Consider the following 144,179-nt stretch of genomic DNA (forward strand, 5'->3'; position numbering starts at 1 on the left):
TTGCTGAAGCGGCTGATGGTGCACTGAATCGAGTTGGGGGAGGACGTGAAGAAAGTACTGACCCAGAAACCGGAGAAGGAGCGAGAGGTGCAGTGGGTAGTACAGAATCGAGTTCTGCCGAAGAAGAGGAAGTCAGTGCACAGGGTATCGGAGAGAAGACTGGGGGAGCCACCGAAGCGGAAAGGGTTTGGCCCGCAAAGCAGAACCGGGTAAACCTGAGGTTGGCCCCAGACACCGACCTTGCACCAGTTTTGGAAGAACCAGAAGAAGAATCGGGAGACGAGGAAAATCCTCAAGGGGGTGTGAGAAGGTCCAAAAGAACTCGAGTGCCAAATCGGAAGTACGCTTCCCCGGAGTGGGCATACCAAGTGACTGATGCCAGGGTTACCGAGCACGGGAAGATTGAGGTCGATGACATTGGTCAACAGTGTCCCGCTCCAGAGGGTGGAAGTGTTGCTGAAAGTTCCGGGATTGGAGATCGAAGGAATTCTGACGATTCATATTCCAAGTCCGCCATTCCTGAGTGTCATTCGAGGTATGATCTTGGACAATTTGGAGTTCCCGACGTTCACGACTGTGCCAGATCCACAAGAACTGATTATTCTTAAGCTCGAAATATTGCAGGGAGTCCTGGAGCTGTTGGGACCGGCGCTTATGTCAGATTGATTTGAGAAAGGTTGTAAGCTAAGAAGAAGATTACCTAGAGCCGAGCGGAAGAAGAACAAAATTAGGGATTTTTCCGTTGTAGAACGAAGAAAGTTAGGGAGGGTTGCCTAAGTTCACGAAAGAGACATTAATGAGAAGGAGACTTATCCTTTCAGAGACTGCATTGGACATTGAGCATATTCCGAAGATGGCAGATCCTGTAAACCCACATCGTAGGGCTAAACTGATAATAGGCACATTGATCGGAGTTGTAGTAGTCACCATATTTGCGGTAGTGATCAGTTCCTACATGGTGGCTCACAGGCAAGAGGGGAAGGTTCAGGGAGCACCCACACCTATTACCCCAGGGCAGAGTGGTGTCAGTATTAGCGAACAGGAATTATCGGAGTTGAGAGATGTTCGCAGACTTCACATGGATTTGTCAAAGGGTGATTTTAAGCTTAACGCGTATGCAAGGTTGCTGTATGAGTATGTTGATGCGATGGATGTGAAGGATTGTTATGTGTGCATGCAGTTGCCTGCTTCAGTGGATGAGGGTATCAAGTATCATCATCTCCCATTGACTTATGGGATTTCTTGTAGCATATGGCTCAGTTTATTTTATGACAGGAGACAGTTCGAGTATTTCTTCTCAAATTTTGACACGGTACTTCCCGAGGTGCCAGCAATCAAGCATTTGAATAGATATGATCTGGATAAGAAAGAGGACAGACTCCTGAAATATTTTAGACCGACTGTGAAACTGGATACGGCGCATGCTCACAGGAATAACCTGACATGTGCGTTATCGGAGATAGAGAAGAAATTCATAGACCAAGTAGAGGACAGGTATAGAAAGTTGACCGAGACACGACACACCGGAGATAGCCCAGTAGATTGGACGGACGAGGAGAGAGCTCACAGATCTAAGGGAAGTTATGGACCAATAGCATTGGATGAGGCACAGAGAGGGAATTTGTGTATTGCACGGCCTCAATCCAAGACGGAGAAGGTAGCAGTAGGACATAGCATTTGTTCTCAGACTTTTACAATGGAAGCTTATGCTAAGAATTTTATGCAAGGTCCAGTAGAAGTAATCCCGACAGTGTATTATGTTTGTGGGACGAATGCTTATGTCAGACTACCCGACAATTGGTATGGAGTATGCTATTTGGCTATCATATTCCCGAAGATTTATCACACAAGGGACTTGGAGTTGTTAGAGACTAAGCGACCGCCCAGGAAACGTAGGGCTACAAATGCCGGTGCAGTGATTGGGGACATATACGGAGCAATGATACCTAGTATGGGTGTGGTGTTGAATGATGTGAAGATCCGAAGGTTGGCGACAGTAGTTGATGAGTTGTCTATGAACACGGCGAGATCTTTGATATTGGTGGCTGGAGAGATGTTGTCGATCCGGAATATGGTTTTGCAGAATCGCCTTGCTTTAGATGTGTTGTTAGCAAAAGAAGGCGGAGTCTGCAAATTATTGAAAGTTCAGGAATGCTGCACGTATATTCCGGACAACTCGAAGGAGATAGGGAAGTACATAGACAACATAACGACTATTCACAAGGAGATTACGGATCTGACGGAGGTGAATGTGTGGGAGAAGATTGGATTAGGATTTGGAAGAGTGGGAACTTGGTTTGCGAATCTGGGAAGGGGATTTCTGGGTTCAGTGTTGAAACCAATTATTATTGCCGTGGTTTGTGTGATCTGTTTGTGGGGATGTGTGAAGGCATGGAAGTGGTATCAAGGAGGCAAGGTTGAAAGAGCTCTAAAGGCAAACGAGAGGAGGTTGGCAAAGCTCCAGGAGCAGCAATATGAGAGTCTTAAGAAACTGGAGGGAGTCCGACATGGAAATGTTATGACTAGCACGGTTTAAATCAGTTCTGAGGAAGGAAATGTAATGGTGTGATGACGGATGTCATCAAAGGGGGGAACTGATGTAGCGTTTAAGAGTTTGAGAATTGTAGGGGTGCGTCATATTCATTGTTAGTCGGCACCCGCATATAACCAAAATGTGTACTCAGGGATTTCGTGTGCAATGTATTACAACTGTATAACCTATATCGATTTTAAGTAGAAGTGTTAGATATGTACAAGCACATGGTAAACGTAGTAGAGAAATGTATAGTGTTTAGCTACGGGAAATGAAATGTGGTATTAGAAATGTGTACCCCAGACTTCGTGTCTGTAGGTTGTTTAGGTTGACCACACATGAAAGAAAGACGTAAATGTCAATACTGTGATTGAAACCTGCTTGTGTAACCGAAGTAGTGGCCAGAATTCGCATATATCGTTGAGGCGAAAGGCCTGGTATTTTCTTATGTTAGCCAAGGGCAATAGGCCAAAAAGGGATTTATTCCAGTAGAGGTTTTAGGCTGTAGTAAATTGCAACTTAAAAGATGTGAAGAATGTCTGCTTTGCATGATCTCACCCCAGGTGCAAGGACAGTTGCTCGTTAGTAGAGAAGCTCTTTGTTCGTAATTTGAATTATGTAGAGAAAGCCAGACATGGGAGTGTATTGGAATGTGCCAATCGTAACTCCTAGTGCGGATGGCGTCTGGGACTCAAGGCCAAGCGATGGACGATGGAACTGGACAGCGATCTGTGGAAAAGTACTGAAAGACGACCCCGGAAGGAGAGGAGGCGCAAAGGGCGTGTTCGGAGACTTGGGGTACTGTATTAGGGACAGCGCCCCGAGGGTGGAGGCAGAGCAGAGCGGGGCAGCCCAAAGCAGAGGACGGCTAGGCGAAGGCTAGAGGGGGCAACTTAGATCAAGCTCTCTAAGTGAAGACTTCTTATGAAGTTTCGCTCTGACACCTTTTATTCTGATGAGGGTCTCAAGGGATTGCTATGTAGGGATGTCACCTAGTACAGAGTAGGGACAGAGATGGTATGGTTCAGTGTCCCTAGTATCGACATTTGCTTGGTAGTGTTCTACCTCATGCTTTTAGAGATTGTACTTTTAGTTATTTTTAGCCGTATGCGGATTCTTCGTAGAGTAGCATTTGTTTTAGTGCCTATGTACTTGTTGTGCCTCGTGTTGAGGACTTTGTATCTCCAAATCTTTATGTTGATAATAAAAACCAGAGAGCCAAGAGATTAAGTTTCGAGTCCTTGATTATGGCAAATTGCAGACGGTAATTGTGATAACGGTAATTTTCCCTCCATGCTATCAGGCAAGTAAAAAGTTCCATCTGACCAGAGTGGGTTCCAGTAGATAATTGCGAGATACTAAAATAGGCCGGAGCATATTTATAACATGATGTCTTTCAACAGATGAAGTTGTCTTTAACAGATCTAAAAATGGTGTTGCAGATTGCACTGTTAGGTCTCAATCTTCTATACGTTTCTAGACAGAATTCCCTCTCACTCTATTTATCCTGCAGACTGTCAGACTTGCTTGCTTCTCATTCATTTACTGCAATGTAGGGCAGTATATATTTGTTTTTTATTCAATTATCAAGAGGAGAGGGAGGATTAGATAACTAGTCCTTATCCCCACATTATATATGTATCATCAAGAAGAACTAGTTTCAGTGTACGTGATAAAGAGGGGCTGTATGTTTAAGACAAAAAGAAAAATATTTTTTTCTTTTTTATGAAGCCCTCACCCACCAACCTAGTTAGTGGCATGCTTCCTCATCGGGCCCACCTGGTGACACCGAGTGTGTACCTGGTGTGCTACAACGCCTGTTTACAGCGGAGCGGGTATTTTACTGAGTGTGCAGTGAGGTGGTGTGAAAGTGACAATTAAAAACTGTACAGTGGTCCCATTATCCACAGGGGTTTATTTTAATGTTTGGGCCACTGGCAGTAGTAAAAGCAAGGCGGTGGATGTGGGTGGAGTAAAGATTACGAACCCCTCTTTATCACGTACACTGAAACTAGTTCTTCTTGATGATACACATATTTGTTTTTTGCCAGGATTGAGCTTGGTTTAAAATCCAGCCTAGTGTATACCATCAATGAACCTTTTCTGTCAAATGATGAAAAGATGGGACAGTAAGACTCATAGCTATCAGCCAGAGAAGAGGGCAGATTAGAGCGATGGTCTTGATGGGCCAATGGGCCATGGGGCTCTGTGAATTAGGGGTGGAAGATGATATAAACTAATGATACCACAACTTGACCGTAACTACATATGCGTCACGAATGTATTAATTATTTTTTACAAGAGTTGGGCGTACAACTTCCAATGAATTAATATGATTGTGCCACTGCCATATGGCATGGAGTGCAGAGTCTGTAGCCTTTTACCCGACTGTTCCTTCTGGATATTTTCACTTTTGCCATGGATCACTAAAACTATGCCCACATACTAAGCACAAGCATCACCAGGTATTTAATTATGTCATCATGACATGAACTGAGAGATCTGCACCCCATGTTATTGCATTGATGGTCCCACAAGCCTCAGGTGCTGAACATATGGTCAACAAAGAATCATACCACACAAATGTGGCCCTAGCTTCATAAAAACCTATAAACTGAGGTCAGGTGGGGCAGAGTGGGAAATTAAAAACATGCCCCTGAACAAAGACAGCGGGTCACCCTGGCCTCCACCTGAATAAGCTGTATAAAAATGCTCATGACCAAGCTCCTGTGAATGCTTTTTGGGGATTTATCCAAGTGTTTGCTTCTTGCTCTTCCCACCATAGTCCCTAAAAAGTTGGAAGGGCTGTTTCGCTTACAAATGGGTTGTATATAGGCGGACCGGCTTGTACCTCACTCTCATGTGAGTCTGATTCCTGGCATGGTGGGTCCTAAGGTCTCATCCTTGCTAGATATGCATTACTCTGTGTAGAGATCAGCTGCTGGCCGGCTCCCTTGCATGTAGCAGCACAAACCCCCGGACAACTGTGATCTGGGCCCCTCATTGGGGTTGACAAATCTCCAACAAGTTAAAGCAGGGGAGGACCAGGTATGCAGTGCAAATAGTTACATATGATTAATAACATTTTACATTAAAATGAAAAACACAGCTTTTTCACATAATCCAAAATATAGTAATGTAACGAGGTATTATTTCTACAATAGCGAAATAGGATTTTCATGGAATCAGTCTAAATGATCAAAGGTCATTAGTACTTGTAAGGGATGTTTCCTGTTCCTTCATTTTCTGGATCCACTCCACTGACACTCCCAAACAGAAACCAGACTACGCTATATTGTCAAGCACTTTGCTTGAAACAGTTATCAGGAGAAGTGTCTCACTTTTCACAGTGGTCAGTGGTGACTGAAAACCGCAGAACAGGCATACTTTACATATGGGAGCGACAAGTAGGAGGAACGCACAATGTTGTGGTATGGAGGTAAGAAAAGAGACGTCAGCAGTAGGAGGTTGAAGTAGGGTGGAGTGGAGAACAATAAAGTAATGTGCATCTTAACGAAGGAGACTACACGGCTTGTATGAATGATTGATTTATGAATTCTTAAAAGAAGCCTACATTCAAAACACGTTATTAAATAGCAACTTTTTGAGAATATGAAGTTTACAGCACCGGACATATGTTGCTATTTAAGACAGTATTTTGTCCCACTATCTGTCTGCAAGACGTATTTTTACAAATCCTTTAAAATACAAATAGAGCGAGTTTTGGCTTCACTCAGTGGAGAATTACTTTTCCCCCTAATGCTATTGGGTATTTGGTGGATCATTCCACCTTCCAGGAAGAGCTTCCATTGGAAGGAACGAGGGCCTATTTTATATTTGAGAATTATACTCAATCATAATGTAGTTTGTCACATTCAATTCTTTAGCTGCTCTAGGCATTCTATACAGGAGGCAATCTTTCCTGCTACTATTTTTGCAGCAAAGGTAAAGCCAGTAGCACATGATTTGTTGTGATAGAAAGCATTTGTGCATACAACTGCTATAAACAGAGTGAAGGCCTGTTCTTCATACTTTGGCCCATTAAAGCCAGGCTTACTGGCTTTCCCCCGTGATTGTTTTACACAGCTACACAGAACAATGGCTCAGCTGACCCAAATGAGAAAAAACTGACCCCCACCCTCCACCCAACCAGCTCTGGCTAGGTAAAGCTCAGACACCCTGGAGACATTTTTGGTTTATTTTGAAACAAGACAAAGGTGCAGGAGGAGCCATATCAGATGTAACCAACCTAGTAGTGGACACTCCAGTCGCGCAGGCGTGGCCACTATCCACTTTTCTTTATATTTTCACCTGGACATTCAGAAACCTAAGGATGCCCTCCATCAGGCCATGAAACTCACTAGACCCTGGAGAAAGGTAGTCCCCTCCACCTTTCTCTCTGCCTTTACTCCCCATATCATATGGGACTATGAAGACACCAATCTTGCTCTAAAAGCTTTCGAAGACTCTTTTATAAAGGCTTTGCTCCGCTAAAAAGATAAAAAATGAAAAGGGAAAATCCCCCTGCCCCCTGGTACTCCGAATCTCTAAAGAAGGAGAAGTCTGCAGTTAGGAAACTGGAATGTAAATGGAGGAAATCCATATCAGAGGAGTGAAGACTCGCCTATAAAACAGCCCTAAGGAAATATCTGAGATATTGTAACATTGCGAGAAGAACTCACACAGCCGACAGAATCAACTCTGCAAAAAACGCCTCCAAAGAGCTCTTTAATATCCTTAAGGAACTCGCGAATCTAAAACCCACCTCCCAATCACATTGCGATAATCTCACTATGCACTTTGAACAAAAAATTAACAATATTTACAATTATCTTGCAAATAACATGATACGTATTATTCTGGAATCTCAGAAAGTCAAGATTAACTCTCAATCTTCCGCACTTGAATTTTTCAATCCTGTTACTGAGGATCAAATACAGGCCTGATTAAACTCAATAAAAACTGGTTCCTCGTCGGACCCTGCTCCCTCTTACGTAATCACCACCCTGACCCCTATTTTACTTACCTCAATTACAGACCTATGCAATCCCTCTCTTCAGTCATTCACTATTCCACAGAAATGGAAGACAGCACGCATCAAACCCCTTCCTAAAAACCTACGGCAGACCCTCTGGACATGTTAAACTACAGACCAATATCCCTACTCCCTTTCGTTTCTAAAATCCTAGAGTCTTTGGTGAATCATCAATTAGTGTCCTATCTCGAATGCACGCGTGCACTGCTAACTTCCAGAACGTTCTGGAAGTTAGCAGTGCAAGCATGCAAATGCACGCGTCATGCGGTTACGCTATGACGTCACCTCCGCTACGGGCACCAATTTCTAATAGTACTCACAAACGGCCCTGCTACACCATCGGGGTCCTGGACATGGGCACTATCTAGGCACAACGCAGGTGGTGTGCTACGGTTAAGTAAGTTTTCCTACATCTAACGGGACGACACAAGGTAATTGACCGCCGTTTTGCAAGGTAGTGATTCTTTGCTTTTTTCCTTGTACCCACCAGCGTGTGACTACTAGTCACCGCCTCCCCCCGAGACCCGTGCAGTAATTATTACGCCATGACAAATGTAAGCCTTTTTATCCATTGTTTTTATACCGTTCTCACAGATCGCTTGTTCAGAAAGGCCGCAAAGGCGTTTCTCTCGTAAGACCTTTTTCTCTCACGTAGGTGCTTTCAGATTATAAAGGCGCCGCAACAAGTGTACTTCACTTACTTGTTCCCGATCACGGATAAGGTTTATCTAGATCTATTTTTTGCCGCAATAGGCAAAACACACATGAGTGCCACGATATGGCTGCAGGCACGGACTCGCATCAGAAAGTAACTTCTCACCATGACCCACTATTGTCATGATTTGGATCGCTCAGCTTGAGGGCAGATAACCAGACCTAACAGTGTGTGTATTGTCACGTCTTATGTTTGTGTTCTTTCTATGTTTCCCTCCCTTTTTTCTCCTAACAGGTTCGTAAGAGGGGTCCTATATTCTGGATGACAACAAACGTGGAACCATGAGTAATACGGTCCCTCTTGCAGACCATAGGTCAGGGTGCACCTTAGCGTGTGCACACCGCCATGGTCTCCGGTCCTGACAAAAGCCTGGCAATTACCATTCAAAGGCTGAAACATCTAGACCTGACCTTCTAAACTTTGGATGCACTTGAGCAATTTACTCAATCACAGCATCCACCACAATTTTTTTAACCTGGCCTTACTCTCCACCTAATTAAAATGTTCTTGGGAAGCAGTAAGCCCATTTTAACCTCACCTTATGCACCAGCACTTGTCACCCAAAAAAAACCCGCTTCACTGTAATCAGGCGTCGTATCACACTGGAGAGGCACTCGGCCTCTCTGGTGGGGGCCCAATGATGAAGCATGTCACCAACTAGGTTGGTGAGTAAGGGCTCTTTTAACAAAAATGAGTGATTCCATTTAAAAGCTTCTCTGCTTTTCTAGCTTCACTCTTTCATTGTTTATTTGCTATTTCCCTGGGGAAGAAGAGTGGAAGCAGCGACTTCCCTTTCTCTCTTTTTGTTTATACTTATTCGGATGCTAGACATGGTGGGCCTAATTCAAGTGCACCTTGTAGTAAGGTTTGTAGTACTACTGTAGCACTACAAAGCATACTACAAAGTGCTATTTACAAACTGCACTTTTGTAGTAACTTACACATTTCAAGTAAGTTTACTACTTTTTGGTTTTCACAAGCTGCACTTCTCTGAAAGGGCGTTGCAGTAACAGCAGTTTGCCTTATGTAGTGCTAGGCATACTACAAAAGTGTAAGTTACTTCAAAGTAATTCATGAATACTGAAAAATAGTAAACATATTAAGCAGTGTAAACTTACTCAAAAGTGTAGGTTACCTTTGTGAATAAGGCTCATCATGGGCGGAGGGCTGAAGATGGGTTAGGGGAAATCTGAGAAGGATGGGCGTTGGAAAACAATTTGTGTAATGGGAGTTCCTGAAAGCTCGCAAAGACTATAAACAACGGCATCAGGGAATGAAAAAACCCACCCAAGATCAGCACAGGTCAAGTTGAAGAGAAGGGGAAAAGAAATGGGGGAGTAGAGTGTGTAGATGAGCACAGCAAGAGATAATGATAGTGAGATCACACAGGAAGGATCACTAGCTTGAAGATGAGGGTGTGAGAAATGGAAGGATCTAGCTGCAATAAATGAACTGTGTCTGCAACACAGAGAAACAATGTCTAGGTGACCAAGGGAGGATCGGTGGGCAAAGAACAACTGTATGTAAATGGGTATTAAATAAAGCAAACATGCAATCCTAAGCAGATACAAGTATTTGTTGCAGGGGCTAGTGAACAGGATCTAGATGAGGTGGGATAACCAATAAAACATGGATTTTAGAAGGTAAGGGCAGAAAGGAGAGATGGCCTTTTCCTTTTGAGGGAAGGGCAGGTATATACAAGCCAATGGGAAGGACTGAGAAGAAAAGAGCAAAAGCTGCAAAAAGAGTGTAAAGAGAACTGATGACTTAGCCCCCACTGGGCGGCCAGAGGAAATTCAACCAGTTCTAGTCAAAAGAGTATCAACACTTTTTATGGAACAGATGGGCAATGCGCCTACATGTGTTTCAGAAACAGTAACTAAACTTTTCAATCTTAAACGACATTTAGTAAAAACTATCTCAGACAGAGAGGTAGTTAGAAACGGTGGGATTCCTTAGCCTGATGCATGGAGCATGTTGTCTCACGAGGCAGGAGCTATGAGGGAGCTACCACTCCTACAAAACTGAATTGCTCTACTATGTGGTGGGGTTTGAGATCAATGGTAACCTTTACCAGCAAGTTTTGACCCCCTTGGGTGGAAAGTTTCTAATACAGCTTCAAGGTGCTCTGTTGTCCTCCGGTAGATACTCATGATGTACATCTTTCTTTTCAGTCGAGTTCCTTTGTGACAAGTGCTCTGATTGTCCTAATGCTTTCGGTTGAACTTGGCCATGTCTGTAGGGTCATCCCTAAACTTTTTGCCTTCACTCTACTGTTTTCTGAACCCGTTTTTGTTGACTTTTAGAACTCTGTGTACTTTCCCACTGCCAACCAGTGCTAAAGTGCTGGTTCTCTCCCCTTTAAACATGGTATAATTGGCTTACACCAAATTGGCATACTTAATTTACTTGTAAGCCCCTAGTTAATTGGTACTACATGTACCCATGATCTGTAAAGTAAATGCTACTAGTAGACCCGCAGCACTGATTGTGCCACCCACTTAAAGGAACCCTTTTAAACATGTCTCACACCTGCCAGCGCAGTCTGTGTGTGCAGTTTGAAACTGCCATTTAAACCTGGCTTGAAAAACCCTTGTCAGGCCCAAACCTTCCTTTTTAACACATAAGTCACCCCTAGGGTAGGCCGCACACAGTCCAGAGCGCATGTCCTGGAAATGAAAAACTCCTAAACTTGTTTTTCATGACTGCAAGTCTACCTCTTCTATAGGATTTCGTTGGAGTTACCTTATTACATTTAATAGGCAGCTATTTCCTATTGGGAACAGGTACACCGATTCAGTTTAGTGAATAAGGAATTTTAATTAAAAGCCCTCTTTAATGGAAAGACAGATTTTTAATAATAATCCTGAAAATGCCACTTTTAGAAAGTTGCCTTTTTAGTGTATTGGTTCTCGACAGAGAGACAAAGGGATGATAGGTGCTGGCAGAATGGGCCACTCTGAGTTAACTGGGGAAAGGAGCTGTCACTGCCTCAGTTGTACACTACAAAGGGTCTGCCTAAGGACTCTCACAAAGGGTTTGATACTGGTCTATTGTGACCCCAAACAAGCTGGTGCCAGGACAGGGAGAAAGGGAATGGCTGACATCTCAGGGAGGGCGTGGAAACCTCTAGGAGCTTCTTGCAATTCAAAGTGGGCACCAGGTATAAATGTTGGACCCTTACACCCAACTCTTCAGTACTCTTCTGGGCCTGTGGAGTCTGCTAAGAGAAGGACTAGGTGTGCTGCAGAAAGGACTGCCCCTCTGCTGAGCTGCTGCTCTGAAGGACTGCTTCCCTGCTGTGCTGACTTGCTGCCCTCTTGCCTGGTTAAAAAGGAGTGGACCTGGATCTGTGGTACCCAGGACTACTGGTGTGACTTCAAGGGCTACTTGGCTGGCCTCCTGACTACAGCCCCAGGGACAGAAGGGTCCAAAAACCTTGAAACCAGCACTTGGGCTCTGCCATTTGTGAGTCTTGCTGTGCCATGTTGTGCCACCCAAGGCCTGGACCCTTCGAAGGGGGCCTGAAAGTGCTCTGTCAGCCCATATGTGGATCCAGCAGAACCGGCACATTCTCTCTGCTGAACGATGCAAGCCTGAGCAGAACCAACGCATTGTTTCTGCTGCATGGACCTTCCCGGCGCAAGGACTTCTCATCGGTGACGCTGCAGCGCAACGCATCCTTGATGCAGTATTTTGCATCACAAACCCCTTGTTGACTGCCTCTCTGACAACAAGGCAGGACTTGCAACGCAGCCTTTCAATTCCTCAGAACCGATGTGGCACGATACTTCTCCAACCTCGCATCGCCTCGGCTGCACAACGCATCCTCGACGCGGGACTCCGCAACTCTTAGCAAGCAAGATTTAAGGCACTTATGTTTGGCAGGCCTACCTGGGTCCTTGCGGCCAGTCCCCGTTCCATCGCAGCCTACCTGAATTTGTGACTAGTCCCGTTCTAGAGCGACCAGATAGCCACAGTTGGGGTTACGTGCTTTGTTTCACTATTTTCACTTAAATCCTAAAAATTGCATATCTGTGGTTCTACTGATTGGAAGTTTGTCATTTTGGTCTTGTTTTATTTATTAGGCTTTACTCTGTGTTTCTAATTTGGTGGGAGATTTTTCTGGTGCTGTGTTTTCATTTTACTGTTTGAAATGCTGCATAAATACTTAATTACATCTAAGTTACGCATGACTTGTCTGTGCCAAGCTACCAGAGGGTTGAGCACAGGTTAATTTGGAGTCTGCTTGTGATTTCACCCTGACAAGGATTGTGGTTGCTGGTTGAGTAGGGTTTCACCACCCTCAACCAGTAACCACATTTCTTACACTTTCTATATTTTCGTTATACTGTCATCATATCTGAACCCCTGTAGAAATACTTTCAACTGTATTTCATTTCACTTATGAAATGTTTAGCTTTTACTTAAAAAAAAAAAGGTGAAGAGTCGAATGCTTGTCATTCAGAAACCTAAGGATGCCCTCCATCAGGCCATGAAACTCACTAGACCCTGGAGAAAGGTAGTCCCCTCCACCTTTCTCTCTGCCTTTACTCCCCATATCATATGGGACTATGAAGACACCAATCTTGCTCTAAAAGCTTTCGAAGACTCTTTTATAAAGGCTTTGCTCCGCTAAAAAGATAAAAAATGAAAAGGGAAAATCCCCCTGCCCCCTGGTACTCCGAATCTCTAAAGAAGGAGAAGTCTGCAGTTAGGAAACTGGAATGTAAGTGGAGGAAATCCATATCAGAGGAGTGAAGACTCGCCTATAAAACAGCCCTAAGGAAATATCTGAGATATTGTAACATTGCGAGAAGAACTCACACAGCCGACAGAATCAACTCTGCAAAAAACGCCTCCAAAGAGCTCTTTAATATCCTTAAGGAACTCGCGAATCTAAAACCCACCTCCCAATCACATTGCGATAATCTCACTATGCACTTTGAACAAAAAATTAACAATATTTACAATTATCTTGCAAATAACATGATACCTATGATTCTGGAATCTCAGAAAGTCAAGATTAACTCTCAATCTTCCGCACTTGAATTTTTCAATCCTGTTACTGAGGATCAAATACAGGCCTGATTAAACTCAATAAAAACTGGTTCCTCGTCGGACCCTGCTCCCTCTTACGTAATCACCACCCTGACCCCTATTTTACTTACCTCAATTACAGACCTATGCAATCCCTCTCTTCAGTCATTCACTATTCCACAGAAATGGAAGACAGCACGCATCAAACTCCTTCCTAAAAACCTACGGCAGACCCTCTGGACATGTTAAACTACAGACCAATATCCCTACTCCCTTTTGTTTCTAAAATCCTAGAGTCTTTGGTGAATCATCAATTAGTGTCCTATCTCGAATGCACGTGTGCACTGCTAACTTCCAGAACGTTCTGGAAGTTAGCAGTGCAAGCATGCAAATGCACGCGTCATGCGGTTACGCTATGACGTCACCTCCGCTACGGGCACCAATTTCTAATAGTACTCACAAACGGCCCTGCTACACCATCGGGGTCCTGGACATGGGCACTATCTAGGCACAACGCAGGTGGTGTGCTACGGTTAAGTAAGTTTTCCTACATCTAACGGGACGACACAAGGTAATTGACCGCCGTTTTGCAAGGTAGTGATTCTTTGCTTTTTTCCTTGTACCCACCAGCGTGTGACTACTAGTCACCGCCTCCCCCCGAGACCCGTGCAGTAATTATTACGCCATGACAAATGTAAGCCTTTTTATTCATTGTTTTTATACCGTTCTCACAGATCGCTTGTTCAGAAAGGCAGCAAAGGCGTTTCTCTCGTAAGACCTTTTTCTCTCACGTAGGTGCTTTCAGATTATAAAGGCGCCGCAACAAGTGTACTTCACTTACTTGTTCCCGATCACGGATAAGGTTTATCTAGATCTATTTTTTGCCGCAGTAGGCAAAACACACATGAGTGCCACGATATGGCTGCAGGCACGGACTCGCATCAGAAAGTAACTTCTCACCATGACCCACTATTGTCATGATTTGGATCGCTCAGGTTGAGGGCAGATAACCAGACCTAACAGTGTGTGTATTGTCACGTCTTATGTTTGTGTTCTTTCTATGTTTCCCTCCCTTTTTTCTCCTAACAGGTTCGTAAGAGGGGTCCTATATTCTGGATGACAACAAACGTGGAACCATGAGTAATACGGTCCCTCTTGCAGACCATAGGTCAGGGTGCACCTTAGCGTGTGCACACCGCCATGGTCTCCGGTCCTGACGAAAGTCTGGCAATTACCATTCAAAGGCTGAAACATCTAGACCTGACCTTCTAAACTTTGGATGCACTTGAGCAATTTACTCAATCACAGCATCCACCACAATTTTTTTAACCTGGCCTTACTCTCCACCTAATTAAAATGTTCTTGGGAAGCAGTAAGCCCATTTTAACCTCACCTTATGCACCAGCACTTGTCACCCAAAAAAAACCCGCTCCACTGTAATCAGGCGTCGTATCACACTGGAGAGGCACTCGGCCTCTCTGGTGGGGGCCCAATGATGAAGCATGTCACCAACTAGGTTGGTGAGTGAGGGCTCTTTTAACAAAAATGAGTGATTCCATTTAAAAGCTTCTCTGCTTTTCTAGCTTCACTCTTTCATTGTTTATTTGCTGTTTCCCTGGGGAAGAAGAGTGGAAGCAGCGACTTCCCTTTCTCTCTTTTTGTTTATACTTATTGGGATGCTAGACATGGTGGGCCTAATTCAAGTGCACCTTGTAGTAAGGTTTGTAGTACTACTGTAGCACTACAAAGCATACTACAAAGTGCTATTTACAAACTGCACTTTTGTAGTAACTTACACAAGTTCAAGTTCAAATAACTTTATTCGATTGTAATCTTAACAATCATAAAAGCACAATACATAAACATACATTTATAAATAAATTTCGTAAGTAGTTAAAAAAAGAGCTATCCAATTCTTTTATAAGACAAGCAAATTGCATAAACATTATAAGTAAAAGCATATAAAGGCAACAGGCAGAATAAACAAGTTAAGAGTATAAATAGTTTGTGCAGAATTAAAAATCATTAATGGGTACAACAATAAATAGCAGCATGATTATCCCTCCATGCTTTTCCTAAAAGAAATAGCTAATTTTAGGAAACTGCATATATATAAAGTGCAGTCGCAATTCAAAAGTTGAAGGAAATAAAGTGCTGGTTTAATCTGTGTGAAATTTAGTTTCTTTAGGCAGGGCTTTAAATATAACCTTCGAGGTACTGAATAATAGGAACAAACAAATAAAAAGTGCGCCAAATCTTGCGGAGACCTTCCGTCGCAGCCGCAGGCAGGCAGCACTTGCCCGCGATGGGTCCCTCTTGGTACTGCCAGTAGGAGGTGGAACAAATCAAAACGGAACCTTGTCAGCAAGAAACGATCATAGCCAGACATAGGCCATGATAAATACGGTTCCAAGTGTAGACATGTTTTTAATAGGGCGTGTTTCCTAACACTATCTTTCAAAAGCTCACCCTCCTCCCGGGCAAAGTACCTGGTTGTCATAAATGCTTTTTTCACAAATGTAACGTCAGTTTTAGTTATAGTAATTGGGGTAAAAAACAGGTCTGGTCGGCCAAGTTCAGTGAGGCAATCTTTTATGTATTTCAACCATGGGACCTTGAACCTGCCATCCCAAGTTAGGGCTTCTCTTAATATGTCGTGGGTAAGAGGTATATCGTTGTTTAGCCAAGAGTTCATTCAACAGAGTATAGGGTTTGCTGCTAATCTATCGCTAAGATAGGGTACACCCAACTCCTCATGAACCGAGAAGTTACCCGTACCCCTTGGCAGCCTCAAAATCCTCTTTAAAAAATTATTTTCTGGAACCTCTAGGTCTCGCGTCTGGCCGTAGCCCCAAAGTTCGCTACCGTAACAAGCAATGGCAACGCTCTTTGCTTGGTATAATTTGAGCAAAGCAGCCACCGGGCTGTTGCCCATTTTTCTCGCAAATCCAGATATGGCTGCGTTTACGCGAGTCACTTCGCCCTTCTTTTTAAGGACTGCTGGGCCCCAGGATAGCTGATCATCGAGAAGGACGCCAAGGTATGAGAAGGTTTTGGATGTTGGAATTTTTTCCCCATTTATAGTGAAGGAATTTGGTTTTCGTGAACCCTGGCCAATTTTCATAACAAAGGACTTAGAGTTATTAATGCTAAGGCCTCGAGACTCCATAAAAAGATAAAATGAATTTAAGAGTGTCTGGAGACCAATTGCTGTCCTTGAAATCAGGACAGCATCGTCTGCGTAGAGCAGAACCGGGACACCTCTTCGACCTATATAGGGATAATCCGCACCTGTTCTTATCAAATTATCCTCTAACTCATTGATATACAGGTTAAAGAGGAATGGGGCCAGGATGCATCCTTGTCTGAGACCCCGATTAATTCTTATGTCTCCCGTCACTTTCAGATCTTGAGTATAGCGGACATTTGCTCTTGTGTCGGAATGCAAATCATCCAATAAGTGAATTATATTCTGCTCGACGCCCATCTTTAACATAATGTCCCATAATTTACCTCTGTCCACACAGTCAAAAGCGGACGATAGGTCCATAAAAGCCATGTGAATAGTTCCCTGCCGGGCCAAGGTATATTTACCTACAAGCAGATATAGGTTCAGGCACTGGGTTACTGTTGAATGTCCAGGTCTGAATCCATATTGTATTGGGGATATGATTTTGTTCTCATGTGCCCATGTTGTTAATCTATTCAAGATTACACCCCCTACTACCTTTGCTACAGAGTTAATCAATGAAATTGGCCTGTAGCATGATGGGTTACTACAATCGCCCTTTTTAAACACAGGAACTATAGTCGAATGCCCCCAGGACTTTGGGCAGCCCGAAATCGTAGCTGCGTTTATTACATTAGTGTGTACAGGGGCCCAAAATGAAGAACTGGATTTAAAAAGATCCGGGGGTAAACCATCCGGGCCTGGTGCCTTGTTACCAGTTAGCCCTTGAATGGCCTTTTCTACCTCGTTATCCGAGAAACACAGAGAGTTCACCCTTGAAGTTAAAAAATCATGCTCTACCTGTTGCTTGTTGCTTATAAAAATTGCACTAAAATGATTAATCCAGTCCTCCTCTGGGATATTAGTACCTAAAGCGATATCATTGGGATTATCAAATAAAGGTTTATTGATAATTTCCCAGAATTTGCTACTATTACCCAGAGTTGAGGGGTCGAGCAGAGATTCCCAGGTACGGGCCTTAATTTCCTTTTTGCGTCTTTCGAGTGCTTTTTTATATATCAATCGGAGTTTTTTAATTAGGCCAGAATCTCTAGGTTCAATTTTTAAGGCTTTTCTTAAATCTTTTCTTGCCGTGGAGCAGGTATGGTCAAACCATTTAGGATTATTTCTGACTTGCCCCTTCACTGGAACTAGCAGCATGGAACCTATAGTGGACACCACAACCTCAAAAATGGCTATGGTTTGCTCTGGACAGGTAGATGTTAATACACAAGCCGCAAGTTCCTGGCCACATAACTTGTTAATTTCGTTATACAGATTTTCCTGATTTACTATGTTCCATTTCAAGCGACGTTTTCCATTTATACATTTTAAGGTACCCCGGTCTTCATGGTGCCTTCGTATTTCAAATACACCCCCGCCCAATTTAATGGTTAATGGGTTATGATCACTAAAAATGTTCGATTGGATAGTGAAACTAGAAGCCATGGTAGCAAGGTCTGTAGATAGGAGTATATGATCTATAAAAGACCCATAGCTTGAACCTTTAAATGTTGGAACGTCATGAACCTTGGCCTCAGGTACCATAGACATAGCTACAGACAGATTATTTTCATTTAACATATCATTTAGGAGAAGACCGCACCTAGTGTGGTTAAAATGAAAACCATTCACGTTGTTACATCCAAGAGACCCCATGGGAGTAACTCGTGGGTTGCCACAAGGGTGTACATTAAAGTCTCCTGCTATCAATAAGTTACATGGCATTACACCTGCACCATCAGTCAACATTTCTTTAAGAGACAATATATTACAAACCCCTTGACTGGATATAGCGTTATAACAATTGATCAAAGTCAAATCATTTTTGCCTCTCTTAAATTCAAGTATTTGGACATTTCTATTTACATGATGTCGGTTACGTATAATACAAGACAGAGCCAGGCTTATAAAAATAGCCAAACCGCCCTTTGCTCTACCGCTAGATGAGGGGACTGCTGGTCTAGTGAAACTTTGGTATCCTTCAATAAAAACATTATTATCTACCAACCATGTCTCTTGGAGACATATGATGGCGTGTTTTTTAACAAATGCCAACCATGTAGGATCACTTATTTTATCGGCCAAACCTGCTACATTCCATGAGACTAAACTCACGTTATAGACGTTATCAGTCACAATATCAGTGAAGACTTCAACGGGAGAAAGTTCAAATAAACAATTTGATCGATCAGCATGTATAACTCCCGAGTTTTCCTTAGCAGGAGGATTTGGTTCTACAGGGGCAAAATTAGGATTGGAGGTTTCAGGCAGAGGGTGCGGTATACTATTGTGCTCGTGTTCGGCTGGCGCAAGGCTGTCTCTTAAAAGGACTAAATCTGACTCAACGTGTTTATTACTGACTGAATCAGCAGTTAAGAGGGGAGGGATTACAACTTGTGTGAGCTCGATATTACCATGGATTGAGGTGGTAGGCTTGTAATCAGTATATCTGGATGTGACTGTTATATCATGCAGTCAATCAACCCCCTCCAAGTCATTCTGTTCATATAAGGCATCAAATCTGTTTGAAATAGGTACATTATAGCCGATATCAGGATGTTTATTTTGAACGTAATTACGGCGATAATGCAAACCGTGTGGGGCCATCCATTTTCCATAATGAGATGTTGGATAATTACCCTGTCTAAGCTCCCCTGGGACATCAGCCCTGTACTGCATGTAGTTACTTGTGGTGTAAGGAGCATGGTTCATTGGTATAACATCATTGTGGTATGAATTACGGTTAACATAATTTGCCACCTGTTCTCTATTAGGATTTGAAAACGGTTTATTAGAACTATATGCACTTGGGGGATAAAAGTAACTTAGATCCATGGTACGAATCAAGCTATTGATCGGACCTTCCCTCCAACTGGTAATATGCTTTACTGCATGAGTATCCTTAAAGGTGACAACAATGCAATCACCCTCAGTAGATTTATATCTATGGCCCACCCAATCAACCCTCCTGACGTTAGATATTTTACCACTAATATGGCAAGGGATCGGTCTGTGTGCGGTTAGCCAATGGCTAACTTTATTTTTCAGATCCCCATATCTTTCAACCTTTCCCTTTTCTAGTTGTGGAACACCTATCATTACTATAGTGTATGGGTAAGATTCAGGGGGGAGATTAATATGGATGGATTTTTTATTTTGATGACATAGCTGAGGTGATTGCACTAATTGAATATTAGTAGCTACATTTTCTATTAACATGGGTCTTTCAGGCTGAAACATCTAGACCTGACCTTCTAAACTTTGGATGCACTTGAGCAATTTACTCAATCACAGCATCCACCACAATTTTTTTAACCTGGCCTTACTCTCCACCTAATTAAAATGTTCTTGGGAAGCAGTAAGCCCATTTTAACCTCACCTTATGCACCAGCACTTGTCACCCAAAAAAAACCCGCTCCACTGTAATCAGGCGTCGTATCACACTGGAGAGGCACTCGGCCTCTCTGGTGGGGGCCCAATGATGAAGCATGTCACCAACTAGGTTGGTGAGTGAGGGCTCTTTTAACAAAAATGAGTGATTCCATTTAAAAGCTTCTCTGCTTTTCTAGCTTCACTCTTTCATTGTTTATTTGCTATTTCCCTGGGGAAGAAGAGTGGAAGCAGCGACTTCCCTTTCTCTCTTTTTGTTTATACTTATTGGGATGCTAGACATGGTGGGCCTAATTCAAGTGCACCTTGTAGTAAGGTTTGTAGTACTACTGTAGCACTACAAAGCATACTACAAAGTGCTATTTACAAACTGCACTTTTGTAGTAACTTACACATTTCAAGTAAGTTTACTACTTTTTGGTTTTCACAAGCTGCACTTCTCTGAAAGGGCGTTGCAGTAACAGCAGTTTGCCTTGTGTAGTGCTAGGCATACTACAAAAGTGTAAGTTACTTCAAAGTAATTCATGAATACTGAAAAATAGTAAACATATTAAGCAGTGTAAACTTACTCAAAAGTGTAGGTTACCTTTGTGAATAAGGCTCATCATGGGCGGAGGGCTGAAGATGGGTTAGGGTGTAAGTCTGAGAAGGATGGGCGTTGGAAAACAATTTGTGTAATGGGAGTTCCTGAAAGCTCGCAAAGACTATAAACAATGGCATCAGGGAATGAAAAAACCCACCCAAGATCAGCACAGGTCAAGTTGAAGAGAAGGGGAAAAGAAATGGGGGAGTAGAGTGTGTAGATGAGCACAGCAAGAGATAATGATAGTGAGATCACACAGGAAGGATCACTAGCTTGAAGATGAGGGTGTGAGAAATGGAAGGATCTAGATACAATAAATGAACTGTGTCTGCAACATAGAGAAACAATGTCTAGGTGACCAAGGGAGGATCGGTGGGCAAAGAACAACTGTATGTAAATGGGTATTAAATAAAGCAAACATGCAATCCTAAGCAGATACAAGTATTTGTTGCAGGGGCTAGTGAACAGGATCTAGATGAGGTGGGATAACCAATAAAACATGGATTTTAGAAGGTAAGGGCAGAAAGGAGAGATGGCCTTTTCCTTTTGAGGGAAGGGCAGGTATATACAAGCCAATGGGAAGGACTGAGAAGAAAAGAGCAAAAGCTGCAAAAAGAGTGTAAAGAGAACTGATGACTTAGCCCCCACTGGGCGGCCAGAGGAAATTCAACCAGTTCTAGTCAAAAGAGTATCAACACTTTTTATGGAACAGATGGGCAATGCGCCTACATGTGTTTCAGAAACAGTAACTAAACTTTTCAATCTTAAACGACATTTAGTAAAAACTATCTCAGACAGAGAGGTAGTTAGAAACGGTGGGATTCCTTAGCCTGATGCATGGAGCATGTTGTCTCACGAGGCAGGAGCTATGAGGGAGCTACCACTCCTACAAAACTGAATTGCTCTACTATGTGGTGGCGTTTGAGATCAATGGTAACCTTTACCAGCAAGTTTTGACCCCCTTGGGTGGAAAGTTTCTAATACAGCTTCAAGGTGCTCTGTTGTCCTCCAGTAGATACTCATGATGTACATCTTTCTTTTCAGTCGAGTTCCTTTGTGACAAGTGCTCTGATTGTCCTAATGCTTTCGGTTGAACTTGGCCATGTCTGTAGGGTCATCCCTAAACTTTTTGCCTTCACTCTACTGTTTTCTGAACCCGTTTTTGTTGACTTTTAGAACTCTGTGTACTTTCCCACTGCCAACCAGTGCTAAAGTGCTGGTTCTCTCCCCTTTAAACATGGTATAATTGGCTTACACCAAATTGGCATACTTAATTTACTTGTAAGCCCCTAGTTAATTGGTACTACATGTACCCATGATCTGTAAAGTAAATGCTACTAGTAGACCCGCAGCACTGATTGTGCCACCCACTTAAAGGAACCCTTTTAAACATGTCTCACACCTGCCAGCGCAGTCTGTGTGTGCAGTTTGAAACTGCTATTTAAACCTGGCTTGAAAAACCCTTGTCAGGCCCAAACCTTCCTTTTTAACACATAAGTCACCCCTAGGGTAGGCCGCACACAGTCCAGAGCGCATGTCCTGGAAATGAAAAACTCCTAAATTTGTTTTTCATGACTGCAAGTCTACCTCTTCTATAGGATTTCGTTGGAGTTACCTTATTACATTCAATAGGCGGCTATTTCCTATTGGGAACAGGTACACCGATCCAGTTTAGTGAATAAGGAATTTTAAATAAAAGCCCTCTTTAATGGAAAGACGGATTTTTAATAATAATCCTGAAAATGTCACTTTTAGAAAGTTGCCTTTTTAGTGTATTGGTTCTCGACAGAGAGACAAAGGGATGATAGGTGCTGGCAGGATGGGCCACTCTGAGTTAACTGGGGAAAGGAGCTGTCACTGCCTCAGTTGTACACTACAAAGGGTCTGCCTAAGGACTCTCACAAAGGGTTTGATACTGGTCTATTGTGACCCCAAACAAGCTGGTGCCAGGACAGGGAGAAAAGGAATGGCTGACATCTCAGGGAGGGCGTGGAAATCTCTAGGAGCTTCTTGCAATTCAAAGTGGGCATCAGGTATAAATGTTGGACCCTTACACCCAACTCTTCAGTACTCTTCTGGGCCTGTGGAGTCTGCTAAGAGAAGGACTAGGTGTGCTGCAGAAAGGACTGCCCCTCTGCTGAGCTGCTGCTCTGAAGGACTGCTTCCCTGCTGTGCTGACTTGCTGCCCTCTTGCCTGGTTAAAAAGGAGTGGACCTGGATCTGTGGTACCCAGGACTACTGGTGTGACTTCAAGGGCTACTTGGCTGGCCTCCTGACTACAGCCCCAGGGACAGAAGGGTCCAAAAACCTTGAAACCAGCACTTGGGCTCTGCCATTTGTGAGTCTTGCTGTGCCATGTTGTGCCACCCAAGGCCTGGACCCTTCGAAGGGGGCCTGAAAGTGCTCTGTCAGCCCATATGTGGATCCAGCAGAACCGGCACATTCCCTCTGCTGAACGATGCAAGCCTGAGCAGAACCAACGCATTGGTTCTGCTGCATGGACCTTCCCGGCGCAAGGACTTCTCATCGGTGACGCTGCAGCGCAACGCATCCTTGATGCAGTATTTTGCATCACAAACCCCTTGTTGACTGCCTCTCTGACAACAAGGCAGGACTTGCAACGCAGCCTTTCAATTCCTCAGAACCGATGTGGCACGATACTTCTCCAACCTCGCATCGCCTCGGCTGCACAACGCATCCTCGACGCGGGACTCCGCAACTCTTAGCAAGCAAGATTTAAGGCACTTATGTTTGGCAGGCCTACCTGGGTCCTTACGGCCAGTCCCCGTTCCATCGCAGCCTACCTGAATTTGTGACTAGTCCCGTTCTAGAGCGACCAGATAGCCACAGTTGGGGCTACGTGCTTTGTTTCACTATTTTCACTTAAATCCTAAAAATTGCATATCTGTGGTTCTACTGATTGGAAGTTTGTCATTTTGGTCTTGTTTTATTTATTAGGCTTTACTCTTTGTTTCTAATTTGGTGGGAGATTTTTCTGGTGCTGTGTTTTCATTTTACTGTTTGAAATGCTGCATAAATACTTAATTACCTCTAAGTTACGCATGACTTGTCTGTGCCAAGCTACCAGAGGGTTGAGCACAGGTTAATTTGGAGTCTGCTTGTGACTTCACCCTGACAAGGATTGTGGTTGCTGGTTGAGTAGGGTTTCACCACCCTCAACCAGTAACCACATTTCTTACACTTTCTATATTTTCGTTATACTGTCATCATATCTGAACCCCTGTAGAAATACTTTCATCTGTATTTCATTTCACGTATGAAATGTTTAGCTTTTACTTAAAAAAAAAAAGGTGAAGAGTCGAATGCTTGTAAAAGTATCAGTCAATGGCTATTGCTCATGGTTGCCTTCCAGCCCATTTTTGATTTACCCACTATACTACAATAGCCTGAACTCCTGCAAATCAGACTTGGATCTGCTCCAGCCTGAAGTGCCAGGCCAGATCCCCTATGAAGGAAAACACAAGTACTGGAACAAACAAAGCCCAAAGTGACTGCCAATGGAGGAGACTTTTTTTTCTTTTTAGCTTTTACTTAGATCTATTGTGTACTTTCTGAGTTCTTCATATCTTATGGTGGTGTTTGCCTTTCGGTATCCACACCACTCATACACAAGCTTCTGAAGATCAGCTTCCACTCAGGTCACCTCTACCAAAGGTGAGCTAAACGTTTACTTCTTGAAACTTGTCTGCCCAGTACTTAATTTGAGCCAGTGGTTTCCGGCGCTCGGCACCAGCACTTAATTGTCGGCACCAGCACTTAATTGTCAGCCCAGCACATAATTGTCAACACCAGCACTTATGACAGCTGCTACATGGTGGCACTGTTTGTATAATTTAGAGGCGAGCAGAAAAGCAATGTTTTATTAATTCAGTTTTCATTAAAAACAATGAATACCTGCCGCCCAAGCTATTTTTATAGCTTTGGGGGCCTGGAATTGTCTGAATTGACACACTTGTAGCAGGGTGCTGGTTAATAGGTGTGCAGGTACTTTCATTGGCAACAATGGCAGTGGCAATGGGTGGTGCAGCTGCAGAGGCCTCCTGACTAGAGTCCTGACACTTTTTATTTTTACAAACTAAGCACTGGGTCTGCCTCTTTTGGGAGCCTACCACGTGGTGGGTGGGCTCAGAAACAGCTCATCTGAATTTTTCCCCTTACCCCTTTGCATCTTTGAGCACTTTCTAACATGCACATTCTAGATTTCGTCGGTTGCTGAAATAATTCTTCTTTAAGATACCCATGCAAGGATGCCTCCATAAGTATTAATGCCAGAGCCAAGCTTATCTTGTTTGAGGACAGAGGCCACCCAAAGCTGAACTCTCCACACTCCGTTCCAGAGTTCTTTAGTCAATTCAACCCAATGGCTAGAAAGGTAAAGTAAAACCTGGTTTGGAACTGAATGCTGAATGTTTTTGAGTGCCCAGATAGGTACAACTATTGTCAAGTGTCTCACTAAGTAAATAAGTTAACAACTATTATACCACTTGTATCACCAGGGGACACAGAAAATTCACACTTTAATAACTGTAAAAAAGTGAATATTGGTCTGTCCCTTTATCAAACTAATTGTCTACAGATAGCACAGAATGCAGCTGCCCAAACGATAGCAGGGTTACAAAGCAGCTGCTTTAGTTGTTAATGTCAGACAGAATCAAGTTTAAATTGGAATTCATTATGTTTGAATGTTCGAGAAAGCTACCCCCAAAATAAGCAATAAGCGAGATCACAACATATCAGCTTGGTAGCAACATAAGGAGTGCAGACCCACTTCTTATGGTCGTACTCAGAGTAATACTCCAGAGCAGTGGAGTTAGGACATTCTCAGTGGAAGGGCCCATCTCGTGGAACACTCCACCTCATGTGCTAAGAGTGGCCACATTTTTACTACCTTTAAGAAAAGCCTTAAATTACACTTCATAGAGACAAAACTAGATGACCGCGGCCAAGAGGCCCTCTGGGTAGTGCATGCACTATAAATACAAGCATTTATATATGTATTCCATTTATTAAACTTGACTGTTTTTTCCGGGTATCAGCACTTTTTATAATCGATAAAAATTGCAGTGGGATGCCTCTCCTAAAACTCATTGATATAAGCTATATCAAGGAGTGAAGATCTGGCCATTCTCAGCAATAGGCACCAATGGATTTGTGGCACCAGAGGATTGTTGCTCATAGGATGTGTAGAATATAAAACATTATAGTTTCCTTCCATTATTACCATAGGAAATAAAAGCAACCAATGGGGTACCCACTTAGAGATAATGTGGAGGTACAAATCCTTCAGTTTCTCTTACATCTCCTCTTACTAGGAGGCTTAAGCGTTGCTGCAGTTTGACTCAAAACCTCGTACACAAACCATGGGTGAGTTGTATCATTTTGCAGGTCACAAAAATATTGGTTGCAATTTGTGACCAGTAAAACATTTTACGAACCAACCTCGGTACTAATAGCAGTGGTGGCTGGTGAAGTCTAAAATTGGTGAGGCATAAAATGAAATCATGAGTTTGCCAGAGCAAGGAAGCGCAGTGAGCAAGCATGACTGTCCTCAAGAGGATTCAGGAGGGGAAGGAGAGACTACGACAAGTGGGGAAACTGTAAATAGAACTCTAATCTCTCAGTTCTGCAGATGACCACCTATAAACTAGACAAAATCTCCATTTTACCTTTTGAATGAATTAATTTTACATTTATAAAGCACACTGCGACTCGCAATGAATCATCCTGGCGCTTTAAAATACATCTGCATACTTACTAGCAGGTATGCTATGCTGCAGAAGCTCCTATTTTTATGAGGCACTGGCAGTGCTAAATTTGTAAAAAAAAAAAAAAAGTAGTGCCAAGTCCCTCGTCAGCAGGACACTATAGCTTGCACTATCCGTTGACCCTGCCAGCACTGCCAATGACAGTGTCAACATAACAACTAACCATAACACTCACTGACAATTCATTCTATTTCAGGCCCCCAAACATATATAAATGGCTCAGGTGTCAGGTATTAATCAATTTCAATGTCTAATATATTAACAGTAAACTGGTTATATTAACAGTAAACTGGTGTTGTGCTCATTTCTAAATTCGGTAGATATCGCCACCATGTGGCAGACTGTCGTAACCGCTGGTGCAGGCAATTAAATGTAGGTGCCCATCACAGGAAACCACTGGCTCAAATTAGGCACTGGTAAGAATTACAGAAAATTGCATCTGTAGGTGACTCTCAGCTAATCCTTCATGCCGTGTTTTACATACTGTATTAAGAAAAGAGCACTCCTCTTGCGCTCCCACTGTCGCACTGCAGAAAGTGGGAATTGGTCCCACCTATGTATTCCATTTATCCCAGTAATCCAATGTAAACTCTTTGTAAATGTGACTATTTCATTGTCCAATATTAAATCCATATACTCTTATCCGTTCATCACTACACTACGGAGATAGTGGGATCATATCTGTGGTCTTTATTAACATCTTCAAATACCAATAGTACGCCAATCCAAGCTTTATACAGAGGTACGTCCACATTAATCACATTTTGAAGTCATTTTATGAATACCCACTGCATTTCAAGCCTTCTAGGCTCTTCGTCAGGGGTTACTAAAAAAATATAAGATAAACATTTTAAGTGGTTTTATAAACAATGTCTAGTTATAAAACATCGAATATATACAGCAAGCTCATTAACTAATTCATATCCTAATCGAACATAATTCAAATACCCTTGATTAATACGCCGTGTGTCTCCCAGTAACACCCACAACTGTAGTTATAAGCATGAAAAACATCGTGCCACCCATTTCATCAAGAAACCCATCATCTGTTTTTGCTTCGCAAGTTATCGCCTCCAGGAGCTATGCACCCTATGGTTATAGTGAAAGCTTGAAAAAAAGAAAAAAAGAATAAGTAACAAATTCGTCATCACGGAGACAGAAGCTATGACAGCTAAAACAGTCTTGGACATTCAGGATGAACAGTTCAAGTTGATTTATATGGTGGCCATAAATCGGGATTTTTTAATTATTTTCTATTTTTTATTTATTTTATTTTGTTTAGTTTATTTCATTCAGCTGTGCACGTATTTTTCAAGAGAAATTGTATTTTTGTGTTCATCTCACGCATCTTGATCAATAATTGCAATGGTTTTGTTTCACAATCTAGTGGGAAGGAGAAGCTCTGTTTTCTTAAAAGAGTACGTATTGGTCTGATATATATGCATGCAAATGTATTAGAAGTTGAGGAGAGAGGGGGATTATGGGAATGTGAGTCTTTTGGTAGAGTTATGGAGGTTATGGATAAGAGAAGTTGGGGAATTAGGTCACGGGATGTTAGTCTGTCAAAAGGGTAAGTGAACACAGCTGACTATTTAGGTTCACGATTGTAAGAAGGAAGAAGCAATACGTTGATGGATGATAGGATGAGGGGTTGGAGTCTTGATAGTGATCGTTTTTCAAAAGGTGAATATCTGGGATATGGATAAGGAGGAAAGTTTAGGTAGAGAGTGTAAGGGGAATAGAACAGACGAGGACTCATGAGGAGGATATTGCGCACGTATCTGTTAAGACAATTGGTATTCTGTGGGTTTATGTCACGTATTCAGATTAAAAAGCGTTATGGTTTTGTCTTTTAATTTGCTGGGAAGCGGGGGTTCGGTTATTTAAAAGAGCATGTATTAGTTTGATACACATGCATGTAAAAGATTTAGAGGCTGAGGAGAGAGAGGGATTATGGGAGTGCGAGTCTTTCGGTAGAATCATGGAGGTAATTGAGAGGAGTAGCAGTAAGTCACGTGACGTCAGCACTCTAAAAGGGTGAATGCACACAGCTGACAATGTGGATTATTGATCGGTGGAAGGAAGAAGCAGTATGTTAACGGAGGAAAGGATGAGGGGACAGAGCTCTGATCTTGCGAAAGGTAAAAATCTGGGATACAGAGAAGTTTAGACAGAGAGTGAAAGGGGTTAGAACAGGGGAGGACTCATGAGGAGGATAATGGGTTTCTTGATGAAATGGGTGGCACGATGTTTTTCATGCTTATAACTACAGTTGTGGGTGTTACTGGGAGACACACGGGGTATTAATCAAGGGTATTTGAATTATGTTCGATTAGGATATGAATTAGTTAATGAGCTTGCTGTATATATTCGGTGTTTTATAACTAGACATTGTTTATAAAACCACTTAAAATGTTTATCTTATATGTTTTTTGGTAACCCCTGACGAAGAGCCTAGAAGGCTTGAAATGCATTGGGTATTCATAAAATGACTTCAAAATGTGATTAATGTGGACGTACCTCTCTATAAAGCTTGGATTGGCGTACTATTGGTATTTGAAGATGTTAATAAAGACCACAGACATGATCACACTGTCTCCGTAGTGATGAACGGATAAGCGTATATGGATTTAATATTGGACAACGAAATAGTCACGTTTACAAAGAGTTTACATTGGAGTACTGGGATAAATGGAATACATAGGTGGGACCAATTCCCGCTTTCTGCAGTGCGACAGTGGGAGCGCAAGAGGAGTGCTCTTTTCTTAATCCATGTGTATTGACTGTGGTTGGGCGATCCACGGACACTAGACGCACGCATTTACATATAAGTTTTGAAGATTGGAGTAATTTAAAGGGAAGGAGTGCAAGCTCTTATACATATGTTGGTGTTTTACATACTGGACATGTTACTAGAGCTCTACTTATTTTGTACGTTCACATAATATTGGGGAGTAAGGGGACTGGAAGCTGGAAAATGTACAGGAAGATGATCTGCTCATGCATGGAGCACAAAAAGAATTCACTCAATGTAAAAATATGAATCTGAATTTACAGTGCATCATATAGGATCTTGGCACTTGTATTTTTATTTGGCACTCTTGTGGGCAGTATTGCTCACATCACTGGTCCATATTTAATAAGCTTCGCAAAGCCTTTCAGATGGGGCACATCACTGAAAACTGCTAGTATTTTTAAACCAAGAATCACGACCCTTGATCCCTGGCAACAGAGCTTCATACCGCCTATTCTGTGGTTATGGGTGGAAAGGGGTTTGCTGGATTGTTTCGGTTTAGAATTTAAAAACTGCCTGTTGCATGTGAATATTTTCTGTGTGTTTAGAGTGTTTCTTTAGTGTGTCCGCTGTGTATTTTGCATGTGGTGTTTTATGTATATGTGTACATCTATTGTGTTTGTAGTACAAGAAGTGCTGCAGCATGCCTGCTTTTTCCTGCACCGTGGTCAATAGTTCCGTCCCTGGTGAAAGGCCCCAGTAACTATGGACCGTATACACTCTTCCTGACTGACAACTAGTAAATGGAATACTGGACCAAACTGCTTCCAGTCCCAATTTTGGGGCAGATTTATAAGCCCCGTGCACCACTTTTGCGCCGCCGTTGCGTCACTTTTGTGACGCAGCGGCGGTGTAAACCCTGCGCCACGTTGCGCCTTATTTACAACGTGACGCATCTAGGGAGATGCGTCACGTTGTAAAGCCCTGCGCTACATTAAACCTGCGTCAGGTTTAATGTATGCAGGGTGGGCGTTCCAGCGGAAAAAGCCTCGGAAAAGTGACGCAGTGAAATCTACGAGATTTCACTCCGTCACTTTTCCGACACTGCTGCGTCAAAACCTTGCGCCTGCTTGAAGCAGGCGTAAGGCATGACGCATTATGATAGGTATGGGCAGTCCCTAAATATTGCTGGAGTTGCGTCGTGCTTGCGACACGGCTCCAGCAATGCGCCACCCTTACGCCATCAGATGCGTCACGCATCTGTTTATCCTTGAGCCACGATGCGCTGCATTGTAAATGCGGCGCATCAGTGGTGGCGCAAGGGCAAACTTGCGTGACGCATCTTACCTGGCGCATCCCTGCTGATTTGCAGGGATGCGCCAGGAAACATAAATCTGCCCCAAAGTGTTCTAGAGGTCTGTACCCGAACTCACCCGCCACGGTTACCCCGGCTAGGGTGGTGGGATATTGCAGGATGCTGCTTGAATAGTTTACACTTCGAATGTTAAGGCTTACAGGGGACTGAGAGCCCTACTTCTGTTCGGGATTCAATTGTCTAGCTAGTTTTTTTTTTGTTATTAACACTGGAAAGTAGAAAGAACATTACTGAATAAAGTAAACAGTATCTAGTCACCACATCAAGGATTCTCTCAACCCTGTGAAGGAGCACGTTCACTGTGTTAGAGTAAATCTCTCGGCTCGTGTAGAATCTGTCCGCAATTGAAATGCATAAAACTGGGTCCAGTTTAATCTCAAATGTTATACCTAATATCTGCGACTGTTCTGCCGAGTATCGCCTGAGCTCCTGGCGGCACTCGAGTGGAGGCTGGTGGATTTGGGAAGTTGTGGGGTCCTACGAACCGAAGAAGTACTCTCCAGCCTCCGGCCTTGGACTGTACACCTTTCAGAGCCTTTTCAACACAAGCACACACACACGTAAACACACGCTCAGTCATACACACACACACAGTTGCAAGCACGCACACACATGCACTCTCCAGCACACAAACACACTCAGGCTGCTAAACTCAAACATTTACCTGGAGCAGGCCCTTGATTTCCAACTACCCCATCCATCTGCAGCATACCAGAGGCAGGCCCAGGACCCCACCCAACCAGACGTCAGAATAGGGCAGAAGGTACCGAGGTAGACCCGTTTTCTCTGTTCCAGCTTCTGACAGGGCAAGAGGGCAAGTGACTGACAAGCCCTGAGGCAATCACTTGTATTGTGTCTGTGTAAGGCTGGTCAATAACAGCCCCCCGCCTGAAACAGGCACAATACAGCTTGTCCATCCATGAGACAGTTTGTTTTCATGTAAAAACTGTAACGTGCCGAACAATAGTGGTAGAGCGAGGCAGTGGCTAGAAGCCCTGGCACCCCCAAGGAGCATATACTGGATAGACCGATAGTTGCCTAGGGATTACCTCTTCAATAATAACCCCCTTAGGAGCAGCTCCCACCAATAGGTCAGTTCGCAGAAATCTGATTCGGAGTGAGTAGCAACCCAACCGGTCTCGTGAAAAGTGTCTCAGCAGGGCTTCCAGGCGCAGCCGGCACAGGTAAGAGCGGTGGGAAGTCGATAATACCACGGGATAGGGAAAATAAAATAAATAAATAAAACCTACCTAAAATAATTAAATAAATAAGTAATACCTTGCGCTCGCCACATCCCCGACCCAGAGATGCGTCGAGCACAAGGCAAGTGGTTTTATTTATTTTCTATGCCCTATCCCATCATATGTTGACTTCCCAACACCCCGCCCCACCCCACCGCTGTTACCTGTACCGGCCACGCCCGAAGGCTTCAACAACATGAACAATGCAATGGGCAAGTATTGCTTCCACAGCAGAGCTATCTTTCACCCTGTTTATTAAAACATCCTCCTTGTATAGGGCGTTTACGAGTGTGCTATAAATGGTTGTTATTCAAGCTGCAGACTCTGCAGAAATAAAAACACAGAGCAGTGTGGAAGGCTGACCTGGCGACCTGTCCTGCAGCACCAAGTGCTCCGGCGTGTGAAAGTCAAAACCGGTGACACCGTGAACTTCCTGGCACCAGAGCTTAGGGTAGAAAGGAGCAGAGAAGAAAGCAGTAAACAGATTAAAACAAAATAGTGAGAACATGTGTTTTTTTTTTCTACTTCCTAAAGTGACTAAAACAATGAGAAATCATACTTTATTATAAAATTATTATACATTATCGGTGGACTTTACACATATGTCTATATGTATGCCTATGTTTCAAGATCTAAAGAGCCGCCTTTTGTTCTGAAGAAACAGGGCTAGATTTGTAAGGGGAGGAAGGGGGAGCAACTTTCATTGTTCTGTGCTTCTTTCCCTTACATTAATCTTGTAGAGTGCCTCTGAACACCGCTCTTCAACCTTCGTTATCAGCCTGACATCGACGAACAAACAGCGGCCCCTAGTGGGCAGCACAGCACTGTGCACCGGTCCCACAATTTGTTCAAAGAGTAATTCTCACTAAAATGTAAAATGTCTTCAAACTCGATTGCTCGTTGTTGGATGATAAAAGTTATACACGTCATTTAAAGCCCAAGATATAATTGGGTCCACAAAAATAATTAACTGTGAGTTACACTTCAAGGGCATCGTGTTTTATTTCCTGATCTGTGTGTTAGCGAGTTTCTTTCAAGTAGATTAAAGGCATCTGTGAGAGTTGCTGTATGCGGTTCTGTTTTATCTCTTCAACATTACGGCGAGCTGCCTACACCACTTGAAACTTAACTGTCTAAGGATAATCTCTGAAACGCAACCCCTTTCCTGTCTCTTGATACCTGGCAGATAGCACTGTACTAAAGCTGCTCCCGGAGATGGGAGGCGTCCATTTTAGAAGCTGCTTCTTTCTAGAGCACGTGGAACAGGAAATGCATCCGAGAGACGAGATACCATCTATCTCACGGTGCATAGAGGCCTCCCCTTCATCTTGACCCCGCATTCTGAAGGAGTCACCAATTTCCTTCTGCAGCGTAGGGAGTACTGACAGACAAACTAGGTCGGGTCAGCTGGCTTTTAAGAGCCAAAACACACCAGAGGCCCTCTTGTTGCATACCAGAGAGGCTGAAGTTCAGCTTGTCAAAGTGATGGCTCTTGGATAAAATGTTGGAAGATGGATGCCCTAGATGTGGGAAAACCTCAGGGAGACATAGCGAGAAAGAGAGAGCCTTCCGCTTACACCTGAAAGTTGAGACAGGAGACCATTGCCAATAATGACGAGGTAACTCCTCCGTAATGGCGGAGGAGCGTCGCCCCACTCGTCAGAGCCAGTCAAAGAAAAATAAAATGATAATGAAACAATATCATTTTATTTTTCTTCGACTGGATTTGACATGCGTGGAGGGCAGGACCGGGCAGGCCATGACAGACAGGTGGTGGCAATTAAAAGTGCGCATGTATGTTTGGCCGGCCTACATACATGCGCACTTCTATGTCTCCAACCCTGCTGTGAACGCGGCTGTGTTCACAGCCGGTTGGAGATTTTCCTCAGGCTCACAAGCAGTGTCTGAGCGGCAGAGCAGGCCGCTCAGACCAATCCAGACGCTGCTCTCCCAGCAGAGCAGCGTCTGGATTGACTGAGCAGCCTCTGCCTTCCCAGAGACTGCTGGGAGAGTTTTGAGGCGGGAAGCGACTGTCGGCGGCGTCGGAGGCTGCGGGGAAAAAGGTACGGGTAAAAAAAAAAATCCCCGATCCACACATAGACTTATGCATGCACTCACATAACCGAGTGAATTATTAATACAGACTGTTATAGAGATATTGCTAAATGTTTATATAGAGGTAATTAGATAGTGCTCTATCTAGTGCGGTGGTTAGAATTTGTAAGATAGTTATAATTATTGAATGTGATGGTGGCTATTGCATTCTTACTTTTGCTCTGCATTTTTGTGACGTGTCCCTGGGGATCGCGATTATCGACATCATCGCGATCTCAAGCGTCACCGCGAAAACAGAAAATAGGTTTTAGAGATGGTTTTTATAGAAACTCTCTAGAAAAACATGACTTTAGAGAATGCTGTAAGAAACCCCTAGTGTGTAAAATACTGTAATATGTGTATATATATGTGTTTTAGACTTTATGGCAAAGGCGTGATCGTTGCGGTTAACAACGTGATCGTGACGTTCTGAATAACTGCAAAAATGGAAAATAGGCGTGAAAGATTGTTTTTAAAGAAACTTAGTACAAAAATATGAGTTTAAACATGCTTTGAAAGAAGTACATATATAGTAATATGTGTAGTGCAATGTTGAGAATGGATTGTTTTACATCTTGTGTTTGGATGTGTTGGTGGTCATTGAACGTCTGCTTTTGATTTCCGTTTTCGCTATGTGTCTGCGGGGACCGCGACGTTGCTGCAAAGATTGTCAAAAACTTAAAAATAAACTCTTTGGAAAAAACTTCACAATATTTTGGGTACTAGGGTGGCTCTGACAGGAGCCATTGTGTTGTTTGTGTGTATATGGCTGCTACACATAATACTGGATGCAGAGTTTCAGGTCACATAGAAACACCCTGTTGCCTTTATCTGTAAACTGCACTCCATCATTTCTATAAATTCCATGCAAGTCAAAAAGCAGATTGTTGTTATAGATACCGCCCATGCAATGGTCTCTGAGGAATGCAGAAACAGTTTTATTAACATGTTTCCTGGCTTCGTCAATCTGTGGACAGAATTGATTTCACCACTTTCATTTCTGTCTTTGGCATATATTAGAGTACACCATGACAGTGTGAGGGAAAAGCAACATCAGTTTTTTCATTAGGATTTCCAGTCCTACCCTAGTCAATGTGCCTAACTCCTAGCCACCACAGTGCACAATCATGAATTGAGGAGCTTGGGAATCCACAAAGGATTGAACCAAAGCCAGCAACTGATTAAACTTTAACCTTCTCTGGCCAAACCAAATAATCTAAACATCATGTGCAGAATAGATACATCTGTTATTTGCATTGTGGGAGTTGTAGTACTTTTAGTATCAACATTAAACAGGAGTAGTGTAGTCACAAATAAAATATCAGAACATGTTGTATACCTGTATATGAATTAGAAAAAAGTAATACTTGTTAGATATGTCTTGGGAAGTTTGTGTCAATGTGGTTTTTAACTTATATGACCGTTTTGCATATGCTTACAATTTGAGATATGGTTCTAGCTATGTATACAGTGGGACTTTTGAGTTAACTTAAAGATGTAGAGAAGTATATCTTTTTTGAAAGATGGCTTGAAGGTGTACATCTATTAAGAAATTGCATATATGTGTACATGGTGATCTATGTTCAGTAAGGCTGATGAAAATCTCATGTATATGATGAGGGTGATGTTTCTTTAAACATGGTTTGTTGAAAATTGAGGAGGATTAATAGTGCAGAATGCCTCAAGAGTTCTTGAGCTAGCTATATTTTTTAGCACTGGGATGCCTCCGGGTAACCACGCGCTCTATAAATACTCCTTCATTCATTCATTCATTCATTTGGAGCATAAATTTTGTTTGAGAAATGCTGAAAATATGTTTTAAAAGCAAAAGTATTTGAGAAATTATGTAGGTATGCCATTCACAAAAGGTTTTGTGCTTTGAATTTTTTTTAGAAACTGACTGATGCATGTGCACGCTCAGTAATGAAGCAATGTATGTTCCTAGAGAACCATGTATGCAAGTATATATCAAGTGTGAGATCTACTCTTCACTCACACATAGCTCAGTAGAATAGCATACATACAGTAAAACAGGTAGTTTGATAGTGATAGAAGGAGAAAACCAATGAGTCAGAAATATAGTCACAACTGTTATGTATCTAACAGCAATGAAGGTACTTTCACAGTCAGTCAGGCAGTCATGAAATCAGTGATTAACTACCCATGGAGTTATTCAATTACCTAGACACTACACATGTACTCTTGCAATCAGGCAGGCAGAAATTATGTAGTCATTGAACTATGCAGGAACTACCTATAAATTCATCTAATCACCCAAACACTAACCATTTACTTATGCAATGAACAAGTCTGTAACTATGCAGTCATTATAACACTTACGCAGAACCTATGCAGTCATCTAAACACCCACTTAAAACCCATGCAGTCATTGAAGTAGTGAGGCACACATGTGCACTCATGCATACACTGAGGCACTACTCATGCACTCATCTAATTACGTAGAGAGTACCATTGTAGTAAACCTATCATCCATCCCGGATCTATGCACTCATTTAATTACTGAGGCAATGCTCTTGCACAAATACAATCACCCCAGCAGTACACTTACTTTCATCCAATCTCTCAAGCTTTAACAATGGAGTCATGCAATCACTCAGACACTAGTCATGCATTCATCTAATCTGCCATGCACTACTGGTGCACTCATTGAATTATCCAGGTACTACCCATGTAGTTTTCTGAATTCCCAGGCACTACCTGTTCACTGAACCAAAAACACATGGGCAGCAGCCATGTAGTCATCCAATCACTGAAACACTACTTATGCACTCTTCCAATCTGCTAGGTGCTATGCATGTACTTAAACAGTCATGTATGCATTATCCATGCACTCTATAAATCACCTATATACTATCCATGCACTCCTGCAGTCACCCAGGCACTAGAGTTGCACTCATTTAATCATCCAACCACTATCTATTCATGTATTGAATTATTTAGCCATTACTCGTGCACTTATCTAATCATTCAGGCACTACTCATGTACTCATCGAAATACCCAGATAGTAGTGATATGCTCATGCAAACACACAAGCAGTAGCTATGCAGATATGGAACGGCCCATGGAGTTCTCATATACTCAGGGAATCATCCAGGCACTACCTGTATTCTCAAAGAATCACCTAGGCACTACCTATGCACCAATTCAATCATCCAGGGTATATTCATGTATTCAACCACAAACACATGTATTAAAGTTTTAGTAAGGAATATGTAGTCTTTTAGAACCATGTAATGAATAATTTCTGCAAACTGTGACATACTCTTTGCATGTACTTGGAAGAATGGGTGAGCCATATGCTTTGATAGAGATTAATGTGGAGATTGTTATATGCAACGTTTCACAAAATATAACTCTGATACATTTAAGTAGAACAGTACTGAGACACTAAATACACCAGTGAAACAGTGGTAGAGAGGCATGAAAATAACTCTTCTGTTGTGTTTTCGGATTTATAGTGTTGAGACACTGTATGTAGTTGCACACTTGGGGCTAAATTTACAAGAAAGTAATGCCGCGCAATGCCGCAAGCCGCGTGGCTGCTCTGTGCTGCATTACTTTCAAAGCACAGGGATGAGTTATATTTACAACAATATGATGGATCCCTATGTTCTCTCCTGTGCTGGCGCACAAGTGGCTGCCATGCGCCAACGGAGGCACGCTTGCTCCACGGTGAAAGGGTGCCTGTGTTGTGGGGATAATTGTTTTTGTGCAGGAAGGGACATGTTCCTGTACAAAAACAATCACAAGAGGTATTTTCCTCTTCCTATGTGTGCTACAGAATGCAGCACACATGGAATGTGGAAAAACGGGGAGAAATAAAAGTATTTCTCCTCGTTGCGCCTCCCTACACCTGTAGGATCACGACGCATTCCCAGGTTTAAATGTTTTTTGTAAATTTGGGAATGTGGTCGTATGCATGGGTGTTGCGTGGATAAACCCACAGCAACACCCATGGCACACTCCTTTCATGCAAAGTGGTGCACGAATACGGCCTGTATTCAGAAGGCCAGTAATAGCCATGAAGAGTGGCTTTGCGTGGCCTAGTAAATGTGGAGCACCACATTACGCCACTGGTTTGTAAAAAAAAGTGACACATGCGGCTTGTAAATACGTCTTCTTGGCTTGATGTTCATTTTAAAATTTACTACAGAAGGGATAAACTTTTCTTTCACCATGCATAAGTGAGAAGTGAGATATGGAGCAGCTGTGTTGTATGACAGGGTGCTAAAATGTTAAAGGGTAACTAATAAATAAAGTTGTGTGTTTTGCTTTGGGTTTCTGATATTGAATTAAGTGCATGTAGTAATACATCGAGGCTCATCTGTAGATTTAAAACTGCAACATAACATGAAAACTGTTTTTGTATTATGTGTAAGTCAGTAGTAAAGTAGTTGGTGCATTGGCTAGGGTAAAAAATAAAATATACTTGTTTTTTTTACAGAACAATATCTACATGACTACACACAGTTAGAATGCCTACAAAAGCTCAGATGAAAAAGCAACTGAAGCTTCTACAGTATGTTTGCAGAGATGAGTTACAAAATGGGCAACATTTAAAAAAGTGGTGAAAGAAAAAAGAGCTACTGGTAAGAGGACAACGTCATTTCTTAAAAATATAAGAGGACGATGTTATGAAAGGAAGAATGGCAGTCCTATAGCAAAAAAGGTGATGGTACCTAGAAATGTAGAAGAAGTTATTGCAAAAGAGGTACAAGGAAGGCGTAGTCAGGCCCCTGTATACAAATGGAATTGTAGTAGTGTTTCTAGTATTAGACAACAATCCATTGATATATTAAGAACATTCCTACGTGTATTTCCAAGCAAAGTTTAAAACACAAAATAAGTACTTTACAAGGTTTGGATCCTTGCAAGCTGAGAAAGCATACACATTTTGAGGGACACTCACTAGCTTGTTTACCAAAGAAAGTGCGCCAAAGCACCTTTCATCATTTTAGGATGTTTAGCTGTACACCATTCAACAATGTACTATGTGAAAACTCTTGCTTTATGTTTGGGAGAAATGATTAGGGCCCTTTTGCATGGTATTATGGCAGAGGTAGGAAAGGTTTGTTTCTTTGGTCCAGAACAAGGCTGTAGGGAAATTGAAGAGTTGATAACAGGAGGAGTTGCAGAACAGGAAACAGGTACTACAGCTTATAGTTTTGAAGAAGCAATTACAAAATTTAAGGCAATATATTCTGAAAAAACTAGAGTATGTTTGTATATGTTGTTGATGCACTCACTACAAGAATCAATCGCGACTTTTGACTTATATTTAAAAAGTGCAAAAGAGAATAATGATAAATGCCAACAGTTTGCACTGTACTTATTTGTAGAAGAATGCTTGGACTTGTCCACACGACAAGTTACATGTAAGTACTGCTACATTTAATTATAGGATAATAAAAATGCCTGTTAGAGCTGTGCATAACAAGTTAGAACTGGTTCCTCTTCCAGAAGCACTTCAAGGTTTAAATATTTATGAGTCCATTCTTATCCAAACTATACATCCATTTCAGGCTATAGCACGTATGGAGCCAAAGACAGGCAAGTTACCCCCAACAGAGCTGCAGCAAGGTCTAAAAGGTAAAGTAGTGTATTTGCCAACAGATGTCAAGAAAAACCTTGAAAGTGTAGGGGGAGATAGAGATTTAGAGGAGAGACTTGTAATTCTTGTAAATGGTGTGCCTACCAAGAACAAGAAGATAAGGCTGGAGTTAGTAGATGTTACCAAAGTAAAAAAAGCAATTTTATATCTGGTACAAAACAATGTTTACTAAAGAAATATGGAAAGCCTGCAAGATATCACACATATGAAGAATCAGACATTTCCATTGACATGCCAGATTGAGAAGGTGGATCGGTCCAAAACAGAAGACATTTATGAACATTACAGCATCCACCCTTTGCACTCCAAAGAGGTTAGTGGTATTGCTATTGAGCTGTTTCAAATGAAGGAGGCAAAAGGAGCTCCGTTAAATTTGAGGGAAAAAAACTTAGGAGCTCTGTGTTTCCCACATCTTTTTCCTACTTCAGTAGGTGACAGGTATGATGAGCGGCCTGTGCAAATAGCTGCAGCTGAGTATTGATGTAGTAGACTTTATTCAGAAGACCCTAGATTTTGTGATTTGTTCAGTCTATTCCATATATATTTCACCTATAATTTGAGAGTGACTTGTCTGGCCTCTCAAATGCTGGGACTCATGTTCTAAAAACAGGAATTAATTTGTATATTATATCAGCAAGAGAACGTTTGGAGAAAGTTCAATGAAAAGATGAGCACTTGAAATATAATTTAATACATTTAATGGCATGTCAATGTGGGACTAATGAATATTGGTATCGGCTTCATGGTGAACTCAAGTGCATGTTGAGTAACTTTGGAGCACCTACTTCGTTCCTGATGCTGAGTTGTACTGATCATGCATGGAATGACCTGCTAGAATTCTTGCAGGAGACAAATTCAAATATAAAAGACATGTATCTGAAGACGTCAGGAGAACCGTGCTCACTAGGCCCTGCAAATGATTGCAGATATTTTAATCACAGATTTAAAGTAATGATGTATTTCATATTGAACAAACAAAACCTACTTGATGAAGTGATTGAATTATTATGGAGTAAAAAGTACCAAGCCAGAGCTGCTCCCCGTATTCACTTTCTATTGTGGGTAAAAGATGCCCCAAAGTTTTGAACAGACAGTGATGAGTCTGTTTTGTCTTTTATTGAGCAGTATGTAACTTGCTCCACCCTAAAGGAGATTAGTGACAACATATTAAGACAAAAAGTTCTACAATTCCAAAAACATAGATGCAGAAAATACTGTCAGCGAAAATACAGAGCAAAGGGGAAATTTTATACAAGATGTCGTTTCAGATTTCCATGACCTGTCATCTCACAAGGAAGAGTCAACAGCTTTTTGTCTGCAGTCAGACATACATACAAGGAAATCACTGAAAAATGCATACAACCTAAGAAGAACAGTGACCTCCAAGTACATTAATGACTACAACCCTGTGATTCTGAAGATGTGGAATGCAAACATGGATGTACAGTTTGTTGCAGACAACTCAGTTGCTGTGACTCGGTACGTTATATCTTATATAACAAAGTCAGAGAAAACTGAAATGAAAGGGATGTGGGAGGAGATTTCAGCAGAAAAGAGTCTTACAAAGAAATTGTACAGTTTTACTTTGAAAATGCTTTCTCACAGAGAGATCGGCTCCTATGAATGTGTAGACCGGTTAAGCTCAGCAAGCTTTTTTTCTAAATCGAGAATAGTTCTATAGGGGAGTTTAGGGCTTGCTAATATTCATAACAAAATACTGAAGTCTTCTCCTGAAATTCAATACCTTGCAGAATTTGAGTCACACGGTACAAATATTCTAAACAGTAACATGCTGGATACGTACTATCAAAGAAGAAGTCAACACCTGGAAAGGATGTGCCTCTATGAAATACTTCAACATTATACTTTCAGAGGTAATGTCAGTGAAAACATAGATGAAGGTAAATTTGCTGTGGCTGGATGTGGAGGATGGTTGGTGAGACATAACAAAGTGAATGTAATCAACCTTTGAAATCTAAGTTGCCAAAATGCAGACAAAAAATAGTTTTTCTATTTAGCCTTTTTACAGTTGTTTAATCCATGGCAAACTGAAAGTGAGCAACTTGGAGAATTTGACTGTTATGAAGACTCATTCAACATTGTGTAAAACAGCATTGAGTGTTCTGTGTTACCTGTGTATCTTCAAATGTTGAGAGAAGATATTGAACAAGAAGAAACAATTGCTTCTGAGATAGCAAGAGAGAGTTCTCAGAGCAGTCAAAGTTCAGCACCTGGAAGTCAAGATCCTCTTGGACAGCCAATTATTGAACATGAATCTGCAATAGCTGTAATGAGGTGGAGAATGCAATACAGCAAGTAAGATGGGAAACTGTGGATTTAGAACTACTAATACAGCAATTGAATGCAGATCCGAAATACATTTTTGAAGAGTTAAAAGGTAAAGTAGAACATAGATTTCTGCGTGAGAAAAAAGTGTACATGTTGCACATATAAACCAGTTCTATTGTGCATAAGTGGTCAAGCTGGAACTGGAAAAAGCTTAAAGTACTGACAAGTTACCTACAGAAGCCAAAAGATTCCAATTTGTCGTGTGTAGTCACTGCACCAACAGACTTAGCTGCTCATAATGTTAAAGGAGTTACCCTACATAAATAATGAATGCTGCCTGTTGAACATGACAAAAAATTACAATACTACAAATTATCTGGTGATGCTTGTCATGAAGTGGCAAGAGTATTAAAGAAATGAAAGCTACTAATTACTGATAAAGTCAGCATGGTGTCTAACTTAATGATAGCTTTTATGTATTTAAAAATGCGGCAAATATTAAAAACTGACTACAATGTACTTTTTGGAGGAAAACACTTAATAGTATTTGGAGACCTGATAAAACTAACTCCCGTAAAAGGACAACCTGTATTCAAGCAACTACTGCATAATGAAACAAGGAATTCACTAGGAAGTTTTGAAAATCTAAACATTTGGGAAAACTTTCGAAACAAAGAGTTAATCCAAAATATGTGCCAAGCATCAGATATGCAGTATGGAGATATACTAAAGGACATAAGAGTGGGAGTCCTCACATAAGAGGGAAAGACAGTATTACAAATCCGTCTCTACCGCAGTTTGTTTCCAAGTAATGTTTCAACTGCTGAAGTAATGTATGATTTTGGTAAGGATGAGAAGTCTATTGTTTTTTTGATGCCAACTCTTGAGGAGTGTAGTAAATTCAATGAACAAATATTGTAACTGGAAAAAGAAGAGATCATCGTGATTAGATCAAATGATAAAATGGACCATCAAGGACTTACAGTGCTTCTAACAGAAAAACAGCTATAGAAATTTGATAGTATAGAAAAGTCTGTGTCGCAAACAGCAGGATTAGAAAAACAGTTATGTATCTGTAAAAATTGTAATGTAATCTTACGTCATAATTTAAATGTTGAAGGGGCGTGGCTAGTTGCCGATGTGAGGGGAAGCAGACTTCAGAACTCCATCCGTAGCTTCCCCCCACCCACAATAATCCTGATGTCCTAGAGGGGCCCCTTGCCACAAAACTTGTGGTGGAAACACTGTTGCCGGCATTGAGCGGCTGCAGAGGTGCGACGGTGCCTTAGCAGCGGTGAAAACACAGATTTTATTCCTGAAGGCTCCGGGTGCGGAGAAATCGAGATGGCGGCTGGGCACTGACGAGGCAGCTTTCACCACGCACCAACGATGTGATTTCAGGCTCATTGTGAGTACCGCTCGGCGATTGTGACACCTACTAACTGGGGTCCGGCATTGGGGAGAGGGGAGCCCTGTTGTATGCGGAGAACTCAGTGTGCTCCTCTGACCTTGGAGACGAGTTACCTCCACAAAATGGCGGAAGCGGACGGCGCTGCTGGGCCCCGATGGATGTGGCAGTGAGAGGCAGCTGGCGAGTATACGACATGGAGGTGGCAGCTATAGATCGACCTACCTTTAATTGCCGCCTTGAAGAGAGCTGGGGGGACCACCCCGAGTACTGAGCTGAGGTGTTGGAGCGGTGGTGCGCAGCGTTGTGCTGGGCCTGTGCTGATAGGGTCCCTGACCGAGAGCACTGCAGGACGGAGATCGGCTGACAACGGGAGGGTGAGAGTTCACTGGATCCGCTTACTGCTTACTTACTTGCTGCTTAAGCGTTGCGCAGAGGGCATCAACACAATGGGAAGGCGCTGCTGTGCTTGGGAGTTCCTTTGAGGCTGCCCTGTGTGGGTGGCGGTAACTATGAAGGAGTATTTCCCCGCGCTAGTGTTCAACGCCAACAGCCTGTGTGCACAGAAGAGGGCTCCGAAAATAATATTCAAAGCTGACGGCCTGTGTGCATGGAAGAGGGCTCCGACAATAGGTCCTGTGATCTGGAGGCTGAGACTGACACGCCCTGCTGCCGAGCTTGACGCCGACGCTTGGAGTTCCTTACTGTTGCCACTCCGGAGACCCTTGTGAGCGACTAACACTGGGGATAGTGTCCAGAAAGAAAGGGTTCGCTGTATTGCACGTGGAGGAAATAGGGCCACACACTGATGATGAGGACGAGGTGGCGGCGAGGCAAAAGGGTGACATCCCGGAGGGCCCCACTCTGGTGGATATCATGCAGGACATCACTTCTTCGAGAGAAGCTCTGGAGACAAAGATGGATTCCATAGGGGCGAATCTCAACCTGTTGAAGGATGACCATCGCAAGCTCAAGGAATGAGTGAAGCTTACCAAGAAGGCCTTGGAGGAGGTCCCGGAGGCAGTTACTACACTACAGCATTCTCTGAAAATAGTGGAAGCCAAGGTCAAGGTGCTAGAAATGAGAGCAGAAGACAGCGAAGGGCGTTCCCGCCGGAACAATCTGCGTATTGTGGGGGTCCCAGTGCGAGAGGAAGGGGATGATGCAGTGGATTTTATGGAAAATTGGCTTTAAATGGAAGTGGCCCCAGAGGGGCTCTCCTCCTTCTATGCACTCGAGCGAGCCCACAGGGTCCCGACAGGGGACGCTGCTTTGGAGAAGTGGTCGGAATGCAGAGAGTGTTGCTGCGGGACATGCAAAATGCGGAGCGCAGGCTCCGGGAATTGGAGAAAGAGAGGCCGGAGCGAATAGATAGGCAGGCTGATCTTCTCGCCGCTCGAGAAGTCCTAGCGACGCATGTAGAAAAGCTGCGCTGTTTTGATTATAAGGCATACATTACCCAGGCCCATACAGAACTGGACAAATCTGGGGTGCTGTTGGCCTGGCTGGCCAACCCAGCCCGTAGAGAAAGGACGATCCGAGAGCTGAGAGGGCAGGGGGATGAGGTATTCTATAGTCAACAAGACATCAACGCTCAGTTTTTGGAGTACTACGCTTCCCTCTACCAGAGCAGACTTGACCCGGGGGCTGAAGACGAGGTGGGTTTCTTGGCTGATGTGGAGCTTCCCACGGTTGACGCTGAGGCAGCGGAGGAACTAGGCAGAGAGGTGGAGGTTGGAGAAGTACGTAGTGCCATCAAGCATATGGCTAGGAATAAGACACCGGGGACGGATGGGCTCCCGGTGGAGTTTTTTTCTGCATACATGGATGTCTTGGCCCCACTGCTAGTGGCACTGTATAATAGGGCGAAGCAAGAGGGCTGTCTTCCTGTTTCAACGAGGGAAGCGGTAATCGTCCCACTTTTAAAACCTGGTAAACCGGCTGAGGACCGGACTGCGTATCGGCCCATTGCCATGCTTAGCTTAGACTATAAAATATTAAGTCGTATATTGGCCTGTCAGCTGTTAACCCACATGCCGACACTTTTCCACGTGGATCAGGCATGTTTTATCCCAACCAGAAACATGGCGATAAATGTACTTATGCTGCTGCGCATACTGGGGGCGGACACTTACTGTAAGGAGGAATCATGGATTTTTACGGTCGACATCGAGAAGGCTTTTGACAGCCTAGAATGGCCGTATCTCTTTAGGGTTCTGAGAGCATTTGGCCTGGGGGAACGCTTCGTGGAATGGACGCGATCTTGTATAAAAATTCCACTGCCAGAGTTCGGACAGGGGTTGATCTCGGAGGCCTGCATGGTGAGCAGGGGTACAAGACAGGGCTGTCCACTGTCACCCCTATTGTTTGTGCTGGCAATGGCAGTGCACGCCAGGTCGGGCCGTTATTATCAGGGGCTGGAGGTGGAGGGACAGCTACAGCAGATAGCGTTATATGCGGATGACCTCCTACTGTTTCTGGCCAACTCAGGGGAGGCACTACGGGGAGCCAAGGAGCTGATAGGTGTTCTGGGGAGAGTTGCGGGGCTCAGAGTGAACTGGGCCAAGTTGTGTCTTTTTCCTGCATGCTCAGGTAGAGACGGATCAACAGAAGCAGAGGGCGTGCCTTGGGAAACTAGATACTTATCCTACCTGGGCACTCGGATATACCATGACCCTGTAGATCTTCTAGAGGGTAACATAGGGTGCGCCGTGCAGAGCACAAAAGCAACTTTGAGTTCTGGGGGACCCTTCCATAATCTGTGGCGGGCAGGGTGGCGTTAATGAAAATGATTACGTTACCCAGGCTTCTCTATTTCTTCGGGACGCTCTCAATCTGGATTTCACCTAAGATCTTTGCTCAACTCAATACAATGCTCATGGGGTTCTTCTGGGGTACCGGGAGGCAGAGAGTGGCTCTTACCACCACGATGAGACCCAGGGCAGAGGGGGGTTTAGCAGAGCCGGATTTCGAGGCCTATTCTCACGCAGCACAGCTACAGTGGTACACAAAATGGATGGCAGGAAGGCTATCCCGGGATTACCTTGTTGCCCTGTGGGTGCCTACTTACTGGGAAAGGCTGACACGGTAACCATTCCATCCAATTGCACTCTAACCGGAGATCTGGGGCATTGCGCCCATGATCCATTGTTGGACCGACCAATGCCCGAGTACAGATTCTTTGAGGAATCAGCGACATGCATGGGGGTAGGGAGGGAGGGCAGGAGGGGATTTGTATGGTGTTAATTGCACAGGGACACCCGGTGGGATTTAGGGCTGATAGAGTGCACTGACACACACTGCAGGATCCCAAGCTGAGGGCGGGCACTGGGCTCCGATGTGCATTCCCTTATTTCCCCAACAGGTGGACTGACAATCGATACTGAAGGATTATTCCGCACTTATTGTGTTCAACTGTGTTGAATTTTGAGATGGACATCATGTTTTTCCACAACGTCCTGCGGGTTGTTTTCTTTGTCTTATTGCGAATTAATAAAATTTGTTTACAAAAAAATTATTTAAACATTGTAGAAGGGCTAGTGAATGTTGCAAAGGGTAAAGTTCATAAATGTATTATTATCCAAACAAAAATTATGTGGCATACTTAGCCATAAAATTTGATGATATTGCTGAAGTTAAGCAGATTGATAGATGGGTGTATGTTTCCTACTTGTGAAAGATTTGTATGTCCATTGAAAGCAGTTCCCAGTGTCTTCATCGTATGCAGTAAATATTCACAAATCGCAAGGTTTAAGTGTAAATACAGGTCTTGTTAACATTGGTAGCAGTGTATTCAAAGAAGGAATGTCATATGTTGCTTTGTCGCGAATTAGAACATTGTCTGGTTTATTTCTGATTGATTTTTATGAGAAGAAAGTAAGTGCTGATGTGAGCTGTGTAATGGAGTATAATCAGTTAAGAGCTCAATATGCTCCTAATTTAGGCCAGTATCCTGTGGTTCAAAAAGCAGTACTGTGTCCAAAGCAGAAAATATCAAAGCAGTCTATCAGAGTTGAACAGAAAGATGAACAAAAAGAAAAACAACAAGGCGTAAAGAAAAGAAAAATATAGCAAAATGAGGAAATAGAAAGCTATCATTTTGATAATAAATCTGGAGTGAAATGTTATGCTAATGTAGTGTTAAATGCAGAATACCATCTGCCTCATTTCACAAATTCTATTAAAGAAAATGTAGATAAAAGAACGTCTTCACAACTGTGAGGCTTTCTTGAAGAATTAAGAAGTGACAGAAGTATTATACATTCTGCTACTGGAATATGAAAACTCACTGATGACTGTACTGGATTAGTAGTGTTCTCTCAAAATCTTCAGCAGGATGCTCAAGAATTTCTAATGGTAATGCTAGGACTACTAGACGAAGAATATGTGAATGCCAATTCATTATTTGGTTTAACTTATGCATGGACCCATAACTTTGAAGATTGTGAATTTACGTCTAGTACTGAAATCAATTCAGAACGATTCCTCTACTTGAAATTACCAGATTCTAAAGCTGTGCCCTTTGAAAATTTAACTACAAACGCCCATCAAGATATGACCTGTCCAAACTGCAGATCGGAACTTAGGTCAACGTTATTTCTACAAAGGTATGGAAAATATGTCATAGTCATGCTACAATGATGGAGAGTGGATGGTAGTAAATTAGGAACTGAAATGACAAACTTTAAAGCGATACAAATTTCCATCTAAAAAAACTTTCACAACTATTGCAATCATATTTTATGAAGAAGGTAATATAACCTCTGGACACTACGTGGTGGGCCCGATTCACAAAAGTAATGATAATAGCAAAAGTTGAACTTTACGACTTTTGGTACTCACAAAGGGCATTTACGAGTAGTAAGTGCTGTTTGTAAATTCCAAATGTCGTAAAGCTAGACTTTTGTCTAACTTTACCTTTGTGAATCGGGCCCAATATATTTAAGATGTCAAACAGGATGGACAGAGTGCAATGACATACAAGTGACATTCAAGACTACCTAAAAAGTTACCAATCTCATATCTACTATTTCTAGAACTGATGTCCTAATGAGAATTTAGGATAAGAAAATGTGGTATTGTGTTCACATATATATGGATTATGTGTTTCTGAGACATTATTCGGCCTTTTAGGGGTATTGTCTACAGCAAGCTGTTAGAAATGAAAGACACTTTTAACTGCGGGAAAGGAATTTATAAAACATTAGAGAACTACATTGTGTTACTACAGATAAAAAGTAAATGGAGGTACTGTAATACCAGTAGCCTTACGTTGCATGTGAAAATTCTCTTCACCACTAAAAACAAAATTCCCCTTTTGTTTCTGCTACAGCAACGTCTATGTAGTAGTATGTGTTATGTTTTTCCTACATGGACTAAGAACATTTTAGACATCATTGGGCGTAAAGGGGATGATATTAACATAAGGATTTTCAAAAATGAAGACTGCTCCATAACTGTTGGACATTTTGTACCAGATATAAAAATATCAGAAACAGATTGTTATATTCCATTTAGGTACCCCAATATAGCTTCTGGTATCATCCTAACCTTTCACCTATATTCATCCCTACATTGCACACATAACGGTTCTTGAGGACTGACCTTTTACCTAGAGACGACACTGCACACAGAACGTGGGATTTTCCCTGGTAAAAGCCTCATACATTATGCATGAGGATTCTTGGAAACTCAGCAGGACTACCATCTCCTGTATAATAACTATGTATAAAGTTCATTCCCAACGTCATCCTAAGTCCGACAAGTGGCACAGCAAGGTAGGACCCCCAGGGAGACCTTTGGGTATATAAACATCACATCTTGCTGAGACAAACAAAGGAGATCAGGATTTCCCTGTGAGCACACTGACACGAGACACTCAGATTCCTGCTTGTAGAGACTCCAGCTGGCAGTGGTCTAACATCCCTTGCAGGGTGTCCAACTCAAGACCAAGACGGGGTTCCACAGTCTCTCACTTCAGGTAAAGGGGTTGACTGTATCCTAGAGGGATTCTTGGCTTAACACCTACATACATGCTAGGTACACATTAGGTACATCTAGTTAGGGTGTACACATTTTATTGTCATGTATTTTGCATACTTGCCTGTATTCATGGTTATAGCAAAATGGTAGAAATCCACCATCCTTTTACTTTCTTAGTGCTTCTAATCATTTATATCTGTTACTGTCTAATGGTTGTTTCAGCACACCCATTTTACACTAGAATAACGACTTCAATAAATGCTTATTGAAAAATGTCTATACCGTTTATTCTTTGTATTTCTCTGAGACTAAGTGAGCACAAGTGACTGTGCGAAAAGTAGCACACTGTTTCCACGGTCTTGACAGATCAGATGTTGCCAAGAACTAGTTTCTAGTGGCACTGTGAGCTAGCTGGTACACAGGCCAACATACCCGGTGGGGGTGTCTAGAATCAATCTGACACCAATCCTTCAGTGTATGTTGCCTAAACACGCAGATCCTATATAGGTTTATAGGAACTACACAACAAGTTTTAACATATAGTTGCTTTCATTAAGGTAGTAACCTATCAGTAAGCCAATATTAAAAAACTTGTAGTGAGTACAGTGAACAGTATGACATAGTTGTAATGATGTACTGTGCACATTTGTTTTTTTTTACAATCCATTGATTGTTTTTTCTCACGGTTTAGTGATGGTGCTTCATACAAAGCACGGTTAAAAGTGAAGATGTATGAAAGCTGAAAACAGCAAAAAACAGTAAAACATTTGTCTATGTTGAATTAAAGTTTTGGTTAAAAAAATATTGTATTTTGTTTGGTTGCCGAAACTGTTCAAAATGAAATTCGAATACATTTTTGTCCGTTTATATTTTTTCACAGTTGGATGTTGGGATATATTACGTGTGTCAAATCACTAATCTTGTGATGGATCAAGTCACCAGTCATATACTCATCCCATTTCCCATGCGGTATAGTTCCATTCATCCAGTAACTACTGAGGCAGTCATCCAATCACTCAGGTACTGCACTTGCATTCATCCAATCTCCCAGCCTCTACTCAGGCACTGATCCAATCACCCAGGCGGTACGTATAGAGTAATGTGTTCACTCAGTCACTACTAATACAATAATGGAATCACCTAGGCACTACACTTACAGGAGCACATGCATCAACATAAGGAATTGCGATCCCTTAATAGCGATTAATAAGGAATCGCTATTTAGGAATCGCAATTCCTTATGCATGTTTTCAATCGCTGAATAAATTGCGACTCCTACACATTCCCTATTAGCGAATCACAAATTGCGATTCGCTAATAGGGAAAGCCTTCCCATTCATTCCGATGGGCTTAGAGGCTCATAGGAATGAATGGGAAACCATTCGCAATTTGCGATTACCAAAAAGGTAATCACAAATTGCACATGCAATTTCAAGGGTGCTAGGGGGCCAAATGGCCACCCTGATGCACCCCTAAAAGTGGCATGTGTGCACATGTGGCGCGTGTGTGCCACAAGGCACTTAGAAAAATGCAATTTTGTGCTTTTTTCTAAGGAATTGCAAATTGCCATCAACTTGAAGTTGATGGTAATTTGTGGTTCCTTAATGCAAAGTCGCATTCTGAGAATGCTTCATGCATTCCCTAAATGCATTAGCAAAATAGATAATCACAAATTTTGCGTTTACCTATTTTTCAAATGGCTTTGGGTTTGATGCATCCCAAAAGGCTAACTACTGGTCGCAAAGGGGCCGATTCTGCGAATCAGCCTGTTTGCGACCAGTAATTAGCTTGATGCATGTGCCCCACAGTCTTTTATTAATGCAGGCACTCCACTTGCACTCAATCTTTTACCAAGGCGGTCCACTTGCATTCATCCAATCCCCCAGGCACTACTCATGCACTAATCCATTCACTCAGGCATTACCCATGCCTTCATACATTCACTCAAGCACTACTCATGCAGTCACCCATTCACTCAGACACCACTAATGAACTCATCCATTCACTCATGCACTACCCATATACTCATACATTTATTCAGGCACTACCCATGCACTTATCCAATGACCCAGGCACTACCCTTGCACTCATCCAATTACCCAGGTACTACATTGTACTCATCCATTCACTCAGGCGCTACCCATGCATTCATCCATTTACCCAGGCAATTCCCATTCACACATCCAATCACCCAGGCACTACCCTTGCACTCATCCATTCACTCAGACAGTAACCATGCACTAATCCATTCACTCAAGCACTACCCATGCACTCATCCAATGACCCAGGCACTACCCACGCACACATCCAATCACCCAGGCACTCTCCTTGAACTTATTCATTCACTGAGGCACTATGCATGTGCTCATCCATTCACTCCGACACTACCTATGCACTCATCCAATGACCCAGGCACTACCCTTACACTCATCCACTCACTCATGCACTACCCATGCACTCATCCATTCACTCAGGCAATACCCATGCACTGATCCAGTGAACCAGGCACTACCCTTGCACTCATCCAATTACCCAGGCACTACCTTGCACTCATCCAATCACTCAGACACTACCCTTACACTCATCCATTCTTTCAGGCACTACCCATGCATTCATCCATTCACCCAGGCACTACCCATGCACACATCCAATCACCCAGGCACTACCCTTGCAGTCATCGATTCACTCAGGCACTACCCATTCACTTATCCATTCACTCAGGCACTACACATGCAAACATCCAATCACCTAGGCACTACTCTTGCACTCATCTATTCACCCAGACACGACCCATGCACTCATCTATTCACCCAGGCACTACCCACGCACTCCTCCAATCACTCAGGCACTATCCATACATTCACCCAGGCACTATTCATGCACTCATCTAATGACCCAGGCACTACCCTTACACTCACCAATTCACTCATGCACTCCCCATGCACTCATCCATTCACCCAGGCACTACCCATGCACTCATCCATTCACCCAGGCACTACCCATGCACACATCCAATCACCCAGGCACTACCCTTGCACTCATCCATTCAACCAATGGCCCACTCATCCATCACTCAGGCACTACCCATGCACTCATCCATTCACCCAGGCACTACCCATGAACACATCCAATGACAGAAGCACTACCCTTGCACTCACCAATTTACTCATGCACTGCCCATACACTCATCCAATTCCCCAGTTGCTATGTTTTCACTCGTCCATTCACTCAGGCAGTAACCATGCACTCATCCATTCACTCAAGCACTACCCATGCACACATGCAATCACAGAGGCACTGCCCTTGCACTCATCCATTCAACCAATGACCCACTCATCCATCACTCAGGCACTACTCATCCATTCACGCAGGCACTACCCATGCACACATCCAATGACCGAGGCACTACCCTTGCACTCACCAATTTACTCATGCACTGCCCATGCACTCACCCATTCACTCAGGCACTATCCATGCACTCATCCATTAACCCACGCACTACCCATACACACATCCAATTCCCCAGTCAGTACCTTTTCACTCATCCATTCACTCAGGCAGTAACCATGCACTCATCCATTAACTCAAGCACTACCCATGCACTCATCCAATCACCCAGGCACTACCCATGCACTCATCCAATCACCCAGGCACTACCCATGAACTCATGCAATCACCCAAGCACTACCCTTGCACTCATCCAATCACCCAGGTGTGAGAAGTTGGCCTGGTATATGCTGTCCACCAGTTATAGTGGGCACCCTGTGCCAGTCCAAACAACCCCTTATTGATGGTACGTTAAAGACAACCTTTATTGAAAGCTATCCTAGTGGTAGCTATGGAGAGCAGCCTTCAGGCTAAGCCTTGAAGGAATGTAAAGCAGCTTGTTTTACCAGTCTATAATCTCTTGAATGGCTAAATGAAAGACAACCACACCAGGTATATATATATAAAATATATGTATTTATTTCTGAACAGACCCTCCTAGTCTTATGAAGCTAGAGGTCAAAACACATAAGTTACACTTCAAATAGTACAGTAAAATAGCACAAATACACGTCAGGCCCTAGGGCGAGCCAAACCACATACTAAAATAGTGGTATAAGAACCACGACTTAACTACACACAAGGCCTAGAGCCTGTAAAATCGCTACAAGGTAGTGACACCCAAGGTAGGTAGTGACGCAGGGGACCCACGACGGCCGTGTGCAGTGTGAGAACACAGCCGCGAGCTCCCGTTAGCTTCAATGGGAAAAGTCGCAGTTAGATTTTTAAAGATTAGGGACACTTAGAAATGAGTCAGGACCAAACCCTTTAGGACTTAGGAAGTTCTAGGGTCAACACCCACGGGAGTACCAGAGTACTCGTGTTACCTCACCCAGGGAAGCCGGGTGCATAGGTGTCAAATGGTGTTGGGTCGCGTCATCGTTTTCAATGGGAGCTGGCAAAGAAGTGCTGCTGCCGGGACGATGAGAAGTGTACGAAGAGATCCAAGCCTGGATCGAAGTCGAGAAGAACCTGAAAGCAGAGGGGACAGAGTCTGGGTCACTTGCCAGTGACCAGGAGGACGATATGTGAATGCCCACCGAAGTCGGGTGATTTCAGGTGATGGAGGAGAAGCTTGACTCTTCAGCCACGAGGACCAGGAGCAATCGAGGACAATCAAGAGCTGGATTCGAGCTGTGCCATGAAGGATGTCAAGTGCTGCAGCATTGGTGCCCCGATTGGACACAACAAGCCTTGGCAACAGCAACCCATGCAGAAAGGAGAACAATGCTTTGGTGCAGACCAGCAAGGTCTGAGGGACTCACCACTTGGCTGGGAGTCAGGGCATGTCTGGAGCAACCAGGGAAGCCCTAGAAAAATCAAAGTTGCCTTCTCAGGGACCCACCAGTCGACGGACCAGGGATTGCGAAGGAGCCTTGAGAGGAAAGACAAAATGGCGGCCCACGGGTCACTCGGGGTGACTAGGCCAACAATCTTTGTTGGATTCTCTGCTCGATGTAGGGGCTACAAGTAACCCCAAGCACGATTTCAAGAGATGTTGAGAAATCAATGCACTTGCAAAAGTGCCTGGTGACCAGGAGTTCCGGTTCCACACTACTCACGAGGGCTGTGGGTCTCAGCTTTGCTGGGGACTCGGGTTGTCCTCTGAGATGTCTGGAAATCCACTTCCTGGGCTGCAAATACTCCGGAGTCCGGCGGGAGCTTTGGGGATGCAGACCGGCAAAATGCTTCGTTGGTGCCTGCCAAGCAGGGGAGTCACTCCTTGACCCCAAGGGAGATTTCTTCAGTCCTCTAGTCTTTAGTAGAGCGTCGAAGTTCCAGGATTCAGCTTCAGAGTCTCGTCCAGGGATATCTAAAGTTCTGGTTACAGAGGTTCCTTTCTTAAACCTAAGGAAGGGGTTGGTCTAGCTCCGGGGACCCACCTATGGGAGGGTTTGGAAAGAGGGGTGGCTACACCCATTTCCTTTGTCCAGTTTCACACCAGAGCAGGGTCTGGAAACCCCTGAACCGGTTTGAGCTGAACTATGCACAGGGACACCAAATGTGCCCCCAGTGCAGGACTTCAAAGCACTCTGAGAGGGCCCCCACCCAGCCCCAATACACATCATCCTGTCTGGGAGGTGGTTACACCTCCCTGTGACAGGAAACCTATTGTCCAGCCCTTTCCTGACGGAGTTTTGGTCAGCAGCAGGAGGCCAGACCCGTGTCTGTGGCTGCAGCATCCATTTTTTTGATGCCAGGGTTCTGTTAAGTTTCTACCGGGTATACCAGTACTGCCATGTCTCTCCCTCTAGAAGGGTGGGATCATATTTTCACATCAGGAATTGATGTGGGGGTATGATTCCAAGGTGTTTGACACCAAACACAACATGTTTCCGTGCAGCCAGTCCAAAGTCAGCATTAACCATTTTAGATATAATGCACTTCAGAGTATATGGTCAGGCTGCACCACTGACAACCCCGGAGAAGATATTCCGAAGGCTGCAGAGGGGCTCAGCTCATGCCTGGGCACCCTCTCACATATAACCAAGCACCCTGCCTTCAGGATTGATAAGGCCTGCCATAGGGGTGACTGATAGGTTACTATGTGCAGTACAGTGAACCTATACCTCAGTAAGGGGTGCATGCACCACCTTACCCAGGCTGCAGTAGCAGACCTGTGGTGGCATTTTGGAGGGCTTTCCAGGGGTGGCATAATACATGATCCAGTCCCTGGTAGGCCTCTTGGGTACCTATGCCCTGGGTACATCGTATACCATATACTAGGGACTCACAAGGGTACCCCAGTATTCAATCTGGAGTGTACCTAAAGTACATCCAATCAATTTGGAGAGGAAGCAGCTTGGCTGGGGCCCTGAATAGCAGGGTCCCAGCCAGACTAAAGTCGAAAAACAGTGAAACACCAGCAAAAAGTGGGGGTAACCATAAGAGGCAGATCCTACTCTCCTACACAACCCCCCCAAACGCAGGGACATTAAACTAACCTTGACCAGTTGAGTCTTCATGTTCTAAGTGGAAATATCTGGAGAGTCCATCTGCATTGGCATGGTTACTCCCAGGTCTATGTTCCACTGTATAGTCCATCCGCTGTAGGAAAATGGACCACCTGAGAAGTTTGGGGTTTTCACCCTTCATCTGTTTTAGCCATAAGCGGGGCTTATGGTCTGTCTGAACAATGAAGTGAGTACTAAACAAGTATGGCCTCAACTTCTTCAGAGCCCAAACCACAGCAAAGACCTCCCTCTCAATGGCTGACCAATGTTTCTCTCTGGGGGTCAACCTTCTGCTTATGAAATCTACTTGTTGATCCTGACCTTCATCATTCAACTGTGACAGTACAACCCCTACCCCCAACTCAGATGCATCTGTTTGGAAAATGAACTTTTTGGAGTAGTCAGGACTTTGCAGAATGGGAGCAGTGCACATGGCCTGCTTCAGGTCATCAAATGCCTTTTGACAGCTAAACTGTCCACTGAACCTTCTTGGGCATTTTCTTAGAGGTTAAGTCATTCAGGGGTGTCACTATTGATCCATAACCCTTGACAAATCGTCTATAGTACCCAGTCAGGCCTAAGAAGGCTCTCACCTGAGTCTGGGTAGTTGGAGCAACCCAGTCCATTATGGTCTGGATTTTGCTCTGCAATGGTTGAACCTGACCTACACCTACAAGGTGGCCCAGGTACACAACCTGACTCTGCCCAATCTGGCACTTAGTAGCCTTGATAGTTAGGTCTGCTTTTTGCAGGGCCTCCAAAACATTCCTCAGGTGGACCAGGTGATCCTCCCAGGTGGAGCTAAAGACAGCAGTATCCTCAAGATATGCAGCACTATAGTCTTCCAGGCCTGTAAGGACTTGATTCACCAACCTTTGGAAAGTGGCAGGTGCATTCTTCAAACCAAAGGGCATTACCACAAATTGGGGGTAGAAAATTCTGTCTTTGGCTTTGCATCATCAGCTAGTCTGATCTGCCAGTAGCCAGCTGTCAAGTCAAATGTGCTTAGAAACTTGGCTGAGGCCAAAGTATCTATTAGCTCATCTGCCCTTGGGATGGGATGGGCATCAGTCCTAGCGACTGCATTGAGACCCATATAGTCCACACAAAACCTCATCTCTCTCTTGCCATCTTTGGTGTGAGGTTTAGGTACCAGGACTACTGGACTAGGCCAAGGTCTATCTGAGGGTTCAATGACTCCCAAATCCAACATCTTTTGGACTTCTGTCCTTATACAGTCCCTGACATGATCAGGTTGCCTGTAGATCTTATTCGTCACAGGCATACTGTCCCCAGTGTCCACTTCATGAGTGCACCAGGTGGTCTGACTTGGAGTCAGAGAAAACATATGTCTAAACTGGCTGAGAAGTGTTCTGCAGTCAGTTTGTTGCTGGACAGTGAGGCTGCCTGCCAAGGCTACACCATCTACTGGTCCATCAACAGGGTTCTGAGAGAGCAGGTCAGGGAGTGGGTCACTCTTCCTCCTGTCCCTTATCTGTAGCCACGAACAAGCCCATGTCTGCCCTGTCAACATATGGTTTAAGTCTGTTGACATGAAGTACCCTATGGGGACTCCAAGGGTATCCGAGGTCTACCAAGTAGGTGACCTCCCCTTTCTGTTCAACAATTATATGGGGGCCACTCCATTTGTCCTGGAGGGCTGCTGGGGTCACAGGCTCCAACACCCACATTTTCTGTCCTGGCTGGTAAACAGTCAGTACAGCCTTTTGGTCAAGCCAGGCTTTTTGTAATTCCTGGCGAGTCTCAAGGTTTTTAGTTGCCTTTTTCATATACTCAGACGTCCGGGAGCGGAGACCAAGTACATAGTCCACTATGTCCTGTTTAGGGGGTTTGAGAGTTAACTCCCATACCTCCTTCACCAGACACAAAGGACCCCTAACAAGATGGCCAAACAAAAGTTCAAAAGGGCTGTATCCAACCCGCTTTTGTGGCACCTCCCTGTAGGCAAACAAAAGACAGGGCAAAATGATGTCCCATCTCTACCTAAGCTTCTCTGGGAGACCTTTGATCATGCCTTTAAGGTTTTGTTGAATCTTTCAACTAAACCATTGCATTGTGGGTGATAGGGTGTGGTGAATTTGTAATTCACTCCACACTCCTTCCACATTGCAGTTAAGTAATGTGACATAAAGTTTGCATCTCTGTCAGATACTCTGACAGATACTACCTCCTTAGGAAAGTCCACTCTTGAGAATACACCCAAGAGAGCTCTTGCCACCACAGGTGCTGTAATGGTCCTAAGTGGGATTGCCTCTGGGTACCTAGCGGCATGGTCCACCACCACCAGGATAAATCTGTGCTCAGATGCAGTTTGAGGATCCATGCGAGCAACAATGTAAATCCCAACCCTCTCAAAAGGAACCCCCACCACAGGTAGTGGTATCAGGGGGGCCTTTGTGGTTCCACCTGCCTTGCCCCTGACTTGGCAGGTCACACAGGAGCGACAACATTCCTTAGTGTCTTCAGACATGTGGGGCCAGTGAAAGTTAGGGACAATTCTGTTCCAAGTCTTGTTCTGGCCCAGGTGTCCTGCTAAGGGAATATCATGAGCTAGTGTCAATAGGAAGCCCCTAAACTTCAGAGGTATAACCAACCTCCTGGAAGCACCAGGCTTGGGGTCTCTACACTCTGAATAAAGGAGTCCATCATCCCAATAAATGTTATGGGTGCCACTAGCATTCCCAGCAGCCTCATCAGCAGCTTGCTTTCTGAGGGGTTCAAGAGAGGGGCAGGTTTTCTGTTCCTGTCTCAGATCTTCCCTGGAAGGGTCCCCTGTCCCCAATAACTCAACCTGGTCAGGTTCAAGCTCCTCTGGGACAGTTGCTTCTTCAGGCTCAAGATCATCTCTCTTAGGAGGCTGATCAGCATTCTGAGTCAGGGGGGAAGGCACTGCCTTAACCCTACTGCTCCTCCTCTTGGGAGGCATCTGGTCCATTATTCCAGAATCCAGGGCCTGTCCAGTGTTAGACATTTTGGCCTGTGACCTAGTCACAGCAAAGACATGAGCAGGGATCCCTAACATTTCTGCATGTGTCCAGAGCTCCACTTCAGCCCAAGCTGAAGTTTCTAGATCATTGCCAAGCAAGCATTTTACTGGTACGTCTGCACTTACCACAACCTTCTTAAGGCCAGTTACCCCTCCCCAGGAGAAGTTAACAACTGCCAGAGAATGGTCTGTTCTGACATTGCAAGCATTGGTCACTTGGTACATTTCACCAAGTATAATCTGCCCAGGATCCACAAGATCTTTTGTCACCATTGTGACACTTGCTCCTGTGTCCCTTATTGCCAAATACTCTTTTCCATTTATTAAAGGCTGTTGTCTGTATTTGCCCAAGTTACTGGGACTCACAAAGGAGGACATATCCATGCCTCCATCACAGACTAGAACAGCCTGAGCCGGAACTCTGACAAGGCCAGAGCCCATCACAGAACCCAGGATCAACCCTACTACACCCTTATTCTGAATATTACCACCACCAATTGTATCTGTACTAGGGGAACAGTTGCCTTAGGGACAATGGTGGCTGGAGTAGATTCTTTGGACTTGGTGCAGTCACTGGTCCAGTGAGTTTTCTACTTACAGATTTTGCACCATGGTTTCTTTCGGCCTTTTCCTTTGTTAGACTGTGAATCCCCACCTGAAGAAGATTTTTGGGGGCCTTGTGAAGACTTCTGGTTTTTACCCTTCTCCCCACCCTTGTCCGAGTTTTTCGGATCTTGCTTCTTGGGTTCACCACCTTGGTTCTGTACCTTCTGCCTCACCCTGGTTCTAACCCACTTGTCTGCCTTATTTCCCAATTCTTGGGGAGAGGCCAGCTGATTCTGGCAATTATTAAGGATCTGCTCCCTCATAATCAAATTGTACAATCCTTGAAAGTCATGCACTTTGCTGCCAAGTAACCAACCTTTCAGAGCCTTAGTAGCACAATCTACAAAGTCTACCCAGTCTTGATTCTGTGCCTTTTGGGTATCCCTGAACTTTAACCTGTATTGCTCAGTGGTTAGGCCAAACCCATCAAACAAGGCAGTCTTCAGACTGTTGTAATCATCTGCCTCCTCCTCTCTAACAGTGAGGAGCTTATCTCTACCCTTGTCTGCAAAGACCCTTTGAACTTTACAGGCCATTTGTGGATGTCATCCCCACTCTGGTAGGGAGGGACAATCTTATTCAGGTTTCTATGGTCATGAGACCTCTCCCTATCTCTAGGGATGTTGCTGCCACCATGGGACTCTAGTCCCAACTTTTTTGTAGCTCTGTAGAGCTCAAGGGCCTCCTTATCTAGGGATACCTGCCTCTTTCTGATTTCCAGCTGAGCTTCCTCATACTTAAGCAGTCTCTCCCTCCTTTCCTGAGAGGTTTCCCTCCTATGAGAGGAAATAGAGGTCACTATGGATGAGTCAGAATGGTTAGACTCCACTGAGGGAGATCTTGACCTCTAGGCCCACTACCAACTCTTCCAGGAGGGACAAAGAGGGGCCCATTGTGGCCCTCTCCATCACCTTCTAGAGTAGTTGGATTTTCCAGGTCCAGATCATTGTCATTGGCCTGGCCAGCATCAGAGGTCCGGTCATGGGGAGTTTCACCCCTAGGCCCTTCCTCATGTGCTGTCCCACCCCCTCTGCCTACACCTTCAGATCCTATAGATCTGCTGAGATCATCCAGCCTTAGTACCTCTATGAGATGCTGGGTGGTTGGACTTTTGCCTGTCCTCAGTTTCCTAGTTGTACATGATGCTCTCAGTTCCATGAATGGGAGGTTATCATACTTGGAACCTATAATCCCATTGGCTTCTGGCATGGAACCACTGGTTCCTGGCCTTGAAGACATTACTAGTGAGGTGTGGTGTATTGCACCACCTACTCTAATGTGGCCTACTAAACTCTATTGAGTTGTTGAAAGGGTGTGCTAAGCCCTTAACACACAACTCTAAGTTCAGTAGAAGTTACTGTTATTCTAAAGCTTGTATTATATGTACCTAGGGTACCTTTAGTGGTTTTCATTTAGTCACTCAATTGAGATTATCTGGTAAAACAATAGCAAGCTGGAATCCCACACGCTGCACACCAATGTGAGAAGTTGGCCTGGTATATGCTGTCCACTAGTTATAGTGGGCACCCTGTACCAGTCCAAACAACCCCTCATTGGTTATAGATTAAAGACAACCTTTATTGAAAGCTATCCTAGTGGTAGCTATGGAGAGCAGCCTTCAAGCTGAAGGACTGGGCTATTCTAAGGCCCAGCGGTGCCAGGGGACAACACCTGAAACCTTCGTGGGTTACCTGTTCTGGCGTACAAAACACAGAGACACGGGACACTTCCTGCGGCGTCAAAGATCAGTATTATTTACTGCAGGGATACACAAATCGCAAGAAGTGCACAACGTGTAGGTTCTGAGAGACTGCTTCAAATTGCAAAAGTGGATCGCTCCTTTTATACACATTTTCGTCATTGAACAACATGGCGAACAAAAGGTTACAACTCAGTTCCCACAGTAAACTTCAAAAAGGGTCGCATTCATGTTTTCAGAAACCCGGAACATAATTACAGCAGCATTGCCGGTTCCCAACTGTGAAAGCACGTTATCCCCACATTAAGCACATTCCATTCTGACTGTAAACGAATTAGGAGAAGGGACAGAAACAGGTGCAAAGGAAAAACAAGAATGAACAACAGATTGGAAAAGAGTGTAGGGAGCAATATCGGAAGCATGATTGCAGGATCAAAGGATTCGTGCCTAATGCATGCACGACTGAAACAATAGACTAGCACGGCAAGATGAGCCTCGAGCGGAGCCATCTGCCCTTGCAGTGTCAACCCCCTCATCATAACGACACCCTCAAAGGAACACGTGTCCTCCGCAAAAGTTTGGGAATCCCAGGGTCACGAAGCGGACAGTGTCCGTTCGCTGGCTACTTGAGGGCAAGAGACAAAATGGATGCCGTATCTAAAATGGAATCCGAGGGTTCAGATGGACACACCCACGAATGAGACGAACCATACATAGTAGCGTAGCGAAAACGCGTACACCCACTAAACTCATCATTTGCGGTTCGTAAATACCAAACTCGTCCATATTCGAACAAACCCAAAATGTCATTACGATTCTCACGGAACCTCAGACGCTCCTTTTGCCCTCATGTAGGCAAGCACTATTCAAGATCAGAATCGATTTCGATATTCATCAAATCGTTCAGTTGTTGCTGGAACATCATTCTATCCATCAATGTCTCTTTGGTAACAGATGGCCGTCTTATACACGTTGTAGCACAGAGGCCACATAAGGCAGGACCACACTGCACACAAAGACAACACGTGAACAGAAACGTTACAACAACCCTTATGATCATCAGAATCTTCCAACCCCAAGTTGATATCAGGCCCCAAAACCATCCTAGAAGCGTCCAACTACCTTCGTCCACGTGTATGGACTCGGAGATCTTATGTAACTTCGAGATGGCTTGATAAACAGTTGGAGCGATGTCAGGGATGAAAATGCAACAGCTCGAATGGATCACCTTGCACACACCACCTCTATCTGCAAGAACAACGTCTAGAACCATACGGTTCTGCAACGTCATGAGTCTATCCGCCTGAAGTTCTGCTGTTAAATTACCAAGAGCACTTGCAGTTATGTTAGCAGTCAATTCTACCACACGGGTCAACTGTCTCAGGTTCCTACTATTAACCATAGGTCCCCAAAACGGCAAGAAACCCTTAAAGAAATCTCCTGCTTCTTGACCGGCAGTGTCCTCTTCGCTAATAACGCCTCTCACAACTCTAGTCTTGTGATAGTCTGAGGCAACCGTAAAAGTCGGTGGCAAAAGATTCGCAATATAACAGGTACCCGAGAAGTCACAGGGCAACCATGTATATGCACGTTCATAACATACGAAATAGGTACCCTTGGCAGTCAGGAAAACAGGGGAAGAGAGCATCGGTAGAACATACGTATCAGTACAAGCACTCTTCCCAAGCTGGGCTCTCGGATTTCGACCAAGACCTTTCAAGCAGAAATTACCGAGGTGGGGTACGATCCATATTGGAGACGAGCTCTTAAGCTGTCTATCACCCACTGACATACTATACTCAGCCTCACTCAGATCTTTATACGCTTGCACCTCTTCATCTGGAATAAGCGATGCATCAAAAATATCTCTATCTAAATCAGCAATCGCTATCGCCAAAAGCTTGTGGTACGGACCAGGACCGAAGTTTGCAGAACGTGGCTCTCGACTGGGGTAGGAATCTAGTGCACTACGGAACATAGTTTGGAATGCTCGAGCTGACCCCTGGGAGCTGTAAGGAAGAACCAAATACGGAATACCCCTATCCATGGTATGAGGCATTAACCCACACACCCAACAGTTGGTAGTATTCATCACCAACTGATGCTGATGTAGGAGTTGAACGAAGGAGTTATTCATGAATTCCGCACGTCTAACCTGTTCATGTTGGGGCAGAGGATGAAAGGAATGTGGAGAAACGGTGGTAATAAAACTTAGTTTAGGAGAAAAAGTAGGTGAAATGGAAGGCAATAACGACTGTATTCCAAAATACACTCCACTCACCAATAGCATAGAAACAGTCAGAAACAGCAGGAATACCTGAAACAAAAAGCATTTTGTTCGTACAATCTTATGCAATTTTGATCTTTGCGCCGACATCCTTTCTACTTCCAACAGCTCAGAGAACGCCATCCTCTAAAAACCGTCCGTAACGTCCTTGACTAACTTCGTTCTGAGTAGCGATTATCAATTCCCAGGAGTTCCCAGGAATCGACAAAAAGTAACCGACCTAGTATCAGGAACCTGCTAAACAGAAGGAAGTACCCGCACGGCCCTACGGTCAACCCGGATGATAGGTTTTCTTAAACAAACATCCAATTTAATAAAAAAAAGGTCTCTTAGCTGTAAAAAGTACACATGAAAAGGAACTCGAAAATCAGTAAAGGATGCAATTGTTCTTAATGTTCGTGGCAACAGTAAAGGACAATATAAGTTCAAAAAAATGTTATTAGTCTTTGTCATGTGAACGAAGAAAATATCGACTTCTTCCAGGTCGAGTCTGCTCTTCAAATAATTGTTCAAATTGTGAAACAGTGTTCAATCGATCAGATGACAATTCAGACCTTGAGTTCTCCAAAACTGACGACTCAACAGATGTGTCTGGCTGCAATGAATTGTTTCCTACAGGTTGAGCATCACTAAACGGCACGAAACATAGAGGGGTCTCGGTTTCCGTTGCCGCAATACCAGTTCTCACCCAATTATCTGCTGGTGAAGGGATCGGAACCTTTTTGGTATGGGTGGCATGCACCCAGTTCTTTCTGCCTTCCAACCGGATTGCAGTCCTTGTAGCCAGCAATACTTGGAAGGGACCCACAAATCTCGGCTCCAAGTTGCGTTTTCTGCCAAAATTGCGGGTGACAACCCAGTCACCCGGTTGGAGCCGATGTCCAGGACCCTCTGTCTGTGCCGGTAGAGCTTCAAAGACCTGTTGATGAATTAACCTCAGTTTAGCAGTCAGATCATGAAGATAATCAATTAACATTGGATACTCAAGACTATCAAAGGCCTTAGGCCTCGGGACTCCCCAAATGTTTGCAGGGCGGCCGAACACAATCTCATATGGGCTAAGCCCTACTCGAGAGTGCACAGTCGCCCTGGTCGATAAGAGCCAGAGGCAAGGCATCAGGCCATGACAGACCAGTCGTAGCTTGTATCTTCGCAAGTTTCAGTTTCAGAGTACCATTGTACCCTTCAACCAAACCCGCTGCCTGGGGATGATTGGCGCTATGGAATTTCTGTCGAATTCCAAGGCCCTTACACACACTCTGCATCACGCTTCCCACAAACTCACTTCCGTTATCTGACCACACAATCCGTGGCATTCCATACCGAGGAAAGTATTCCTTCAGTAGGACTTTCGCTGTGGACAGGGCAGTATTATCCTTAAGAGGATAGGCCTCGATCCATCTGGAGAACGCACAAACCACAACTAAAACGTACTTCAGGTAATTGCATCTCTCCATATGGATGAAGTCCAGTTGGATAACCTCAAAGGGACATGTAGGAGGAGCAAAATGGCCGGGTGGAGTGGGGGTGCCCTTGCCAGGATTATGCATCAAACACACCATACAATTCTTAACCACTCTCTCAGCACATTTAGCAATACCATCATTCTTCCATACAGGGGACAACAACTTACATATACCTTTCGCGCTAATATGTGACAAGCCATGAGCCATAGTCACAACGGCTAGCACATATGCATCCGGTAACATCCACCTCTGATATTCCGACAAGTCAACCCAACATCCATGCGTGTTTAACTTTCCCGTGCTTTCTTTCCACTTGGTCTTTTCAGTTTCAGTGGCCTCATTCTGAATTGCTTTCACGCTCTCAACAGTGTCTTCACACATACCAGTCTCCGTCGGCCACCTAACTGAACTCGTAACATACATTCGGGTCGCAAGATTCTTAGCCGTTTCCTTAGCAATCTCATCCGCAAATGCATTACCACGACCAACATCATCCGTAACCTTTCGATGCGCACTACATTTAATGATTGCCACCTGTTTAGGCAATGTAAGTGCATCCAAAAGATCGTTCACGAGCTGTCCGTGTTGGATCTTCGTACCATGCGATGTCATAAATCCTCTTTCTCTCCATAATCGACCAAAGCTATATGCAACGCCAAACGCATATTGACTATCAGTAAACACATTCACTCGCTTTCCCTTAGACAAAACACACGCTCTCGTCAACGCAATCAACTCTGCCGCTTGCGCTGAATTCTGACTCAATCTCGCAGTTTCCACAACCGTACTCAACGTCACTACAGCATACGCAGTCGTCACATCACCATTCGGCAACTTAAAACATGAACCATCAACATACAAAGTGCCATCGGGGTCTATCAATGGAGTGTTTTTCAGGTCAACACGACCCTTCGTTTCTTCCTCAGTTCGTAAATAGCAATCATGTGGTGGTACATCATTTGATTCCATATTAGTCGGCAACAATGTTGCCGGATTCAGCACATTACAACGCTTGATCTGTATATGACTTGCCAAAAGTGTCAACTCATAACCGGACAACCTTGCACTCGTCAGATGTTGAGTTTTTGTACGATTCAGGAGAGTGTCAACTGCATGCGGAACCATCACTGTGAGCATATTATCCATGACCAGACCTGCGGATTGTCGAATAGACACCGCAGCTGCCGCTGTCGCTCTCAAGCAACTCGGCAACGCTCTAGCTACCGGGTCTAAGGTCGAGGAAAAATATGCACATGGACGCTGCTTACCACCAAATTGTTGCGTCAAAACACTCAACGCACAACCTTCTCTCTCGTGAACGTATAGTGTAAACGGTTTACTGTAATCAGGAGTACCTAACACAGGAGCCGAACACAACGCATCACGCAGTTCAGAAAAACTTTTCTGACATTCTTCCGTCCATGGCAAAGGAGTCGAAACATCCTTGCACGTGAGAGCTATCAATGGCTTCGCTAACAGTGAAAAGTTCGGAATCCACTGTCTGCAGTATGACGTGATACCTAGAAAGGCACGCACATTTCTCTGAGTTGTTGGCACAGTCATTCAAGCGATCGCTGCAATTCTTTCTGGGGTCAACCTTCTTCCCTCCTTTGACAATAAGTGACCTAGATAGGTTACTTCTTGACAACAATATTGTAGTTTAGAAGGTGACACTTTGTGATGTAAGTCACATAGATGCTGTAATAGTGATACTGTAGCAGTTTTGCAAATCTGTTCAGTGTCAGCAGCTACCAACAGATCATCAACGTACTGAATCAAGGCCGCACCAGCCGGTAACACAAACGCATCAAGTTGACTCTTAAGAGCTTGGCTGTAGATCGATGGACTCTCACAGTAGCCCTGAGGTGCGCGTTTGAACCTGAAGCTGCGACCACCTAATGAGAACCCAAATAGATCTCTGCTTTCCTCAGCAATCGGAATGCTAAAGAAAGCATTCTTCAGATCGATTACCGAGAACCATGATGCAGAAGCTGGAATCAGAGTCAGCAAAGCTGTAATGTCAGGCACCACAGGAAACTGTGGAATTACAATTTTATTTACCTCTCTTAAATCAATAACAAAACGATACACCGGAGGCTTGGATGGATCAGTTTGTTTCAAAATAGGTAACACAGGACTATTACACACGTTACCCCGAGTTTCTTCGATGACATCTTTATCGATCAAATCGTAAATGATCGCTAATAGTGCTCGTTCTCCATCAAGAGAGATACAATACTGGGGAATGCGTGGTAATTGCACGTTTGATTTCAATTGAACAACATAAGGTGGTATATCCAGCAGGCCCACATCATTGGGACCTGTTGCCCACAAAGACTCAGGAAGAGAACTCAATTCCGGTGGGAGCTTATCAGTTGACAATTACATAGGAGAGATCACTCTCTGACCCAACGTAAGCTCCACTCCCGCAGGAGAACAGTACAAAGTCGCATATAACCGTTTCAACAAATCCAGGCCCAAAAGATTCTCACCACAACCAGTAGTCAAAATCAAAGGAGCTTCTAACTCACGAGACCCAATTGTAAGGGGCAAAGGGCTAGAAACTGGATTGCTAACGGGGGCGCCAGAGAATCCAACGGAAACATTCGTTAAGCCAGACAAAGGCGCGCCAGGGAGTTTTGAATGCATGATGGAACTTTTCGCTGCACCAGTGTCCAACAGAAAAGGCTCAACTACGCCCAATGTGGCAACTGCGACGTAAGGCCCTCTCTGATCAACCGGAACTGATACTACTCCCTCTCTTTGTCTATGGCTGTCCTAGTAATTACCGTCAGCATCAACATCATGCTCGACATATTAGTCGTCCACATGATACTGTGCAGATCTACCAGACGATGAATCGCGCCGATCAAAGCAATTTTGCGAGTCTGATGAAGTGGCAAAACGCTCATTCTGATTCTGAATAACACCGCGACCTCTACTACGTGATGCTTGTTGAGGACCACTACGACCTCCTCGAGCCGAAACACCATTGTTTCGGTCACGCAGAACTGGACAATTAAACTTCAGATGGCCCTCCCCCCTACAATATGCGCATTGATTATACCCCAGGATAGATCGTGGTGTAGAGGAGTCAGTACGCGACTGCGACCTAGAAAACTGTGATTGTAATCGATTTTGCTGTTGCGAGTCATTTTGATTCAAGCGCGGAGGATACGCTTGCTGCAATAAGACCTTACTTTTAAGATCCTTCGTTTTCTTATCTGCACGTTCGCTTTCTTCTTTCTCTCTATTTTCGTAGTATTGGGCCGTGGCTAATATTTGAGCAGTGGTAGAAACGGCCCACGAACTTTCAGAATTCTTCAATTTGTTGCTTAGTTCAGGCAACAAATTTGATGCAAATTTATCAACAAACAGTCGCTGACCTCCCTCAGTGCTCATATCCTGACCACTGTGATCGATGAATGCCTCCTCAAATCTCGTAAAGAAATCGGAGACACTCTCGCTCTTCTTTTGTTTGCACGCAGACAGTTTATCCCAGTTAACTCTTATTGCTGGCATAAGCGTCTTCATAAGTGTAATTATCCTCTGGGGCAGATTCTCAATGATCTGTTCAGGTTTAGAACCACCAACTTGTCGTCCGTCGGCCGCCGCAAGAGCAGCCCAATCACCGCCTAACTCCGCTGCGTGATTCTCTTGACGGATTTTTGCCCAAATCGGTTGAGGTACTACATTACCAAACAACATGTCGATATCGGCGAGGTTCATAACAGTAGCAACCACTAATTGGGATAACTCCTTATAATAACCTGCCGGATTTTTGCGGGGGTCAGGCAAAGTTTGCTTCACCTGCAAAACTTCCGATCGCTTCCATGGGAGGTGTATCCAAACTCTCTGAAAGTGTGGTGGAATAACAGGATTAGCAGCAGGATCACCTGGCATCCACACTGGGGGAACTTCTCGCATAGGATGCTGACCAGGTTGTGCCATCCACTCATCAGTTTCGTCCTTAAACAATGCTCGAGGTTGTACTGTAGATCGAAAAGATAACAGACGCTCTAAAGCACGTCGGACATTACCACCCACAATCATACCATTCGAAAACTGATTCTGAAGTTCAGTCATCTCGGGCGGTACATTGTCTACCTCATCATTATCCCACTCTTCTCTCAAGGATTTACACATTTCCTCGAACACGAATCTTTGTCTGGGCTCATTAAACTGAGAAAACATATCGAAAACTATACGCGAAGTGTACTTAGCAGGATGCCTAATCCATTTACGCGTCATTTTCACTAACGTCTCACATTCTCTACCACCAGGAATTTGACTGCGCCTCTGAGAGACATCAGAAAGATCGGACCCAAGTATTGGTCCAAAAAGTGGAGAATAGAGATTAGCAACAGCATTAGGTATACGACTACGAACAGAAGGGGAAGAAGAAAGAAGTACAGGAGCAACAACATTAGGAGTAAACGTAGAAACAGTAGCAGTAGTCGAGATAGCAGGAGTAGTAGTAACAATAGGCTGATGAGGTACAGGCAAAGGAGCAGTAGGAAGAAGAGCGGATAAAGTAGTAGGGACAATTTGGGGCACAAGGGGATTCGGAAGAACAGGAGGAACGACAGGCTGACCAGCAGCTGCCAGAAAAACAGGTTGAGGAACAGGAGGAATCACAGGAACCATAGTATCCTGTGCATAGGGAGGTGGTGATTTCAATAGATAAGACAATAATGGATCCTCTACCGCTTCTTCTCCCTTCCTATCAGAACTAGACGGTAGAACCGGATAACATTTATCCACCGCCATATGATGCAGTCTAGCAAAAACTTCCTGTTCCTTCTCGTCTTTGTCTCGCTGATACTGTTCTGCATTTCGCATTACCGTAATAATACCTTCTCTCTTATTTTTCTTAATCTGTTTGATTTCTTTCTGCTTGGCCTCTTTACGCCATAACCGAAAGGAATCAAACATGGCCGGCCTAGCCTTCTTTTTAAACAATTTAGCTTCAAGATTATCTAATATTGCAGTTTCGAAACTACCATGTGGTGGCCAACTAAGAACACCATCATTTTTAGTGTAACGAATCCAATATTCATTATATACAATAGGACCTACTCCGTGGCGACTATAGAGCTCATAAATTGGAGTTCCAACTGGAGGTATCGGACATGAATCCTCCAGCCGGGAATCCGTGCTGCAACATTTAAGGAAACCAAACAAAGTACTACGGCAAGGCATCGTGCACACTAACCGAGTTTACAAACTTCAAGGGCTATCGAATTACGATGTCCTCGCAAAAAAAAATGCAAGACCCTCGGTTTTTGGCGATTGCAATTGTCAAATAAAACCCAACCACTAAGAACCACAAATGCAATGGAACCATGCAAACAACCAAGTTTAACCAAGTTACAAAAATACAAAGTAACCGTCCCAAAAAGGAACTACAAAACCATGGACTCTGGGAGCGACCCACAAATAATTAACTGAAAGAGCAATGGCGTCACCAGGAAGGCCTGTCTATTGTCTTGCCGTACAAAGGACTACGCCAGGCGCCAAAACAGGTCGACAGTCAGGGCATCAGTCCGTCGCAGCCGTCAGGAGGCGGGAATCTTCGCGGGAAAAATCTTCGGACCACTTATTTCGACAACTGGATCGATGAAGCGGGGTGCACCTTCCCTCGGAGATTTCACACGAAGTTCCTCACGATCGTCGGGCTTTGGACCGGTACCGCTGATGTCGCCCCACGTTGGGCGCCAACTGAAGGACTGGGCTATTCTAAGGCCCAGCGGTGCCAGGGGACAACACCTGAAACCTTCGTGGGTTACCTGTTCCAGCGTACAAAACACAGAGACACGGGACACTTCCTGCGGCGTCAAAGATCAGTATTATTTACTGCAGGGATACAGAAATCGCAAGAAGTACACAACGTGTAGGTTCTGGGAGACTGCTTCAAATTGCAAAAGTGGATCGCTCCTTTTATACACATTTTCGTCATTGAACAACATGGCGAACAAAAGGTTACAACTCAGTTCCCACAGTAAACTTCAAAAAGGGTCGCATTCATGTTTTCAGAAACCCGGAACATAATTACAGCAGCATTGCCGGTTCCCAACTGTGAAAGCACGTTATCCCCACATTAAGCACATTCCATTCTGACTGTAAACGAATTAGGAGAAGGGACAGAAACAGGTGCAAAGGAAAAACAAGAATGAACAACAGATTGGAAAAGAGTGTAGGGAGCAATATCGGAAGCATGATTGCAGGATCAAAGGATTCGTGCCTAATGCATGCACGACTGAAACAATAGACTAGCACGGCAAGATGAGCCTCGAGCGGAGCCATCTGCCCTTGCAGTGTCAACCCCCTCATCATAACGACACCCTCAAAGGAACACGTGTCCTCCGCAAAGGTTTGGGAATCCCAGGGTCACGAAGCGGACAGTGTCCGTTCGCTGGCTACTTGAGGGCAAGAGACAAAATGGATGCCGTATCTAAAATGGAACCCGAGGGTTCAGATGGACACACCCACGAATGAGACGAACCATACATAGTAGCATAGCGAAAACGCGTACACCCACTAAACTCATCATTTGCGGTTCGTAAATACCAAACTCGTCCATATTCGAACAAACCCAAAATGTCATTACGATTCTCACGGAACCTCAAAGCTAAGTCTTGAAGGAATGTAAAGCAGCTTGTTTTACCAGTCTATAATCTCTTGCGTGCCTAAATGAAAGACAACCACACCAGGTATATATATAAAATATATGTATTTATTTCTAAACACACCCTCCTGGACTCTTTATGAGGCTAGAGGTCAAAACACATAAGTTACACTTCAAATAGGATAGTAATAAGCACAAATACACTTCAGGCCCTAGGGGCAAGTCAAACCATATACTAAGATAGTGGTATAAGAACCACGACTTAACTAGACACAAGGCCTAGAGCCTGTAGAATCGCTGGGACCCCAAGGAACCACCCAAGGTAGTGACACAGGGTACCCTCGGGGGGCGTGTGCAGTGTGAGAATACAGCCACGAGCTCCCATTAGCTTCTATGGGGAAAGTCGTGGTTAGATTTTTAAAGATTAGGGACACTTAGAATTGAGTCAGGACCAAACCCTTTGGGACTTAGGAAGTTCTAGGGTCAACACCCACGGGAGCACCGGAGTTATCGTGTTACCTCACCCAGGGAAGTCGGGTGCATAGATGTCAAATGATGTCGGGTCGTTGATTTCAATGGGAGCTGGCGAATAAGTGCTGCTGCCGGGAAGATGCAAAGTGTCCGAAGAGATCCAAGCCTGGATCACAAATGAGAAGAACCTGAAAGCAGAGGGGAGAGAGTCTGGGTCACTAGCCAGTGACCAGGAAGGCGATAGGCAGATGCCCACCGATGTCAGGTGAAGAAGGTGAAGAAGGTGAAGCTTGACTCTTCAGCTACGAGGACCAGGAGGTGTCGAGGACAATCAGGAGCCGGATTTGAGCTGTCCCATAAAGGATGTCAAGTGCTGCAGTATCGGTGCCCGGATTGGAGACAACCAGCCTTGGCAACAGCAACCCATGCAGAAAGGAGAAAGATGCTTCGGTGCAGACCAGCAAGGTCTGAGGGACTTATCACTTGGTTGAGAGTTAGGGCACATCTGGAGCAATCAGAGAAGCCCAAAGAAAATCAAAGTTACCCCCTCAGGGATCCACCAGTTGACGGAACAGGGATCGCAAAGGAGCATTAAGAGGAAACACAAAATGGCAGCCCATGGGTCACTCGGGGTGACTAGGCTGACAATCTTCAGTGGATTTTTTGCTTGAGGTGGGGGCTACAAGTAACCCCAAGCACAACTTCAAGAAACGTCGAGAAGTTAATGCACTTGCAAAAGTGCCCGGTGACCAGGAGTTCCAGTTGCACGCTACTCACAAGGGCTGTGGGTCTCAGCTTTGCTGGGGACTCGGGTCGGCCTCTGAGATGTCTGGAAATCCTCTTCCTGGGAAGCAAATACTTTGGAGTCCAGCGGGAGCTTCAGAGATGCAGACTGGCAAAATGCTTCATTGGTGCCTGCCAAGCAGGGGAGTCACTCTTTGACCCCAAGGGAGATTTCTTCAGTCCTCTAATCTTTAGTAGAGCGTTGAAGTTCCAGGATTCAGCTTCAGAGTTTTGTCCAGGGATATCTAAAGTTCTGGTTACAGAGGTTCCTTACTTATACCTAAGGAAGGGGTTGGACTAGCTCTGGGGACCCACCTATGGGAGGGTTTGGAAAGAGGGGTGGCTACACCCATTTTCTCTGTCCAGTTTCACGCCAGAGCAGGGGCTGGAAGCCCCTGAACCGGTTTGAGCTAGACTATTCACAGGGACACCAAATGTGCCCCCAGTGCAGGACTTCAAAGCACTCTGAGAGGGCCCACAACCAACCCCAATACACAACATCCCGTCTGTGAGGTGGTTACACCTCCCTGTGACAGGAAACCTATTGTCCAGGCTTCCCCTGCTGAAGTTTCGGGCAGCAGCAGGAGGCCAGACCCGTGTCTGTGGCTGCAGCATCTATTTTGTGATGCCAGGGCTCTGTTAAGTTTCTACTGGGTATACCAGTACTGCCATGCCTCTCCCTCTAGAAGGGTGGGATCATATTCTCTCATCAGGAATTGATGTGGGGGTATGATTCCAAGGTGTATGACACCAAACACGACATGTTTCCGTGCAGCCCATCCAAAGTTAGCATTAACCGTTTTAGATATAATGCACTTCAGAGTATATGTTCAGGCTGCACCACTGACAACCCCGGAGAAGAGATTCTGAAGGCTGCAGAGGGGCTCAGCTCATGCCTGGGAACCCTCTCACCTATAACCAAGCACCCTGCCTTCAGGATTGATAAGGCCTGCCATAGGGGTGACTGATAGGTTACTATGTGCAGTGATAGGTGAGGTAAAATGAACCTATACCTCAGTAAGGGGTGCATGCACCACCATACCCAGGCTGCAGTAGCATACCTGTGGTGTCATTTTGGAGGGATTTCCAGGGGTGGCATAATACATGCTTCAGCCCCTGGTAGGCCTCTGGGGATACCTATGCCCTGGGTACATAGTATACCATTTACCAGGGACTCACAAGGGTACCCCAGAATCCAATCTGGAGTGTACCTAAAGTACACACAATCAATTTAGAGAGGAAGCAGCTAGGCTGGGGCCCTGAATAGCAGGGTCCCAGCCAGACTAAAGTCGAAAAACAGTGAAACACCAACAAAAAGTGGGGGTAACCATAAGAGGCAGATCCTACTCTCCTACACAAGGCACTGTGCATGCACTTCCCAAGCACTTGGCACTGGCAGATCCGCTTTGATGGGCTACAGGAGTGGAGAAGCTTGGATGATCGCTCTTAGATCCTTGATCGTTTGTAGTACACAATTACATCATCGTTTTTAAATCACCCCGCATCCGGTGAACCTTTCACACTTATTATGAGATTCATCTTGTTTTTAAATCTTTCTATATTCCTGCGGTCATAGGGATCAGCAGTCCTCCTATTTATTTGTTTCTTGCATCTACTCAAAAGATACGATCAGTACCCATATCTCTGAAAGTTAACACACCTTTGGGACCTGCCTTGAGTATTTATCATCGCACTGTGCACACTGTAGGGGACTGTATATCCAAGACATGGCAACCAGTGATTTTAGTGCCTAACCTGGTTAGATCTTTGGTCATCTTTGATTTATAAGAAGTATATTGAAGGTGGCTCTCCTGAGGAAGGCTGTTCACTGCCGAAACGCGCGTTGAGACATCTTGGGAACGCCATTCAATTACAGAAATCTATGAGATTTAGTGTCCTAATCATTCATTTTATGTGCGTCAGACATCTAATGAATTCAGGATGCTGACATTCTATCATACATATAACAATAATAGTCAGAGTACGAAGTATGAGTGTTTGGATGAGTGATTATAGTTAGAATGTATTACAGCCTTGGTTCTGTGACCTATATGTAAAAAAAGTCTATAAAAAATATATATTGTAATAAATAATTTTGTATTTTTCTATCCCTAGTGTCACTACTTTCATTTATATAAATTTGTTTAGATTTTGCATGAAGTAGCCTTAGGAACTTCACAGCATGTATTTCCCTGCCTAGGTGTACTTCTTACTAGTTTCAGGGGACCCCTCGTCTTTACAGTTACTCCCCAAGCACTATCCATGCACTCACCCTGTCACCCAGGCAGTACGCTTGCACTCGTCCAATTACCCAGGCACTACCCATGCACTCATCCAATCACTCAGGCACCACTGTTGCACTCATTGTAACATCCATGCAGCAGTTATGCACTCATTCAATCATCCATACACGGTCATACACTCATTCCAAAATATATACATACTTCATCTTTTTTAACTGTAAAAGGCAGTTCCAACAGGAACCTTTTAATGTTTTTGATTTTTTTTGGTGTGCTTTTGTAAAGTTTAAACAAATTCTCCTATTTTTTATAATAACAAAAATGGCAACTGGGGCAGGAGGAATTCAAAAAACGTGCACTGAAAAATGTACATAAAATATAAAAGGGGAAAAAAATTAGCATGTATGATGTTTTGTAGCATTGTGAATAGCTGTAACACTCTGCTCACCAGCATTTACAGCACCACTACAGTCCATGCAGTACGTAGCCATTCTTGAAAACTCTGGAGCCATATCTGTTTTAGTAGTTTGCACCTCTGAAGGGACTTTCTGGTTAGGAATTGTTGCAGCTGCCACTGATGTAGATGGTCTTCCAGCTTCCCTCTGCTTGATCACCAGTTGGAGACATTTTCTATGATAGGTTTTAAGATTATATAACATGGACATCATCCCACATGATTATTTTCTGTTCATCCCTCTTGTCACAGACTGTGCATTGCACTAGTTTTGCAGCAGTTTTAGATTTCCCAGAAGCTACACTGGCTCCCTTTTGTAGAAGCTCCTCTTCTGCTAAATCTTCCGTCTCCACTTCCTCCACATCCTGGTCCGTTGTTGTTGCTGCTGACCCTCATCTCCTTCCTGTGTTGCCATTTTTAATGAAAAAAAGGGCACAAACTTTCCACAGCAAGATTGCTCCACCGGCTCAGAATAAAGTTCCATGAAAGAAAATTCAAGAAGGAGGAGTAGGTGTGTACTTTCTATTGATTTTGCTGAAAAGTATATTCTCCAATGATATTCCTTGCTTTCCCAGTCATGTGATATTCGCAGTGACCGAAATATTCAGTTACCGTGCAGAATCAGAAATTCCAAATACAAGTTTAAAGTAGTTTTCTTTAAAAATGGAAAGAAAAGCAGAACTTTCAATACTATAATTGTGAACAGCTATACTAAAACTTGTTCACAATACCTCTGTATATATGTTTTAGAGTTGTTTAAAAACACACGGTATCCACAATTACCGTTGTCATCGCGACTTCCGTGGTCATTGCGAAAACGAAAACTAGTGTTTGAAGACGATTTTTCTGGAAACTCACTACAAAATTATGAGTTTGAAAAGTACACTGTTAAAGATCTACTGTTAAATATACTGTAGAATATGTCTATATATGTTTTACATGGTATAAAACACACGCTCTTTGCGACAACCGACGTCACCACCACAACGTCAGTAGTCGCGAATATGAAATATTTTTGCGAGGTGCTTTTCTCCTCAAATGACCACAGAAAGAAAAGTTAAAACAATATTTTACGAAATACTTACAGTTAAACCTTATTTAAAAAATGTCTTTAAGTTTATTTTTCAGTATGTGCAATACATTTGCTGATCACATATTCTTCACAGTAAATGCGACAATGTAATGCTTACTCAAAAAAATGTTAAACTTGAAAACAGTATCAATGTACTTTCTAAGAAACGCATACCAAATCAAAAAATTAGTGGTATATAATATAAATATAATATACAATATACAATAATAGAAAGAAAATCTGAAAATCTTAGATGCTCACTTAAAAAAAAATTGATGTTACAATTAAGAAATAGAATTAAAAAACCTTAGAAATTAACTGAAAAAAACAAATGTTACAGGGACGTTGTAGATAGGAATTAGCTTTTCAAAACCATAGAAATTCACTGAACAAAACCAAAGGTTACAGGGAGAAATTCACTGAAAAATGTCATGAGGTCATAAGCAGTGTGGGGCGTAAGTTATAGTTAGCTCAGGTAATTATCACAGCTGAATTCCCTGGTTTTTATGAGTGAACTCTGAGCCTAACCATAATGTCAATGTAACCTTTGTTTTTCCAGTGAATTTCAACGTTTTTTTATATTCTATTTGCTAACTATAACGACCCTGTAACCTTTGTTTTTTTATCTACATTTCTAAGGTTTTTCAAAATCTATTTCTTAACCATAAAATCGCTGTAACTTTGGTTTTGTAAGTGAATTTCTATGGTAAATAGTACTCACGTTTCCACACTGGTGAACAAAGGGGGTGGGACCTCCGACCATCTCTCAGAAATCCTGCTGTGTCAGACTTACTGGAGATAACAGGAGGGCTTTTGGGCCCCCAAGGATCCAGATTCCAAGAGGACTTCATCTCCCAACCAGCAGTGCGCCAAGAGTTGCATTTGCAGAGTGGTGGAGAAAGGGGCATGGCCTCCAAAGTCCTCTCAGCAATCAAGCTCTGTGGGACTTACTGCAGGTAACAGGAGGTCTTGTAGGCTGCAAAGGACCCTCAGCAGTCAGGGGACTTCAGCCCCCCACCAGTAGGGCACCGAGAAGCACATTTGCAGAGTGGTGGAAAAAGGGGGCATGGCCTCTGAACACTTCTCAGCAATCCCACTGTGTGGGATTGTTAAATTTGGCACCATTGACGTAGGTCTCTCCTGCATATTTTGCTTTTGCCTCCTGTGTTTTTACTGTTTGTTGAACTCAGTTTTGCTGGTCTAGATGCTTTGGGCACTCTGCCACTGCTGCTCAGTGCCAAAGTGCAAGTGCTCCCTTTGTAAATTGTTTTTATGGATTAGTGATTCCATGATTGGCATATTTGATTTACGACTCAGACCCAAGTACAGTGCACTGTGTGTGCCCAGGGCCTGTAAATCAAATGCTGCTAGTGGGCTGCAGCACTGATTGTGCCACCCACAGAAGCAGCCTGTAAAATGTAACTCTGGCCTGCCATTGCAGAGCCTGTGTGCAGTCTGGTACTGCCATGTTGAATTGGCAAGTGCACACACTTGCCAGTAGGCCTGGGCTAAAATTCCGTTCCGCTTGCGGAAATTGCGATAATTTGACATTTTCGCGTTCCGCGGAGAGCGAGAAAATGTCAAAATTTCCGCAATCCACATTTTACCGGAATTTTTTTGCTTGCTCGCGCTGTAAAATAATACATTCTCGCGTGTGCGCGATCGCCTTACCTGAATCCCCACATTTACCGACAAGTTTTCCCGGTCCGGTTGTGTTCTCCACGAGATGTTGGATTGTTGGTAGCCATTTGCGCTGTCTCGCGACAGTTCGCGCCCGCAGTAACGTCATTCGTCGCGCGATCACGTCTTTCTTCTCGCGATCATGCACCGCGAGACAAGTGAAAATAAGATGGCCGCGCCCGCGAGCAACCGCATGGGTAAGTTGGCGAGCCGCGACCACGCAGAAAATACCACGAACGGGCGGGAAAAAAACTTCGGCATCTTCGCAATATTTCCTCGTGTTTGCGGAGATTTTTAACATTTTCGCGATAATTTGCGAAAGTGAATTTCGCAAATTCCGCTCACCCCTACTTGCCAGTCCCTAACCTTCCCTTGTCTTGCATGTTAGTCACCCCTAAGGTAGGGCCAAGGTACCCCTGTGGGCAGGGTGCATTGTATGTGAAAGGTAGGACATGCTCTGATGTGTGTGGCATGTCCTGAAAGTGAATTACCGCAAATTTTCTTTATTCACTATTGCAAGGCTACCTGTTACCATAGGACAAAATGGGGAGTTTGTTTATAACATCTTATGAACATAACTACCCCTGGGAACAAGGTAGGAAAATAAAGTTTAAAATGCCTGAACTCTGAGAATGTTAAAATGCATCTTTTAATGAGGGTGATTTTTACATTCTGTGTTTGAAAATACCACTTTTAGAAAGTAGGTATTTTCTTGCTTAACCACCCAGTGTGCCTCTGCTAGGTTTGTGTATTGCATGTCTGGCTTTTGGATGGCAGGGGCTGGGAAGGAGCAGTGGCTCCAGGGAGCCTGATGAGTCAGGGTTGGGCTGAATAGATCTGGGCTTCATTTAGAGTAGGGAGAGGAGATTTCCTTTCACCTGAATGGGCCTGGTCTGCAATCAACGATGCTGTCTCCACCTCCTGCCAGGAAGTTGCACCAGTGAGAACATAACTGGTATTGGCTGTGTACAGACACTCTCTGCCCTCAGAGAACAAAGGATTTTTGTGTATAAAAAGAGAGGCTCAGACCCCAGACTTTTAGATCACTTCTGGGAATCAAGAGGAAACTTTGCCAAGGGGAAGAGCCGGAGAAGCTGAGGAGGAACACTTTGCCTGTCCGGTTTGCTGTCTGGGGTTGGCCTGCAGTGGCAGCTTGCTGCCAAGGAAAGGAGAAAGGACTTTGCTGTTTGCTGTGTCCCCTGCTTGAAGAAGATCTCCAAGGGCTTGAAATTGAGCTTGCCTCGTGTTCTGAAGACTTCACCACCAGCTCCCCTGAACTTCCTTGCTGGTAGTTCTGAACGGCAAAGAGGTGCCTGCTGTTGTTTTGGACCTCTATAGACTATTTTCCGCCGGGAGATGGAAAATCCATGCAACAGCGACAAGCGTGACACATTCGTACCTGTTCGTACCTGTTGACGACTCATCGCCAAGAAAATCATCGCAGTGCCGGCCCGCGGTTCGAGAAATCGCTGCACACCACATCAAGTGCACTGAGCTTCGAAGTCCAAGATCACCGCCCTGATTTCGACAAAAGGCCTGCTGTGCAGCTGCAAGAGTTCCTCCATTGTTCTGGATCATCGCATTGCGGCGCCAAGTTTACTGCATCTTTGGGGGACGCAGTAAGAAACCGACGCATCACCTCCCCATGCAGTAAGAAACCGACCTATAACCTCCTCTCCAGTAAGGAACCAACGCATCACCGCCCCCAGAGGAAGGAACCGACGCATTACCTTCCCTGTGGCCATTTTCTGACGCATCCAAGGTACGTTGTGAGAAAAGTGTCACATCTGCAATTTGCTTTGAACTGAAATATTTGTGACATATGAAAGCCATATCTTTTTACAGTATTATTTTTTTTGTCATTTTGGGTTTTGTTTGGTTTAGATAAAGATTACTTATTTTTCTAAACTGTTGTGGTGTCCATTTGTAGTGTTTTCACTGTATTACTGTATGTGTTCACAAATGCTTTACACACTGACTCTGAGATAAGCCTGTCTGCTTGCGCCAAGCTACCAAGGGTGTGAGCAGGGGTTATTTTAGAAGTGTATATCCCTTACCCTGACTAGAAACAAGGGTCCCTATTTGGACAAAGGTACCTACCTCTGCCAACTAGAGACCCCCGTTTTTAACAGGGACTTACTGGAGGTAACAGGAAGGGTTGTCAGCAGTCAGGGGGACTTCATCCACCCAATAGAAGCACACCACGAGGCGCGATTGCAGAGTGGTGCAGAAAGAGGACGAAGTCTCCAGCATCATGCTGGTAACTTTTTTTCTTTTTTTTTATTATAAGGGAAGGGAGCCCCCCTTCACTGGGTGGATTTTGGCACCTGGGACCCCATCTCCCAGGGCTAGGTACTTTTAAAATGGAGAGGGGGTCTGCACAGCCCCCTTGCCTGGCCGATTATGCCCGGGAAACCCCAACCCCCGGGGCCTGGCTTTTTCCTTTAAAAATGTTTTTAAATTAAGGGAGAGGGGCCATTGCCCCCGTCTCTGGGCCATTTTAGTCCCTCAGAGTCCATGGCCTGCCCTTTATTTATTTTTATAAAAACATGAGAAGGGGCCAATTTCAGCCCCGGGGCCTGGCCTCTACCCTGAGTGCCCTGGTCCCACCCATGGCACCCAGTCATTTTTGTTGGGGACTGCGAGAGGAGCCTGAAGGCCCCGCGGTCCCTGTTGGCTCCCTGTGTCCTGCAGGATACCCTTGCTTTTGGACTTAGGGAGCTGCTAAACATGTAGCTCCCTCTGTCCAAAAGCAATTCTGCTCTGCTTTGAGTGAGAGCCTTTTTCATGCTCTCAAAGCAGAGCAGAGCTAAGTGTGGCTTGGTGGGAGCGGGGCTCCTGCCAAGTCATAGCAAACCATACCAAACTGCAATTTCCCGGGGGTGGCCACCCCGGGACATTACTGGTGTCGGCCCTGGGGGGTGGCAGTCTCTAGGGCATCAATGGTTCCATGAGGGAGGCCACAAGGCCCCCCTCCATTGTTTGATTTAGCCCCAGGGAGGTGGTGGTGGTCCCTGGGGCAGCGGGGGGCCATTTAACTCCCCACATTAATCATTATTATTTGCTCCGGGGAGGTGTGGTCCCTGAGGCTGTTGGGGAGGTCGCAGCCCCCAGCATTAATATTTCATTTAGACACAGGTAGGTGGCAGTCCCCAGGGCTGTGGGGGTGCAGTCCCCCATAACAATATAACATTTGTCCTGGGGAGGTGGCGGTCCACAGGGCATGTGGGTTTCCCAGAGGAACCCCAGCATAAATTAAACAATATACCCCGAGGAGGTGGCAGCCCCTGGAGCTTAATGCTTCTAGGAGGGGGGCCCTGTGAGCCCCCTCTTACATACTATAGACATGCCCCCGGGACCTGGCCCACCCAGAGGTCGATTCAAAATGAAGTTCTGGCGGTCACCAGTAGGTTGTTATAGTTAGCAACTAGTTTCCATAGGAAGAGCATTTTTTGATTTGCCAATAACTTTGCCGCTGTTTAACAAATCATCATGAAATTTTCAGAACTGATATGACTCTCACTTCAGCTGCTATTTTGAAAGTTTTAGGGTGATCCATCAAGTGGGGGCCGAGAACCAGGAGGGGCTTAAAAGCAAGTTTTCTCTTTGTTAATTCCATAGAATCTTTAGACAGGGCTACAGCCCAAACTGCTCAACGGATTTACACCAAATTTGGCAGGAAGGTAGATGTTAGTCGAAGGAAGTTCCTTTTAGTGATTTGGTATAAATGTGTTCAATAGTTTTGGAGTTATTCAAAGAAATGTTCAGCTGTATATATAGAGACACAAAAGATCCGCGAAAAGAGGGCAGTGTTGAAACACCCTAACACCCCATGCCTCTTGGGGGTGGGACCCCGTGGGCCAAAAAAAGCATTTTGTTAATTATTTTCAATGGCATACATGGATCGGCCAAAATAAAAAAAATTATAGGCGCTGCATTCATTATCGTCTGACGAGTAGGTGAAGTCCCGGGGGCATTTTTCACATATAGCGGAGGTGCGCATGAGCCCCCCTCCTGGGGCTTACTAATGCCCAGTGGCCCACCACCTCCCCAGGGCTTCTTTCTATAAAAATGCAGGGGAGGACCTTACGGCCTTCCGCTGCCCCATAGACCACCACCTACCAGGAGCCTATAATTTTATAAATGGGGGCTTCTCGGACCCCCCAGCTCCAAGGACCGCCACGTCCCCGGGGCTGTACTTGAAGATAATGTGGGGATGGGCAGCCCACCCGTAGCCCCTGGAGACCACCAACCCCCAGGACTTTAATCAGAAATAATGCGGGGAGGCACGGACCACCACCTCCCCTGGGCTTTATTTACAAATAATATGGGGGTGCATGGCCCCCCGCAGCCCCAGGGACACCACCTCCCTGGGGCAAATAGAAAGAAAGGAGGGGGTTGCGCGGCCTCCCTCCTGGAGCCAATGATGGCCCTGAGGACCCCCACCCCGAGGACTAGTTCATGCAATGTCCCTGGGTAACCACAACCTGGACATTGCTGTTTGCTATGGCTTAGCAGGAAAATTAGTGCTCCCTTCAAACCTTAACTTACTTTGTTGTGCTTCAAGTAAGCTAGAGCATGTAAAATGGTCTTGCTTACTCGATGCAGAGCATAATTGCTTTTGGACAGATGGAGCTGCGTGTTTAGTATCTCCATTTGCCCAAAAGCAATGCCGGCTTCTGCAGGAAGAGGGGAGCCGGCAGAGCCCGCGGGGGGCCCTTGAAGCTCCACCGTGGTCCCGAACAGATGAGAGTGGGTGCCCTGGGTGGGACTAGTGTTACAGCAAACAAATGATGAATCCAGTGGCACAGTGAGCAATGGGCCCTCGTCTGGGTATACCCATCCCACTTAGGGTGAAAAGTGTTACAGCAAACAAATGATGGACGGAATGCTGACAATGCAAACATTCTCCCCCAGTCAAAAGATCTGGGTTAAATCCATCGTTCTTTTGCCCACTACGCCACCCCAGTTTGGACCCAGCCATATGCAAATCAGTCCTGACCCTGTGCCCCATGGGAACAGTCCAGAACAAACTGCCAGGCCAGGTCCTCCTTGGACCGGAAACGAGCATCCTGGGACCGGTTTCAGGGTATGTCACCCTTCTTCAGCCAAGCTAGGTTGGCACCCACAGTAGAGGCCGGGCCCCCCTCCCTGTAAAAACATAAATAAAAAAGGGGCAGGCCCTGGGGGTGGGGTCCCTGAGTCAAAAGAAGGCCCAGGAGGGAGGCCATGCAGCCCCCCTCCCTTTATAATAAAATGTTTTTTTTAAAGAAAGCCCGAGCCCTGGGGATTGGGTACTTGGTGCCAAAATTGGCACAGGAAAGGGGGGCTATGCAGCCATCTTCCCTATAAGAAGAGAAAAGTAAATAAAAGCCCGGCAACTCGCTGGAGGCCCCGCCCCCTTATTCCACCGCTCTGCAAATGCGACTCATGGCATGCTGCTAGTTGGCTCCAGAGGCTCCTTGGGGACCAACAAGCCAGACTGTTACCTCCAGGAAATCCCACACAGGGGGATTGCTTGGAGGTCTTTGGATGCCATGCCCCCTTTCTCCACCACTCTGCAAATGCGCCTCCTGGCACACTACAGGTAGGGGAGTGAATTCCACTTTATTCCTGCGTGCCCCAGGACTAAAGTGGACTTCCTCCCTCAACCAGTAGTGCGCCAGGAGGCACATTTGCAGAGTGGTGGAGAAAGGGGGCATTTTCTCTGATGCCCTCTCAGCAATCCAGCTATGTAAGTCTTACTGGAGGTAACAGGAGAAGTAGTTGGCCCCCAAGGACCCTCAAGAGCCAAGGGGAATTCCTCCCCCAACCAGCAGTGCACCAGGAAGCACGTTTGCAGAGTGGTGGAGAAGGCACCGCCTCTGGTGCAGGAAACCAGGGGTTCGAGCCTCAAGGTCACGTCCATGTCCTCTGATTCTGGGTAATTCACTTAATCTCCCCGTGCCTGAATGTGTAATGTAAATACAGTGCTATGTAAGACGCTCCAATACCTTCGTGTCGAGTTCGCGCTATATAAATATGCAAAAAAAAGTAGTGCACCAGGAGGCGCATTTACAGAGTGGTGGAGAAAGGGTGTGTGGCCTCCAACAACCTCTCACCAAGGATGTCTTTGGGGGCCAACTATCCCTCCTGTTACCACCAGTACGTCCCACACAGCAGGATTGCTAAGAGGTCTTCAGGGGCCATGCCCCCTGTCTCCAACACTCTGCAAACATGACTACAAGTTTAAAAACCATAGAAATTCAGTGAAAAAGACAAGGGTTACAGGGACATTATAGCTAGGAACTAGCATTTCACAAGCCTTAGAAATGCACTGAAAAACAAAGGTTACAAGGACATTATGGTTAGAAAATGGAATATAAAAAACCTTAGCAATTAACTGAAAAACCAAAGGTTACAGGGACGTTATAGTTAGGCTCTGGCTTCAGTCATACATAACCAGTGAAATTCAGCCGTTATAGTGATAACTCGCAATGCACTGCTTATAACCTCACATCACTAATGACATGGTCAGTGATATCACTGATGACATCACAGATGTCATCTCAAATAGTTGTTTTCAGTGAATATATATCTAGTTGCCAGAAGGTAGTTATAGTTAGGACCTAGTTTCCACAGGAAAAGCATGTTTTGTTTGACCAGTAACTCTGGCGCTGTTTGACGAAGCCTTGCAAAGTTTTTAATACCAGTTTGCCACTCACTTCAGCTGCTGTGTTGAAATCTGATCCGTCAAGTGGGAGCCGAGAAAAAGGGGGTTCCCAAAGCTCATTTTCCCCATGCAATTTCTCATAGGGATTTTAAACATGACTACAGCTCGAACCGCTGAATGGAATTACACCACATTTGTCAGAAAGCTAGCTCTTAGTCCATAAAGAGTGCTTTTTGTTATTTGGTGTAAATCCATTCAGTAGTTTTAGAGAAATGAACTGAAAGCCAAATTTGTATATCTTGGGATGCAGATCCTCCGTGGATCCACACGCGGGAAATCCATGACTCCACTCTCCTAAGCAGGGTTCTGATTGGCTGACTGCACTTTCACAGAAAAGCTGCGTGCGTCATTTTATATCTCAAGAAATGGTCCTTGTGGCTGAACTGTTGCTTACATACTAATTAAAGGAGTTAGGTAAGAGCTTTCCTGACCCCTTGTGGATGGTATAAATTAGATGAAAGCATGTTTAATGGGTAGTAAAATGGCAGATTTGTATTTTTTTTGTCACTCGTAAGATCTGTGAAGCCGTAGCCAGACCCAGCGCAGCTCCTGTGTAAATCTGTGAATCTCACCGTGAAGTTACACAGAGAGGCCGCACTGACTGTCATGGTGGATCCGCGGATTCATGAAAAAGCCCAACCAAATTGGGTTTCTTCGCAGAAAATATCGAAAGGGTTAAAGAAATACTGACCATTTAGAAGTAGTATAACAAAAAAGATAGATAAAAGGAAGCCTATGATTTGTTAACTAGAGCAGCATAAGTAAGAGGACATGGTAAGGGGTAGCAATTTTAGCTGCTTTTCTACGGAGAGAGGAGTTGTTTTGCAGGAGTTGTGCATGGAGATTTGGAATGAAAACCAATGTTACCAGACAGAAAAAACTGAGAGAACAATAAACAGTTTTTACAGGTATGTCAATTAGGTTGTAGTATATAAAAGTATAGAAAGGAAAAAATAGGGAGTGTATGTATGGTGAAAGAAAATGTGTTTCTTCTATACAATATACTAGAAGGGAAAATAGAAGCGTGCTTAGATGAGAATATTAACTAAAAAGACAGTGTGCATGAAAGTAGAAAGAGTAATTGCTATACTGCATGTGTATTATTTTTATTATGCAAGTATGAATGAATGCATTTGAAATTAGAGGTGGGTGTTTGCTTATAGTATGTAATTTCATAGTTCGTACGTTTTACAAGCTCACATGGTCAGGGAGGCAGTTACAGGCCCAGTTAAACTCTCACAAAAGCAGTTATGTACCCAACACTCATATAGCCAGACAGTGACTGCCACATTCACTCACACACCCAGAAGACCATTCACACACCCTTTTAATCGTGTGTGGGTCCCTGTTTGACTACGAGTTCACCCTTAGAGCCTGAGGAGACATCTGCAGAATGCAACCTGTACCACTAGAAGAGTTTGAAGAGGACTACTTCAGCACTCTTGAAAAGGGAGAACCCTGATTGTAGTTGACCTCGGAATCACAGCCCCACAGGGTAGTGGGTTTCAGAAGGAGGGAGAGGAGTGGAGAAATGAGTGGGTAAAGTCTCCAGAGGAGAGAGGGGATTCCCCAGAGAGAATCTTCTCTATTGGATACGGTGCAGGAAGTGCTGTCTCCTCCCAAACCCAGTCACCTGAGGACCTCAAGGACAGACAGGTTGAGTGTGACCTGAGATTTCAGCTGGCCAAGCTGGGGCAGAGGAGAGAAAAGCTGAGGCCAAGAGAGCCGTGGAGGAGAAAAGGGTCTTGCTGGCTAGAGCTGCACTTGAAGGCTAAAAAGCTGTTATATTCTAGCAAAAATCGTGTGAGCACCACTACTGTTTCCAGTAGAGAAGAAATAGTTCATATATTCAGAGACTTGGTGCCTGACTTTAAGGAGGGGTTGATATAGACAGGCTATTGCTGGCATAAAAAGTAGCTCTAGAGGTACAGAGCATCTCTGAGAAAAATTGTAGCAGTGACTTTGGAGTCATATTCGTGGTGATGGGAGGGACAACCGTCCTGGCTCTAGAGAAGAAGAAGGAGAGGTTGCAGTATTCCACTGTAAAGGAGGACCTTGTCAGTAAATATGAATTAACCTTAGAGGAGTGCAGATTGAATTGCAGGGTTAGTCAGAAACTGTGACTACTGGTGGGAGTATTTCGTGGGGTACTTTTGAAATGTTTGTTAAAAGTACTGATGTTTTTTAAAAAGGTGTTTCTAGCAGTTGTATACCTTTTCTTTATTTCCAAAAAGAACTGAGAAGCAACTTGTTTTAAACAACAGATGGAATACACACGGAATATGAAATCTAGGGTCCTCAGAATATAATCTTGTTGACCTGTACTCTGTGGCAGTGATTTGCACAGGGTTGTCAACAGCCCGCCCAACTACTCCAGTCTGAAAAAGTTGAGGAAAATATTGAGCCTCCAAACTCTTCTCCAGACACTCATTGGAGTTCTTTTAGCTTGTTTCATCTGATGCAGTTCAATGGTATCTCCAATAACTTCTTTTGAATGTAGTGGATAGATATTGTAATGCTCATATATTTCTTTATGAAACTGTCCACTTGAAGGCAACATTTCTTCCTCCATGTAACTTCCTTATTAGTCAACATCTATATCTTTATAGTACATGTTATTGTCTTTAAGATATAATGTAGCCTTCTTCACCTTATTTACATCCACTAGTTCCATCCAGATTTTTTTGTTTTTGTGGGCACACCATTCGCTAAAATACTAAACAGTTCTTCCACATCTCTTCAACACTGCCAGCTTCAATATTGCATTTAACATCTAAAGGTAAATACGCAATTCCAACTTTAAGCCCTTTCTGAAGCTCAGTGGATGCTTCCTTTAATGTTAGAGCTTGCTTCTCTCATAAAGTAATGTAAATGATGCCATGGATATTCTGCCCAGTTCAGGGTTAGAAACCAAGTTGGTGTTCCTAAATGTTACAATATGCACTTAAGCTCAACATAATGACAATAGCAGTGGTCATTTGCCCCAATATTTGTAGAGGTAAAGTAATAGACAGCAGCACTGTAAAGTACATTAGTGGGGTCCTACTGTATCAATGTATTCCTGATAAATACTAAAAATACTACTGCACTCCCATTTATACACAGAAGCATATCTACGCCTTACTTGTACCTCTTTACCTATCTCTTCCTCTACATTTCTAGGAACCATCTCATCTTTTGCAATGGGACTAATGTCATTTACTTCATAATATTGGCTATTTGTTTCAACTGCATACACTCATTCATTCTCCTGTAAGTAACTTTCTTCATTAAAGAAAGGCTTAGTAGTAGACATACACTTCCATTCACCTTTGAAAATTTAGCAAAAGTAACTTTTATCAATAAGCCTTTTTTTGGGCTTTTATTCTTCATAGCCAACAGTGTTTGATCCAGTGTTTTCATTCATACATACCTTTACAGTGTTAGAAATGTCTAGTTATTTCTTTGAATTGTGTCTTTATGCATTGTTGAAATTGTAAGTTACTCTTGAAATTCTATTAATTGTAAAACTAATAAATGTTTCAGTTTTTTCAATTTTTATACAGATCAATGTCACCATCTATTGGAGTATTGTACTTTACAAATTCGTTCTTTCAGTGTTTTCTATAACTTAAGATGTTGAGGATGCACACCCAAGCACAGATTGCTACAGTTGCTAACATACCTAGGCACACATCAGTACAGCAACTCACACACCCAGCTACACACAAATAGAGGTACTCACACACAGAGGCTCACACTAATGCAGCCACTGACACACTTAGACACACATCGATACAGGTACTGACACATTCAGCCAAACGCTAATGCATTCAATAACACACTGTGACACACCCAGGTAAACCCTGACACACCCTGACAAACCCAGGCACTTACCAATGCAGACGCTCATATACCCAGGCATACAGCAATGCAGACTCTGACACAGCCAGCCAAACACTAATGCATCCAATTACACACCGAAGCACACACTGAGACACCCAGAGGCTTACCAATGCAGACACTTACACACCCAGTCATACAGCATGCAGGCACTGACACCCACCCAAACACTAATGCATCCAATAACATACCCAAGCACACACTGACACACACACACACTGACACATCCAGAGACTTACAAATGCAGACACTAATACACCCAAGCATACAGCAATTCAGTCACTGACACACCCAGCCAAACACTAATGCATCCAATAAAACAGGCACACATTGATGCACACACTGACAGATCCAGGGAGATAACATTGCAGACATTGACATACCCAGGCATATAGCAATGCAGACACAGACACACCCAGCAAAACAGTAATGCATCCACTAACACATCCAGGCACACACTGATACATACAATGACATATCCAAGCTCATATTGATGCATATGCTAACACACACAGGCACATACTGATGCATACCCTAACACACCCAGGTACAGACTCACGTATACACTAACACATTCATGCATACACTAAAATACCCAGGCACACACAGATGCCTAACATCTAGGTACACACTAATGCATACAATAACACATCCAGGCACACACTGACTTATACACTGACACACTCAGGCACACACTGATGCATATACAGACTCACTCAGTGACATACGAATACAGACACTGACACACCAAGGCATACAGCAATGCAGATGCAGACATATCCAGACAAACAGTAATGCATCCAATAACACACACTGGCACACACTGATGCATACACTGGCATATCCAGGCTCACACTGAGGCATATTCTAACACACCCAGGCACACACTACTGCATACACTAACACACTGAGGCACACACTGACGCAAATACTGACACACCCAGGCACACACTGATCCAACAGTGACACACCCAGAGATTTACAATGCATACACTGACACACCCAGTCATACAGCAATGCAGACACTGACACACCCAGCCATACACTAATGCATCTAATAACACACCCTGGCACACACTGACACACAAACCAAGACACCCAGAGACTAACCATTGCAGACACTGGCACATCCATGCATACAGCAATGCAGACACTGATGCACCCAGCCAATCACCAATGCATCCAATAGCACACCCAGCAACACACTGATGCTCACAATGACACACCAAGGGACCTATCAATGCAGACACTGACACACCCAGATTTACAGCAATGCAGATACTAACACACTGATCCAAACACTAATACATCCAATACGACACCCAGGTATATGCTGACACATACACTGACACAACCAGGCATACACCAAAGCAGACTTTGATATACCCAGGCATACACCAATACAGACACTGACACACCTAACCTAACTCTAATGCATCCAAGAACACACCCAGACAGTGTAAATCATACAGTGACAAACCTATAATGTAAAATAATAAGCGGTGCTTCTTCACTGTATCCAAGAATGCCCCCACAGAAGACATTTTAACAGCAACAAACATGTGGCACTTCATGCAGTGAATAACGATGTCACTCAATTCTTTTCAGGCAGCTGGTATTGTAATGACTGCAGCTGATGGTGGTTCTGAAAAGGCTGCTGTAGAGGTCGACTGTCCAGCTGCACCTGGTTTCTCTCACATCATTTGGTTGTAGACCCTTTCATGAATTGTTTGTAGGTGCTTTCTCATGGAACTTGTCCCATGTAAATATTTATTTGCAGTACCTCTAGATAACTGCTTGCCACAAATATTGCACTGCGCATATTTTTCTGTTACCTTCTTTTTCCCAGAAGGTATAATAAAGTGCTTCCACACATCACTTTCTTTTCTGCATGGTGATGTGTCATCCTCCTCATCCTCAACAGGTTGTGGACACTCATCTTGGATGAACGATGAAGCTTGAGCCATTGTGTAAAAGCAAAGCACCACTGGCTCTCAATCCTCCTTCTAAAGACTTCACTGGAGAAGTAAATGCTTTTGTCATTTGAGATGTCATGAGTGATGTAATCAGTAATGTCACTGACCATGTCATGAGTGATGTAATATGTGAGGTCACGAGCAGTGCATTGCGGGGGCGTAAGTGATTTTTGTACGAGTGAAACCAGAACCTAACTATAACATCCCTGTGACCTTTGTTTTTTTTAAGTGACCATTTAAGGTTTTTTTAAATTCTATTCCCTAATTATAACATCCCTGTAACCTTTGTTTTTTTAAAGTTAATTTCTAGGGCTTTTTAAATTCTATTTCCTAACTATACTGTCCCTATGACCTTTGGTTTATTAAGTGAATCTCTATGGTTTTTAAACTACTGGGTGTGTTTGCAGAGTGGTGGAGAACAGGGGTGGGCCTCTGACCAGCTCTTGGCAATCCCGCTTTGTGGGACTTACTGGAAGTAACAGGAGGGATTCTTGACCCCCAAGCACCCTCAGCATCCAAGAGGGCTTTATACCCCAAACAATAATGTGCTAGGAGGTGCATTTGCAGAGTGGTGGAGAATGGGACCGGGCCTCCAACCAGCTCCCCAATCCTGCAGTGTGGAACTTACTGGAGATAACATGAGGGGTTCTTGGCCCTCAAGCACACTCAGCATCCAAGACGACTTCCTCCTCTAACAAGTAGTGTGCCAGGAGGTGCATTTGCAGAGTGTTGGGCAAAGAGGGTCAGCCACCAATGACCTCTCAGCAATCCTGCTGTGTGGGATTTACTGGAGGTAACAGGAGGGATTCTTGGCCCCCTAGCACCCACACCAGCCAAGGGGACTTCATGCCCCAACCAGTAGTGCACCAAGAGGTGCGTTTGCAGAGTTGTGGAGAAAGGGGGCAGGGCCTCCAATGACCTTTAGTACAGCTGAACTGCTACCTCACAACATTTCTTGATCTCACTGCACTGAGACTGAAAAACGTAACATCATTGGCCATGAACTCTGGTCCACAAGATGGTTCATCAAGACAACTTTGAGATCACCTTTAACAGCTCTATGTCGCCAGAAACAGGAACAATCAGTAACTGTTTGGAGCTTCGGTCCATTTTTAACGCTTATCGTACTGTTAGGAAAAACTAGATAATCCGGAGTGAAAGCTTTGAAAAAGACTTGGGCAGAGTGAGAACTTAAAAAGTCAATTCTACTAAACTATCTTTTAGACTGAGCACCAATTGCTAAGGAAATTACTTTTTATGTTATAATCTTAATAGTTTTATGGATATTAACTAAGTGGAACGTCTATTTATTATTGAGTAACGTTTATACCTACACAACCGGTTTGATTTTAATGACTATGTATGCAATGGTTTTAATTAATCAAGCATAATAAAATTTACCTTACCTTACCTTCCAATGACCTTTCAGCAATCCCGCTGTGTGGGACTTACTGAAAGTAACAGAAAGTGTTGTTGGCCCCCAAAGACCCTCACCAGCCAAGGTGACTTCATTCCTCAACATGTTGTACACCAGGAGGCCACTTTGCAGAGTGGTTAAGAAAGGGGGCGCCTGGCCTTATTTTAAAAAGTTATTTTACTAGGGGAGGAGTCCAGGCCATTTTGTAATAGTGGAGTGTGGCTGCAAAGCCTCTGTTCCCAGCATAATTTGGCCCCAGGGCCTGGCCATTTAAATAAAAAAATAAATGTTTATTTAAGGGTGGGAATCTTCGTGTCCCCCCTCCCCAGGCTGAATTCACCCCTGGGGACTCCATCCCCCAGGACCTAGCCATCTTTCTGTGGGTGCCCCTAGGGTACCCATTCTCCACTGGCACCACGGGGGAAGCCTAAAGGCCCCCTCAGTCCCTGCCAGCTCCCTGCCTCTTGCGGAAGCAGGCATTGCTCTCAGACAGGAAGCTGCCAAATATGCAGCTCCATGTGTCTGAAAGCAATTCTGCTCCACTTCCAGCAATCGAGAGCATTTCTGAGCTTTCGCTTGCCAGAGGTGGAGTGTTTGCTGTGGCTTTACAGGAGTGGTAAAGCTCCCGCCAAGCCACAGCAAACAGCTATGTTCTAGAATTGGGGACCCTGGAACATAGCGGGAGCTAGCCCTGTGGGGTAGTGGTCGATAGGCCCAACTATGCCTCCAGGAGGGGGGCTGCCCCACCTCCTTTCTTGTATTAGTGCCTGCCCAGGGAAGGTGGTGAACTCCCGGGATGAGAAAAGCTCCTGTCCCGTTTAAAAAAAACATATTTGGCCCCGGTAAGGTTGTGGTACCCGGGGCCTGGGGGGCATCCATGAGGCCCCCATTACAAAATTAAACAGCCCAGTGGAAGTGGTGGTGCCCGGGGCACTGGGGCATCTGCGAGGCCCCCGATTATGTTTTTGTTACTGTGGGGGCGTATGGGCCTCCCCTGCATTCATTTGATAAATAGCCCCAGGGAGGTGGCTGTCCCCCGGTCACATGGTGATCCGTGAGACCCCTCCATTACTCGTGCATAGGCCCCGGGGAAGTGGCGGTCCCCAGGGCATGAGGGGGTCCACGAGACCCCCCATTTGATAACCGTAACAATGGGCGCATGCCCTCAGGACCTGGCCCACCTGGGGGCTAAATAATAGAGAAGCACAGGAGCCCATGCTTCACTTTTATTTTTTCAGCGGGTGCCATGGCTCTAGCACGACTCCCATTAAAATTTGTTTAAAAAGGGTATTTTTTTGTCCTTGCAGGATCCTTCTGGGACCCCCGAGGAGGCCTAGGTTATCATGGTGTTCATACCCTGCCCCTTCTCTTATTTTTGAATTTGTTTTCTGGGACTCTGCACAAGCTGAGTCCTAAGGTGTCTGCCAACACTTACTGGTTTGAAGTGTTGCCAGCCAATCAGATTTGAGCACTCGGACTGTCGGATCCTCGGAGGATCTGTGCCCCTTAATATATACAAATTTGGATTATGGTTAATATCTCTAAAACTACCAAATGGGTTTACAACAAATCACAAAAAGGTATTCCCCTAGACCTTTCTGCCAAAACTGGTGTAATTCCGTTCAGCAGTTCGGACTGTAGCTGTGTCTAAAGTTCCTATGGGAATAAACATTGGGAAAACCCGTTTTGGGGCTCCCCTTTTTCTGATCCCCAGCTGGATGGATCACCATGAAACTTCCAAGATAGCAGCAGGTGTGAGCATCATACTAGTTTCAAACATTTCGCAAAGATTCGTCAAACAATGCCAAAGTTATTGGCAAATGAAAAAACGCTCTTCCCATGGAAACTACATCCTAACTATAACTCTGTTTAATAAAATGATTTACACATGAAACGGACGCATTTTGGCTTGCGCCTTTATCAACAATGTTCATAAAGGCACAAGCCGAAATGCCTCTGTTGTAAGTCTAACTCGTTTTATTAAACTGAGTTATTTTCCTTTCCCTTGAGTGCTGTCTATTCTTGGGAAGAATCTTGAGCTGGATGTAACTTGTGGTTTCATCGTAGCGTTCAAGGCAAACACTCGCCCCGGAGTGCTGAGGCTTTCCTGGTGGTTCGGAGCAAGAATATATATATATGTTCTGAGTCTCCCTATGGAAATCGGATGGCAGAAAAACAAACCCCTTTTTATCTCAGAAGCTCACTGAAGGGCTGAGACACAACACAGATTTGGTATGTGAGCACAGAACCTACCAAGGGAATAATTTTGAAAGGGCACTGCAAAACTCACTGTGAGTAGAACAATTGCGCACTACAATCCCCAGCATGCTGTACTTACTGAATGCACCTGTTGCTAATTAAAGAACGAAATTAAAAAACATGCTGGGAAGAGTGCCTTTTCTTTAAACTGTGCCAGTACTGTGGACTGCCTGTGATCAAGGAGGTTTTCACTCCAAAATGCGTAAGGCAAGGATAGATATCAGAGCTGAAGAATGCTTGTGTGCCCATAATTATCTGATTTTTTTTTTTTAAACTTGTTTTTATTTTGTTCATTAGCAGCAGTAAAACACAGCAATCGAACACGCAGTTTTCCATAATGACGAGCAATTCAGTAGCCACTGTTAAAGACAAATTTGCAGATAACAGTTCCACAACAATGCACATCTTCAATATCCACCACCCCGCTCCCATACCTCTGGGCCCCCCCACTTTAGTCTGAGTCTGAGGCATCATCGTCAGGATTTGAGGGCGGGTCACAGATGCCACCTCTGTAGTTATTCCACACCCCCATACTTTACTCCATTTACGAGGGCAGCCCCGTCTAACAAAGGCCGACCTCTCAGCAAACATGGCCTCGTCCATGTCCGTTCCCCATGTAGTGAGTCTCAGCAATTCCCCTGTCCCCCATTTTTGAGCTATGCTGCGTTTGGCTATCATTATCCCTAGCGTGGCCCAGCCCTGCGCCAGGCGCGAGAGGTCGTTAGGTTCCCATATATTCAACAGGCAGCGTCTGGGTTCTGGCACCAGCGGGACTCCCCCCGACTGTGACAGCGTATGAATCACCCCCTTCCAGTGCTCCTGGAGTATGGGGCATTCCCATATGGTATGAAAGAAGTTTCCCACCTCCCCGCAGCCGCGCAAGCAGAACAGATGTGTCGCACTGCCTATACTGTGCAGAGTGTGCCTGGTGTAGTAGGAGCAGTATGGGATGCGGAGCTGAACCAGCCGGAGCCTTGATGGTATACCCGCCTCCCGCGGCGAAGCCAACGCCTCCCGCCACTCCGGGTCATGAAATTCCCCCACATCACGGGACCATTTCTCACGGAGAGGGCCCATTGGGTCTGGCAGGTTGTTGATCAGCTTGCGGTATGTAAACGATGTGGCCCTTTTCGGCATATAATCCGTTAATAACCGGTCCTCCAAGGGCGATGCCTCTGGTACCGCCACACCTGGTGTTAACCGTGCCAGCAAGGCGTGTTTGATTTACGTGTATCGGAACCACTCGGAGGGCGCCAGCTCATATTGCTGTTGGAGACGTTCAAATGCAATAATGTCATGCTTGTGCCACATGTCGCCAATCGTAGAGATCTCGATAGTGTCCCACTTATCAAAGCCCCTGCTGTTTCTGAGCTTCCCAAGTTGTTTTGTGTCCCACAGAGGTGTGAGTTTGGTCAAGACCCCGCGCCACCCTAACTTGGCCTGCGCCGCATGCCAAATGGCAACAGTCTGTCTAAGAGGGCCGATGAGCGCAGTAGTCAGTTTACCATCATACAGGGTTGTCAACACACCTCGCTCTCCCAGTAGGTCCCTAGTAGGTCCCTATCTGCTTTGAATGGCGGGTCTGTATGCGGAACATGGAGCCACTGATTAATTACTTTTAGCTGCGCTGCCCAATAATAAAGCTGAATGTCTGGAAGCGCTATCCCTCCGTCATACCAGCCGCGAGTTAATTTGGACTGCGCTATACGCGGTGGTCTACCACCCCACAGAAGGGTAGTCACCTGTCCCGCTATTGCACGGAAGTAATCCGGCGGTATGCGACACGGTGTGTTTTCCAGTATATATACGAATCGAGGCAAGGCCATCATTTTAAATAGGGCAGCTTTCCACAGCAACGTGAGCGGCAGCGTACCCCAGTGACGCGCATCGCACTTGAGACGGTCTAGCGGGGGTTGCAGATTCAGTTTTAGAAAGTCCGCGGGGTTTGCTGTGACGTGGATACCCAGATACTTAAACGACCCCGTTGCCGTCTGTAACAGGCAGTCCACGGGGAGCCGAGGAGAAGGGCCGCGCAGCACATAGAGCACCGATTTTGACCAGTTGATAGTATAGCCAGACGCTCTCCCGAAGATTTCACAAATGTTAAGTAGTGCGAGGATTGAGCGCCTCGGGGAAGACAGAGCAGCACGTCATCCGCGTAAAGGGAGATACGGTCCTCCCAGTCATTTGTCCACTTAAGTCCCCGTATCTGGGGTTCCCAGCGGATCCAAGCCGCCAAGGGCTCCAGCACCAGGGCGAAGAGCAGAGGCGACAGGGGGCACCCCTGACGAGTGCCACGTGTCAGGGGAAAGTCTTTAGACATGTGTCCGTTAACGGCCACATGGGCCATTGGTTTAGCGTAGAGAAGCCGGACCCAGGCACTAAATTTGGGTCGAAAGCCCAAATGCGATAATACGGCGAAGAGGAAGGGCCATTCGACCATGTCAAATGCCATTCACGCATCTAACGAGAGCAGCACCGCTGGCTCCCGCAACTGCCCCACTCGGGCCAGCACGCCGTGTAATCTCCTCAAATTAAGGGCCATGCTCCTGCCGGGCATAAAACCAGATTGGTCTCGGTGTATAATGTCCGGCAAGTGCGGTGTTAGTCTGGATGCCAAGAGTTTCGCAAGGATCTTCGCCTCCGCATTCAGCAGCGATATAGGACGATAGGAGTTACACTCCGAAGCAGGTTTGCTAGGTTTCGGTATAGCCACGATGGTGGCTGTTCGCTGGTCCTGCGGGAGTACGCCCACACGGAGACTATCCGTAAACATATTAAGCAAATGAGGGGCAACCGTCCCGGCTGTTCGCTTATAAAGCTCGACCGGTATGCCATTCGGTCCAGCCGCCTTACCCGATTGCAGCGCAATGATTGCCATTTGCACCTCCTCTACTGTGATGTCAGCCTCCAAGACACCCACCGCCTCAGGGGTGAGCCGGGGCATCGCCAAATCCCGCACATATGTCCCTGCCTCTTTTTCTGTCATGGAGGAGTAGACCAGCTGAAAATGACGCGCGAGAGCGTCCGCTATCGCGTTAGGCTCCGTCAGTACCTGGCCTTCCTCAGATTTGAGTTGCGCTATCCACCTGGCTCCACCCTCCCTCCTGTCAAGCCATGCCAGGAGCTTCCCAGTCTTATCTCCCAGGTCGTATATCCTGTGCCGCGTGGCTATCAACTGTTGCTTCGTGCACTCCATGAGGTGCGCCCTATACTTGGTCTGTGCGGCCTTCAGGACCGCGGCCGACTCCGGAGATGGGTCCCGAGCCTGGCGTGCCTCTGCCGAGTGCAGCTCCTGTTCGAGCGACTGCAACTCTGCCAGCTAAGCTCACTTATGCCCTGCTATGGTATTGAGCGCCTGATCTTGGAGGACCGTTTTGTATGCCTCCCATAAGATCGTCGGTGAGGCAGCAGAGGGGGCATTTTCCGCAAAGAAGAGGCCCGTTGCCTTCGAAAGCGCCTTATGTATCGTTGGGACATGGAGATAACCGAGACGAATTGATGGGATACGGCGACGTGCGAGGTGGTAACATTCGTACTTCAGAAATAGCGGGGAGTGGTCGGAGATACCCCTGGGTCTGATCTCAACACTGTCTATATTGCGAAGGCAATTAGCGGAGCCCAGGAAGTAGTCAATCCTAGTGAGACTGTTATGCACCCCCGAGTGATACGTGTATTGCTTTGTTGTTGGATGATGCAACCGCCATAAGTCCGACAGCCCCAGGGCTTTAATAAAACCTCCGAAACGGGACAGTCCCGCCCCACCCGCTCGCTGAGGGTGTTTATCGAGAGCTTCGTGTACTACTGCATTAAAATCACCGCCAAGGAGCAGCTCCCCTTCCGGTAGATAAAGGAGAAACTCACTGAGTGCCGGCAGCACAGTGGCATGCATTGCGGGAGGGATATAAACGGAGACTATGTTAAGGGAGCGTACCTCCCATTGGGTGGCTATCGCTGCGAACCTTCCCGATCTGTCCGTTTTATGTTTGTGTATAATTAGTGGGTATTGCTTCCGCACTAGAATGCCCACCCCCCTAGACACGGAGATAATTATCTGATTTTGAGTCCATATCCAAACATGGGATCTTTGTTTTGCATATTAATATATTTATATATAAATATATTACCTACTGGCGGTTGCCAGTAGGTAGATATAGTTAGGACCTATTTTCCATAGGAAATCCGCAACATTCTATTTGGAATAACGTTGGCGCCGATTGACGAATCTTCCAAACTTTTGGCCAGCTCTGGTCCGCTCCTATCCTGAAAATTGCACGGTGATCCGTCAAGCGGGGGCGAGAAAAAAGGGGGGTCCCAAAACGCATTTTCCCCATGCATTTTCCCATAGGACCTGTTGACGCAGCTACAGCCCGAACTGCTGAACGGAATTACACCAAATTTGGCAAAGGGGTAGTCCTCAGTTCAGACTCGTGCCTTTTGCTTAAATGGTGTAAATCCGTTCAGTAGTTCCTGATAAAATTAGGGTAAAAAAGTTAGTGATATCTATGGCCTCGGTGGATCCGCGCACCCTCCTAGCACCCAGCGCGCACCCTGCCGTGCACGAGCTGAATGCTAATTGACTGTCAACACTCCAGATTAGGAAGTGTTGGTAGCCATCTTGTGCCTTGGTAGAACCGAGGCACAAGAAACCTATAAAACAAACGTGAAAAACGCGACAAGGGGCAGGGTAGAAACACCCTGACCCCCCAGGCCTGCTCAGGGGGTCCCACAAGGACCCCCAGGGCCCAAAAAAGCATTTTTACAAAAAAAAAAATCGACGAGATTCACACACCCAGCGCGAATTTCGGCCAAAAATAAATAAAAAATTCAGCGCGGGCTCCCGCGCTGAATATTCTAATTTGCCCCCGGGGGCCAAATCCCGGGGGCTTAATTAAAAAAAAGTGTGGGGGGTCCCAATCCCCCCACACTGCCCCGGGGACTGCCAGCCCCCGGTGCTCCAAGATTGTAAATGTGGGGGGGCTCATGGCCCCCCCGCAGCCCCGGGGACCGCCACCCCCTGGGGCTTCATTATCATAGGTGGGTGGGCTCGCAGCCCCCCCAGCCCCTGGGACCGCCACCCCCCGGGGTTTAAAACTATTTGATGTGGGGAGGCTCTCAGGCCCCCCCAGCCCCGGGGACTGCCACCCCCGGGGCAACTTGTACATGTTGGAGGGGGGCCATGCGTCCCCCCTCCTGGAGCCTTGTATTGGCCCTGGAGACCGCCACCCCCCAGGGCCGGTTCCTGCAGTGTTCCGGGGTGTCCACCCCCGGGACACTGCTGTTTGCAATGGCAGGGCAGGAGCCTCGCGGCTCCCACCCTGCCATTGCAAACTGCTTTGCTTCATTGAAGCGAGAGCAGGGAAACCTGCTCTTGCTTCAATGAAGCAAAGAAGATTGCTTTTCCACATGGGGAGCAGCACAGGAGGCGGAGAGCCAGCTGGGACCGCGGGGAGATTGGGGACCCCCCAAGGTCTCCCAACAAGAGGCAAGGGATGGGGTCCCCGGGGCCAGAAGTGGCCCGGGAGGGGGGCAACGCAGCCCCCCTCCCAAATTAAATTTTAAAAAAAATTGAAAACAATGGCCGGCCCAGGGGGATGGGGTCCCCGGGGCATTAAAGTGGCCAGAGGAGGGGGGCTATACAGCCCCCTCATCAAAAATGTTTTAAAAAGGCCCATGCCCCGGGGGATGGGGTCCCTGGGGAAAATTATGGCCTCGGGAGTTGGGCCACGCGGCCCACTTCCCGATTTTTTTTTTCTTTCAAAAATAAAAATTGTGGTCAGGCCCTGGGGGATGGGGTCTCTAGGGCCAAAAAAATAGAAAAAGAAGGGGGGCTACACATCCCCCTTCTAAAAAAAAAAAGAAGGAACAAAAAAAACGGGATAGGGCCGGAAGCCAGGCCCCCTCATTACACCACTCTGCAAATGCGCCAGGGGGTCCCTGGGGGCCAACAGCCCACCAGGAACCTCCAGTATGCGCAGGGGGCTGCCTTGCAGAGAGGTGTAAGGAGGCCACACCCCTTTTTACACCTCTCTGCAATGCAGCTCCGTGGCGCTTACTGGAGGTACCTGGTGGCCTAGTTGGCCGCTAGGGGACCTCAGGATTCAAGGGGACTTAATCCCCCAACTTAAAACGCGCCATGGGGTGCGTTTGCACAGTAGTGAAGATAGGGGGTGGGGCCTGAGGTGATACTGTGCAAACACGCCCTGTGGTGCGTTTTTAGTTGGGGAATTCATTCCTCTTCAATCGAGAGGTCCCCTAGGGGCCAACTAGCCCACCAGGTACCTCTAGTAAGCACCACGGAGCTGCATTGCAGAGTGTTGTAAAAAGGGGCGTGGCCTCTGAAAACCTCTCTACAACACAGCTCCCTGGCACATACTGGAGGTACCTTTTTTAGCATTTAAAAAACCTGCGAAATTCACTGAAAAAACCATAGGTTTCAGGCCTGATATAGTTAGGAATTAGCATTTAAAAAACCTTAGAAATTCACTGAAAAAACAATAGGTTTTAGGGGTGTTATAGTTAGCTGGACATTTCACTCGAACAAAACCATTGAAATTCCTCCGATATAGTTAGTTGTACTAACTACATCTCGCGAGCCTGCAATCCACTGCTGATGATGTCACATATTACATCATTCATGACATGGTCAGTGACATCACTGATGACATCACTGATGACATCACTGATGACATCAGCCACGTGACAATCAGATACACCTCATCATAAACTAGTATAACCTTTCATTACTCACTGTAAAATAGAGAGTGCCAGATTTAAAACCATTGACACACCAATACAAGTTTCTAAACACCCACTCAGTGATTCCTAGATCTATACACACATCTAATCACTTACCTATAGATTCACTCATACATGCTGTCAATGATCAATAGAAGACTATCAAATATACTTATACACCTATATCAACATTTTACACCAGCACACATCCTAATCACTTATGAAGTCATCCTACTCACTTATGCAAACAATGGATCATACTTACTTTTACTTAGCTACACACTTATAAAAACACCACTTCATCTATTCATATAGATAATAGTTCATACTTAGTGTGTTTTAAAATCACTATTACAACTATACAGTTATCCATACAGTCACTCATACAATCACTGTGTCTTATGTATACTTATTTATATACAACAACTGACACATACACTGGCTTTTATTTTTCTAGTTTGTTGGACATGTACCATTGAGACATATATTTGCTCATCGCCACACCCATAAAAATATTCCCTCACCGAAACAACTGTTATAACATGTAGTTTTAACTTCATATACCTACTGAATCAACTATTCACACATCTTTGGGCAGTCACACCCCCCCCCACCGAACCACAGACTCATTCACTCTCCCATACAAATAGTCAGTTAACTAATCAATAAATAATATAGACTTTCACGTAGCTAGTAACCAACTAGTGCAGCAGTTTACACAACAACTGACAAAGTGAAACAGATATTCACAGTTTAGTCACTATCCAATATATTAAGTGAGACACTATAAATTAATCAAGTAAACAGTCAATCGCACTGCTACTAAATCCTCCATCCAGATATTTATATTTATATATCCGCTCATTCTTCAATGCAAATTGCTATATATATCATGCATATTTAAATAACGAACCAAACCACATTCTCTGGATGATGTCATCAGTGATGTCATCAGTGATGTCATTTGAGATGTCATCAGTGATGTCACTGACCATGTCATGAATGATGTAATATGTGACATCATCAGCAGTGGATTGCGGGCGCGCGAGATGTAGTTAGTACAACTAACTATATTGGAGTGATTTCAATGGTTTTGTTCGAGTGAAATGTCCAGCTAACTATAACACTCCTAAAACCTATTGTTTTTTCAGTGAATTTCTAAGGTTTTTTAAATGCTAATTCCTAACTATATCAGGTCTGAAACCTATGGTTTTTTCAGTGAATTTCGCAGGTTTTGTAAATGCTAATTCCTAACTATATCAGGCCTGAAACCTATGGTTTTTTCAGTGAATATGTATATATATATATATGTGTATATATATATATATATTATCTACTGGCGGTCGCCAGTAGATAGTTATAGTTAGGACAGAGTTCCCATAGGAAATCTGAAAATTCTATTTTGAATAACTTTGGCGCCGGTTGACGAATCCTCGCGAAATTTTCAAAACTAATGGGGCACTCCGCTCAGCTCCTACCCTGAAAGTCTCGGGGTGATTCATCAAGCGGGGGCTGAGAAAAAATGGGGGTCCCAAAACGTGTTTTCCCCATGCATTTTCCCATATGACCTTTATTCGAAGGTACAGCCCGAACGGCTGAACAGAATTACTTGAAATTTGGCAAAGAGGTAGTCCTCAGGTCAGGGATGTGCCTTTTGCATATATGGTGTCAATCTGTTCAGTAGTTTCTGAGAAAATTGCAGTTAAAAGTACATAAATATCTATGGGCGCGCACCGTGCGCGCACGGTGCCGTGCGCGAGCGTAATTCTGATTGGTGGTTAGATGTCAGTCAACATTCGAATCGGTCGAAATCAGAAAGTGTCGGACGCCATTTGGTATGTGGCAGTGAAAAACAAAGGTGGAGAACGTGAAAAGGGGGCAGGGTAGAGAATTCCTGACCCCCTAGCCTTTGTCAGGGACCCCGAAGGGAGAAAAAAACATTTTATTTTTTTTTCAAAAAATCGCGGGGAGCGCGCTCCGTGCGCGCACGGTGAAAAACCCTTAAAAAACATTTTAAACAAGCCATTCCATATTACAGGTAAAGTCAATCTATAACTATATACATAGGTAGTTTATTGTAAAATAAATATATACAAAATATAAAAATACATACATAAATTAGCATTTAAAAAACCTTACAAATTCACTAAAAAAATCATAGGTTTCACACACGTTATAGTTAGAAATTAGCATTTAAAAAACCTTGCAAATTCCCTTAAAAAACCATAGGTTTCACACACGTTATAGTTAGGAATTAGCATTTTAAAAACCTTGCAAATTCACTGAAAAAACCATAGGTTTCACACATGTTATAGTTAGCTGGGCATTTCACTCGTAAAAAACCATTGAAATTTCCCCGTTATAGTTAGTTCAGCTAAATATAACTCGCGCGACCGCAATCCACTGCTGATGTCACATATTACATCACTGTATTCACTAAGATAATGTTAATAAGTCAGTTATACAATTAATTTTACAAAAAAAACATCCATTTAGACACTTATTTACCCATTTATTCTTCCATTAACCTTTAGATATACATATATAAAACATATGTAATTTTCAGAAAAACACACATTCACTGGATGATGTCATCAGTGATGTCATCAGTGATGTCATTTGAGATGTCATGAGTGATGTCACTGACCATGTCATGAGTGATGTAATATGTGACGTCATCAGCAGTGGATTGCGGTCGCGCAAGTTATATTTAGCTGAACTAACTATAACGGGGAAATTTCAATGGTTTTTTACGAGTGAAATGTCCAGCTAACTATAACATGTGTGAAACCTATGGTTTTATCAGTGAATTTGCAATGTTTTTAAAATGCTAATTCCTAACTATAACGTGTGTGAAACCTATGGTTTGTTAAGTGAATATATATATATATATATATATATATATAGATAGATATATATATATATAGATATATATTCACTGAAAAAACCATAGGTTTCAGGCATGATATAGTTAGGAATTAGCATTTACAAAACCTTAGAAATTCACTGAAAAAACAATAGGTTTTAAGGGTGTTATAGCTAGCTGGACATTTCACTCAAATAAAACCATTGAAATTCCTCCAATATAGTTAGTTGTACTAACTACATCTCGCGCGCCCGCAATCCACTGCTGATGATGTCACATAGTACATCATTCATGACATGGTCAGTGACATCACTGATGACATCTCAAATTACATCACTGATGACATCATCCATTGAATGTGGTTTGGTTCATTATTTAAATATGTATTATATATCTAGCAATTTGCATTGAAGAATGAGTGGATATATAAATATAAATATCTGGATGGAGGATTTAGTAGCAGTGTGATTGACTGTTAACTTGACTAATTTATAGTGTTTCACTAAATATATTGGATAGTGACTAAACTGTGTGAATATCAGTTTCACTTTGTTAGTTGTTGTGTAAACTGCTGCACTAGTTGGTTAATAGCTACGTGAAAGTCTATATTATTTATTGATTAGTTAACTGAGTATTTGTATGGGAGAGTCAATGTGTGTGTGGTTCGGTGGGGGGGGTGTGACTGCCCAAAGATGTGTGAATAGTTGATTCAGTAGGTATATGACATCAAAACTACATGTTATAACAGTTGTTTGGGTGAATGAATATCTTTATGGGTGTGGCGATGAGCAAATATATGTCTCAATGGTACATGTCTAACAAACTAGAAAAATAAAAGCCAGTGTATGTCTCAGTTGTTGTATATAAATAAGTATACATAAGACTCAGTGATTGTATGAGTGACTGTATGGATAACTGTATACTTATAATAGTGTTTTTATAACACACTAAGTATGATTTATTACCTATATGAAAGATGAAGTGGTGTTTTTATAAGTGTATAGCTAAGTAAAAGTAAGTATGATCCATTGTTTGAATATGTGAGTAGGATGACTTCATAAGTGATTAGGATGTGTGCTGGTGTGTAATTTCGATATTGGTGTATAAGCATATTTGATAGTGTTCTATTGATCATTGACAGCATGTATGAGTGAATCTATAGGTAAGTGTTTACATGTGTGCATAGATCTAGGAATCACTGAGTGGGTGTTTAAAAACTTGTATTGGTGTGTCAATGGTTTTAAATCTGGCGCTCTCTTTTTTACAGTGAGTGATGAAAGGTTATACTAGTGTATGATGAGGTGTATCTGATTGTCACGTGGATGATGTCATCAGTGATGTCATCAGTGATGTCATCAGTGATGTCACTGACCATGTCATGAATGATGTAATATGTGACATCATCAGCAGTGGATTGCGGGCTCGCGAGATGTAGTTAGTACAACTAACTATATCGGAGGAATTTCAATGGTTTTGTTCGAGTGAAATGTCCAGCTAGCTATAACACCCCTAAAACCTATTGTTTTTTCAGTGAATTTCTAAGGTTTTTTAAATGCTAATTCCTAACTATGTCAGGCCTGAAACCTATTGTTTTTTCAGTGAATTTCAAAGGTTTTGTAAATGCTAATTCCTAACTATATCAGGCCTGAAACCTATGTTTTTTTCAGTGAATTTCAAAGGTTTTTTTAAATGCTAATTCCTAACTATATCAGGCCTGAAGCCTATGGTTTTTTCAGTGAATTTCAAAGTTTTTGTAAATAACAATTTTTAATGTATTAATTGTTGTACTGAGTATATTGATACTGATTTACTACATTTTGTAAACTGTTTATTTCCAGATATTTTATTTTTTTAATTACCTTATATATTACAATACAAAATATACTTTCTCTGAATGAATTACTTTAGTTTAAATACTTTGCAAATAGGCAATAGACTTTTAAGTACAGTAGTTACAGTTGTTGCAATGGGCAACACAATTTCAAACACAATGCAACATTGAGTTCAATGTGAATTTCTAGTCAAATGCAATTAGTTACTTTATGGATTACTTTTCTAACCAGAGGACTGGATCCTAGATTCAGTCCTCGGACATCTCCTGTAAACACTTGAGTAAAAGCCTTTTGGTTACAGTAGTGATTTTTAACGAATATTATTGTATTTTAAAAGGTGACAGAAAATTTTGCACATAGAATCACCAATGTTATCCTATGACAGAAAATTCACTTAGCAGGTAAGTAGTGTTATCGTTACTTTTTCTTACTCAGTGGTGGATCCTGGATCCAGCACTGGGCAATCTCCTGTAAACAGTTGAAAGAATGTCATGCAGACTTTTTTTAGGAATATTTTTAGTTTGTGAAAATAGACACTTAGAAACTTTTCTGGTGAAAACCACACAATGGATTCCTATGGAAGGAAATACAAGTTACTGGTAAGTACGCTAAGAATTACTTTTCAGGGTCAGTGCTGGGCTAACAGATGCAGCCCTGGATTCTCTCCTGATAACAGGTGAGTAAATCGGAATTTGTAGTTCGGCTGATTTTAGAGGAGTATTTGTACAATGGTGAAGGAAGGGAGCGGGGCCTGAGGTGACGTGTCCAAACATGCCCTGTGGCGCGTTTTAAGTTGGGGAATTAATTCCTCTTCAATCCAGAGGTCCCCTGGGGGCCAACTAGCCCACCAGCTACCTCCAGTATGCGCCAGGGAGCTGCGTTGCAGAGAGATGTTCAGAGGCCACGCCCCAGCTGAGTCGCGCTTACTGGAGGTACCTGGTGGGATAGTTGGCCCCTAGGGGACCTCTGGATTGAAGAGGAATTAATTCCCCAACCTAAAACGCGCCACAGGGCGTGTTTGCACACATATCACCTCAGGCCCCGCCCCCTACCTTCACCCCTGTGCAAACTCGCCCCGTGGCATGTTTTAAGTTGGGGGATTAAGTCCCCTTGAATCCTGAGAGCCCCTTGCGGCCAACTAGCCCACCAGGTACCTCCAGTATGCGCCAGAGAGCTGCATTGCAGAGAGGTGTTCAGAGGCCACGCCCCTTTTTACAACACTCTGCAAAGCAGCTCTGTGGCGCTTACTGTAGGTACCTGGTGGGCTAGTTGGCCCCTAGGGGACCTCTGGATTGAAGAGGGATGAATTACCCAACTTAAAACGTGCCACAGGGCGTGTCTGCACAGTATCACCTCAGGCCCCGCCCCCTACCTTCACCACTGTGCAAATGCGCCCCGTGGCGCGTTTTAAGTTGGGGAATTAAGTCCCCTTGAATCCTGAGGTCTCCTCCTCTGGCTACTTTAAGGCCCCGGGGACCCCATTTTAAAAAAAATTTTAATCTGGAAGGGGGGCCATGTGGTCCCCCTCCTAGGTCACGTATGGCCCCAGGGACCACATCCCCCGGGGCCTGGCCTCTGTTGGGGGCTGTGGGGGGGTCCCCAATCCCCCCACGGTCCCAGTCAGCTCCCCGCGTCCTGCGGGAGCCGGCATTACTTTTCCACATGGGGAGCAGCTAACATGCTGCTCCCCATGTGGAAAAGCAATCAGCTTTGCTTCATTGAAGCCTGAGCAGGTTTCCCTGCTCTCGCTTCAATAAAGCAAAGCAGTTTGCAATGACAGGGGGGAGCCGCGAGGCTGCCGCCCTGTCATTGCAAACTACAGTGTCCCGGGGGTGGGCACCCCGGGACACTGCAGGAGCCGGCCCTGGGGGGTGGCGCTCCCCAGGGCCTATTCAAGTCTCCAGGAGGGGGGCCGCATGACCCCCCTCCCACATTGACAAGTTGCCCCGGGGGTGGCGGTCCCCAGGGCTGGGGGGCCTGAGAGTCCCCCATCCCAAATCACTTCAAGCCCCGGGGGGGCAGTCCCCGGGGCTGGGGGGGCTGCGAGCCCCCCCACCCATTTTCAAGAAGCCCCGGGGGGTGGTGGCCCCCTGGGGCTGCAGGGGGGCCATGAGCCCCCCGCATATTATCTTTGAGCTCCAGGGGGGTGGCGGTCCTCGGGGCAGTGTGGGGGGGATTGGGACCCCCCACACTTTTTTTAATTCTGCCCCCAGTATTTGGCCCCCCGGGGGCCAATTACCAAAGAAGCGCGGGAGCCCCGCGCTCTCGCGCTTCTTTTTTTATTTTCGGGCGAAATTCGCACTGGGTGCGTGAATCTCGACGTTTCTTTTTTAAAAAAATGCTTTTTTTGGCCCTGGGGACCCCCTGAGCAGGCCTAGGGCGTCAGGGTGTTTCTACCTTGCCCCCTTTTTGCGTTTTTCTCGTTTGTTTTATAGGTTTCTTGTGCCTCGGTTCTACCGAGGCACACGATGGCTGCCAACACTTCCTGATCTGGAGTGTTGACAGCCAATTAGCATTCAGCTCGTGCACGGCAGGGTGCGCGCTGGGTGCGGGGAGGGTGCGCGGATCCTCCGAGGCCATCGATATATCTATCTTTTTAACTCTAATTTTCTCAGGAACTACTGAACGGATTTACACCATTTAAGCAAAAGGCACGAGTCTGAACTGAGGACTACCTCTTTGCCAAATTTGGCGGAATTCCGTTCAGCAGTTCGGGCTGTAGCTGCGTCAACAGGTCCTATGGGAAAATGCATAGGGAAAACGTGTTTAGGGACCCCCTTTTTTCTCTGCCCCCGCTTGACGAATCACCGTGAAATTTTCAGGATAGGAGCGGACCAGAGCTGGCCAAAAGTTTGGAAAATTTCACGAAGATTCGTCAATCGGCGACAACGTTATTCCAAATAGAATGTTGCGGATTTCCTATGGAAAATAGGTCCTAACTACATCTACCTACTGGCGACCATCAGTAGGTAATATATATATATATATATATATATATATATATATATATATATATATATATATAGCTCTAACGAAAGTATTGACCAGCACTCACAGGAAAAGATTCTTTTCTCATGAGTGCTGGTCAATACTTTCTTTAGAGCTGGATATAAGTGCGAGTACATCCTCGAAGGACCCGGCACCCACTCTTGAGTGCGGAAGCCAAAGTGTAAGTGGAGTGCTGATATATATATATATATATATATAATACACGTTCTATGGTGAAACACCAGCTCAAGATCTTCCAGATCGTAGACTCTAACAAACCGGATATCCTCCTCCTTTCTGAAACATGGCTTACTGCAGAATCTGTCCCTGATATTCTAGCAGCAGTTCCTGACGGCTATCCTTCAGGCTAATAGGTCCTCGGGTAGAGCCGGGGGAGGGGTTGCAGCCATTGTCCATCAGAAACACCAGTTTACTTCACTAGGGATTACAGGCATGCCCTCGGTCGATAGTCTTCTATTGAAATTTGAATCTCCTCAGTCTTCTTTTATCTGCGCTTTATTTTATAGACCCCCCGATCACATGCCCTCATTCCCCCAGTTGCTAGGCGAAATGATTTCCCATCTAGTCATTAATCATGCCAGAATTCTTATAATTGGAGATTTTAACGATTGGCCAAACAATGCATGGGAGAGTGCTGGCTCTATAGAACTAACAGATCTCCTCTCGGGAATGAATTGTACCCAGCATGTGAACACAGCGACCCAGATCAAGGGGCACATTTTAGACCAAGTTTGGACATCCAACCTGGAAATCTCAAAGCTATTAATCTCCCCATGCACATGGTCAGATCATCGTTTTATTACATTCACCATGTCCTGTGTCCCCCAACCAAATCTCCCCAGAGAGCATATTATTGGGCTAGAAACTGGAATTGTGCCAATATTGGCGAATTCTGCTCATTATTATCTGCTACAGTGCCTACTGAACAAGGGTCCCTCTGCAATTAGGCAAAAAGCATCAAGCAGTGGCTTGAAGCTGCCAGTGATAGCATTGCCCCCTTTAAGAAAATTAAGACTAAGCAACCCCATGATGCCCAATGTTGGTTCTCCGACGACCTAAAATCAAAGAAACTAGCCTTAAGGTAAGCTGAACGTAGTTGGAGATGTGACAAAAAGGCCATCTATGTAACACAGCTCAAAGAATATAAAAATGCCATTCTCCAGACTAAGGCAGCTCACTTCTCCTTAAAGTTTGTAAACTCGGCCAATAAATGCAAGGATATTTTCTTCATAGTTGATGAGCTCGCTCAACCCGATAGAGTCATGGCAAAACCTGTTCCCTCGCAATTTTTATGCGATTCTCTCAACTCCTATTTCATTAAGAAAATTGCCACCATCAAGGCTAGCATCCCTACCCCCATCTCTTCTATGACTTCCCCTATTTTATGTAAAAATCCACTCCTACTTGATCGAATTCCCCCAATTCTCAAGGGAAGAATTCTTTGTTTTACTTTAAAAAGGTGGGTCCGGCTCCCCCACTGACTGCTGTCCTCCTCACATCTTACGGGAAGCTTTTCTCACCTGTCCAGACCCACCCCTTTCATTCCTGAACAACTCTCTTAAACTAGGTGTTGGTTCAGACACCTTTAAAAGCGTTGAAATTGGCCCGATCCTCAAGAAGCCCAGCTCCGACCCCCTGTTTCTTAGCAACTACCGCCCCATTTCCCTATTGCCTTACTTAGGTAAAAGTTTAGAAGCCCACATAGCTAACTGTCTGAGCTCCTTCATTGAACACTCCCACTTCCTTGACTCCCATTAGGCAGGCTTCAGACCTGCTCATTCAATGGAGTTAGTCATCCTTGCAGTCATAGATAAGCTTAGAAGGGGAGCCGACAAAGGCATCACCCAGGCTCTTGTACTCCTGGATTTGTCAGCTACTTTTGACACGTCGATCATGGATTCCAGATTGACCGTGTCAGCAATGCCGGGATCCAGGGTCTGGCGTTGAAGTGGATCTCTTCTTTTCTAAGTTGGCGATCTCAAGCAGTTCGCCTTGCCAATTTCTCTTTTTAAAAAATGAATCTGACTTGCGGGCTTCCCCAGGGTTCTTCCCTCTCGCCCCTTCTTTTTAATTTATACTTATTACACCTGAATTCGGTCTCTGCGTGAAAGAATGGTCGAAAACCTTTAACTACGCTGATGACCTTCAGCTGGTGTTTGACATCAATTCCTCCATTTCTTCAGTGTCCAATTTCCAGTCCACTATGAGCTTCATCAGTGAATGGATGAATGATAACCAACTAAAACTAAATCCTGATAAAACTGAGCTGATTCTCACAGGAGGAACTGCTAATCCATGAAATTCTAATTTTTGACCTCCACTGCTGGGTAGTCCCGCACTTCCAGCTGGCTCCGTCAAGAGCGGAGGCAGGAATTTCACATGTCTTGCATTGTGAAGTGGCTGTACAGCTGGACCCTTAAGGGAGTAAGCTATCTTGGCTATAGCAAGCCTTAAGCCTGTCTCTCCTTTTGTAATTCATGCATGTGTGTGCTGTTGCTTGTAGAAGGATTGGTTTCTTTTCCTAGATATTTATAATAGAAAGTGTTCAAGATCGGGTTGCCCCCATCCACTAATTCTTTTGAGTTTTCTTTTTATGTGTAAACGTTAGAAGTGTTATCTTCCCATAGTTTACTTCGACAATTTTGCTTTGGCAATAACTATGCAGGTTGTTTAATGAGAGCTGAAGCCCTGTGGTTGTATAATCTAAAATAGCTGTATCATCTGCAAACTGCAAGACCATTAGCTGATGATGGTTGTTTTTGGGAGGGTATGATCTAGGATTTGCAACTACTTCCTCCATACCTGAAACACATAGACTGAACAAGAGTGGGGCACGCATGCAGCCTTGCTTGAGATTTTTATTGACATAGATTTTTCTTGTCAGCATATTTAGGTTTCTTATTTATGCTATGTAGAAATTATTAGAAAGTATATTTAAATTTAGGAAGCAAAGTACCTCTCTAGGGACCAGATCTCAAAACGTCTTTGTCTGGCGCTATTTCATATCCTTGGTGGTAAGGGTAAGGCAATGCTTGCTGCAAGTACCTTTTATCACCGTATTATGAAAGTAGGTTTATGAGTTGGTACTGTGAGACAAGATTGTTTGTGCATATTTGTTGTGCGGTATTTTGTTATGATGGTTATGTGTTCAGTTAATTCAGCTGCTTTGTTGCTATGCTGCATTATTGCATCATAATGCTGTGCTGTACTTTGATTTTTGTGTTGTGTTCTGTTTGACTGTTTTGTTGCATTGTGTCTTGTTATGTTTTCATTTTGTTGTTATGTTGCTTTGTGCGGGTTATTTTGTTATGCTCTGTTTTTTGTATAGTTATGGCAACAAATGCTACTACATTTTCAAGGATTGTCATTTGGCCTGTGTCCAGTAACTTGATTAACTTGATTAACTTCAAATAAGCCTATCCTGTTATAGGCAAAGGATAGCTGGCACCTGGTCAGTCAGACAGCAATCCCTTTGGGAGAGGAGCTGTTGCTGAGGTCTGGGAGCCCTTGACTGTGTGGACATGTGCCTTCTAAATCACTAACATATGGTACAAAGTGTACCCCAGTCATATAAGTTAAATGTCACTAGTTGACTGTAGCACCCATTGTGCCACCCACTACAGTGACAGTGCAAACATGAATGCAGGCCTTCAAATGCAGCCTGGCAGGGCAGTTGTAAAACTGCAAATCTGACCTTTTTCACATGCTTAACCTTCTTTTTAAATATTAATAAGTCACCCTTAAGTAGACTTTACTGCCCAGAAGGCAGGGTCATGGTATGTAAACGAAGGACCAGTGAAAAGGACCAAAACTATTTTGACTGAAGCAGGGTTGGCTGTTCCATAGGAAAGCACTGGGATATATTATTATATTTAATGTTGTTCTTTCTGGCTACGAGACAGCTACAAACTCCTTTCTTCAGCATGTTGACACATTTATTACAAGCCCAATTCACTGGTGTAATCAGATTCGTAATACATATTTTGAAAAGGGTACTTTTTGAAAGTTACCTTTTTCCTGCCTGCTGCCCCTGAAGGGCTATTTGCATCAGCTCCAAGTGACACCCAAACATGGCCTGCTGCTGCTCTCTTCCTCTGCATTGGTGCACAAACAGGTTGCCTAATGCCACATAATAACTATTAATGAATATATTCCCACTCATCCTGTATTTCTTCCCACTTTGAAAACATTAGACAAAAGTCACTGACTCCATATACTTCTACATGTACTCAACAGACAATCACAGCAAACGCTTGTTTTGTTGTTGAAAATGGTTCACAGCCACCGTCTTCAGGGACTAATACAGATTACTTTCCTTCCAGAAAGGTTGAAGGGGTTTGTTCTAAATGCAGTGTAAACATTCGTAGCGTTAGAGTTAGTCATAACTACCATGATTTTGCAGACATCTTTACAATAGATTTTGATTTAAATATACATGTCTAGATTGCAAGCCATAAGAGAACAAGTGTGAGGTTCCACCTCAAACTAAAGTGTAGGTACTTCTCCTCCTTACGTGCCACACTTATTAACCTCTTAGTCTTGATCAATAGTATGATTTTAGATCTACATGTACTGTCAAAGGCCCAGTACCTCAAAGCACCACCACATTTTGGGTCAGAAACAGTTGTTATTTTTTAAAACAATGCTTCACCATGTGCCCGAACACCCTGTTATGTATGCAGGGTTTGCCTGGCAGTGATGGACAATTAAAAAATGGCTACATATCCTTCAATCCTGATTTGGATGTCTGGCCGTCAGAGAGGTATGGCTATGGAGGGGCACTGATTTAAATGCGGGCGGACCTTCATGTTGGCGGTATATATACTCCATCACCATTGCGATGGAGTATACATACCCATTTAAATCTGGCCCTAAAACTCCAGAAGTTATACTTCTCCAATATAATGAGGTACACATATTATTTGGCGATCGTCCATAACATATCCTCTCCACAGTGCTATTTCTGTAAAATAATGTCAAATATCACCAGAGGTACTCTCACAAATCCTTACTTATTTCATAGTTTCTGCCAGTAACAAGAATTGTTAAAACTAAAAGCCATGCATTCCTGGGACAGCAAAAATTTGGCCATTTTACTACACGGGGTAACACCAACAAATTGATGGTGACGCCGACATATTCTGTTTAAAATAGTATTAGTACACTTACTCTTTTCAGATCCGGGTCCAAAACCTAGAAAGTACTTATTCAAATATCTCTTTGACCTGGAGTAGGTAAAGGGCTAGAAATAGGGCAAATTAGATGTACTAAATGTCTGGATACACTCACAAGCAGATAATTATCCACCCTAACAAGATACTGTCATGCAAAGACACCATAGGGGGCAACAGTTTAATATCAACATTCCCTTATATCAAATCAAAATTTTAGGTCCATGACTGTCTATCACAATCCCTATTTTAAAGGTAAAAATAATGCTGCCATATACCATCTACTTCCTCCCAGATCCATGTGGTGCTACTCAAACTTACCTTGCACTGGAAACTTAAACTGGCTGTTCCATGTCCTCTCCTTGTAGAGACAAAAGTCAACCAGAATGTTGGTGCAGCCTCTCGTTTTAGAGCCACGGGAACATTCGCACTTGACTCTATGTGATTCCACTTCCTATTGTTATCAAGGGCAAAAATGTAAATACTTCTTACACCTTCTTGAAATGTAAGCCACCTTATGAATCTCAAATATGACCTGTGCTGGGAAGTCAATACTCATCTGTACCTAAACTATCTGGATGTTATACCTAGACTCCAAAAGTTATTATCTATATGTTGATAACATTGGGTCCTGAGACCTCAAAGAGCATCATCCTGCCAGTCATTGGGCCCCATTAGTTAACTTTTGTGCCGGGTCCTACCAACAGTGACAAGCTTACCTAGTCGACTTGTAGGGTGTAAAATACATTATTTGAGGTCCACACAAAAAGCTACCAGAAACGTCGGCTTCACCTTAGCAGTGTAAATGTGTATTCCTACATACACCAGGACTAAGACATACATAATATATAGAATTATAGCTGGGCAACAGTGAATTACTGGGATTTCTTTCACCGAGCGGTTCTTAGTGAGTGAGAGGGACGCTCGAGTTGTCTATGATGTCACTCAGAACCCCGAGGTGAAAACAAATCCCCCTAATTACATTTTTACCAATATCTGATTTTATGTTATGTATGGCCCCCAAAATCATCTGTCCCTCCTTTCAACTGCTATGCAATGACAGAGGAGTAATGGGAGAGCAATACATAGCATGGCCATGCATACCATGGCTCTTTCCCAAAGGTTAAAACAAATTACCTGCCGTCAATGACCAACCTTCACCATCTTCCCAGCCCTTCTCCCCACTACTGCAGCTGTGCTTTCTGCTTTGAGTAAAAAAAATGCTACAAATCAATGGCCTGAACTGTGAAAAAAACTGAACTTGAATACGTTCTAACCAAAACACATGATACATCCATAACAGAAGTTTTGTTCAGTCCCAAATGAATACAACAAGCTCATATGAAACAAAATAAAGGATTCATTTATACCAGTGGGAACAGTCAAAAATGCATATAAGGTGAGGAAAACAATTGGGAAATTGACACACACACTATAATTTGGAACATCAATAAACCGCTGTATCCACCAAACCCTGAAAATTATCCATAAAAATAATAAAGAAATACATAATACCTGCCAACATAGAAATATATTTATAGATTCAAAGAAAACATTTTTTTTACTTGACTTTCAATGGCAATAACAAGAAATAATAAATGATAAACAGACCAAACAGTTGAGATTCAAAGGAACTATAAAACCAAAAGAAGTATAGAAATAAGTGTAATAACAAATTATAAGACACATCAACAACAAAATTGAACAAAGAGCGTCAAAAAGACTACAAAAAGCAGAAGTAATGTTTTTAAGGAAAATTAAACCGCCAGACCTGAGATAGGGGACAAGGAATTACCAAAAGATCAAGAAGTGAATGCTAAAAACCTATAACTAGAGCAGCATTAAGAAAAGAGATCTCCAAATGTTGGGAGATCATCACCATGGACAAATATTTGAAACTAGATAGAGTGCCACAGGGATTAAGAATCTTAACCCTTCCCAATCATCCGGACACAAGACCAGAAATGTTGGAAGAATGACATCAAAATAATATGGAATGCTCAAGAAATATGATGCGAATTATAAAGAAAAATTCTAAGAAAGATATAGAAGACTTACATAAATCAATTGGCATAATTGAAACAAATACAAACTCTTGAATGAAGACACAGCAAAAATGAGATCAGAGATGGAAATGAGATTAGATAAATATGAAACAGGGATTGAGGAAAGAAAACATCGAAAATTCCGCAGGGATGAGAGGGACTATGAAATTGGAACAATATTGACCTTTGCGAAATGATTTGATGCATTAAAACAACAAATGTGGAATCAAACAGTAACAACAATGGAATAAGATAACACAGTGAGCAAATCTGATACAGATGTTAGTGAAGGGGAGCAGAGCACCAATAAAATTCCCAAGACTTCTTTTTTAGACGAAATAAAAAATGTCTCTATATAGACCAACGACCAGGGATGCAAAGGGGCAGAGGAAGAGGGAGAGGATGTGGAAGGGGATACTCAAAAGGACGATCCACAAGCCACACAAGTGTCAAAGAAACAGAAGAGGAGGGTGGGGCAAAAAGTGACAAATACCCCTTCCGCACTCGACAGAAGAAATAAACAAGAAACAAGAAAATGTCAATTTAATTAGTAATCTGTTGAAAATGGAATTAAATAAAGACCAAATAACTCTATTGAGCAAAGGACTCACATTCTGCCCAGAACAACACCATGACTATACAGAACTGAAAATCGATCTTTACAAATTCATAAGGAAACTAAAGCTGGCAAAAATCTTTGCAAAAAATAAGAATCAGTCGAAAACATCCATTCCAAGGATTCCAGACACTGAATTAACCATTGAACAAGTACCAGATGGGGTTACATCATATGAATTAAAGATGGTTCTTGGAGAAAACCAAACAACAACTAGTCAGGTACTGGACAAGTTGGAGATAGATACCTGTGGACATCAAAATAGTAATCTAAGGAACAAATCTAAGTTTTGCTCCAATCTGCCACCGGGGAATAGAATAGACACATACTATGACCTGGTAGTAAATGAGCTAGAGAAATTGGAAAACATCTCAACAAAATCTAACAAAATCGGAACGAAAAGCACTAAAAGAACTGATGGAATGCAACACCATAGAAATAAAACAAGCAGACAAAGGAGGAAACATTGTAATAATGGAAAAACACAATACATCAAAGAAGCGAAAAGGCCTCTTAATGATGCAAGCAAATATCCGAAACTAACAACAAATCCCATTAATGACCTAACCATACACTTACATCCAAAAATCAAGAAATGGAGAGAACAGTGCATCATTAATGATTAGGAAGCAGGTTTCCTAATGGTAGTCAATCCAATAATACCTACCATTTACTTTTTACCCAATATCCACAAAACACTGATAAATCCGCCTGGTAGGCCAATAATATCTAGTTGTGGATCATTATATCAAAATCTATCTATCTATATTGACAGTACCTTAGCACCCATGGTCACGACCCTCAATTCATACATTAAAGACACTGGTGATTTTTTGAAACATCTAGCACATATAAATTGGCACCAGGGCCTATTACTAGTAACCATTGACGTGGTTTCATTATACACCTCCATAAGCCACGAAGTATGACTCAATGCTTTAAAGTACTTCCTTGCACAAAGGAATATCCGATGCCTTGAACAATCAGAAGTAATATTGGAAATGACGGAATTATGTCTACGAAATAACATCTTTTTGTTTGACAGTTGTATCTCCAAACATGCGGAAACGCAATGGGAGTTTCCTTCCCTCCAAGCTATGCGAATCTCAACATGGGGTGGTGGGAAAAGACAATAGCTTTTCGGAGAGGGCAACTGGAAATACCTAGACAAAATTCATCTATGGTTATGTTTCATCGATGACTTGTTTATAATCTGGGATGGAACAAAAAGTGAATTTCAGGAATATTTTTTGACTCTCAACCAAAACGAAATTGGATTATCATTTACCCACAAGATTGATGTCAAAGAGGTACAGTTTCTCGATCTAACTGTATATATCAAAGATGATCAAATAAAAACAACTACCTATACAAAACCAACGGCACAAACAGCATTCTACATGGGTCAAGTTTTCACCCACAAGCAGTGAAAAAAAGCATACCCTATGGGGACCTACTCAGAATGAGGAGACACTGTACAGATGATGATATCTTTAAAGAAAATTCAGAAGAAACTGTCAAAAAATTCCAACAAAGAGGGTACAAAAGAATTGACATCGAGGAAGCGAGAAAAAGAACTGAAAACTTAACACAACAGGAAACACTAACCAAAAAACTGACAAATAAGGAGAAAATGGAAGCAGACAAAACAAATTGATTCATAATGACATACAATAAAGAACATAATGCAATCAGGAGAATTATGAATAAATTTGAAATGTCATAAGGATAGATCCAGATATTGGAAGTGAACTTAGTGATAACATTGACATCTCCTTCAGGAAATCACCCTCACTAAAAGATAGACTACCTCGGAGTCATTTTGTGAAAGCACACAATGACTCATGGCTAACCACTCGCCAAAAAGGGTTTATAAAGTGCGACAAGTGCAAAGCTTGTAAAATAGGTGAAAACATCAAAAGCCTGACAGATTTTAAAAAACAACAATTTACCATCAAACACAGAATCACATGTGAGACTAACTATGTAGTTTATATATAAAAATACTCCTGACTGCGACTGACCAAACATTCAGCACCTCAATCGTAATGTCTCTTCAGTAAACAGTCCTGTGCAAACAACCTCCGAGACCTGCCGCAGTTGTGTCTCACTGGAATCCAGAAAGATACTTTGAAGAAAAATGGAGGTAGCACCAGGGATGAAGTCACACTTTATCCAATATAATTATTTCAATATTCTTTATTCTTCTTTTATATAGTGAATGACACGACAACAGCCATCATGTTTCATTCCTTTTAAAGGAACTTCATCAGGGTGAAACCAACACGAATCAATACATAAATAACCACATTACAAAGTACACAAACACAATTATACTCACAATTATAAGACACCTCACATAAATATGAAACTAGCTATTCTAATTCAGGCACAGAGACAAAACATATCTTCAAAGTACTGTACTAAGAAAATATATAATGCACAAACATTATTTACAAATACAATGAACCATCACAAATTAAAAAACATATATAACCATATAAGAAAGACATATAAAAAAGACATATAAAAAGCTGGGATAAGACCAATCAGCCTATTGTGTTAAAATACAAGGAAAATGACGGAAAATAAGCAAGCATTTTCAACGTAACACTTTGTAGCGAAACCTTAAAAAAGGAAAAGAAGGAAAAAGAAGAAGAAAAGACATACTATAAAGAAGGAAGAAGAAAGAGGGAAACAGGAAGGGGAGAAGTGAGGAAAAAATGAAGCAAAAATGAAGTCTATTTATAGAGACTAGAACAAAGCTTGATGGTATACCGGACTCTAATGCAAACACGATATATCAGTAAAGGAAGAGGGAGAGAAATCTCACTAAAATGTTGTAAGAGAAACGGTCCCACTGTATAAGTCGAGTGAATACGAAGCGCCACAATGCAGGCAAAGTGACAGTAGATTCCAGCCAGAATATATATATATATATATATATATATATATATATATATATATATATATATCCCACATGTATAGTCATAACCATATTGATACATAAGTGCTATACATTCTATTTCAGATACCATACATTCCATTTCAGATAAAGTTCCCAGTCTAAATAATTATACTAATTCAAAAAGATACCACCAAAAATCAACATACGGTAATATCATTAAAAAATCCAAGTTGAATCTCACCTAAATATAATCAGCTAAACGGTCCAGCTTCTATAAAATTGGTAGTAGATCCCACAGTGGGGGTAAAGTAACTTCAGAATCCGGCCAGAGTAATCTAAAATAATATGTCACAAATTTATAGTCCTCATCATGTAAAGACATGAGTAAAGCTCAATCTAAATTTACTTCAGGCGTACCAGATTATTTGAAGGTCTCACCAGAATACGGTATACAAAATGATCCCAAGATACAAGAATGCTAGAAAGCAGTAACAGTCAGTGAGATCCGACCTTAGTAGTCTGAAAAAATATATCATGATGTTATAGTTACAACCATATTCATGACTCAATAAGATGAATTACAAGTTTGCTTCAAATGCACCTATTAACTTAAAGGTCTCACCCGGAACTAATGGATGAAGGATTTCAAACGTATGGTCGACAATCCCACATATCGGATGAAGTGGAGGTAAACTTCAGCCAAAGAAATCTGAAAAGGTATGTCACAAAATAATACATGCAGTCAGAAAATGTGTATATTAGTCACTAGATCCTAACTATATACAAATACTCAACCCGCGTACTATGCTGTCCAAACAAAGTGCCTGGGACCACCATACATGTGTGATTAGTATTATAAAAAACGCCACTCTGCATATAAAATACCAAGGTCCCCATTTAGGCCTATTATGTTAGCGTCCACGGTTGATTAAATTCTATGCCCCCGCAACCTCTGCCCGTGTAACAGACTGCTGGGTGAAGGTTCCAATGCTCAAAACTTAAAGTGAGCACAACCTCGAGCAATCATTTTAAATGTAAAAGCGGATCGTTAAAGAAAAAGGAAAAAAGTTGCGAAACATGCCCCCCCCTCTTTTTCGATCAACTTACCACAAGAACCTTGTGTACGGCGAGTACGCCCAGCAAGTGGATGGCAAAAGCAACAAACCGGAAAGGCGCCATATTGGAACGGCTAGTAAAACATGAAATTAAACCAATAACTAATGAATGGATGTACAACCTGAGATCTGGTACTTCATAACTATAGAGATATATCAATCTCATGGGACACCCAATAATGTACCAACATTTCAAAAATTCCCCAAAATTATGCGAAATATTACCAAATCTATTGCAAAAAAAGGGGTGACAGATTAATAATCTGGAATACCACGAAGTCATATGGGTACTAACTAATCCCAAGTAAAAATAGAACGATATGGAAGAAGGCCGGTCTGCACGCATGCGCACAGAACCTACAGCGGTATGGGAAGCAGGGGAAACATGATGAACAGAATACGCCATTCTTAAGTGGCAAAGAGAATAACCAAAGACCATTAACTGATTCTTGTAATTACTGTGTTTTGGTGCATAGTGATAAAGGTGTTTGTATCCAAATAAATGTCTTGATTAGGTATTCAAAAAGAAACTGTGAAACAAAATCCAGGATGTACCATCCTAACAGGGCATACCCATGGAAGGAGAAATAGAAGACAAGAGAAATAAACAGATAAAAGCAGATCAAGGACAGAGTAATGTATGAAAAGAATTACAGCATTTTACCATAAGGATTGCCACATCAATTTGAATTTCTAACATGCCCCATTGTGCAGATATTATAGCATATTACCAGAGGAATTGACACATCAATTTGCTGAATTGAGTTTCTAACGTGCCCCATAGTGCAAATAAGGGGCTATTTTGCGGCAATCCATTTGTACATCTATTTTCACAAGACATAATGCATTTCATCATCTGTGTTATGGCCAAACTGTGTAGGTTGTGGATGACAAACCCACCTGGACTGAGCTTGTCGTAGCAATAGCTCCCTATTGCCACCCCTCTTAGTTAAAGTAACATGTACAATAGCATGAAACCAGAATGATTGATCACCTGCATGTTCAATATTGTAATCCTCAGTAATGGGATATCTGGCATCCCTGCTCATAATTGCCCTCCGGTGTTCTTGGATGTGAAGTTTCAATGAACGTATGTTACTGCCAACGTAGATCTTTCCACATTTGCACCCAAGAACACAGACCACATGTGTGGTGTTGCAGTTAATATACTGACCTATAACATGTGTTCTGGAATTATTGTATGAAAAGGTTAAGGTTTTATTCATACCCATGGGGCAAATATTACAAGTTCCATAGGTAAAGAAACCCTTTGGCTTAGGGGGAAGCCAAGTCCCACTTTTGGGGGAGTGTTGGCACATAGCTAGGACATAAATGATTTCGCAGGGAAGTACCCCTCCTGTATGTAATCGACGGGGTGTCACCAATATGTTCTTTTAGTCCAGGGATAACACTTAGTAAATGCCAATTTTTCCGAAAAATATTGAAAATTTTATCACTGTACTGTGTGATAAATCTTGCCTTCACCAAGTTACATTGTGATTTCTTCTTAGATGGCTTATCAAGGAGGGTACTATCTCTATCAGTCATGCATATTCTTGCTTCAGCTTTATCCAGGGTAGCACCATCATAGCCCCTCTTCAGAAATCTCTTTTCTGTTTCGATTACATTTGCATGAAAACTTGCCTGATCACTACAAGTTCTCCTAATGTGTTGGAGTTCCCCAAAAGGAATATTGTTGATCACCGAGCTGGCATGTGCACTGGAGGCATGTAACACAGAATTGCCAGAAGTCTCCTTCCGGTATAAGGTACTCTGGATCGTACCATGCTAAACATAGAATCTTATGTCCAGAAAGTTGATACTTTCCTTGTGGTAAGACATGGTAAGCTTTAGATTAAAAGTGTTGTCATTCAAATATGCAAAATATTGTTCCAATTGCTCAGTAGAACCGGACCAGAGACAAATGACATCATCAATGTACCTCCCCCAGTACACAATATATTCCGTCCAGGGGGAGGCACATCTGGCCCAGCATGCTCCCTCTCGTACCACCCCATAAAGAGGCAGGCATACGAGGGAGCAAACCTGGAACCCATCGCAGTCCCATTGGTCTGTTGGAACCAGCGGTTGTCATACAAAAAGAAATTATTCAGAAGTATTAAATCAATCATCTGGATAATCATTTCATTGTAGGCATAACATTTTGCGTCCTCTCTGTCCAGAAAGGAACGCACAGCCATAATGCCATATTTCTTGTCAATACAAGTATATGGACTCTCAACATCGAGAGTGACAAAGATCAGCTCTTCCGACCATTCAAAGTCCTTTAGTTTCACCAATATATCTTTGCTGTCCCTGATGTAAGATGGTAAGCCTAGGACATGCTTTTGTAACCTCATGTCAACATATTCAGATAGTTTTTCAGTGGGCGTTTACAGCGTGGTGTAAAAAGGATGCATGGCCTTGGATACCCCTCTGCAATCCGGCTGTGTGGTGCTTACTGGAGGTATCTGGTGGGCAGTTGGCCCACAGGGGCCCTCAGTATTCAAGGGGACTTATTCCTCCAACTTAGAACATGTCAGAGGATGCGTTTGCAGAGTGGTGGAGAAAGAGGGCGTGGTCTTTGGCCACCTCTCAGTAATCCCACTGTGTGGGGCTTCCTGGAGGTAAGAGGTAGGCTAGTTGGCCCCTAAAGGACACCCAGCAGCGAAGGGGACTTCAATCTCCATCCAAGAGCGTGCCTGGGAGCGTGTTTGTAGAGTGGTGGGAAGAGGGGGCATGGCCTGCTCTTTGAACTTAGCAATGCTGCTGTGTGGGACTTACTGGAGGTAATAGGAGGGGTAGTTGGCCCCTAAGGATGTCCTTGGAGGCCAACTACCACGCTTGTTACCTTCAGTAAGTCACACACAGTGGGATTGCTAAAACGTCTTCGGAGGCCATGCCCCCCTTTCTCCACCATTCTGCAAATGCACCTTCTGGCAGACTATGGGATGGGGAATGAAGGCCAATTTACTCCTGAGGGACTTTGGGGGCCAAGAAGCCCTACTGGTACCTCCTGTAAGCCGTACGCACCGGAATTCCTGAACGCTGGTCGGAGGCCCAGCACCCTTTCTCCACCACTCTGCAAATGCAACTACTAGTTAAAAAAGTGTTTGCAATGTAATAGGTTTTGCATTTGTGAGAATTAGAGTTATTGGCGTTGTAAATTCAAACGTTTTTTACTAATGTTTTTTGGAGTGGAGTGGATGTACGTTGTGTGTAGTGGAATTATGTGATATGTTGTGCAGTGAAATTATGTGGATAGAAAGTATGTGGTATTTAGTGTATAGGAATTATGTAGAGTAGGATTATGAGTTATGGAGAGTAATTATCTGGTATGGTAGTCTGTGTTGTGGAGTGGTAACCTCAGGTTTAGTCTTCCTCGTTTCCATAGAAGCTCAACTATGAACTCAGTGAAACAAAAAAAAGATGGTATCACTGAGGAGCACTTGTGGACCTAGTTAGAGGTATGAGCAGGGCCACTGGAATTATGTGACTGTTTGGCTGCACCGACTTTCGCACAATTATACATTTTCTGCAGTAGCCAGATAATTCACCATCTGCACCCTAATCTGCAGATTTGAACAAAACAAGCCTTGTTTCTAGCTGAAACGGGTCGAATGTTACCAAAAATGCAGCGACCAGTGTTACAGCATGGTGGAAGGCCCCTTGCAAACCTAGAATAGTCACCTGTTACTTATTGCTAAATGTGGGTGTTAAATTGGTACTAACGGTGTGCAAGCCACTCTTGCTTCCCTCTGCGCCTCTCTTGCCTCTTTCTGCATTTTTGTTGCTTCTTTTTGTACGTTTCTTTCTTTTTCTGCACTTCTCTTGGCCTCATTCTGCAAATCTCTTGTACTTTCTGCACCTCTCTTCCCTCTTTCTGCACGTCTGTTGCCTCTTTCTGCACCTCATTTGCTTTTTTCTGCACCCCTGTTGTCTCTTTCTGAACTCGTCTTCCCTCTTTCTGTACCTTTCCTGCCTGTTTTTGCATCTCACTTGCCTCTTTCTGCACTTTTCTTGCTTCTTTCTTACACCTCTGTTGTTTCTTTAAGCAATTCTCTTGCCTCTTTGAGCACTTCTCTTGCCTGTTTCAGCACTTCTCTTGCCTCTTTTTGCGCCTCTGTTGGCTCTTTCTGTACCTCACTTGCTCCTTTCTACACTTCCCTTGCCTCTTTCTGTACCCCTGTTGCTTCATTCTGTACTTTCCATGCTTTTTCTGCACCTGTCTTGCTTCTTTCTGCACCCCGGTTGTCTCTTTATGTACCTCTTTTGCGCTTTTCTGCACTTTTCTTGCCTTCTTCTGCACCTCTCTTCCCTCTTTCTGCACGTATGTTGCCTCTTTATGCACCTCATTTGCTTCTTTCTGCACCCCTGTTGTCACTTTCTGAACTCGTCTTCCCTCTTTCTGTACCTTTCCTGCCTGTTTTTGCATCTCACTTGCCTCTTTCTGCACTTTTCTTGCTTCTTTCTACACCTTGGTTGCTTCTTTAAGCAATTCTCTTGCCTCTTTGTGCACTTCTCTTGCCTGTGTCTGCACTTCTCTTGTTTCTTTCTGTACCCCTGTTGCTTCATTCTGCACTTTCCGTGCTTCTTTCTGCACCTGTCTTGCTTCTTTCCGCCCCCCTGTTGTCTCTTTATGTACTTCTTTAGCCTCTTTCTGCACTTTTCTTGTCTTTTTCAGCACCCCTCTTCCCTCTTTCTGCAAGTCTGTTGACTCTTTCTGTACCTCATTTGCTTCTTTCTGCACCCCTGTTGTCTCTTTCTGCACTCATCTTCCCTCTTTCTATGCCTTTCCTGCCTGTTTTTGCATCTCACTTGCCTCTTTCTTCACTTTTCTTGCTTCTTTCAGCAATTCTCTTGCCTCTTTGTGCACTTCTCTTGCCTGTTTCTGTACCTCTCTTGCCTATTTTTGCACCTCTGTTGGCACTTTCTGCACCTCACTTGCTCCTTTCTATACTTCTCTTGCCTCTTTCTGCCCCCCTGTTGCTTCATTCTGCACTTTCCATGTTTCTCTCTGCACCGGTCTTACTTCTTTCTGCAACCCTTCTGCATCCTTCAGTACCTCTCTTGCCTCTTTGTGCACCCATCCTACCTTTTTCTGCACCCCTCTTGCCTCTCTCTCCACCCCTCTTCCCTCTTTCTGCACCTACGTTGGTTCTTTCTGCACTGCTTTTGCTTCTATCTGCACCTTACTTGTTTCTTTCTGCACTTCTCTTGCTTCTTTCTAAACCTCTGTTGCTTCTTTCAGCAATTCTCTTCCCTCTTTCTGCACTGCTCTTGCTTTTTTCTGCACCTCTCTTGCCTCTTTCAGCACGTGTGTTGCTTCTTTCTGCACTTCTTTTGCCTCCTTCTGCACCTCTTAGTTATAGGTAGTTTTAATCCCCCTGCCCTATTATGCACTAGGGCCATACAGGAGAGGTCATGCCAATCACAGGGGTACCCCAACCCATAGTGTACCCTAGTGTATGTAGGTGTTTTTACTGTATTCTAAGTGTCTTTCAGCATAGCACTGGCTGCAGGCCTGGTTAGTCAGAGTCAGTTACCATCAGTACCCGTCAGCAAAAAGCTGGGGGCACAGGATGACTTTGCAACAAGGCCTCTTTCTGCTCCTCTGTTGGTTCTTTGTGCACATCTCTTGCTTCTTTCTGCACCTTTCTTTGTCTTTCTGGACTTCTGTTGCCTCATTCTGCATTTCTCTTGCTTCTTTCTGTGCCTTTCTTCCTCTTTCTGCACATGTCCTACTTTTGTAGGCATAGTTAGAAATTAGCATTTAAAAAACATTTGAAATTCACTGAAAAAACCACAGGTTTCAAGGACTTTATAGTTAGAAATTAGCATTTAAAAAAACCTCAGAAATTCACTAAAAAAACAACAGGTTTCAGGGACGTTATAGTTAGTTGGACATTTCACTCGTACAAAACCAGAGAAATTCGGCCGTTATAGTTAGTTCAGCTAACTATAACTTGCGCCCCACAATGCACTGCTGATGACGTCACATATTACATCATTCATGACATGGTCAGTGACATCACTGATGACATCACTGATGACAGCTCAAATGACATCACTGATGACATCACTGTTGACACCTTCTGAGTCCTGGCCTCGTTTATTTATTCTTTTAATCATTTATACAGGAGGAGGGCCGCATGGCCCCCCTTCCCTGGGCCACTTTTGGCCCCGGGGACCCCATCCCCCGGGGTCTGGCCTAAACATTTGGTACCGTGGGGGGAAGCTCCAATGCCAACACAGTCCCTGCCGTCTCCCCGTCTCCTGCGGTAGCCGGCATTGCTTTTGGGCAAAGGGAGCTGCTAACATGCAGCTTCTGTTGCCCAAAAGCAATTCTGCTTTGCCTCATGGAAGTGAGAGCAGGTTTGATATGACAGGGCAGGAGCAAACTCCAATGTCCCTGGGGTGCACACCCTGGGACATTGCTGGAGCTGCCCTAGTTGGGTGGTGGTCCCCAGGGCCAAGGAGGGCTCCAGGAGGGGGGCCACACAGCCCCCCTCCCATCAAGATTAAAACCCCGGGAAGGTGGTGGTCCCCGGGGAGCCGCTACGGACCCCTGTTTTTACATAAAGTGTGCCCCGGGGAAGTGGTGGTCCCCAGGGCAGTGTGGGGGTCAGGAGCCCCAGAGACTTAATATAAGTTATTGAAGCCCCAGGGAGGTGTTGGTACCCAGAGCTTAGGGGGGCCCATGAGGCCCCCATGCCCATAATTACAGAAATGCCCTGGGGAGATGGCAGTCCCCGGTGCATCGTGGGGGGAAGGACCCCCCCACACATTTTTTGGGAAAAGCCCCAGGGAGGTGGCAGTCCCCAGGGCTGCGGGGGCAGCCGTGGGACCTGCATACCAATTACACATTGCCCCCAGGACCTGGCCCAGCTGGGGGCCTAAAAGCAACCGCGCTACGTTTTCTCTTTTTATTTTTTCTGCGTGATTCGTACACCATACGCAAATCAGGCCGAAAATATTTTTTTTAATGTTTTTTTGGCCCTGGGGGTCCCTGTTGTACCCCCTGACCAGGCCTAGGGGGTCAGGGTGTTTCTACCATGCCCCCTTTTCTTTTTTTTCTTCTTTTTTTTACCTTTTTGGTTGTGACTCAGTTCAACCGAGTCACAAGATGGCTGCCAACACTTCTTGGTTGGAAGTGTTGGCAGCCAATCAGAGACAAGCCTGTGATCGGGAGGGTTTGCAGATCTACTACTATCACCCGATATATACATTTGTTTATTTTTGATTTTCTCAGGGACTACTGAACGAATTTAAAGCAAAGAGTGAACTCTGGACAAAGAGTTACCTCTCTGCCAAAGTTGGTGTAATTCCGATCAGCAGTTCAGGCTATAGACGCAACAAAAGTTTCCTATGGAAATTAACATGGAGAAAACGCGTTTTGGGATTCCCCTTATTTCTCGGCCCTTGCTTGACGAATCACCCCAAAACTTTCAAGACAGGAGCTGACTGTCTGTATTCTTTAAAGCGAGTATGCTCCTCTTATTTCCTCCTTCCCGCGACCGTGTGGATATCTGCACCAAATCCAGTTTGAAGAATACAGCCTTATTGAAAGGAACAGGCTGATACACAGATGGACAAAATAATATTTTGACCAGCTGGGTCGGAGGTAGAACTGTCGTAGAGGAGATAAGAAACAAGATCTCAACGCCCCAGACAGCCCTGAAGAAGTTGCGGCGTTACCGACGGAACACGTGTTGGCTGGCCCTAAAGTATTAAAAGACAAAGAAAAGAAACAAACCCAAATCTACTTGTCTTGTTTTGTGCAATTACTGCCATATGATTAAAATGTCAATTGATGCATGCGCATAGGATTGTGATATAGTTCGAAATTAGCATTTAAAAAACCTTAGAAATTCACTGAAAAAACAAAGGTTACAGGGACGTTACACTAAGGCTCAAGTTTCATTTGTACAAAACCAGAGAAATTCAGCAGTTGTAGTTAGCTGAGCTAACTATAACTTGCACCCCAATTTCTCTGGTTTTGCACGAGTGAAACCTTAGCCTAACTATAACGTCTGAATATATATAGACTAAGGTTTAACTTATGCAAAACCAGTGAAATTCATCAGTGTTTGTTAGCTGAGCTCACTATAACTCGTGCCACCTGAAATGCACTGCTTATGATCTCACATATCTTCCGTGCTGCCTCCTGCAGTTCTCCCGACTTCTTCCACCTCACGTAGTTGGTGCCGGGCAAAACGGGCGCAGTACCCTATGTAAATAATGAATATACACCGTGCAAGAAGACACCCACTCTCTAGGATGATTTTCAGCAACAACATTTATTAGGATGCCGCGTTTCGACCTCCTGGGTCTCTACCAAAGCCCAGGAAGTTGAAATGAATCAGCCTAATACATTTTGTTGCTGAAAAACTTCCTGGAGTGTGGGTATCTTCTTGCACGGCAGCACAAGTATCTTCATCCCCCCCTGTCGCTCTCACTGTCTTTAGCAATGCCCACTAGCCTTGCCTTCTCATGGTACATCACGCACTCAGCTCATGTTTTATTGTGCCCAATTGCACTAGCTGTTGAAGCAAACCTTTAGTGAAGCCTCTATCTATGTAAATGTAAATGTGCAGATATTTATATAGCGCAAATCACCAACCGGCGCTTGCTTAGGGAACCCGTCCTGGTATTCCCCTGTGAGATAACCCAGCAGGGCATCCACAAGGTGAAAGCCAGGCATCCCGCCGCGTGGGGCCATTGTGGAGATTAAGCAAGCTATTGCCCAGAGTCGCAGAGTGTGAACCCATGAATCGAGTATGCACTGGAGCCAGAATTATCGAGTCCATGGACAATTTATGGACTCAAGACCCAGCCGAGCCGGGAATTGAACCCTGGTCCCGGGCTGACCTCTGCTTCCAGGTCTGCCTACTCTAACCAGTGAGCCACACTTCTCCACATCTATGATGATTATATTATATTATGAAAGAGATTTAAACAGGTGTCTGGAAAATAATTTATGGAAATCATGCCATTCGTTGGTATTTCCAGAGATGCTGTGTTCTAACTTTTCAAAAGTCCTCATTGACTGTTGGCATTGAAATAAAATAAGGACTATTCCCAACTTTATACCAAAAGCTTTGGTATACAAACTCTATTTGAAAAACACTCAAACAAGTGGTCTTAAATTAACTCAGTAGTCTTTGGGCAATCTCCAAAATCTGAAATGGCACAATTGTCTACTTTGAACAAAAACAAGACAACAAAGTCATCCATTAGTTGAAATCTAAGGATTGCTCTATCCCTGAAAGAGTAAATAATCTGTGCAAAAATCAGCTATCAGTTAATAAAATTCCAAGGGCCAGATGTACTGAATTTTGAGCATGAAAAACTGGTTGCAAATTGTGACTGGTATTTTTGCCACAAGTATTGAATTTTACAAACCAACCTATGTACTAATAGGATGGTTCATAAACTTCTGAATCTCTATTGGTCCTAATCTGACTCACCTCATGAATATTAATGCACATTTTGAATCACTCTGATTGGCACCATCCTAATCCCCATACAAATACCAAATCGCTATCCATTCATGATCCCATTTTAAAATTGGATTTATGCACCTAAAAGTAGATTTTTGCAATCGCAAAGTGTGATTCTTGTGAGTGCAAAAATCGATACTGCATCTGCCCCCTACTTCTCAACAGCAATATATTGCATCAGGTAAACAGCTGAAGCCACCAAAAATGAAGGCCTCTAGAACAAGATGGTAGCAATTTTTGACATATCTTTAAGACCAGAACATTTTTTTGCGCCCCTATTTGCAAAGAAAACCATTCGGAGTGGGTTGCAATCCAACACACCTCAAATGCCTCTTTAATATTCATGAGGTAGGTCATAAATTCTGACTCACACTAATTGGAGACCATCACAAGAATGAGGGCCTGATAGTTTCATCACACCACCACATCTGCGCTTGCTTTTCAATAAAGTAGACTTTTTTTCATCCAGTCCTTTTTCCTAAAGGAAATATGTCTGCTTATTAATAAAAGAGTGTCTTTCTTATAAAATTGTTTGTTTAAGAATTGTCTGTCGTCACTTGGATCACTGCCCACTCTCGAACAAACACTGTTTTAAGATTCACAAAGTGTAAATGTTCTAAGGCGGCCCATTCTCTTTTTTTGTGAATGGCTTACCACCTCAACTCGGCAGTCTGTGATTTGTCATTGTTTTGGAAACAGATTACAGTTGTATAACAGTTAACAATTTACAAGGGACCCCTACATGCTTCATCCAAATTGTGAAACGGTATCCATTTGCAGCCATTTTAGGATGTTTATCCACTCCTAATATGGCTTTAGTGCATTAAAAACAACATTTTAATGGTTGCATACATTGAATGGGAAAATGTGCAACCATTCAACTGCTTAGGGGCACATTTACAAAAGCTTGTCACCACCAGAACGCCACTTTTTGTGATGTTCTGCTGGCCATAAGCACTTTGCCTTATTTGCAAGGCGGTAGGACGCTTAATGTGGCTTAACACCGCCTTGTGAGTAAGGACTCTTTCACGCAGCACTTAGCGTGAAAGGGACTGGCAATGGGTGTTGCGGTGGGCTATCTGCCACAGCACCCATTGCTTTTTTACGCTGCCCCCTAATTACAAGTGTGGCATAAAAAGGAGGTAGCGCCAAAAATAAGACCAGGAAAAACCTGGTCTTAGCCTGCCAAAATGAAGATAAATTAATAATTTCTCCTCGTTTTTGCTGTTTCTATGTGTGCTGCATACCGCAGCACATATAGAATCAGCAAATCGCCACTAGTGGTTATTGTTCATGTGCAGGAAGGTGTCCCTTCCTGCACATAAACAATCATTAAAAAATGACGAGTTGAAACTTCTATGTGTGCTGCATAAAGCAAAACACATAGAAGTTAAAAATATTCATTATTGATTCCTTATGTGCAGGAAGAGACATCTTCCTGCACATGAACAGTTATTCCCCGAAATGCAGGCACCCTTGCACTATGGCGCAAGGGTGCCTGCGTTTGAGCTAGGCAGCTAAATTTAGCACCAGCACTAGGGGAAATGTACGGGTGCAGGGCATTCTTTTAAATATGGCACATCCCTGCGTTTTCAGAATGGTGGAGCGCAGCGTTAGCAATTTTAGCTTAGCGCCGCACTTTGCCATTTCTTTTGTTATTATGCCCCTTAATGTCTCTGGTCCCTAGTTTTGATGCTTTTCACAGATGTAAATGTAAATGCAGGTCTCTTGCTTAAAAATGATGGTCACAGTATTTAACTACAAGCAGTTCTTTTATTCCCTGCAGGAAGTAATTTATTCCATCTGTTTCATGTTTTCTTCTCACTATCAAATGTTTCCAACTGAGCAAAATGTAGCACTTCAGCAATGTTCTTTTTCTAATCCAAACAACTAAACATGATTTTATAAATTCCCTTTATGATTTCCAAATTCCCTTTATTTCTTTAGTGGCAAGAAGAACACATTGTAATGTCTTAAAAATGCAGTCTATGCTGATGGCATCTGTTCAAGAAACTAATATCCTACAACTGGAAGGTTTTATAATTATGATTAGACTTGACGATGAAATATTTATGCTAAGTTTCATTGCTTAGCCTTGATGGCCTGGTGCACTAGGAGAATTCCGATCATGGTATTATAGTTATACCACTGCTGGCAGTTTTTATGCTGAAGGAATGTTACCTCTGACTAGCCAGAAATCCTTTGTAGAGGCTGCAGCTCTAATAATTCGAGTTATAGTAATTTTATTAAACTTTCTCCTATGAAATTTATAAGGCGCTAGATGATAGAGTGAAATTGCTGGAAGACATTTTATTGATCCTTTCACAGCAGTTCATTTTATTGTGTAAACAAGTGGCTCCTCAGGTTCTAACAGCGGCAGCCCTTCATCAAGGGTGGATAGATCCCGCCCCACTACCTTTCTCCAATCATGAAGAGTGTCTGATAAGCTGAGCAAAGGTCAGCTGACAGACACTCTTTATGTTCAGGTTAGGTAGCTAAACGTGTAACTGCCTAGCTGCCTTCGCTGAACTTTGCTGGGCTGAAGATGTGGCAGTCTTATGGGCATGACTTACTCAGACTGGAAAAGCATTGGGTGGCCCTCCCACTCATGAAAAGGGGGAGCGTCACTGATAGCCTCAGGTCTGAGCACTTCAATTTTAAACTCTAAAGTACCCAGGGCTGAGTGTCTATCAGTGATGCTTGTCACAGAAAGGGGTGGGGTCAGCAACTCTCACGGGCCCTATCCCACTCTGTGAAGAGATAGTGACTGCCACCTCCTCTCATTCACTGACAGATAATAAGGTCAGTCAATGAGGGTAGATGGCAATCCTAATCGTCAGGAACCACCAAAGCTTCACTCCTGCCACCTGATCTCACCACCAGAGACCCGGTAAGAATATTATTAATATATGGTTGGTGCAGAGTGTGTGTGTAAATGTGTGCTTATTTGCAAGTGCATGTTGTGAATGGGTGTGTGTATGTGTGTGTGTGTGTGTGTGTGTGTGTGTGTGTGTGTGTGAAGCATGGGTGTGAGTCAGTGTGCATGAGTGGACGGCATGCCCCCAACCAGCTCAAATTATCATTCACCACTGGGTTTTAATGAATGTTTGACTTGACTTACTGTAATTGCTGTGATGGAGCAAGGAGAATATTCAGTAATGTGCACTGGCACCTAGCAACATCAAGCACAGTAAACCCACAAGTGAAATAATGCAGTCAACCATAGATATCTATCCCGTGTGTAAAAGGCTGTCTGAATGTGACAGGTCCTTTCTCCCAAACATTGCTATAATAAGCTCATTTCTTTTACAAATCTTTCTTAACAGGCAAAATAAAACATGGCTTTTTGTAAAACACCACTTTTGCTCTATAGAACTACCTTCCTGAACTTACCAGCCCCAATGCCCCAGTGCTCATACATATCCTCATATTACTTACTATTGGTATTCCTTTGCCTAGATACTCTAGGTCATGTTTACACATCATGGACCCACAAGTCCTCTTTTGATTTCGATGATGGACATTTACCTTGTGCTGTCATGGTCATCACTAGTCATGTTTCACCATCCTAACAACCCCCCTTCAAAGTCACTATTCTGGACCAAATAATCTTCTTTTTACCATCCTAGATGTAACAGTCCATCTTGACACTCCTCCATTTATCAATCCTACTTTCATGCCCTTTTTGGTTCTCCAGAGTTACTGGTTCCAACGACTAATACATTTACAGTGCTCCTGTCAAACCATTGCAAACTGCAGCGTCCAAGGGGGGTGGGCACCCCGGGACATTGCTGGAGCTGGCCCTGGGGTGGTGGTCCCCAGGGCAATCTATGTCTCTGTTCTATTTGTCCCAGGGACCTAATGGTTCCCTGGGCTGCGGGAGACTGTGCGACCCCTCTGCATTCTTTTTTTTTGTTTTTAATCCCCGGGGAGGTGGCGGTCCCCGGGGCTGCGGGCGGGTCCACATAGCCACCATGCATTTTTTTTAATTAAAGCTCTGGGGAGTCGCCAGCCCCCAGAGCTGTGGTGGGGGGGTCCATGAGGCCCCTCATTTATAAAAATATAAGCCCCGGGGAGATGGTGGTCCCCAGGGCAGCGGGGGAGGTCTTAGGGGCCTTCCCCGCATTATTTGTGGAAAAAGCCCCTGGGAGTTAGTAGTCTCCTGGGCCATAATGAGCCCCAGGAGGGTGGGCCCTTATACCCCCTCCATTATTAAAACAATTCCCCCGGGACTTGGCCCACCGGCCAATAATGCACAAAGTGCGGGAGCTGCACTTCATTTTTTTTAATACATTTTCAGCTGGATTTATGGATCCCACAAATGTTTTTTTATTTTTTTTTAAATGTTTGTTTTGGCCCTGGGGGTCACAGTGGAACCACTCCAAGAAGCCTAGGGGGTCAGGGTATTTCTACCATGCCCCCTTTTCTTTTAGTGTTTAATTTTTTTGTGGGTCTCTAGATGGCTGTCAACACTTCCTGATTTAGGGTGAGAGTGGGTTTTTGGTGGCAAGGGATTTTTAGGGTTTAGGGTGGGTATGGGTTTTTGGGTGGCAAGGGAATTTATAAGGTTTAGGGTGGGTGTGGATTTTTGGGGGCAAGGGAAATCTTATGGCTTTGGTGGATATGGGTTTTTGGGTGATAAGGACATTTTTAGGGTTCAAGATGGGTGTGTGTTTTTTGGTGAAAAGGTATTTTTTCAGGTTTAGGTTTGGTATGGGTTTTTGGATGGCAAGGGAATTTTTAGGGGTTTTGGTAGCTATGGGGTTTTGGGTGGTATTGTATTCTTTAGGGTTTAGGGTGGGTTTTTGGGTGGCAAGTGTATTTCTAGTGTTTAAGGTGGGTATTAATTGTTTGGTTGCAAGGGTTTTGTTTACGTTAGGGTGGGTATGGTTCTTTGAGTGGCAAGTGATTTGTTAGGGTTTAGGATGGCAAGGGAATTTTTAGGGTTCAGGGTTGGTATGTGTTTTTGGGTGGCAAGGGAATTTATAAGGTTTAGGGTGGGTGTAGATTTTTGAGGGGCAAGGGAAATTTTATGGTTTCGGTGGGAATGGGTTTTTGGGTGATGAGGACATTTTTAGGGTTTAGGATGGGTGTGTGTTTTTGGGTGATAAGGTATTTTTTCAGGTTTAGGTTAGGTATGGGTTTTTGGGTGGCAAGGGAATTTTTAGGGTTTTTGGTAGTTACGTGTTTTTGGATGGTAATGTATTCTTTAGGATGGGTTTTTGGGTGGCAAGTGTATTTCTAGGGTTTAACCCCTTCGAGCAGCGCGGATTACCGCGCTGTGCTGAAGGTTCTATTGCGCGGGCGGGGCCATGACGGAGCGGTTCCGTCATACGCAGAGCGCAACCGATGCGCATGATGGAACCACTCCGTCATGCGCATCGAAGGGGTTAAGGTGGGTATTGATTGTTGGGTGGCAAGGGTTTTTTAGGTTAGGGTCGGTATGGTTTATTAGATGGCAAGGGAGTTTTTAGGGCTTAGGGTGGGTATGGTTCTTTGAGTGGCAAGTGGTTTGTTAGGGTTTAGGATGGCAAGGGAATTTTTAAGGTTTAGGGTGGGTATGGGTTTTTGGGTCTAAGGGATTTTTTAGATTTTAAGGTATGTATGGGTTTTGGGTGGCAAGGGAACTTTTAGGGTTTAGGGTGGGTATGAATTTTTGGATGGTAATACATTTTTTAGGGTTTAGTATTTGTATGGGTTTTTGGGTGGTAAAGGAGTGTTTTAGGATTTAGGGTGCGTATGGGTTTTTGGGTGACAATGGATTTTTTAGGCTTTATGGTGGGTATGGGTTTTTAGGTGGTAAGGGATTTCTTAGGTTTTGGGTGGGTATAGGTTTTTGGATGGCAAGGGTATATTTAGGGTGTAGGATGGGTGTGGGTATTTGGGTGGTAAGGAATTTTTTAGGGTTTAGGATGGGTGTGAGTTTTTAGGTGGCAAGGCATTTTTAGGGTTTAGGGTGGGCATCGGTTTTTGGGTGGTAAGGGAATTTTCAGCATTTAGGGTGGGAGTGAGTTTTTGGTGGCAAGGATTTTTAGGGTTTTGGGTGGGTATGGGGTTTTGGGTGGCAAGGGAATTTTTAAGGATTAGGGTCTGTGTTGATTTTCGGGCGGCAAGGGAAATTTTATGGTTTCAGTGGGTATGGGTTTTTGGGTGATAAGGACATTTTTAGGATTTAGGGTGGGTGTGTGTTTTTGTGTGATAATGTATTTTTCGAGGTTTAGGCTGGGCATGGGTTTTTAGGTGTCAAGGGAATTTTTAGAGTTTTTGGTAGTTATGGGGTTTTGGGTGGTAATGTATTCTTTAGGGTTTATGGTGGATTTTTGGGTGGCAAGTGTATTTCTAGGGTTTAAGGTGGGCATTAATTGTTTGGTTGCAAGGTTTTTTGTTTAGGATAGGGTGGGTATGGGTCTTTGAAAGTGGCAAGTGATTTGTTTGGGGTTAGGGTGGCAAAGGAATTTTAAGGGTTTAGTGTGGGTATGGGTTTTTGGGTGGCAAGGGAATTTTTAGGGTTTAGGGTGGGTATGGGTCTTTGGATGTCAAAGGATTTGTTAGTGTATAGGTTGGCAAGGGAATTTTTTGGGTTTAAGCCGGGTTGGGTTTTTTATTGGCAAGGGATTTTTTAGGAGTTAGGGTGGTTATGGGTTATTGGAGGGCCAGGGAATATTTTGTGTTTTTTGACTTGCCTATATCTTTTTCGCCAGTTGATGAATCTTTACAAAATGTTCCCAAAAAAGTGTGCCAATGATTCTAGCTGTGCATGGAATGCTTCGGGGACATAGAAAAAGGTGGAGGTCAAACACAGTGTGATTCCAATGTTAATGACATAGAGTTTTTAGACACTCCTGCAGCCCGTACAGCTGGAAAGAAATACACAAAATTTGGGAGAAAGGTAGATTCTGTTCCAGAGAGCATGCTTTTTCTTATTTGGTGAAAATCTGTTCAATATTTTTCGAGATATTATAGGAAACTAAATTTGTATATCTGTGCATATGTGGTACTTTTGTAGTACTTTAGTATATATGTTTAAAACTCATAAACTTTTAGAAAACACTAATAATCACTCGATAAAGTCATCAGTGATGTCATTTGAGATGTGACCAGTGATGTCATGAGTAATGTCACTGACTATGTTATGAATGATATGATAAATTAGGTCATAAGCAGTGCATTTGAGTCAGCTAAGGTAACTATAACTGCTGAATTTCACTGGTTTTGTACACGTGAAGTCTGAGCCTAGCTATAATGTTCCTGTAACCTTCGTTTTTTTCAGTGAATTTCTAAGGTTTTTTTAAAATTCTATTTACTAAATATAACGACCCTCTAACCTTTGTTTTTTTCAGTGAATTTCAAAGGTTTCTTCAATGTTAAGTAAGATGCCATCACAATGCACAGTTGGGGGATTAAACACAGGGCCTGGCTTAGCATTGTGCTGTCCCCACTCAAGCTTGCTGCTCCTGCTCCCCTCTTCCTTGCCATTCATTGTCCAACTCCATGACCCTGCTCCCTCATTACAGCCATTTGTGGCTATTATTCTGCCACTACCCTTCCTGCCTGCTTTAAAGTTATCTTGCTGCTCCATCCGCCTCCACCCTCTGTTCTCTGAGTCCAAATATATGATGTCACAACGCAAACAATTACAACACATGCTTTTACAACGCGTTTTTTCATCACAACTACCATTAGATTGCATGATTTTACAACGCATGCATTACAACGCATTTTAAAAAACTGTTATTACAATACATTCCATTATATCACATACCATTACAATGCATACCATTACAACACATAATACTTTTAGGGCAACAGTAGGGTAAGTGTTGGATACAGTAGGTGTAAAAATTACTATTCCCATTCCAGTGAGTGCAACAGTAGGGTAAGTGTTGGATAGAGTAGGGGTAAAAATTACTATTCCCATCAACCCCAAAACCCATACCCACCCTAAAAGTAAAAAATCTCTTTTACTTACCTTATAATGCGTTTTAATGGCATTTGTTGTAATGGTATGCGTGGTAATGACATGTGTTGAAGTGACATGTGTTGTAATGGCATGTATTGTAATGGCATTTGATGTAAAGACAGCTGCGTTGTAACAGCTGCATTGTAAAGCAGTGCGATGTAATGACTGTGTTGTAATGGATGTTTCCCCTGAGTCCATGCACGAGCCTCCTCCTTCCTGTCCTGCATGGTCTTATGTGCTGCCACTGCCCTCCTTTAAGCTTGATGTCCCTGTTCACTCCTCCTGCCCTCCGTTGCCCAATTCTATTCCTCTTAATTACCCTCCTGCTTAGCCTCTGTGCTTAACTTGCTGCCCCTACTCTCCTTCCACTTGACCGCTGACGTCTGTGTATATGCCCATGCTCCTCCTTTCTGCCCACCATATTCCATGGACCTGACACACTCCTACCTGCTCTGAGTGTTCTGTTGAGCTGCTCCTTCCACCTGCCTAGCATAGTCAGATGTTTGCAGTCTGTCTCTGCCACCTACACCCTGCCTGTCAACGTTCCATGCCCCATTCGTTCTCTCCTGTCCTCCTTGGTCCATTTTGCTGCTAATCCCTTCTGCCCTCCATGCTCTGTTTTGCTGCAACTACTCCTCCTGCCTGCCCTGCCTGGTCTGTTGTGAAGCCCCTTCCCCTGCCATCTTTTGTGTCTGTCCAGTCCCCCCCTCCCTTTTGTCCTCCATGGCCCTTTGTGTGTGCCCCTGTCCCCTCCCTCTTGCCCACCATGGCTGTTGTGCTACCACTAACCCTTCTGCTTGCCATGCATGGTCTTCTGTTCTGCCACATCCCCTCCCACCTGCCCTGTATAGTCAGTTTGCTGCCACTGACCCACTCCCACCTTTTCTCCAATGTCTGTGCATATGCCATTATAGTCTCCCTGTTGCCCTCCATGGTATGTTGCACTTCCAGTACCCGTCTCGCCTGCCCTCCATGGTCACCTTGCTGCTATTGTCCTGCCCACATGCCCCTTACCCTCTGTTTTCCACATGTAGACCCCATCCCCTCCCACCTGCCTTGCCTGTTCTGCTGTCATGCTCCTGGCCCCTCCCTCCTGCCCTTCATTGTCCGTTATGCTGCAACTGTTCCTCCTGTCTGCTCGGTATGGTCAGCTTGCTGCCCTTGCCTCTTTCCCCTCTGCTCTCTGATGTCTATGTGCATGGCCCTGTCTCCTCCCAATTGCTTTCCATGGTCCGCTGTGCTGCACTGCCATCACGCTTGCTCTGACTTGTGTATTGTGCTGCTGGAACCCTGACGACTGTCCTGTAAAGTCAGCTTGGTGCCCCCACCCATCTCCCTCCTGCCCTCTCTTATCCGAGTCTAAGTCCCTACCCCATTCCTCCTTCTCTCGGTGATCCAATGTAACTTACTTGCCAACATTTTAACCTTGGTAAGAGGAAATTTTGGTGAAACAAAACCTGGGAATTGATTTTCCCCATTGACTTTCATTGAAAAAGAGATCTTAAGCAGAAGACAGATAAAATAAAGCTGTTTTGGGCTTAAAAACATCAGGAGTCTCCCGCCTGAATCAGGTCTGTTGGCACACATGGTTGTACTGCCACTGTCTCTTCCTTCTGCCCTCAGTGGTCTTTTATATTGCCACTGCCTCTCTTGCCTAAACTTCATGGTTGGTTTGTTGCCCCTGCCCCTGTATCACCTGCCCTATATGGTCCATTGTGCTGCCACTGCCCTTACCACCTGCATATAGTGGTCATCTTGTTACCTCTGCACCCTCCTCCATGAGACGGTCTTAATCTCATAGAAATTATGATTAGTGCACTAAACAACTACAATGAGGACATATTTTCTGAGTTCTGATATAGCGACAAAGCACTTTTGAATAATTTGATATCTTTCTGTTTTTTATCCAGTTTATCACTTGATTATGTGTTACGCTTAATGGAGAGGATGTGGCGTTGCAGCCAGAGCTGCAGACTTTGCAACTGGTGAACCAGGTTCGAGTTTCACCATCAGTTTGTCATCATGTGATTCTGGGCAAATCATTTAATCTCCCCATGCCTAAAACCAAAATCAATATGTCCTTGTGTAATGTGACTGATGCTCATGTAAAGCACTCCTATACCTGTGGGTCAAGTCTGTGCTATATAAAACTGCAAAAAAATAATAATAATAAGTGTGTTGCACACTTCTGTCATTAGGCTAGACTTGGGCTACATTTCAGTGATATGTGTGCTAAATTTGGGCTCTTTTTACTCTGGTGGCCATCTTGGAAGACTTATTTGTTATGGAGCTCCCTAATTTCCTCATTTACGGCAGTATCCTCAGTAGAAAATGCTTTACATTTTCTACTTCGATTCCATCAAGATGGCATTCACATGTGCCATAGTTTTGGCATAAATTCAGAATCTCAGCCCTGTTGTAGAATAGAAATAGAATAGAATAGAATGTAAAGGCATTTCTAAAGCGCATGGCTACTCGAGAGCATCCCAGCGCTAGTATCGTGACAGTTCCAACTACAAGCAGTTTAGGGAAACAGAAACGTTTTAAATTGCTTTTGGAAGGTCAAGTGGTTAGTTTCCAGGCGAATGTTAGTAGGTAGGTGGTTCCACAACTTTGCAGCGTTGACTGAAAAGCAACGTCCCCCACTTTGTGTTCTTCTTATTTTTTGGACTACCGCCAGTTGTTTATTGTCTGACCTGAGAGATCTCATGGTACAATAAGGGTGAATAATGTCTCTGATGGTGGAAGGGCCTCTGCCTGAAAGTGCCTTGTGCATGATACACAGAGCCTTAAATTGGACTGCTTCTTGAATGGGTAGCCAGTGTAGTGTTGATAGTGCAGGTTTTGCTGAAAAGCATTTGGGAGTGTTTAGGAGCAGATGTGCAGTACAGTTTTGCACTATCAGTAATTTCTTGGTAGTTATAAGTGGTGCTCCTAGATATAGAGCGTTAGCATAGTCCAGGCGTGATAAAATCATAGCTTCAACCAATAGCCTTCTGGCTGAAAAAGGAAGCAGGGAAAGGATCTTCCTTAACATTCTTAAGATACCAAAACAACAAGCTGCCAACTTACCTGCTTGTTTTTTTTTAAATCTAGCTTATGGTCTAACCACACACCTAGACTCTTAGTACAGTCCTTTGGGGAGGGAGGTTACCCCAGACAGCTGGGCCAAAGGGATCCTATAGTCAGCAAGGTAAAGTTACCCAGGAACATGAGCTCAGTCTTAGCTCCATTTAACTTTAGATAAGAGTCGTTCATCCAGCTTGACACCTTTTCGAGGCATAAAGCTAGTTCCGAACCTGTGTTCTCTTGCTTATTGAGTGCAACCACCATTGGGTATCGTCAGTGTAAGTAATAATCTGGATACCAAAAGGCGTGACTATGTCTGCTAGCGAGCTTGTGTAAAAATTAAATAAGGGTGGGGCTCAGGGAAGAACCCTGAGGCCCCCCACACCTAACAGGCATTCGATTGAAAGTGATTCCTTCTTCGAGGACGGCAAAAGATCTATCCTCTCGGAAGGATTGAAGCCATTTTAATGCTGTTCCAGCCACTCCTATCCTCCTCAGTCTTTGAACCAGCAACTGATGGCTCACTGTATTGAAGGCTGCGCTGAGATCTAACAGAATAAATGCAGCGCAGCCCCCTCCGTCTAAAATTTTCCTTAGTTCTTCCACTGCTATCAAGAGTGCAGTTTCTGTACCATGTTGTGGTCTAAATCCATTCTGTGGCGTGCGCGAGCGCGATTCTGATTGGCTCTTAGATCTTAGTAAACATTCGAATCGGCCGAAACCAGGAAGCGGCGGCCGCCATTTTCTCTCTCGCACTGAGAGTGTGGATTAAAATACAAAGCACAAAAACATGTAAAGGGGCTGTTTGGACAGCTTCAAAACACCTAGCCATGTTGAGGGAGTCCCCAAAAAACCCCCAAGGCCAAAAACGGAATTTTTATTTTTTCGCTAATTTCGCCGATTACGATTACCGTACGCGTACGGTAAAAAAAAATTTTTTTTAAAAAATTATCCACACCCACCCCACCCCGTGTGCAAATTGTGCCCGATGGGCACCATTTGTGCATGGCTTATAACACATATGAAAATTTAAAATATTACCTTTCAAAACGAAGTGCATCATATGTCCTCCATGTGCGCACGGTTCGCGAAGCGCATCGTGCGTACATGGCCCATCTAGCGTAACATGGGCACGCGGTGCGCATAGCGCACCGCGTGCCCACCGTGCGTGCACGGCACTAACTGCGTAAAGTGGGAGCGGCGGTGCGCGAAGCGCACCGCGTGCTCACTGTGCACGCACGGTGCGCGAAGCGCACCGTGCGCGCACGGAATGAACTGCGTTAAGTGGGCGCGCATGCCACGAATGGCGTAAAGTAACTTAGCATTTAAAAAAACGTACAAATTCACTGAAAAAACCATAGGTTTCACACACGTTATAGTTAGGAATTAGCATTTAAAAAACCTTGCAAATTCACTGAAAAAACCATAGGTTTCACACATGTTATAGTTAGCGGAAATTTTACTGATAAAAAACCAATGAAATTCCCCCGTTATAGTTAGTGCAGGCAACTATAACTCACGCGACCGCAATCTTCTGCTGATGACATATGTGTCTTTATGAAAAAAAAATATTTGTAATATATGTATAGCTAAAAATTTATGGAAGAAGACATGGGCAAATAAGTGTCTAAATACAGTATTAGCATCAGCAGAGGATTGCGGTCGCGTGAGTTATAGTTGCCTGCACTAACTATAACGGGGGAATTTCATTGGTTTTTTATCAGTAAAATTTCCGCTAACTATAACATGTGTGAAACCTATGGTTTTTTCAGTGAATATATATATATATATATATATATATATATATATATATATATATATATATTACCTACTGGCGGTCGCCAGTAGGTAGTTATAGTTAGGACCACGTTTCCATAGGAAAACCTCAACATTCTATTTTGAATAACTTTGGCGCCGGTCGACGAATCCTCGCGAATTTTTCAAAATAGGTGGGGCGCTACGCTCCGCTCCTACCCTGAAAGTCTCGGGGGGATTCGTCAAGCGGGGGCTGAGATAAAAGGGGGGTCCCAAAACGCGTTTTTCCCATGCATTTTTCCATAGGACCTTTAGAACGAGCTACAGCCCGAACGGCTGAACAGAATTACTCAAAATTTGGCAGAGAGGTAGTCCCTAGGTCAAGGAAGTGCCTTTTGTAGGTTTGGTGTAAATCTGTTCAGTAGATTCTGAGAAAATAGCCTTTGAATCAATATATATATCTGTATGCGCGCAGAGTGCGCGCTGGGTGCGCGCACCTTGCCGTGCGCGAGCGCAATTCTGATTGGTTGTTAGATCTTAGTAAACATTCGAATCGGTGGAAGTCAGGAAGCGGCGGCCGCCATTTTGTCTATCGCATAAAGAGGGGGTGATAAACAAAGGGAGAGCACTTGAAAAGGGGGCAGAGTGGGTAGAAATAGACCCAGTAGGCATTGTAAGGGGGTCAAAGTAGGACCTTGTAGGGCAAAAAAAAAGAATAATATTTTGAAAAAAAATATCGCCGAGTGCGCGCACCCTGCGCGCACCCGGAAAAAAAAAATAATAAAAGAAATTTAAAAAAAATTGCATTTAAGTGTTTAGATATAAGGTGGCTCTAAAAAGAGCCCTTGTGTTTATTGTTTGTTTTTCGGTACCTACAAGTAAGTACCAACGCAGAGTCTGAGGTTCAAGAGGAAGACTCTGTTCCCTTCATCATTGAAGTGCACACCATCTCCTCTATAAATGTCTTGCATGTCGTAACGCAAGTTGTTGTGGTAAATGGAACCCATACCATAGTCACGGAGGAAAGCAGAAACAGATTTGTTGACGTGCTTCCTTGCTTTGTCAATCTGCGGACAAAATTGGTTGGACCAGTTCCACTTTTGCCTTTGGCATATGTTAGAATATACAAAGGCAGATTGAGGAAAAAGCGACATTAATTGCACAAAGGTGTCCTTAATAAGCATTTCCAAACCTACCCCAGTTAAAGTGCCTAGATCATTACCACCACAGTGCACAATAATAAGGTTAGGCTGTGGGAGATGTAGAAAGGTTTTCACCAAAGGCATTAATTGGTGCCACTTTAACCCTCTCTGACCAATCCACTTGATGTCTACATTTGGCAAAGCAAGGTCTCTCACCATACCTCTTTTCTCTGCAAATTTT

General features: G+C 43.9%; 1 long non-coding RNA gene across 1 annotated transcript; it reads left to right on the plus strand.

The window, feature by feature from the left end:
• The first annotated feature begins 28,388 nt into the window (after positions 1 to 28,388).
• LOC146789348 (uncharacterized) lies at positions 28,389 to 90,373 on the plus strand. The gene is made up of 3 exons (XR_014969787.1): positions 28,389 to 28,455; positions 38,225 to 38,369; positions 90,166 to 90,373. It is a non-coding gene; the product is annotated as an uncharacterized LOC146789348 (long non-coding RNA).
• Positions 90,374 to 144,179: the final 53,806 nt, after the last annotated feature.

Source organism: Triturus cristatus, chromosome 10 (genome assembly GCF_964204655.1).
Source record: "Triturus cristatus chromosome 10, aTriCri1.1, whole genome shotgun sequence".
NCBI classification, from domain to species: Eukaryota; Metazoa; Chordata; class Amphibia; order Caudata; family Salamandridae; genus Triturus; species Triturus cristatus.